General features: G+C 48.6%; 8 protein-coding genes and 1 pseudogene across 8 annotated transcripts; 3 read left to right on the top strand and 6 right to left on the bottom strand.

The window, feature by feature from the left end:
- The first annotated feature begins 8495 nt into the window (after positions 1–8495).
- Positions 8496–11833, top strand: LOC142856978 (odorant-binding protein 2a-like). Its single transcript, XM_075984604.1, has 6 exons — positions 8496–8582; positions 9044–9177; positions 9415–9485; positions 9940–10050; positions 10575–10676; positions 11757–11833. Exons 1-6 carry the CDS (start codon positions 8496–8498, stop codon positions 11831–11833), a joined length of 582 nt encoding a protein of 193 aa, XP_075840719.1.
- A 17112-nt stretch (positions 11834–28945) lies between these two features.
- LOC142856977 (odorant-binding protein 2a-like) lies at positions 28946–31651 on the top strand. The gene is made up of 6 exons (XM_075984603.1): positions 28946–29032; positions 29547–29680; positions 29919–29989; positions 30446–30556; positions 31082–31183; positions 31626–31651. The coding sequence occupies exons 1-6, from the start codon at positions 28946–28948 to the stop codon at positions 31649–31651; spliced, it is 531 nt and encodes a 176-aa protein (XP_075840718.1).
- A 19084-nt stretch (positions 31652–50735) lies between these two features.
- On the top strand, positions 50736–52372 carry LOC142856976 (aurora kinase C pseudogene; annotated as a pseudogene).
- A 14084-nt stretch (positions 52373–66456) lies between these two features.
- On the bottom strand, positions 66457–67859 carry LOC142857352 (protein B-Myc-like). Its single transcript, XM_075985431.1, has one exon. It carries the CDS (start codon positions 67291–67293, stop codon positions 66700–66702), a length of 594 nt encoding a protein of 197 aa, XP_075841546.1. The 5' UTR covers positions 67294–67859; the 3' UTR covers positions 66457–66699.
- A 4789-nt stretch (positions 67860–72648) lies between these two features.
- Positions 72649–76304, bottom strand: LOC142856975 (odorant-binding protein 2a-like). Its single transcript, XM_075984601.1, has 6 exons — positions 76218–76304; positions 75568–75701; positions 75265–75335; positions 74699–74809; positions 74046–74147; positions 72649–72716 (listed from the first exon to the last, which is right to left on the bottom strand). The coding sequence occupies exons 1-6, from the start codon at positions 76302–76304 to the stop codon at positions 72649–72651; spliced, it is 573 nt and encodes a 190-aa protein (XP_075840716.1).
- Positions 76305–86120: 9816 nt separating this feature from the next.
- Positions 86121–89847, bottom strand: LOC142856782 (odorant-binding protein 2a-like). Its single transcript, XM_075984431.1, has 7 exons — positions 89659–89847; positions 89008–89141; positions 88704–88774; positions 88137–88247; positions 87095–87196; positions 86640–86666; positions 86121–86224 (listed from the first exon to the last, which is right to left on the bottom strand). The coding sequence occupies exons 1-6, from the start codon at positions 89743–89745 to the stop codon at positions 86641–86643; spliced, it is 531 nt and encodes a 176-aa protein (XP_075840546.1). The 5' UTR covers positions 89746–89847; the 3' UTR covers positions 86121–86224; position 86640.
- Positions 89848–108966: 19119 nt separating this feature from the next.
- Positions 108967–112119, bottom strand: Lcn10 (lipocalin 10). The gene is made up of 6 exons (XM_075984430.1): positions 112018–112119; positions 111210–111349; positions 110811–110881; positions 110376–110483; positions 109618–109716; positions 108967–109084 (listed from the first exon to the last, which is right to left on the bottom strand). Exons 1-6 carry the CDS (start codon positions 112117–112119, stop codon positions 109056–109058), a joined length of 549 nt encoding a protein of 182 aa, XP_075840545.1. The 3' UTR covers positions 108967–109055.
- A 1492-nt stretch (positions 112120–113611) lies between these two features.
- Positions 113612–117361, bottom strand: Lcn6 (lipocalin 6). The gene is made up of 6 exons (XM_075984600.1): positions 117269–117361; positions 116942–117081; positions 114918–114988; positions 114228–114338; positions 113920–114021; positions 113612–113685 (listed from the first exon to the last, which is right to left on the bottom strand). The coding sequence occupies exons 1-6, from the start codon at positions 117359–117361 to the stop codon at positions 113612–113614; spliced, it is 591 nt and encodes a 196-aa protein (XP_075840715.1).
- A 15254-nt stretch (positions 117362–132615) lies between these two features.
- Positions 132616–135823, bottom strand: Lcn8 (lipocalin 8). The gene is made up of 7 exons (XM_075984429.1): positions 135731–135823; positions 134742–134872; positions 134008–134078; positions 133590–133694; positions 133420–133509; positions 133301–133326; positions 132616–132719 (listed from the first exon to the last, which is right to left on the bottom strand). Exons 1-7 carry the CDS (start codon positions 135821–135823, stop codon positions 132708–132710), a joined length of 528 nt encoding a protein of 175 aa, XP_075840544.1. The 3' UTR covers positions 132616–132707.
- Positions 135824–136705: the final 882 nt, after the last annotated feature.

Here is a 136705-nt window from a genome sequence, read left to right as displayed (position 1 = left end):
GGCAACATGACCAGGCTAGTTTCTTTATAGGAAAGCAAGAAATTGCACAAATTAGGAATTGCAGCCCAACCCAAACTCTAGACAGATGTCATCTGATCATTTCAGTAGATGATGGGAGACTTTCAACAAAGCCAACACTGTTCTAATCAGGGAAGAACTGAAGAACTCTTATTCAATACAGTGCTTGAAGTCTTAGCCATAGCAATAAGTAGGCAAAGAAATGGAGTCTATAAATAAGAGAGGAGCAAGTTCAACTATCCTTATACGCACATTACATTACTTTTTATTAAATTAAATAGAAAACTCTAAGATCTGATTTTAAAAAACTTTCAGTAAAATAGTAGAATATAAAGTCAACATGAAAAATTATTACCTTTTCTGCATTTAATAATGATAGCAATCAAGCTGTGAGACCATGAAAATGTCCAAATCATATCAGCCAAAAAGAGGAAGAAAAAGGAAGAGGCGGAGGAAGGGGAGGAGAAGAAATATTCAATTTCTACAGAAATAATAAAGCATGGAAGAAACTAGATAACACAATAGCAGAAAGAACACTATGTACAAGGATTGAGGGAATCAGTATTGTGAAAATGACCATATTGCCAACAGCAGGCTTCAGCTCCAATACAAATTTCTGTCAAAAGTCCTATGTCACAGAAACAGGAAATGAATCCTAAAACTCATTTGTGAGCACACAAAACCCTGAAAAGCCAGAGTTATCCTGGGCAGAAACAGCAATGCTGGGGGTGTTGTAGCACCTGGTTTTAAACTATACTACAGAGCTGCAGTAACAAAAACAGCATGGTATAGCACAGAAACAGGCACACCAGTCATATGGTAGAATACAGACACAGACTCAAACACACATAGCTGCGGCCCCCCAACTTTAGACAAAAGTTCTCAGAGCACACAGTGGGGAAGAGGCAGACATCTATTCGTCAGCTGTGCTGGGGACACTGATGCCCACACACAGGAGATGAAGCTAGACCTCGGCTATTGCCCTGTGCAAACACAATCTGAATGGGACATAGACCTTAATGCACGACCTGAAACTGCTGGAGGGGAAAACGGAAAACACTTCAAGACACAGGATATAGGCAGAGAAAAGAACTTTCTGGGTAGGACTGAAATTGCACAGGAAATAATCCCAAGCGAAAAGGAAATGTGTGAAATTTAAATATTCTTTCTGCACAGCCAAGAAAATAATCAACAGAGTTAAGAGGTGGCCACTGAAGGGAAAGAATCTTTGCCAGTTATACCACCAACAAGGAAATGACATACAGAATACATAAAATACTCGAAGCATTTATCACTAAACAACTCATCCAACCAATAAATGAGCAGGTGAAATCAACAACGAGTTTCCAAAATGGTAGAATAAATCATCAACAACACATGAAGTAGTGTTTTACCTTGTTTGCCATCAGGGAAACGCAAATAAAAACAACAGTGAGGTTTGTTCCCTCACTCAGTTCAGAATGGCAGCTGTCACGAAGTCAAGTGCCCATCAATTCTGGGATGGTGCAGGGAAAATGAACCTTAATACATTGTTTATGGTGACAGAAACCAGAGAAGCCACTATGAAAACTAGTTTGGAGGCTCCTCAGAAAACTAAAAATAGAACCAGAAAATGATCCAGCTACGGCAAGCACCCCCGAGTTTATACCCAAAAGATTCTCGTCATTATAGCGCAGGGAAACCTGCACATGTGTGTTGATTGCCATGTGCTCACACAGCCGAGAAGCAGAATCAGCCTAGATACCCACAGACGGCTGAGATGAGCAGATACAGAAAACGCCGTGTGTGAACAGTGGAGTTTTGTTCAGTCATAAAGCAAAAGGCAGTTTTTGGGGAAAGAGAGGCAGGAAGAATGAGGCAGGAGGGCTGATGCGGACAGGGCTTTGTTTTGGAGAGAGGGCAATGCTTTAGGGCTAGACAAAGATGAGCTTCCTTAGCTACGTCTCTCCAAATATTTTGTTCAGGTCCACGGGCTGGTTGCTTTCCTGATGGTATAGTCGAGGCTTCCTTACTGACACTAGCGCTGTTCCTGGGATTTGAAATGATTTTTCAATGCTTGTTTTTCTGTTCAACTGACCGTGTCCTACAGAGCTGTTCTCTCTGTGAGAAGTCAACCCAATAATTTTCCTTTACAGGGCTATTCCTGGCTGGCAGAGCTCAGAACTGCCTTGCCACCCAGGTCCTGACAATCCTTTCTTTGTTCTCCTCTCACTGCTTGGAGATTAACAGGAAGTCAAGTCCTCAAATCCTGTCAGAGCTGACATTGTGAGGAACGCCCAGGCTGTTGTCAAGGTCTGCCGTCCTGCCTGTGGTTGGCAATTGATCCAGTGCTGTGGTTTGAAGGACAATCTTATCTCTGGAGACTGCTTTTGTACCTTTATCAGAAAGTAAATTGCCCCTGTGTCTGTGTGTCCCTTTCCAATACACCCACCCACACAGGTGCCAGGAAATATCCATACGACTGGTACCCAACTTCATCTGATGTATCCTCCTCCACCCACACTTCCCTTCCTCTGGTTTTACTGGACGGTGAACACATTTCCCTCCCAGCTTCTAAAGTATCTGTACCCCCTGTTGTCCTTCCCCAATGTTGCTCATGAACATGTAGAAAAAAACCCTTTTCTATGCAGATCTTGTCTCTCTCTGTCAACCTAACCTTCTGTTGTGACCCTCAGTGTTACTGAGAACAAAGTGGGACCAAGTCCTGGGTCAAAAAAAGCACAAAAATACCACTGGGGGCCTGTGCTTCTTGCTGGCTGCTGGGTCAACTCAGGGTCTGAAGACAGATTCCCAAGCTAGGAGCATCCCTGGGCCAGTCAGCTGGAAGAGTTTAGCTGCTCTAAAGCAGAGATCATACGGGAATTGCCACTGCAAAGCTGGCCTTGGGTACCACGGCTCTTACTTGCCTGTGAAAGGGATACAGGCAGTGGGAAGGTTCAGTGGGACTGAAGGCAGGGAGCCCAGGAATTGGGCGGGAAGGAGAGGGCAGAACATGAGGCTCAGGCTCCGGCAGACTGCCTATACAAGACACTCACCATTGGATTTAGGCCACCCTCACCCTCATTGGTTCCACTTGAGAGTCTCAATCACTGCTGCAAGGTTGTTTTGTCCAAATGAGCTCGCAGACACATGTCACTGGATTATGCGTCATATGGAGCTACCAGTCATCACTTGAGCATGTGTCCCTTACTTGAATAATCCCAGACACATCATGTTCTTCCCTTGGTTAAACTCAGGGCTGGAGAGAAGTACCAGGACCAGGATCACCACTGCAGCCAAGGAAGCTCCTTTGAAGTTTACTCTAAAGTATCCACCAGACCAGGAACTTCCTGTTGGGAGAAACTGAGATAATGAAATTTAGACATTGTCTTCTTTCTAAGACATGTTATGCTGTTGGATTCCATCTTGACTGTGATTTAGACATACACCACATATCTCTATGTGTTGGTTTTTATGCTCTTTTCTTTTTTTTCTCTTCTGGGGTAGACAAGGAATTGAACTTAGAGCCCTGTGTACACTAGATGAATACACTACTGCTGAACTATATCTCTGTGGTGGTCTGAATGAAAATGGCCCTTATAGGCTCACAGGGAGTGGCACAACTTGAGAGGGGTTAGGGGGTGTTGCCTTCTTGGAGTAGGTTTGGCTTTGTTGGAGGAAGTGTGTCACTGAGGGTGGGCTTTGGGGTTTCAAATGCTCAAGACAGGCCCAGAACTCAATGGCTTTCTCTCTCCCAGCTGCCTGCACATCTGGATGTAGAACTCTCATCTGGTTTTCAGTCTTACTTTGGCCCAGTGTTTCCTCACTACTATGCTCCCTTCCCTCCCTTTGAAATGGTAATGCATATCCTGTGCCATTGTATGTTGTAAGGATACAATATGCTTTTTCATTTTGATTTTACAGGAGCTTATAGAGACTTTGAACTGTGGGTTTTTAACAGTTTTGAGACTGTGATTGGACTAAATACATTTTGTTTTATGATATGGCTCTAAGCCTATGGGTGCCAGGGATGGGAATGTGGTAGTTTAAATGAAAATGGCCCCCACAGGTTCATAAGGAGAGGCACTACTTAACAAGGATTATGAGGTGCTGCCTTCTTGGAGTAGGTTTGACTTTGTTGGAAGAAGATTGTCACTGGAGGGCAGGCTTTGACTTTAGCCCAACCTCAGAACCCGGTGGCTCTTTCTCTTCCTGCTTCCTGCAGATCTGGAAGTAGAACTCTCAGCTACCTCTTCAGCACCGATTCTGCTTGCATGATAGCGATGCTGCCCACCATGATGACGATGGGCTAAACCCCTAAACCTGCAAACAAGATGCAAGTAAATGTTTTCCTTTATAAAAGTTGCTGTGGTCATGATGTCTCTTCACAGCAATGGAAACCCTAACTCAGAGACATTCTGAAATACTTTTTTTATTTTTTAAATCTTTATTTTAAATATCTATTATTTATTTTTATGGGTATAGATGTTTTGCCTGCATATTGAGTGCTTGCTTGGTCTCTGTGGAAGACAGAAGAGGACATTGGATCCCTTGGAACTAGGGCTACAGAGTGCTGTGAGCCCTACTGTGATTGTTGAAATTAGAGCACAGGAGGAAAAATGGAGAGAGAAAGAGAGAGAGAGAGAGAGAGAGAGAGAGAGAGAGAGAGAGAGAGAGAGAGAGAGAGCAGTCAGTACTCTTAACCACTGACCCATCCCTACAAGCCCTCATTTTCAGAATCTTGATACAGGGTCTTGGTAATTTGCCCTATATGGCCTTGAACTTGTTCAGTAACATAAGCAGGCCACGTACTTACAATCCTCCTGCCTCAGCTTGCAAAATAGCTTACCTATAGACCCACATCTTTTCATTTTCGCTCAGTTCAATGTTTCACTTCCATGCAGGTTTCATCTTTGGACCATGAACTGCTCAGAGTAGAGCTGTGGAATTTTGAAGCCTGTCTAGGAACATATCCCGCCTCCCTCTGGTGCTGAGGTCTGCTATGTGCTCCATGACCTTGGTGGACACTTCCCTCACACTTTAAGTCCCTCACAGCGTGTCCAGGTCATACACCACTGGGACAAGTTGCACATGGTTGTTGCATGCTGTGTGACTTTATAAAAGCACTGCGGGTAGCGCTGCATTGGTGAGGAGAGTTCACAGCTGTGGGGTGAGTGCGAGGCTGAGGCCGTCGGTGACCCTGCTTGTTTTCAGTTATTGGTGGAGTGGGGGGGCATCTCCAACCCTAAATGTGGAGATCTCTCTCCATCTCTCTCTCCATCTCTCTTTCCATTTCTCTCCACGCTTCCAAGTTCTATTACTCTGCCCTGTTGACTGCTTTGTTAACCTTTGGGATGGTAGCTCCTCTCCAAGGAATGGCAAAACTGTCCTTGTACGCTGCCCCTCATTATCCCATTAATTTTGCTTTGTTCTAGGTTTTTCATTAGTTGATGTTACATCTTGTTAGATTAAAGTTGACCTACGGCAGTTCTATACTTTTACATCCAGTTCACCTCTATCATCACTTTTAACGTAGATCCCTGTAGACTACAATAGCCATCATATGGTTTCAGCCCTCTGGACTAGTCCTGCATTGTGTTTGATGGATTTTGATCATTTGCATTTAATGTAACTATTGATCAGTTAGGATTGATTTTAAGGGCAATTATAGCACAGTACTGCAAACTAAATGATTTAAAATCCAGAAATGTGGACATAGGGTGGAACTTGGTGGTAAGGTGCACCAAAGCCTGTGCCAGGCCTGGGGTAGGTCCCAGCACTGCTAACAGAACAAAACCAGAAACCTACATCATATTCTTGATCGGTTCTGGAGGCCAGAAGCCTGCCATCTGGTGATATTTTAAGGTCATATATTCTCATTTTAATGAGAGAGTTAGAATACTGAGCACAGGGACTTGGCTCTCCTGAGGACCCTATGAGATACAAGTGGGACATTCCATGTTATCTCGGGGTGGGGGGAGCCCAGCCCCACTATCCTCTCAGTTTCCATCCATGCTGACAATGTATCAGCCAGGTTTTCATCATCGCCTTAAACACACGAGAGGACAACTTAAAGAAGAAGGAGTCATTTTGGCTCCTGGTGTCAGAGGTTCTGCCCACGATGGTTTGGTCTCATGGCCGAGGGCCTGTGGTGAGTAGAGCATCATGGCAGAGAAGGTTAAGTGGAACAGCTGGCATCTCGTGCCTTCAAGGAAGCAGAAAGAGGACAAGGTGTTCTCCACGACTAATTTCTACCAGCCCTGGCCTCGGTCTGCAGTCTCTTCAAATAGGGCTGTCAGCTGGGACTAAGCCTTCCGCACAAGAACCTGTGGGGGAAGCTTCAGACCCATTCATGACTGTGTGGTTATCACCCTCACACCTGCCCTTCAAGGCTGGGGGTCAGAGAACATAAAAGGGAGGTGCAGTCACCAGACTGGGAAGCTGCTAGTCTCTCTGGTGTTAAGAAATGTCAACCGCAGTGGCAGGGGACAATAAGGGTCAGCCATCAGCACTTTCAGCTATAGCCACCCCAGCACTGACACTTCAGGATTCAAATAGAGTCCATTCCACAGGATGGCAGCTATGTGATCCCACCTTAGTTTAGTCATGCCAGGGAACATAACTGGACAACTTGAGACAAACCAGGTGCCAAGACTCAGGCGAGAGAAATGGATAATGAGAGCCACCTGGCAAGTTCCAATGACCTCCAGCAGAATGACAGCGTCCCTGGCTCTGTCAATCACAGGCATATTGTTCTCCTCTGACTCAGGGAATCAAACACAGGTGCCTGTGTTGTGAGCTGCTCAGAGGAATGAATCAAACACGCTAATGAAGGACAAGTTGGCAGGTTCAGAGACCCCGCACCCTTGATTTGGAAATAATAGCCTGTTTTCTAATCTCTGCTCCTAAAGCCCTCCCCACTCCACCCAGAATGTCAGGATTCCTGCTCAACACCTTCTACAGTGAGGTCAAGACCTGGGCCATGCCAGCTCCTCAGCACAAGCCAGGGCAAGTCAGAGCATGCTCATTAAGATTGTTTGTGGATACTTGAGCCCGTCCACCTTTGATCCAGATGGGCACAGAGATGCCATTGTGGGACCAGCTCCTGTCTCCAGAGCCATGGAGTGTAGACAGCCACACAGGAAATGAAATCCTTCTCCAGACCTGACCGTCTAGGTTTCAGGGCAGGGGACCAAGTTCAGGAACTGCAGAGTAAGGAGTGGAAGGCACAGTTCCTACTGGGAAGGAAGCTGGGCTAATGCCTGGAGGCAGGCAGATATCATGAATTCAGAACACAGTTTGACACATCGGGTCATGGTGCTTTTTACATCATTTACCGAAAAAAAAAAGAGTGTGATCGGGCCATGTGGAGAGCCTGTGGGTGCTCAGAACTAGCAAGGAGGGAAGCTGTGGACTCCAGAGGAACGGAGTTCAATAGGAGCACAGGGCTGGGCTCAAATCAGGCTGTGATGGACGCTGGTTCTTCATCCCACCTCAGGGCACAAGATGGCAAGAAATGAACACACATGGACCTCAGTTGCACCAGGGCAGCCCTGGCTCTGAAACGTCCTCTCAGCAGGTCCTCAGATGACAAGAACAGCAGAAGGCCAGGGCCCCTTGTTGGAAATGAATTCCCCTGAGCTCAAAGAGGTGAACCCCACCCACATGTCCCTTCAGGGGACAAATATTCATGTGTGGTTGGAATTCTTTATGCAGCCAACTTAAAATCATGTGAACTATGAAAATGAAACTTTTCATGGTGGCTGAGGAGATGGCATTGTCTGGGCAGTGAAAAGGACCAGGACATCTGAGATAAAGAAGTGCCCTGCAGAGTCCCGAGCTGGGTCAGGGTCATGGTGTGGCCTAGTGTAGCAGGGGGTCTGACCTGATGATGTTCAAACTGACAAGAGTCAGGAGTCTGTGTCCCCACTTAAAGGGAGGTACCCCTGAAGATATGGGTATCCATGCACGAAAAGGACAATGAAGTGGGCTTCCTCCCGGGCAGCGGCCAGGCCATCTGGGGACTAGCAGCAGTCTCTGGTGGTGTAGCTCAGCCCCATTCTCTGCACAGGAGGTCAGAATCCAGATCTCAGTGGACACAGCTCAGGGCAGCCATGGCAGATGGGGGACAGGGCTGTGAAGGGAAGCCTGGCCCTCCCTCCCTTCCCAATGAGCAACCTCCCTGCCGCTGAGTCACTTGTCTTCCCAGGGTCCTTTGTGGACACAAGTCTTGTGGCACAGACTTTGCAGGGCATTGTGTGTCTTTCTTCGTCTGTGGGTGACATTGAGTTCATTGTCATCAGATCCCAACAACAACAACCTTCTACCTCCATGATGGATGTAGATTTGGCCATGATAGAAGGACGGGAGGGACGTGGTCAGTGCCAAGTGGGCACACATCCCTGGCCACGGGGGATATAAAGAGCACCGTGTGAGCAGCCAGAGCAGACCTTCCCCAGGTGGCCTGCCTTGTGTGAGAGCCCAGCTAGCGACTAAAGATGAAGAGCCTGCTCTTGACCTTCATGCTTTTGGGGCTGGTGGCTGTTCTGAAGGCCCAAGAAGTTCCATCAGATGACCAGGAGGATGTGAGGAGGGGAACGTCAATGGGGAGGGGTGGGGCCTTGTAGGTTGAATTTGACCTTGCACTGAGCATTCAGAACTGGGCTTCCATTATTCTAACAGAAGATGGGCAGCCTCCTGAAGATAGGGGTTTAGAACAGAAAGCAGATTTTGGTGAGGGGTCCTTGTTCACATGATACCCAAAGCTCGAAGGACTCGTGGACAAGGGCATTAATCCAGTGCTGCGTTGTAGGCCTCAAGATTTTAGATACCTGGATGGGAGCACCCACGTTCTACCATCATGGGATTGGGTCGTCTAATGCTCTGGTATCTGTTTTCTGACCAAAGTTCCTGGAATACAGGGTTAGCCCATCTCAGTGGCAGCAGCCTGGGCTATGAGTATCTACTTAGGTGCTAGCCCATATGCTAGAGCCTGGGATAGGAAGAGGGCCACGATTGGGCATGTGCAAAGCTTTGTCTCCTGCAGTATTCTGGGATCTGGTATCCAAAGGCCATGATACACAACGGCAGCCTATCCAGTCACAACATACCCTCGAAGGTTTTCCCTGTGAAGGTAACAGCCCTGGAAGGAGGAGACATGGAGTGTGACGTCATATTCTGGTACGTGTCCCCCAGCAGTGGGCCTCCTTAGTTGTCTGTCTCTCCCTTGCTATCCTGGCTATATGTTGAGTTTGGGAAACTAAAAATCTCCACCTTTGAGGGACACAGTCCCAAGCAGTTTCCAAAAGCAGGAACATGGAATTTAGGAGATCACCTGACCAGAGCTAAGTCACCCAAAGAGCTGAGGGGCTCTGCTCTGCTGGTGGGAGCAGGCTGACTGTGGACTTGTGTTTACAGGAAGAACGGTCAGTGTCATGAGGTTAAAATCCTGATGAAGAAAACTGATGAGCCTGGCAAATTCACCTCCTGTGAGTCCCTGTGTCTAAGGATGTCCTTCAGCGGCAGCCCTTGGATAGATGGGTCCTTGCCTGGTCCAGCTTGTAGAACTGACCATCCTCTCACTTTCCACATACCAGATATAGAGGTCGTTGTGTAGTCAACTCTAGCATCTGACTGGCTCTTGGTCCCCTGCCTGGATCTCAGATCTTGACCCATGAGAAAACCATGCTAAAGAGTGGAAAGCCAGGCAGGGAGATGGATGCTCAGGCCTGGTACAACCTCAGCCCCCTTCTCTGAACATCTTAGTTGACCTTAACAGGTTCCAAGAAATGAGTCCTGTCTAACTGGAGATGATGGAAAGGCCAGGGCTAGACTAGACAAGTCTCCTGGGTGACCACTGAGGTGTTCCAAGGTGTTCCCTCACATGGTCTGCAATGGTGCCTCAGGGATAAGAGACTAAGAGTTATTTCTGTTCACCTACAGTTGACGACAAGAGGTTCATCTATATCACAGAGCTGCCGGTGAAGGACCACTACGTCATATACTGTGAAGGCCGTTTCCCTGGGGAGTTGCTTGGCCTGGGAAAGCTCGTTGGTGAGGTGCCACGGAGGCCCTAAGTCCTGTGTCTGGTCTCTGCTTCCACCAGCCATGCCTGGCAATGGGGGCTGAGAAGCCTCTTGGTGCTGTGCTCAGGGTACTGCCCCGGAAATGGGTGAGAGGGAGCATGGGGCTTGTGTGGCCTTTGGAGACCTGAGCACTCAGGAACAATCTCCACCCCTGGAGCCAGCAAATGCCACTTCCAGGGATCTCAGTCAAGGGTCAGGTCAAAGGGAATGTCTTGACAGAGGCCTTTATGGAAAGTAGGGATCCTACAGGGTCAAGGGACAGCCTCATGCCCCTGAGATTCAGGGCTCTTACAGATCTGTGGAGTGTCCTGTAAATCTGCAGAGGTTCTCCCTAGGGCCAGAGGGTCCCTCATGTCAGGGTGTCCACACCCAGTTCGTTGTTAACTGCCAGGCTCCACTCTCAAACTTTGTGCAGGTTAATGCTCCCATCCCTGTCTCTGGCTCTCTGCAGAGCTGAGCCCCATCCCTTAAGCCTGCCCCACCTCCCCACAGGGAGAAACCCTGAGGAAAACCCAGAGGCCATGGAAGAATTTAAGAAATTTGTACAGCATAAGGGACTCAAAGTGGAAGACATAATTGTACAAGAGTTAAATGGTGAGAACAGGACTGTCCATGCCTCTCCTTGTGTCCCCTGTGTCACTGCTACCTGTGTGTGGCCACAAACCATGTCTGTCTCTGTGCTTCTGCGTCCTCTCTGTGCCGGGTCTTATTGTCCCTTATTTGTTGTTTCATGTCTGTCCCTGTCCCCTGTGTCTCTGTGGTATCTCCATCATTTCCTCAGGGTCACAATGTCACATTCTGAGCCTCTGTCTCCCGGGGTCCCCATGTTCCTCCAAGTCTCCTGTGCTTCTGTCCACTCTCTCCCTGCTCTCTCTGGATCCCTGGTTTCTGCACTGAACCTTCAAGGTCCTGTCACCTCTCCCAGGGTTGCCAGGCTCTGCCTCAGGTCTTGGCTGAGGGAGGGTCTGAGCCTCAGCTGTGATGGGGTCTTCTACAGGGCCCTTCTCACCCCTGGGCTTCTTTTGGTTTCTACAGAGCACTGTGTGCCTGAAAGCAACTAGGGTAAGTCTCCCCCCACCCGTCCCACCTGTAGGAATGTAGAGAAGCCTAGAATGTGGAGCTCAGGAAGCCCTGGTCCTCATCCTATCCATACAGACAGGTGCTGTCACCAGGGAGGTGGCCTTGAGTGTAATTTACAGGACAGCTAGGAAGTCCTTCCTGTTTGTCATGATCTCTCCTAGTCCCTGGTCTCTGCTTTGCCCTGTTCTTCCCATTCTCTCCAGGGAGGCAGAGACCTGGCTGTTCATGGGAATGGTGAGGGATCTCTTCAGAGGACCCCAGCTCCTAGCAGGGACCACACAAAACCACGGGGAAAGTCCCATATGTGCCCTGGGCCATCCCTGTCCATGACTCCCCTGGCTGCTGCTCCTTCAGAATTGGGGGGACTTATATCTCTTCTCTTTGTCACAGCAGCTACCCAGGTATGCATCTGCTGAGCAAGCCGTGCTGTCCAAACCTGACTGGGACATCCCTGTACCACACCTATCCTGGACCAATCTCCCCACTGCTCCTCCCCCACACCTTCACCTCACCTCCCCCTCCTGACACCAAATAAAGCCCTTTAGCTGTCCTATGACTCAGCCTGTCTGTGAGGGGCCTTGGGTGGGCTTGAAGATCCCTGCTGGCAGCAGAGACATGGGAAAAAGTTCAGCGACATTGATGGGCTGGTGCCCAAGGAGCATGGCATCTGACTTTCCTGGAGAGCCATGTGAGGTCCTAGAGCCCCACCTGGTGAGTCACTGGCTGTCAGGCTGGAAAAAAGCAGGGCTGTGAAGGGTCATCAGGGCTTTGGGCAGTGTTACTGTCACCACCAGGCTCCTAGTCCAGGAGGACTTGGTGGGCTGCCATGAAGACCCCTCCTTGAGAAGCCTAGCTCAGTGACAGGGTAGAACTAGGGTGGGTAGCTCCTCCCTCATGTCCCCTCAGGAAACATAGAGGCAGCCACAGCCTCCCCCAGTTCCCCACCCAGGCCTCTCCCACAGTTTTTTTCCAAGTACAAGGGTGTAGGAACTACAGATGACAAAAGACATACCAGGAGGCTAGAATCACACAGAGAATTGTGGCAGACATGTGGGTTCTGCACAGCTCTGAGCTGCTACCCAGGGCAGTCTGAGGGCTTCCCCTATCTGGAGTCCCTGACACAGGCCAAACACAGGTTTTGGCTTCAATGCAGAGAAGAATTTCAGGATGAACCTGTATGAAGCAGACTTGGTGACTGGCTGAAATAGAAAGTTCAAGAAGAGTATACAGGAACTCCAGATTTGGGGACTCGGCCATCTCAAAGGAGAGAGTCACAGTTTAGTATGGGGACCTGAAATCTTTGTTATAAACATGGGTAAAGAAAGAGACACTCAGGGAAAGAATAGAACATTCCCATTTCTCGAGGGAGAGCTGCTCTTTAGTTTAGCTGTCAATACTGTCTTGATAGCTCTCAAATTATGTCTCAAAATAGATAATAAAGATTCCAACCCCAAAATTCCGAGCAAATCAGGGAGTTTGTTATGAGATTGTGTCTCCTAGAGGTATCAGAAGCTTCCCCATAAAGTCTCATCAGCATGGCGGCCTGACCGTGAGTTGAAGGACAACAGCAATAGAGAAGCTAAGGTGGTTGGAGAACAGAAGAGACATCAAGACCTACAGGAACGAGGGGATGCTGGGAACAGGAGAAATAGTCTTCTCCAGGGAAGAGTACAGCAACTGGTTATTTAATACCAGATGGTCAGCCCTGAAAACAAACACTCAATAAATAGTATGTAGACTGAACAGGTTGTGCCTATATACCTATATAATATATTCCTATATTATATATATTATACATATATATGTATAGCCACAGACAGATGAGATGAACAGATAAAGAAAATGCTATGTGTGAACAGTGGAGTTTTGTTCAATAATCAAGCAAAAGGTAGTTTGCAGAAAAAGAGAGACAGGATCGTATATATATATATATATATATATATATATATATATATATATATATATATATATATACACACACACTTAATAAAAAAAGAGGCTGTGAGTTTGAAAAAGAGCAAGCAGGACTATATGGAAAGTGTTTGGAGGGAGGAGGGATATGATATACTTATAGTATAATCTCAAAAAATGATTAAATAACAATAAAAAGTCTAGTCCAAAACAGCAATTTAAATTATCTGTGATCCTCTTAAAGACCAGAAAAGTTAACAGTGAACATAAAAAATATTATTCTTAAATTGATTTTTTTGTTGTGTGATGTCTACATAAAATTTTATGCATATGTATGTTTGTGTACCACATAAACTCTCAAGGCCTGGAGGGGTACTTGTATTTCCAGCACTGGGGAGGGGCTCACTGGTCAGCTAGCTTAACTTCCGAGTGCCAAGTCAGAGAAGAGACCTTGCCTCAAAAATAGCAAGGTAGATCGCAACCTGGGGAAGACCTGAGGTTGACTTCTGGCCTTAAAATAATAGAGATTGACCTGCCTCTGCCTTTGCCTCTGGGACACTGGGATTAAAGCCATGCAACACCATGCCTAGATCATCTTTGTCTAACCCTAAAGCATTGCCCTCTCTCCAAAACAAAGCCCTGTCCGCATCAGCCCTCCTGCCTCATTCTTCCTGCCTCTCTTTCCCCAAAAACTGCCTTTTGCTTTATGACTGAACAAAACTCCACTGTTCACGCACGGCGTTTTCTGTATCTGCTCATCTCAGTCGTTTGTGGGTATCTAGGCTGATTCTGCTTCTCGGCTGTGTGAGCACATGGCAATCAACACACATGTGCAGGTTTCCCTGAGCTATAATGACGAGAATCTTTTGGGTATAAACTCGGGGGTGCTTGCCGTAGCTGGATCATTTTCTGGTTCTATATTTAGTTTTCTGAGGAGTCTCCAAACTAGTTTTCATAGAGGCTTCTCTAGTTTCTGTCCCCATAAACAATGTATTAAGGTTTATTTTCCCTGCAACACCCCAGAATTTTTGGGCACTTGACTTCTTGACGGCTGCCATTCTGAACTGAGTGAGGGAACAAACCTCACTGCTGTTTTTATTTGCGTTTCCCTGATGGCAAACAAGGTAAAACACTACTTCACGTATTGTTGATGATTTATTCTACCATTTTGGGAACTCGTTGTTCAATTCATTGCTCATGTATTGGTTAGAAGAGTTGTTTGGTTATAAATGCTTTAAGTATCCTACGTAGTCTGTAGGTCATTTCCTTGCTGCTTGTGTAGCTGGCAAAGATTCTTCCCCTAAGTGACCATCTCTTAACTCTGTTGATTATTTCCTTGACTGTGCAGAAAGAATATTTAAATTTCACACATTTCCTTTTCGCTTGGGATTATTTCCTGTGCAATTTCAGTCCTATCCAGAAAGTCCTTTTCTCTGTCTGTATCCTGTGTCTTGAAGTGTTTTCCGTTTTCCCCTCCAGCAGTTTCAGGTCGTGCATTAAGGTCTATGTCCCACTCAGATTGTGTTTGCACAGGGCAATAGCTGAAGTCTAGCTTCATCTTCTATGTGTGGGCATCAGTGTCCCCAGCACAGCTGACGAATAGATGTCTGCCCCTTCCCCTCTGTGTGCTCTGAGCACTTTTGTCTAAAGTCGGATGGCCGCAGCTATGTGTGTTTGAGTCTGTGTCCTGTATTTTACCATATGACTGGTGTGCCTGTTTCTGTGCTAGTACCATGCTGTTTTTGTTACTGCAGCTCTGTAGTATAGTTTAAAACCAGGTGCTACAACACCCCCAGCATTGCTGTTTCTGCCCAGGAAGACTCTGGCTTTTCAGGGCTTTGTGTGCTCACAAATGAGTTTTAGGATTAATTTCCTGTTTCTGTGACATATGACTTTTGACAGAAATTTGTATTGGAGCTGAAGCCGGCTGTTGGCAATATGGTCATTTTCACAATATTTATTCCCCTAATCCATGAACATAATGTTCTTTCTGCTATTGTGTTATCTTGTTTCTTCCATGCTTTATTATTTCTGTAGAAATTGAATATTTCTTCTCCTCCCCTTCCTCCGCCTCTTCCTTTTTCTTCCTCTTTTTGGCTGATATGATTTGGACATTTTCATGGTCTCACAGCTTGATTGTTATCATTATTCAATGCAGAAAAGCTAATATTGGCTTTATATTCTACTGTTTTGCTGCAAACTTTTAAATCAGATCTCAGAGTTTTCTATTTAATTTAATAAAAAGTAATGTAACGTGCGTATAAGGACAGCTGAACTTGCTCCTCTCTTATTTATAGACTCCATTTCTTTGCCTACTTATTGCTATGGCTAAGACTTCAAGCACTGTATTGAATAAGAGTACTTCAGTTCTTCCCTGATTAGAACAGTGTTGGCTTTGTTGAAAGTCTCCCATCATCTACTGAAATGATAAGATGACATCTGTCTATAGTTTGGGGTTGGGCTGCAAATCCTAATTTGTGCATTCTCTTGCTTTCCTGTAAAGAAACTTGTCTGGTCATGTTGCCTGACCATTCAATGTTGCTGAGTTCAGATTGCAAGAATTTTATTGAGAGTTTTTGCATCTGTGGTCAACAGAGAATTTAATCTATAGTTTTCTTATTATATTCTTTTAATATCAAATGGTCTTGGTTTACAGAATGAAGGTGGCAGAAGTCCTTCTCTAAGGCATAGTCTGGAGAGCACTGGTGCTGATTTAAGTCTTTGGGAGAATTTAGCAGTGACTCCATCCTCTCCTGGCTCTCTGTGTTGGGAGATTATCACTACTAAACGCTGTTGCCCATTATAGATCTATTAAAGTAGTGAATTTCCTCTTGATTTAGCTTGGGTAGGTCCTGTGGGTGGAGAATCTATACAGATCTTCTCAATTTTTTAGTATTTTGTGGTATATTTCAAAATCAAACCCTTTCATAATTTCCTCAACTATTACCTTGTGGGGTGCTGAAGTTAAGAACACTTGCTGTTCTTGCAGAGGACCTGGGTTCAGATTCCAGTACCCACACACTGGCTTACAATCATCTATAACTCCAGTTCCAGGGGATCTGATGCCTTCTTCTGACCTCAGGGGAACCAGAAACACAGGTGGTGCACAAATACACATGCACACATGTAGGCAAAACCATCATCAACATAAATTTTTACATCTAAATAATTAATTAGCTTGAAATAAGCATATTAACAAAAATGATAACCTTGTAAAATTTAAAAATTTTAAGCATTATAGAAGAATTTGATCATACTAAGGGTGGGAATGGTGTTCAATGTCTTTAGTCCCAACACTCAGAATGCAGAGGTAGGTGGATTTCTAAAGAGTTTCAGGTCAACCTAATTTGCATAGGGAGACCTTGACTCAAACAAATAAACATTAGAAGATAGAAAAACCTCTCTGTGTTTATAAATTAAAAAATAATATTGTGAAAATGACTGTCCCTGCAAAAGCAATGTAACCAATTCAGTCCAGTAACCATAAAATTCCAATTACATTCTTCACAGGAATAGAAACATAGAATTCATATGGAACCACAAAATACCCCAGATAGCCAAGATAATTTAGAGAAAAAGCAATGCTGGCTCTATCATCATGTCTGAATTTAGGTTTATTGTCGTAGCAGTAGGAACAGAATGATGCTGGCCTGGAAACAGACCCAGAAATCAATTAAACAGAAGAGAATAACATGAATCTTTGCAGTTTCAGCCACCTGAGTTTTGACAAAGTTTAAAGTATACATTGGAGAAGTCGGCCTCTTCAACAAATGGAGCTGGTGAATCTGGATATTCACGTATAGAAGACTAACGTTCAATCTCCATATCTCAGCCTGCTCAAAAGTCAACATCAGATAAATATGGACCTTAATCTGAGACCTGAATTTCTAAAGCAGGAATTTCAGGAAAAAGAAGGGAAAGCACACCAGGACATCTGCATCGGCCAATGCACTCTTGGGAGACTCTTATCTCCCAAGTAGTCGGGCCAAAATCTTAGCGAATGGGACTTTGGGTATTAGAATTTTTCTTACAGCAAAGGAAACACAGTGTGTACAGAGAAATTCTTTGCTAACTACACATCTAGGATCGATATCTAGACCAGCGCTCAGCCTTCCTAGTGCTGGGACCCTTAATAGAGTTCCACGTGTTGTGGTGACCGCAACCATACAGTTACACTGTTGCCCCTTCGTAACTGTAATTTCGCTACTGTTATGAGCCATAGTGTAACTAGAATACATGTGAGTCCAAGGGAATCCCAGCCCACAGGTTGAGAACCAGATCTAGGCTATCAAAACCTCAAAATACTAAATAACAAGAAACCAAACAAACCAATCAGCAATGGGACTGATCAAATGACCAGTCAGTTCTCAAAGGATGGGGTATATAAACATATGGCCTATAAACATATGGGAGATGTTCAGCATCACCAGCCATCAGAAAAATGCAAGCAAGCAAACAAACACAGTGACCTTAGCCTCCATCTCACCGGTGCCAGAGTGGCAGTCACCAAGGAGACAGGTAACAGTGAATAGCTGGGGCACATGTGTTCACGGGGAGTCCTTACACTCCGGTGGTGTCAGTGTGCACCAGTGCAGCTTCTAAGTCCTCAAACAGCTAAAACCTAACAACAGAAAATGCTACCAGAGGGCCCTGATAATCTGCTCTGGAGTATTTACCCCCGAAGTCAAGTCAGCACACCACACAGACTCTTAAAGTTTGCTGGAGGGAAAGTCACAACCACTAAAGTTGGCCACCAAGGTTTCCATCAACAGGCTAGTGCATGAGGGAAACATGGTTTACATAAACAGTGGACTCTTTTTGGCTGTAAAGAACAAAATTGTGTCACCTGTAAAAGGAAATCAACGCAACCGGAGATTAGGGCACAAAGTACAAACATCACATTTCGTTCCTGGATCCCAGAGTTAACAGAAACCTGAAACCATCTAGGATACAGATGACGAGAGAGCAGAATTGAGGAGTCTAAGGGACAAACGGATGCAAAACAGCTGAGAACGGGGAGAATTACGCAAAGCAGACTGTGTGCCTATATGGGAACAGTCTTACACAGCTCTGATGAACAAATAGAATTAAATCCAATTCTATTGGCAGACTAAAAGACTGTTAAAACTATACAAAAAAGAAAGAAAAGAAGAGACAGGGAATAGGGTGGTCTGTGGGGGGAACAAAAAAGAAAAGAAAAGGAAAAGATTATCTAATCACATAAACTGAAAAGTAGGATCAAATGCATGAAGGGGCTTAAAAGAATGAGACTCTTTGGGACCCAAAGTGTCGGTGTGTCTTCTTCCTGGGTCCTGTGAATTTGGAGGCGGCCAGGTGCACGGGGTGTATGGCATCAGCTGAGCTTGTGGACTCTTATCTCTCCTCCCATTTAGGCTGTGCTGGCCCCACATGGGACAACTGAACACAGGAGCTGTCGTCATTTGGTACTTTCCCTTGCGTACCAGGGGCCTCTGCTGGCCACACTTGGCTTTGCAGTCTGAGTGCTTTGCAAGCCCTTTTTTCCCCCCTCACCTTCCAGAGCTTCCTCAGTTCCTATCCAGGAGTAGCTAAAGTTCCAGCTGAGGGGAAAGGAGGGTCTCCGAGTGCGCTGGGAGTGAGCCAGCGGCCACGGTGCTGAGATCTGTCTGGGTGGAAGGACCTACATTCAAAGGCCACCACACTGGAGGCTGCAGCTGGGAGGAAGAGTAGGCCGCTAGAGTCAGGGATCTCAGAGTCCACAGAGCCATACTCAAGGCTCTGATAGACCTGCTGGCCACAACTCAGCGCTGTCAAACTCCAGAGTATTTTCAGTTGATCAGGTCAGCCCCAGGCACAGCCAGGGTGGGGACCCTTTTCCCATGCACTTCACTGCCTGGGCCCAGCTTCCTGCCAGTTGGACTTTTTGGTTACTCAATACCAGACACCTACTCTCCATAGCTGCCTCCCAAACTCTCACCCTAGAGCTGTGTGGGAGGTTAAATTCAGGGTCCCTGAATTGTTATGGTTCTCTGCTCCTGGCCTGCAAGAGAGAGCTGGTTTTACATATCAGGTTCCCTCTCAGGGTGGCTCCTGGCCACAGCCCTCAGAGCTGGGGGACTGCTATCCACAGCCCACCCACCTAGCTAGAAAACCAACTGTTCTCCACAAGATCAACATCTGGATTTGAGCTGTGGCCTTGTCCTGTGGCTGCCAGCACCAGGGCTACCTGGCTGTCCTTGGCCTGGGGCTCTGACTCCTCCCTCACAGGGGCCACAGTGCTCGAGTTGTGCTTGGCTTTCTTCCTTTTGCTGAGTTTTCTTTTTGTTTCTACACAATTCCCAGCTGTCCTGGCCCTGCTTTAAGAATGTCTAAAGCAGGTTCTTTCTCTCTTTAGCTTTCTCTCTCTCTCTCTTCCTTATCCTAACTCTTCTCTTCCGCCAGGGCCCATGGAGTCACCTTCTTCCTTCCATCCATCTGGACATCTCTGATTTAGGTGTTGACCACGTTGGACAATCACAGTAATTGCTATTGAACCTGTTATAAGCTTTTTTCATGTTACCCATTAGGAATTAGGTCCGGTCTGTTTTGTTCCTGGTCTTGTGCCCTGTGAACCTCTGGCTAAGGGCAGTCAGCAGGGCGCTCTGCGAGTCCTTCCTCAGAGGTGGACTTGGCTATGAGAACAAAACAACATAAGCCGCGTGGTTATAAACAGACATTGATTTCACAGTTTCAGAGCCCGGAAGCCAAGGTCAAGGAGCCAGCAGATTTTGGTTTGCTGGGAGCCCATTTCCTGGTTCTCGGATGGCTGTGAACCACTGTGTGCTTACACTGTGGAAGGAAAGAACCTGGTCTAAAAATATCAATTCTGTACCTCTGAAAGCCATGCCCAACCCCATCTTCTTGAGGTTGGGTCTCAACACATGGTGAAGGAGACACACACTAACACACACAAACAAACCAGGGATTCCCTCCAGGACTTCTGAGTAGTCACAAACCACACCCAAACACCTGTTTTCACAGAGAGATCCTTTAGGACCTGGGGAAGAAAGGTTAAAGCGGCTGCTTCCCGACTCTGGCAGATAAACAGCAGCAAATGACCTAGCAGGTGTAATTTTTTAATTCATTTTATAAACCAACCATGGTTCGCCCTCCCTCTCCTCCTCCCTCACCTTCCCCCAAAACCACCCCCATCCATTCCTCAGAAAGGATAAGGCCTTCTATGGGGAGTCTACAAAGCCTGGCACAGTAAGTTGAGGCAGGACCAAGTCCCTCCCCCTGCATCTAGGCTGAACAAGGTACCCCAGCAAGTGTAATAAGGGGAGAAAAAGGGAAGGTCTGTGTTAGAATGGGCTTGGATGTGGTGGTATGTTTTGATTGAGCGTGTTAACTAGGTGAACCAAAGGGGGCTTTTGATTGTTGAACTTCATACGTTGATAGCTGGGCCTGGGTTGTCAGCCTCAGGAGGAAGAAGTGACCAAATATGAAAATAGACCTTGGTGGCTAGCTTTAGGAATGTAATCTAAAGGTTTTTAGCAATGCAGAGGAAATGAGGAGAAGGGCAAGGCCTGCCTGAGCCATGCTCCACACTCTCGAATCAGCCAGAGTCCCCTCACATGGAGGGTAGGTGGACACAAACATCTGGACTGTTGTGAGGCCCTCTGAATTTCATCACTGTCTGAGCTTTGACCACCAAGACTTGCCCCTCGGTCTTTCAGTTCTTGGCGTCAGGTGGTGCTCTTCAGCATCTTTGAATTTCTCCAGAGTATGTAGTTTCCTGAAGCTCTCCCAGGCAGAGATATTGCAAGGAAAATGTTTCCCTTGATGGGAAAGACTGAGAGAGGAAGGAGAGGAAGAGAGAGAGGGAGTGAGGAAGTGTGGGAGGGAGAGGGAGGGGGGATGAGGAGAGAGAGGAGTGGGTAACAGGGAAGAGAGAACATATTGTCTATGTTATGCCCAGACTGCAGAGTTCTCCAAAAACCAACAAGGAAACCAACTGAGTCCCATATAAAAAAACCAAAGAGCCTTTATTCTTTTTTTAACCTTTTTTTAATATTTATTTATTTATTATGTATACAATATTCTGTCTGTATGCCTGAAGGCCAGAAGAAGGCGCCAGACCTTCTCTCCAGCCCAGAGCCTTTATTCTTTTTCTTTTTTTTTCTATTTTTTAAATTTATTTATTTATTAAAGATTTCTGCCTCCTCCCCGCCACCGCCTCCCATTTCCCTCCCCCTCCCCCGATCAAGTCCCCCTCCCTCATCAGCTTAAAGAGCAATCAGGGTTCCCTGACCTGTGGGAAGTCCAAGGACCACCCACCTCCATCCAGGTCTAGTAAGGTGAGCATCCAAACTGCCTAGGCTCCCACAAAGCCAGTATGTGCAGTAGGATCAAAAACCCATTGCCATTGTTCTTGAGTTCTCAGTAGTCCTCATTGTCCGCTATGTTCAGAGAGTCCGGTTTTATCCCAGACTTTTCCAGACCCAGGCCAGCTGGTCTTGGTGAGTTCCCAGTAGAACATCCCCATTGTCTCAGTGTGTGGGTGCACCCCTCGCGGTCCTGAGTTCCTTGCTCGTGCTCTCTCTCCTTCTGCTCCTGATTTGGACCTTGAGATTTATGTCCGGTGCTCCAGTGTGGGTCTCTGTTTCTGTTTCCTTTCATCGCCTGAAGAAGGTTAATATTCAGAAGGATGCCTATATGTTTGTCTTTGGATTCACCTTCTTATTTAGCTTCTCTAGGATCACGAATTATAGGCTCAATGTCCTTTATTTATGGCTAGAAACCAAATATGAGTGAGTACATCCCATGTTCCTCTTTTTGGGTCTGGCTTACCTCACTCAGGATAGTGTTTTCTATTTCCATCCATTTGCATGCAAAATTCAAGAAGCCCTTGTTTTTTACTGCTGAGTAGTACTCTAATATGTATATATTCCATACTTTCTTCATCCATTCTTCCATTGAAGGGCATCTAGGTTGTTTCCAGGTTCTGGCTATTACACACAATGCTGCTATGAGCATAGTTGAGCATATACTTTTGTTATATGATATGGCCTCTCTTGGGTATATTTCCAAGAGTGGTATTGCTGGGTCCAGGGGTAGGTTGATCCGGAATTTCCTGAGAAACCGCCACACTGCTTTCCAGAGTGGTTGCACAAGTTTGCATTCCCACCAGCAATGGATGAGTGTACCCCTTTCTCCACAACCTCTCCAGCAAAGCGAGCCTTTATTCTTATTCAAGTTTGAATTCAGACTCTTTGTGTGTCCAATGAGTTAGCACAATCAGAGAGACCCAAGCTCAGCTGGGGCGGGGTTTTATGATAGCAGAGGTTGGGGTGAGGTATTCCTAAGGTTTAGGACCCCTGATGGGCTCACATTTGTCTAGTGGTGTCTTGGTGAAGGGGGTAGGTGTGCTGGGCTAAGGGACATCAGGTGATCCTACCTACAATAGTCGGAACATTAGGAATTCCCTGTGGATGGTCTGTTCCTGGGTGGTGCCTGGGTGGTCTCAGTTTGTGGTCTTTCTTGGAACCAGGTATTGCCTTAGGGTAAACTCCAGAGACTCAGGCCTACTTTCTGGATGGTCTCTATAGACCTGTCTTGGCAGGTGTGTGCCAAGCTACCCTGGGCCCTGAGACAACAGGAGAGGGATGACCTTGGTGTTACTAAAGGCTCTACCTAGAGGCAGGAAAGTGCAATGTTATGAATAATTTTACAGAATGCATCTGACAAATTAGACAGAATGAGCAAAGGACATACACTACTGGAGCTCAGAGTCTCCTGACAGTTGCGGGCTGAAGACCTGTGATTCCTGGCAGGTGTGCTGGCCACTCCCTCACTGTAACACAGGGCTTCTGGGAGCTTCAGCCATCCTCACACCATGTTCACAGCACAGACTGGCCAGGGCGGGCGGTAGAGGAAGCTGCAGAGGAGATGCATGGGAGTAGTCTTACTCTAAGCGACACACGGATCAGTCACGGACAATCAGAGCAGCTCAGAGAGGTAGGGCCAAGTCTCTTGCTATCCAAAATGTGAGACTTCTTGAATGGAGGGGGCCAGAGTTCAAAGAGTGATAGCAAAGGGGGGGGGGAGCTCAGGAGGGCAGAGCCCCTCCCAGGAATCAGGGCTTCTTCCTCAGTAGAGGTTAGTACCTTGAGTTCAAGTGCTGGGATGTCCAAGAACTGTGTGCTGTATAACGGTTTCCTCCGGGACTAGCATATTCCATCCTGGAGGGAAACTGTGAACAGGAAGGCAGACATGTCAAAATAGTTCAACAGCTCCAACAGCTTCAGGAAGGCCCTGAAACTGATCAGATTATCTAGGTCTTTCTCTGTCAGAGTAAGCAATAAAAACTGAGAGTTGTCAGACAAACACAGCTGCCAAGAAGACTTTGAGGCCAGACCAGGTCTTAGAAGAAGCAGTTTTAGGGACCTGGCTCTGGATTTAGTCAAAGATAGAAGAAAGGGGCTGTGGAATCTCCCTCTGTGACTAAGATAAGCCTCTGAGGCCGGCTGTGTAACAGGAGTGTCCCTGTATGTGGAAGCCAGAGAGGAGACTGTATGAAGCTGTGAAGGTAAAGCCTGGATTGCTTTGGAGACCCCAAGATGTCAGAGATGCCAGAGTTGTGGGTCACCAGCCAAGGGCAGAAGCTAACAGGAAGAGGAAGCAACCCAAGAGAAAGAAGTGGGTTGCAGTCAACAAAACTGGAAGGAGTTAGAGATCTGAAGAACGCTTTGACATTGGATATGGAGAGGCAGAGATTAGAGTTTATTCATCTGGTTTGCAGTCTTGCTTTGGCCCAGTGTTTCCTCACTATGCTCCCTTCCCCCCCTTTGAAATGGGAATGCATATCCTGTGTCATTGTATGTTGTAAGGATGTGATCTGCTTTTTCATTTTGATTTTTACAGAGTTTATAGTTAAGAGATTGCCATGAGCATAAGAGACTTTGAACTGTGTGTTTTTAACAGTGTTGAGGCTGTGATTGGACTAAATACATTTTGTTTTATGATATGGCTCTAAGCCTGTGGGGGCCGTGGAGGCGAATGTTGTAGTTTGAGTGAAAATGGCCCCCATAGGTTCATAGGGACAGGCACTATATAACAAGAATTATGAGGTGTTGCCTTCTTGGAGTAGGTTTGACTTTGTTGGAAGAAGCTTGTCACTGGAGGGTGGGCTTTGACTTTAGCCCAGGCGCAGAACCCCGTGTCTCTTTCTCTTCCTGCAGATCTGGATGTAGAACTCTCAGCTACCTCTCCAGTGCAGTATCTGCTTGCATGCCTATCATGATGCCCACCATGTTGGCAACGGGCTAAACCCCTAAACCTGCAAGCAAGCTGCAACTAAATGTTTTCCTTTATAAAAGTTGCTGTGGTCATGATGTCTCTTCACAGCAATGGAAACCCTGAGAGACATTCTGCAATACTTTTTTATTTTTTAAATTTTCATTTTAAATATCTATTTATTTATTTTTATGAGTATAGGTGTTTTGCCTGTGTGTATGCCTGTATATTGAGTGCTTGCTTAGTCTCTGTGGAAGACAGAAGAGGACACTGAATCCCTTGGAACTGGAGCTACAGAGTGCTGTGAGCCATACTGTGATTGTTGAGACTAGAACCCTAAGAAGAAAAATGGAGAGGGGGGGGTTAGTACTCTTAACCACTGACCCATCCCTACAACTCCTCATATTAAGAATCTTGATACACAGTCTTAATAATTTGCCCTATAGGGCCTTGAATTCGTTCAGTAATGTAAGGTCACAGACTTACCATCCTTCTGCCTCAGCTTACCAAACAGCTTAGCTACAGACACATCTTCTCATTTTCACTAAGTTCAATGTTTCACATCCCTGCAGGCTTCCTCTTTGGTCCATGAACTGCTCAGAGTTGAGTTTTAGCATTTTGAAGTCCGTTGAGAAACATACCCCACCTCCCTCTGGCGCTGAGGTCTGCTATGTGCTCCATGACCTTGGTGGACACTTCCCTCACACTGTCAGTTTTTTGCAGTGTGTCCATACACCACTAGGACAAGTTGCACACTGTTGTTGCATGCTGTGTGATGTATAAAAGGACTGTGGGTAGCACTGCATTGGTGAGGGGAGTTCACAGCTGTGGGGTGAGAGTGAGGCTGAGGCCATAGATGTCCCTGCTTGTTTTCAGTTATTGGTGGAGGGGGGGGCATCTCCAACCCTAAATGTGGAGATCTCTCTCTCTCTCTCTCTCTCTCTCTCTCTCTCTCTCTCTCTCTCTCTCTCTCTCTCCCTCTCCATTTCTTTCTCAATTTCTTTCTCTCCATTTCTCTCCCTGCTTCCAAGTTCTATTACTCTGCCCTGTTGACTGCTCTGTTAACCTTTGGGATGGTAGCTCCTTCCCGAGGAATGGCACACCTGTCCTTGTACGCTGCCCCTCATTATCCCATTAATTTTGCTTTGTTCTAGGTTTTACATTAGTTGATGTTACATCTTGTTAGATTAAAGTTGACCTATGGCAGTTCTATACTTTTACATCCAGTTCACCTCTATCATCACTTTTAACGTAGATCCCTTGAAGACAACTGTTGTAATATGAGCGGCGGGGCTGCGTCCCCAGTACCCCGGCCACCTGGCTAGCTTATGCCCTGAAATAACAACACACAAATTGTATTCTTTTAAAAACTTCTTGGCCCATTATATCTAGCCTCTTCTTGGCTAACTCTCGCACCTGGACTAGCCCATTTCTAATAATGTGTAGATACGAGGTGTGCTTACCGGGAAGATTCTAGCCTACGTCCATCCTGGGTCGGAGCTTCATTGTGTGTGCCTCAGAGAGCAGAGCTATCATGTCTACCCAGGAGAGGGGAGCATGGCGTCTCTGAGCTCACTTCCTCTTCCTCCCAGCATTCTGTTCTGTTTACTCCTCCCACCTATGTTTTAACATATCAGGGCCATGCGGTTTCTTTATTGCTTAACCAATGAAATCAACAGATTGATATATGACACTCCCACAGCAGACAACAATAGCCACCATATGGTTTCAGCCCTCTGGACTAGTCCTGCATTGTGTTTGATGGATTTTGATCATTTGCATTTAATGTAACTATTGATCAGTTAGGATTTATTTTAAGGGCAGTTATAGCACAGTACTACAAACTAAATGATTTAAAATACAGAATTGTGGACATAGGATGAAACTGGGTGGTAAGGTGCACCAAAGCCTGTGACAGGCCTGGGGTAGGTCCCTGCGCTGCTAACAGAACAAAACCAGAAACCTACAAATACATTTTTGATCAGTTCTGGAGGCCAGAAGCCTGGCATGTAGTAATATTTTAAGGTCATATATTCTCTTTTTAATGAGAGAGTTAGAATAGTGAGCACAGGGACTTGACTCTCCTGACGACCTATGAGTCACAGGTTGGACATTTCATGTTATCTCGGGGTGGGGGGAGCCCAGCCCCACTATCCTCTCAGTTTCCATCCATGCTGACAATGTATCAGCCAGGTTTTCATCATCGCCTTAAACACACGAGAGGACAACTTAAAGAAGAAGGAGTTATTTTGGCTCCTGGAGTCAGAGGTTCTGCCCACGATGGTTTGGTCTCATGGCCGAGGGCCTGTGGTGAGTAGAGCATCATGGCAGAGAAGGTTAAGTGGAACTGCTGGCATCTCGTGCCGTCAAGGAAGCAGAAGGAGGACAAGGTGTTCTCCACGACTAATTTCTACCAGCCCTGGCCTCGGTCTGCAGTCTCTTCAAATAGGGCTGTCAGCTGGGACTAATCCTTCTGCACAAGAACCTGTGGGGGAAGCTTCAGACCCATCCATGACTGTGTGGTTATCACCCTCACACCTGCCCTTCAAGGCTGGGGGTCAGAGAACATAAAAGGGAGGTGCAGGTACTAGACTGGGAAGCTGCTAGTCTCTCTGGTGTTAAGAAATGTCTACCGCAGTGGCAGGGGACAGTAAGGGTCAGCCATCAGCACTTTCAGCTATAGCCACCCCAGCACTGACACTTCAGGATTCAAATGGAGTCCATTCCACAGGATGGCAGCTATGTGATCCCACCTTAGTTTAGTCATGCCAGGGAACGTAACTGGATACCTTGAGACAGACCAGGTGCCAAGACTCAGACGAGAGAAATGGATAATGAGAGCCACCTGAGAAGTTCCAATGACCTCCAGCAGAATGACAGCGTCCCTGGCTCTGTCAATCACAGGCATATTGTTCTCCTTTGACTCAGGGAATCAAACACAGGTGCCTGTGTTGTGAGCTGCTCAGAGGAATGAATCAAACATGATAATGAAGGACAAGTTGTTAGGTTCAGAGACCCTGCACCCCTGAGTGGGAAATGATAGCCTGTTTTGTAATCTCTGGTCTTAAAGCCCTCCCCACTCACACCCAGAATGTGAGGCCTCCTGACCAACACCTTCTATAGTGAGGTCAAGACCTGGGCCATGCCAGCTCCTCAGCACAAGCCAGGGCAAGTCAGAGCATGCTCGTTAAGATTGTTTGTGGATACTTGAGACCATCCACCTTTGGTCCAGACAGGCACAGCGATACCATTGTGGGACCAGCACCCATCTCCTGAGCCTTGGAGTGTAGACAGCCACACAGGAAATGAAATCCTTCTCCAGACCTGACCTTCTAGGTTTCAGGCAGGGGGCCAAGTTCAGGAACTGCAGAATAGGGAGTGGAAGGCACAGTTCCTACTGGGAAGGAAGCTGGGCCAAGGCCTGGAGCCAGGCAGACATCATGAATTCAGAACACAGGTTGACACTTTGGGTCATGGTGCTTTTTGCATCATTTACACAAAAAGAGTTTGATCGGGCCATGTTGAGAGCCTGTGGGTGCTCAGAGATAACAGGAAAGGAAGCTGTGGACTCCAGAGGAACGAAGTTCAATAGGAGCACAGGGCTGGGTTCAAGTCAGGCTGGACGCTGTTTCTTCATCCCACCTCAGTGCACAAGATGGCAAGAAATGAACACACATGGACCTCAGTTGCACCAGGGCAGCCCTGGCTCTGAAATGTCCTCTCAGCAGGTCCTCAGATGACAAGAACAGCAGAAGGCCAGGGCCCCTTGTTGGAAATGAATCCCCCTGAGCTCATAGAGGTGAACCCCACCGACATGTCCCTTCAGGGGACAAATATTCATGTGTGGTTGGAATTCTTCATGCAGTCAACGTAAATCATGTGAACTATGGAAACAGAGCCCTAACTGGTGGTTGAGGAGATGGCATTGGTCAGGCAGTGAAAAGGACCAGGACATCTGAGAGTAAGAAGTGCCCTGCAGAGCCCACAGCTGGGTCAGGGTCATGGTGTGGCCTAGTGTGGCAGGGGGTCTGCCCTGATGCTGTTCAAAATGACAAGAGTCAGGAGTCTGTGTCCCCACTTACAGGAAGGTCCAGCTGGGGTATCCATGCACGAAAAGGACAATGAAGTGGGCTCCCTCCCGGGCAGCGGCCAGGCCGTCTGGGGACTAGCAACAGTCTCTGGTGGTGTAGCTCAGCCCCATTCTCTGCACAGGAGGTCAGAATCCAGATCTCAGTGGACACAGCTCAGGGCAGCCATGGCAGATGGAGGACAGGGCTGTGAAGGGAAGCCTGGCCCTCCCTCCCTGCCGCTGAGTCACCTGTCTTCCCAGGGTCCTTTGTGGACACAAGTCTTGTGGCACAGACATTGCAGGACATTGTGTGTCTTTCTTTGTCTGTGGGTGACATTGCGTTCATTGTCATCAGATCCCAACAACAACAACCTTCCACCTCCATGATGGATGTAGATTTGGCCATGAGAGAAGGACGGGAGGGACATGGTCAGTGCCAAGTGGGCACACATCCCTGGCCACGGGGGATATAAAGGGCACTGTATAAGCAGCCAGAGCAGACCTTCCCCAGGTGACCTGCCTTGTGTGAGAGCCCAGCTAGTGACTAAAGATGAAGAGCCTGCTCTTGACCTTCATGCTTCTGGGGCTGGTGGCTGTCCTGAAGGCCCAGGAAGTTCCATCAGATGACCAGGAGGATGTGAGGAGGGGAACATCAATGGGGAGGGATGGGATATAGGTATGTCCTTCTGCGTGGTGCTGGTAGATTTGAGCTGAGGGGCAACATGTTTCCTTGAAGGTTGAACTTGACCTTGCACTGAGCAGTCAGAACTGGGCTTCCACTATTCTATCAGAAGATAGGTGGCCTCCTGATATAGGGGTTTAGAACAGAAATCAGGTTTTGGTGAGGGCTCCTTGTTCCATGATACCCAGAGCTAGAAGGCCTTGTAGACAAGGGCATTCAGCCAGTGCTGAGGTGTAGGCCTCAAGAGTTTAGGTACATTGATGGGGAGCACACACTTTCTACCATCATGGGGTTGGGTATCTAAAGCGCTGGTATCTATTTTTTGACCAAGGTCCTGGAATACAGGGTTAGCCCTTCTCAGTGGCTGCAGCCTAGGCCCTGAGTGTCTACTCGGGTGCTAGCCCATATGCTGGAACCTGGATAGGAAGAGGGCCATGATTGGGCATGTGCAAAGCTTTGTCTCCTGCAGTACTCTGGAACCTGGTATCCAAAGGCCATGATACACAACGGCAGCCTATTCAGTCACAAGATACCCTCAAAGGTTTTCCCTGTGAAGATGACAGCCCTGGAAGGAGGAGACCTGGAGGCCGAGATTATATTCTGGTACGTGTCCCCAGCTGTGGGCCTCCTTAGTTGTCTGTCTCTCCCTTGCTATCCATGCTATGTTTTGAGTTTGGGAAACTAAAAGATCCCAGACTTTAAGGGGACATAGTCCCAAGAAGTTTCCAAAAGCCGGAACATGGAATTTAGGAGATCTCCTGACCAGGGCTAATTCACCAAAAGAACTGAGATGCTGCGCTGTGGTGCTGAGAGCAGCCTGACAGTGGACTTGTGTTTACAGGAAGAACGGTCATTGCCATGACATTAAAGTCCTGATGAAGAAAACTGATGAGCCTGGCAAATTCACCTCCTGTGAGTCCCTGTGTCTAAGGATGTCCTTCAGTGGCAGCCCTTGGATAGATGGGTCCTCGCTTGGTCCAGCTTGTAGAACTGACCATCCAGTCACTTTCCACATACCAGATATAGAGGTCGTTGTGTAGTCAACTCTAGCAACTGACTGGCTCTTGGTCCCCTGCCTGGATCTCAGATCTTGACCCATGAGAAAACCATGCTAAAGATCAGAAAGCCAGGCAGGGAGATGGATGCTCAGGCCTGGGTCCAACCTCAGCCCCCTTCTCTGAACATCTTAGTTGGCCTTGACAGCTTCCACAAAATGGCTCGTGTCTATCTATGGATGCGATAGAACGGCCAGGGCTAGAATAGACAGGTCTCCTGGGTGACCACTGAAGTTTCCAAGGTGTTCCCTCACATGGTCTGCAATGGTGCCTCAAGGATAAGATACTAAGAGTTATTTCTGTTCACCTACAGTTGACGACAAGAGGTCCATGTATATCACAGCGCTGCCAGTGAAGGACCACTATATCTTCTACTGTGAAGGCCGCCTCCCTGGAAAGTTGTTTGGTGTGGGAAAGCTCATCGGTGAGGTGCCACGGAGGCCCTAAATTCTGTGTCTGGTCTCTAATTCCACCAGACATGCCTGGCACTGAGGACTGGGAAGCCTCTTGGTGCTGTGCCCAGGGTACTGCCCAGGAAATGTGTGAAAAGGACCATTGGGCTTTTGTGCCCTTTGGAGACCTGAGCACTCAGGAACGGTCTCCACCCCAGAAGCCAGCAAATGCCACTTCCAGGGATCTCAGTCAAAGGTCAGGTCAAAGGGAATGTCTTGACAGAGGTCTTTATGGTAGGTAGCCATCCCCCAGGGTAGGTGACAGCCTCATGGCCCCTTAGATTCATGGCTCCTACAGGTCTGTGGAGTGTCCTGTAAGTCTTCAGAGGTTCTCCCTAGGGCCACAGGGTCCCTCAGTATCTGGGTGTCCACAGCCAGTTCTTTGTTAACCACTAGGGTCCTCTCTCAACCTTTGTGTAGGTTAATGCTCCCATCCCTGTCTCTGGCTCTCTGCAGAGCTGAGCCCCATCCCTTAAGCCTGTCCCACCTCCACACAGGGAGAAACCCTGAGGAAAACCCAGAGGCCATGGAAGAATTTAAGAAATTTGTACTGCGTAAGGGACTCAAAGTGGAAGACATCGTTGTACAAGAGTTAAATGGTGAGAACAGGACTGTCCATGCCTCTCCTTGTGTCCCCTGTGTCACTGCTACCTGTGTGTGGCCACAAACCATGTCTGTCTCTGTGCTTCTGCGTCCTCTCTGTGCCAGGTCTTATTGTCCCTTTCGTGTTGTTTCATGTCTGTCCCTGTCCCCTATGTCTCTGTGGTATCTCCATCATTTCCTCAGGGTCACAATGTCACATTCTGAGCCACCGTCCCTCGGTGTTTCCACGTACCTCCAAGTCTCCTGTGCTTCTGTCTACTTTCTCCCTTGCTCTCTCTGGATCCCTGGTTTCTGCACTGAACCTTCAAGGTCCTGTCACCTCTCCCAGGGTTGCCAGGCTCTGCCTCAGGTCTTGGCTGAGGGAGGGTCTGAGCCTCAGATGTGATGGGGTCCTCTACAGGGCCCTTCTCATCCCTGGGCTTCTTTTGGTTTCTACAGAGCACTGTGTGCCTGAAAGCGACTAGGGTAAGTCTCCCCCCACCCCGCCCCACCTGTAGGAATGTAGAGAAGCCTAGAATGTGGGGCTCAGGAAGCCCTGGTCCTCATCCCATCCACACAGACAGGTGTTGTCACCAGAGAGGTGGCCTTGAGTGTAATTTCCAGGACAGCTAGGAAGTCCTTCCTGTTTGTCATGATCTCTCCTAGTCCCTGGTCTCTGCCTTGCCCTGTTCTTCCCATTCTCTCCAGGGAGGCAGAGACCAGGCTGTTCATGGGAGTGGTGAGGGATCTCTTCAGAGGACCCCAGCTCCTAGCAGGGACTACACAAAACCACGGGGAAAGTCCCATATGTGCTCTGGGCCATCCCTGTCCATGACTCCCCTGACTGCTGCTTCTTCAAAATTGGGGGGACTTATATCTCTTCTCTCTGTCACAGCAGCTACCTAGGTCTGCACCTGCTGAGCAAGCCTTGCTGCCCAAACCTGACTAGGACATCCCTGTACCACACCTATCCTGGACCAATCTCCCCACTGCTCCTCCCCGACACCTTCACCTCACCTCCCCCTCCTGACACCAAATAAAGCCCTTTAGCTGTCCTCTGGCTCAGCCTGTCTGTGAGGGGCCTTGGGTGGGCTTGAAGATCCCTGCTGGCAGCAGAGACATGGGAAAAAGTACAGCAACATTGGTGCCCAAGGAGCATGGCATCTGACTTTCCTGGAGAGCCATGTGAGGTCCTAGAGCCCCACCTGGTGAGCCACTGGCTGTCAGGCTGGACCCTGTCAGGAGTGGCTGAGAAGCCCCTGGGGAAGAGGGCTGTAAGGGTTCATCAGGGCTTTGGGCAGTGTTACTGTCACCGCTGGGCTCCTAGTCCAGGAGAAAGACGCCTGCTTGAGAAGCCTAGCTCAGTGACAGGGTGGAGCTAGGGTGAGTAGCTCCTCCATCATGTCCCCTCAGAAAACACAGAAGCAGCCACATCCTTCCCCAACCCAGTCCCCCACCCCAGGCCTCTCCTTGCTTTTTCCAAGAACAAGTGTGTAGGGTTTAACTGTCCAAAAGTGACATGGCCGCCACAGTGTGGGAGAAGATGCCCCGACCCCAGGTGATCAGTACAGCCTCAAAGTGCAAACCCCATGGAGCTGGCTGTCCAGCATGTCACCTCTGCTGAGGGTTGCTGGAACTCAGGCCAGTGTCCCTCAGCTCAGTGACCCTCCTGTCTAACTCTGCCTGATTGGCTGTTCTCTCTGAATTCCTCTCCTTCTGGACCTAGCTCTTGCTGGGAGCTCTTGGGAGTTCCTAAGGAGGGGCAGCTTTGTAGGTGCAGGTGGGGCCTGAGGCCTCCAGACCACTTTGGAGGGCAGGGCCAAGCCAGGCTAGATCCCACATACCAGGCTTTCTTTTTGATTGAGACAGGGACTATGCATGGATTTAACTGTGGGTCCCAGAATAACCCCAAATTCAAAAATTCTATGCTGTTCTCTTTTGTAATCAGTACTTCAGGAAAACTTCTAATGAATCCAAAATATGCAGAGACTGCAATCTGACACCACACCCCACACCAGTATCACAGCTCCCTGCCCCCTGCCATGGGTCAGTACTGGGACTGAGCTGTGATCCTGGGCACTGGGTGTGAAAGCTCAGGGCAGTGACTGTGCCCTGGAGCAGTGAGCAGAATCCTAGCAGGACACAGAGTGGAGAGGTCTCCTCTCCCGCCAGCTGCCCTGCACTGAGCCTTTGCTGACTTCCTGGGCTTCATTACTCCTGGAAGGGAAGCACCAGGGACTCCATTTGAGCAGGGACCACTTCCTTTCTTTGATCTTGGGACCCATTTTCCTTAAAGGCACACTGACTGACCAACCATCTTGTGGTTTGCTGTGGTTAGTTGGCCCCTCATGACCTGGACGGAGCACTTTTAGGTGGTCTGACCACGTTAGGGGCTATGCAGATAGCAAGATAGAGCCAAAGGCACTTTATAAATGTTATGTTTACACCACTGTGTTTATGCAGGAATGCACAAGTTACGGCCTAGGTGTGGAGGTCATGGGACAGCTTTATGGACACAGAGCTCTTTCCAGTTTTACCTGGGACTGGGATTGAGTCAAGTGGTCAGGGTGGGTGCATCTAGTGTGCTTCTCACTCACAGAGCGACCCTGCTGATATCAATGGCACTTTCTCTTCGCCACAGTTAAACAACTAGTGTCCCCCAAGGATGGGATCTTCAGACTAGTGTGTTAGTTTTCTGTGCTCTGCTAAAATACTCTGGCATCGCGACTTAAGTAGGGAGTTTGGCTCACAGTTTCAGACCACAGTCTGTCAAGAAGCCAAGGTGGCAGCAGCTAGGGGAACTGGTCACATCAAATCCACAGTCAAGCAGCACAGACTGGGCCAGTCAGAAGACTCAGGGTAAACCAGCTTGTGACCAAGCCTGACCTGACCCTGAGTTTAGTCCTCGTGTCTCACATGAGGAAGGCTTGATTCCTGTAAGCTGTCTTCTGATCTCTACAAGGTACCGTGTCATCTGAACACACAGGCACAGGCACATTTGAATTCAGACTCTTTGTGTGCCAAATGCATTGGCCCAATCAGAGAGACCCAAGCTCAGCTGGGGCGGGATTTTATGATAGCAGAGGTTGGGGTGAGGTATTCCTAAGGTTTAGGACCCCTGATTGGCTGACATTTGTCTAGGGGCGTCTTGGTGAAGGGGGTGGGTGTGCTGGGCTAAGGGACATCAGGTGCTCCTATGGACAATAGTTGGAACATTAGGAATTCCCTGTGGATGGTCTGTTCCTGGGTGGTGCCTGGGTGGTCTCAGTTTGTGGTCTTTCTTGGAACCAGGTATTGCCTTAGGGTAAACTCTAGAGACTCAGGCCTACTTTCTGGTTGGTTTCTATAGAGTCTGTCTTGGCAGGTGTGTGCCAAGCTACCCTGGGCCCTTGTTGCAACATTGTTTTAAATAAAATAAAATCGTTCTTCTTGTAAATTTAGAATTTGTTTGGTGCTCTTTCCCTGATGGTCTCGAACTTCACAACACCTGGAAGAGGTTTAGACCAGAGTCCCTTGGAAAGGAGAGGCTCTGCTGAGCTGCCTATAGACTGTGCGGTGGGCCCAGGTTCCCAGCGTTTGTGAGCTGAGGTGGGTCTTGCTCTGCTCCTGTAAGTAACCCCTCACTGGTAATCCTATGAGAAATCCCATAATGCTCTTACTTCACCACGTGGGCATTTAGTGTTATCTGTGCTTTGGTTGGTCAGGAGATTTCTAAAGGTGTGTATCACATCTCCCCAGGAAAAGTTTTGTCAGACATTACATGACACCAGATTTCTGTGTGCCTCCTTCTCCTCCTCCCTGAGAAAACCGTCTATACATGTGCCGGTTCTGCAGTGAGTTAGTTGGATGTGGTTGATGAGGAATAGCGTGTGACATTCAGTGTGTGTGGCCTTGCATTTGCTTTATAGGTGTCCTGAGGCATCGCACAGAGAGGGCCTTGCTGGGCTCCTGTGGCGAGAGAGCTGATAGAGGGCAGGGATGGGCAGCCCAACTCCAGAGGCTCCGGCCTCATGGCTGAAGCCCTTAGAGACTCCTGCGTGAGACTGCCTGACTGGAAATCATGCTGCAGAGACTGGCTTCTCCACTGTGGAGATGGGCGGTCCTGAACCTGACTGCACTGTGGAGACACACAAACCTAGACAGGTCTTCCAGTCACGACAGTTTGGAAAATTTGGAGAGTTTGGAAAGGCTCTAAAACCCCATCACTCCCTCATCTTTGCCTCATTCGGGCTGCTTTGGAGACTGTGAAGCCAGAGCATCCTGTTTCTGTCATTCTGCCTACAGTCCTTGGCCAGGGTTGTTCTGAAGTGAGTATTTTTTGCCTGTCTCTGTGTTTTTGTATCTTGGGGGGTGGGAGGGGGAATGTCAAGATGGCAGATTGGAGGCTGTTTCCAAGTGACGCTGTGAAAAATTCAGGAAGGGCCCAGGAATCACAAGAGAAGCGATTGATAGCTGGAAAGCAGAGTGAACAAGGCTAGGCAGTGACTCCAGCCCCAGGTCCCCTTGTGGGGTCCCCAGATGGGCAAAGCGAAGACCAGCCACCCCGGCACTGGATAAGCCTTCAGGTCATAAAGTCATAGTTGTTAGGGTCCACGAGAAGTCCCCTAAGAGAGCACCATCACTTTCCAAAAGCGTTTATTAATAAAATACACTACCAACAAGTTGGGGTGATACATGGCGATACCCCAAGAAGCTTGCAGGCCCCCTTTTAAACTGAGTTAGGGGGATTCCAGGGAGGAGAGATTAGTCTGGGGGTGACTGGTGCAGAAGGCTGTGGGGACCTGCTGGTTGTTTGTCCCCGAGTTGTGGTTTTCCCAAGAGCTGCATTCTTAGCTCCAGCCACCTCCAGTAAGACAAAACTAAGGCCTGGTCCCTGTCAGGGGCTGTTAGAAACCTGTAATGGGGGGTGGGGATGCTGGAGAGATGGCTCTGTGGTTAAGAGTGCTGACTGCTCTTCCAGAGGACCCAGGTTCAATTCCTACCACCCACATGGCAGTTAACAGCTGTCGGTAACTCCAAGATCTGACACCCTCAGATAGACATACATGCAGGCAAAACACCAATGCAAATAAAATAAAAATAAATAAAAAAAGAAAAAAAAGAAACCTGTAATGGCTCCGGTCCTCTCAGTCATAAAGGCAGGGGTCAGGGTGTGCCGTGCCTCAGCTCCTGGGTAGGGGTATAATGCACGGACTGATCTGAAGAGGGTAAATGATCATGGACATGTGGATAAGTTCAGGTGGCAGAGGCTCAGACTGTGAGGGGCATGGGTGTCAGACATTTATCCTGTCTCCTCTGACACAGAGTATACCCTATCAATTGAGGGTAATTTTGAAGGCCTGTTGATGTGGGGTTCCCCTCTAGATGCTGTGAATATGTTTCATTACCATTGGTTAATAAAGAAGCTGCCCTGTGGCAATGCAGAATATAGTGAGGTGAAATCCAAGCAGAGAGGGAGAAGGAAAGAAGGCAGAGTCAGGCAGATGCCATGCAGATGCCAAATAGAAGCAAGACGTAACAAACCACGAGTCTTGTGGTAAAATAATAGAAATTGGTTCACTTAAGATGTAAGAGTTAGTTAATAAGAAACCTGAGCTAATAGACCGAAGAGTATATAATTAATATTAAGCCTCAGAATGGTTATTCCAGAAGCAGCTGCAGGAGCTAGCGAGCGGGACTCAGTGGGTGGAGAGAAACCAGTTCAGGGACCAGTGAAATCGAGAACATTTGTAGCTACAGCCTGGAGGCCTGAATCTGAGTTGTAGGTGGCTCAGACTCTGGAACCGGCTGTCTTCTCCATGCTTTTCCATGGGTGGAGGTCAAAGATGCTTCTAAAGCAGAGTTCTCAGCATCCTCGGCCTCCTGCTGGGTGTGAAGTGCTGACTGGTCTCCAGCCCAGCTCTCAGTGCCTCTTCCTTCCCCCACTCTACAGTGTATGCAGAAGACAGTGTGGCTTTGTCATCAGCCACCTCCGATGTACAGGCGGGTGTATCTGGAGCGAGTGAGAATTTGTCGGGCCACAGCTACAGTGGCTTCAGGTGCACACAATGAAATCAAGCTCCTAGTGTGATGGTGGCTCTGTAGGATAACTGCCCTGGGATGGGTCCAGGCTCAGCACCAGAATGGACAATGTGAAAGATGAGCGTTCAACACCAACGGACCATCCCTCCTCCCACGAGATTCCAATATTAGGGATCCAAGAAGGCAATCCTATTTTTGTCATTAAAATTGCTTTGTCCTTTCGGATTTTTCTTTTTATTATACTTTCTCTGTGTGTATTTTTTAGAAGGATTCCTGTTTTCCTTTTCATTCTTATTTTGATCTTATTGATTTATGCATTTTACTTTGCGGTATAATCAGACATTTTCAATTTTTTTGGATTTTCCTCTCCTACTTCATAGTACTTTCTCCTTCCTTCTTTTATCTATCTACCTACAACTATCTGTCTGTCTGCCTGTCTGTCTGTCTGTCTGTCTGTCTGTCTATCTATCTGTCATCCATTTGTCTTGTTTATATTGTGTGTGGTTGGTTGTGTGAACTCAGGCATACCGCACATACAATGTGTGGAGCTTTGAGGGCAATTCTGACTGGAGTATGTGTCCTTGCCTCCAACCTGTATGACAGGGTTCTCTGTAGTGCTTCTGATATATCTAACAGGTCAGCCTGTGTGACAGGGTTCTCTGTAGTACTTCTGATATATCTAACAGGTCAGCCTGTGTGACAGGGTTCTCTGTAATACTTCTGATATATCTAACAGGTCAGCCTGTGTGACAGGGTTCTCTGTAGTACTTCTGATATATCTAACAGGTCAGCCTGTGTGACAGGGTTCTCTGTAATACTTCTGATATATCTAACAGGTCAGCCTGTGTGACGGGGTTCTCTGTAGTGCTTCTGATATATCTAACAAGCTAACTGGCCCACAAACTTCTGGGAATCTGTCTCCACCTTCCATCTCCCCACAAGAACACTGGGATTATAGACCTCCGGGCTACTGATCTGGATTTTGGTAATTGCATTCTGGGGATTCAAACTCAGATACTTAGGGTTCTGGGGCAAGCACTCTAACCCTCTTCAGCCTGCCCAGCCCTCCTTCATGCAATCATAAGTTCTATTTTCACCCTAAATAACTTTTAACTTTGTAGTTTACTCTGTGACATTTTTCCCACTCTCTTTTCTGTGGTTGGTGCTAGGAAGTAATTGACTTCAGTTGGTTTTGAGTGTATTTCTAGAAAATTTCATGTTGCTGCTATCACAACAGTTTTTTCTTCTTTGAGGAGAACTAAGAGTTCAACTCTCAAGAGAAGAGTGTTCACTAAAAAGACCCCCCAGACAAAACTTGAAGAGTTATCCAGTACAACTAATAAGTATATTTTTAAGAAAACATACATACAAAAAATATGAAAATAGTTTCTCAATCAGAGTCCGGAGAGATTGAAATGGCTGAAATGACAAAATGAGAATTCAAACCTCTACTTGCAAAAATGATCAATAGCTTTCATCATGGTAGAAATAAACATGTGAATGAGGTAAAGAAGTATAATCCAGAACTCAGGTTAGAAAGCCAACATCATGGGGGAGAAATTCAGAATAGGACTGTGATGAAAAACAGCAATAATTCTGGAGATAAAAAATTAAATTAGACAAAAACGCAGCAGAAATCTCCCCACTGATAGACTAGATTTTCTTTTTCCAGGAAAAATAACTTTGACACTTGAAGGCAAGGTTGAGGAAATACACATCCAGATACAGATAAAGGAAAAATAAATAAGGCTGGCACCAGCTCTGAAGAACTCCGACGTGATCCAGAGGCTGGGAATCCACAGAGTAAAGAGAAGGGACCGAGATACAAATTAATGACATCAAAATCAGTGAAACAAAATCATAGCACAGAATTCTTCCAAGTCTGGGAAATAAGTGGAATAATTCTGGCACAGGAGGTGTCTTGGTTGGGGTTTCAGGTGCTGTCAAGAGACACCAAGACCACAACAACTTTTATAAAATATATATCGTTTACAGTTTCAGAGATTTAGTCCATTATCATCATGGTGGGACATGGCAGCATGAAGGCAGACATAGTGCTGGAGAAGGAGCTGAGAGTTCTACATCTTGATCTGCAGGCAGCAGAAAGAGACTGTGTACCATACTGGTACACACGGCATATGAGACCTCAAAGCCTTTCCCCACTGTGACACACTTCCTCCAACAAGGCCAGGCCTCCTAACAGTGACACTCCCTTTGGGGGCCATTTTCTTTCAAATCACCACAGAAGGTATTTAGAGTCTCCAACTGTTTTTGCTTTGTTTTGCTTTTGTTTTTTCAAGACAGGGTTTCTCTGCAGAGAGTTGGACTGTCCTAGAACTAGTTTTTGTAGATCAGGCTGACCTCAGACTCACAGAGATTCACCTGCCTCTGCCTCCCGAGTGCTGGGATTAAAGGCATGTGCCACCACCCACCGCCCGGCTGGATCTCAAATTGTTATGGAATCATCTTTTTGTACACTGTGAAGATGCATCTTTGCCATTTCCTAACTGGTTTCACAAAAGAGCTGACTGTCCAGTAGCTAGGCAGGAGGTATAGGCGGGATAGCAAGACACAAAGGACGCTGGAAAGAAAAAGGGTGAAGCCTTGGGGGTCACAAGCAAATGCAGAAAGAAACCAAATGAACATGCTCTATTGAGAGAAGGTACCTCCAACATGGCAGAGGGTAGATAAGAAATACGGGTTAATTTAATTGTAAAAGCTAGCTAGTAACAAACCTGAGCTATCAGACAAGCATTTGCAATTATTACTGAGTCTCCATGTCAGTTATTTGGGAACTGCAGGTTGGAAAGAAAAATCTGCCAACACTATTTCAGAAAAGAAACTCAACACAACATGTTATAGCTAAAATTCTAAGTCAACAGAGCAAAGAAACAACATTAAAAACTGCAAGGGAAAAAAATGCCAGTTCACAAAGGGAAACCCATCAGAATAACATCAAACTTATCATCAGTGAAGCCAGTGAAGTATGGAACAATATATTCCAAACCCTTAAATAATTGCTAACATTATCTTCCAAAACAGACGGAGAACTACAGGCCCTCCTGAACTGGAGCTGCTAAGACAATTCCCGAACACTCAGGACACGCTGCAGAAGAGACTTTCAAGGATACCTTGCACAGAGAAAGGAAGATAGGCAGTCTCAATCTCGAGGGCATAAGAATAAACTTCATAAGAAGACGAGGTAAACAAAGAAAAGCCAGGAAAGCATCCTCCCATCATATCCAACACAGTAAATAACAAATCTCCTGTTCTAGGAAAAGAAGAAGGGAAAAAACAAATGATAATTCAACACCCCAAAAAAAGTTGGAAGGTGGTGGCGCACACCCTTAATCCCAGCACTTGGGAGGCAGAGGCAGGTGATCTCGGTGAGTTTGAGGCCAGCCTGGTCTACAGAGTGAGTTCCAGGACAGCCAGGGCTGTTACACAGAGAAACTCTGTCTCAAAGGGAAAAAAAAAGGCAGCAATATCGAGGCTGAGGAGCTGGCTCAGCAGTTATAGACATGTACTGCTCTTTCAGAAGACCCACATTCTTTTTTTTTTAATTTACTTATTTATTAAAGATTTCTGTCTCTTCCCCGCCACCACCTCCCATTTCCCTCCCCCTCCCCCAATTAAGTCCCCCCCCCTCCTCAGCCCGAAAAGCAATCAGGGTTCCCTGTCCTGTGGGAAGTCCAAGGAATCCCCACCTCCATCCAGGTCTAGTAAGTTGAGCATCCAAACTGCCTAGGCTCCCACAAAGCCAGTGCGTGCAGTAGGATCAAAAACCCATTGCCATTGTTCTTGAGTTCTCAGTAGTCCTCATTGTCCGCTATGTTTAGAGAGTCCGGTTTTATCCCAGGCTTTTCCAGACCCAGGCCAGCTGGCCTTGGTGAGTTCCCAGTGGAACATCCCCATTGTCTCAGTGTGTGGGTGCACCCCTTGCGGTCCTGAGTTCCTTGCTCGTGCTCTCTCTCCTTCTGCTCCTGATTTGGACCTTGAGATTTATGTCCGGTGCTCCAATGTGGGTCTCTGTTTCTGTTTCCTTTCATCGCCTGAAGAAGGTTAATATTCAGGAGGATGCCTATATGTTTTTCTTTGGGTTCTCCTTATTTAGTTTCTCTAGGATCACGAATTATAGGCTCAATGTCCTTGGTTTATGGCTAGAAACCAAATATGAGTGAGTACATCCCATGTTCCTCTTTTTGGGTCTGGCTTACCTCACTCAGGATAGTGTTTTCTATTTCCATCCATTTGCATGCAAAATTCAAGAAGCCCTTGTTTTTTACTGCTGAGTAGTACTCTAATATGTATATATTCCATACTTTCTTCATCCATTCTTCCATTGAAGGGCATCTAGGTTGTTTCCAGGTTCTGGCTATCACAAACAATGCTGCTATGAACATCGTAGAGCATATATTTTTGTTGTATGATAAGGCCTCTCTTGGGTATATTCCCAAGAGTGGTATTGCTGGGTCCAGGGGTAAGTTGATCCCGAATTTTCTGAGAAACCGCCACACTGCTTTCCAAAGTGGTTGCACAAGTTTGCATTCCCACCAGCAATGGATGAGTGTACCCCTTTCTCCACAACCTCTCCAACAAAGGCTATCATTGGTGTTTTTTATTTTAGCCATTCTGACAGGTGTAAGATGGTATCTTAAAGTTGTCTTGATTTGCATTTCCCTGATCGCTAAGGAAGTTGAGCATGACCTTAAGTGTCTTTTGGCCATTTGAAGTTCTTCTGTTGAGAATTCTCAGAAGACCCACATTCTATTCCTAGGATCCACATAAGACAGTTGACAGGAACCCACACATGTGTGCAAATGACCACACATAGTCCCACAATAAACGTAATTAAAAATAAAAATATTTTACAAAGAAAGAAAAATAACAAAATTGCAGGAAACAGACAACCCCATTAAATAGGAAGCTTAGATGTAAAGGGACTTCAATGCTTCACCAGCTGGATGAGTGCAAACATACGGTCTGACTATGGCTGTCGCAGGAAACACGTCTCACTGAGAGAGACACACACAGGCTGAAGAAGGAAGGATGAAAACTGGAACACAGGCAAACAGAAGGCAAAACCAAGCAAGGAAGTGTTTCTACTCATTCTGAAAACGGAAGTCTCAAGCCAAAGTTAGTAAGAAAAGATAAGTGCCAGGCGGTGGTAGCGCACGCCTTTAAATCCAGCACTCAGGAGACAGAGGCAGGTAGGCCATCAGGGTCACTCCCCAGCCCAGTAAGAGCCCTGGATCTCAGAGTGTGGTGGTTTGAATGTAATTGACCCCCATAAGTGGCACTATTAGGAGGTGTGACTGTGTGGAGTAGGTGTGGTCTTGTCAGAGGAAGTGTGTCTCATGGGGTGGGCTTTGAGGTCTCATTTATGTCTAAGCCAAGCTCAGTGTCTCAAACCACTTTCTGTGGCTTGCAGATCAAGAGGTAGGACTCCCAGCTCCTTCTCCAGCGCCATGTCTACCTGCACGCCACCATGTCCCATGGACTGAACCTCTGAGCTGTAAGCAGCCCAATTAAAATGTTTTCCTTTATAAGAGTTGCCATGGTCATGGTGTCTCTTCACAGCAATGGAGACCTTAACTAACAAAGACACAAGGCAAGTGGCTGTCCCCTGACCTTGGAGAATACTACATATGCATCAAGGTCCTTACCAGGTTAGTCACCTTCATACAGACTGGCAGTTACTTGGAACCACTGGAAATGGCATTCGCCAGCTCCAGAGGTGAGAATCCCTCCTGAATGCTCAGGCCTCCAAAGGTCACATACTCCAGGTCCCCACCTAGCTGACCCTCCTTCCACTTTGGATCTTACACCCATCTTGGGCCGCACCCTGAGTCCTCCCAATCCCCAGGGCCATGTATGACTGCTGCCCTGCTGATAGGTATTAGAAGCAGAGACCATAGACAGGACATGGGAACTCTCGTTCCTCACAAAAGAGTTCTCCATTGAAATGACACCTTCCCTGGAGCCGGCTTTCACAGTAGAAGATGTAGTGGTCCTTCACAGGAAGCTCCTGGATATAGAAGGTATTCTTGCCCTTGACTACAGGGGAACAGAGAAATAGCTCTTAGCTTTTCATTTCTTGAAAAACCCTTAGGAGATTTTTCTAAGGATTGCTCTGGAACACTTGTGGTCACCCAGGAGACCCATCCAGTCCAGCTCTGGTCCTTCTGTGACCGCCACAATTAGACAGAAGCAATTTCCCAGGACATTGAGGGCTGAGGTTGGCCCCAGGCCTGAGCCCTTTCCAGCCCTGCTTTCCTGTACTTAGCATTGGGTCGAGAGCCAAAGTGGAGGGGGCCAGGGTGCAGAACACATCAGTCAGTACCTGGGGTGGACTAACCCATGACCTCTAATGTCTGGCACAGAATATGAGTGAATGACCATACTGGGAGCTGAACAGGGCAGGAACCCTCCATGCAGGAACTCATCCCTGCAAAGACCACAGGGAACTCACAGAAAATATATTTGCCAGGCTCATCAATTTTGCGCATCACAATTTTCTTTTTTTTAATATTTATTTATTATGTATACAATATTCTATCTGTGTGTATGCCTGCAGGCCAGAAGAGGGCACCAGACCCCATTACAGATGGTTTTGCGCCACCATGTGGTTGCTGGGAATTGAACTCAGGACCTTTGGAAGAGCAGGCAATGCTCTTAACCTCTGAGCCATCTCTCCAGCCCACAATTTTCTTTTTTTGACACTGATTATTCTTCTTCCTGTAAAACAGGAGCCATGCTCAGCACACCAGGTGTATCAGCCTTGACGAGATGACCCCAAAATTTTGCATCAGACCTGTCCAAGATTTAGCGTACTGCCTGGTAACATGCCCTCTCAGTGGTGGGGGCATTCCATCACCCACACCAAAATAAGAATAGAGAAGAACAGAAAGACAATTGCAGAGACTTGGTGGGAACACTCACAAGAATGTTATTATGAGCTCCAGGTCCCCTCCTTCCAGGGATGTCACCCTTATAGGGAACACTTTCTTGGGGCCCTTCCCCTCTTGGTACTTCTTATCAGATACCATGGCCTTTGTGTACCAGGTCTCAGAAAACTGTGGAAGACAGAGCCCTGAGCACACCCTAGCCTGCATCCTATTCTATCCACAATCTGTATCCGAGCCTGCAGCCTGAGGAGACATTCTAGAGCCCGGGCTACAGTTGTAAAGGCTGACACCACACGTCCCCACACATGCCCACTGTAGAGAGAGCCCAAGCAAGGGTTCTCTGGCCCAGTGAAGGCAGAGGCTGTCTGCCTTGTCAGCACAAACTCTGAGGTCTGGAATTCACACTGGATAAGTCCTCTGTCCTGTAGATCCCACCCTATGAAGCCTTCTATAGCCAATGTCTCATGAACATCCATGCCCAAAACCCACTCCCTCGTTCCAGGCCTGTACTCTTGGAGAGGTTCTGTTGGCGGACAAAACAGAGGAGTCCCTGATCTGACCATCTCATGCTGGGGTGCAATGTTGGACTTCAGTATTCAAGGATACCACTGAACAAGTCTACCACTACCAACCAGGGTTGTACCTTCCCCTACCTCCTCCAATTGTTCTCCCCTCCTCACCTCATCCTGGTATTCTGGTGGGGTGACGCGGGCCTTCAGGACAGCCACCAACCCCAGAAGCAAGGTCAAGAGCAGGCTCTTCATCCTCAGTTGCTGGGCTCTGACACAAAGCAGGTCACCTGGGGAAGATCTGCTCTGACTGCTCACACGGTGCCCTTTATATCCCCAGAGGCCAGGGATGTGTTCGCATTTGGCACTGACCACGTCCCTCCCGTCCTTCTCTCATGACCAAATCTACATCCATCATGGAGGTGGAAGGTTGTTGTTGTTGGGATCTGATGACAATGAACTCAATGTCACCCACAGACGAAGAAAGACACACAATGCCCTGCAAAGTCTGTGCAAGACTTGTGCTCACAAAGGACCCTGGGAAGACAAGTGACTCAGGGGCAGGGAGGTTGCTCATTGGGAAGGGAGGGAAGGCCAGATTTCTCTTCACAGTCCTGGCCTCCATCTCCCATGGCTGCCCTGAGCTGTGTCCACTGACATCTGCATTCTGACCTCCTGTGTGGACAATGGGGCTGAGCTACACCACCAGAGACTGTTGCTAGTCCCCAGACGGCCTGGCCGCTGCCCGGGAGGGAGCCAACTTCATTGTCCTTTTTGTGCATGGATACCCCAGCTGGACCTTCCTGTAAGTGGGGACACAGACTCCTGACTCTTGTCAGTTTGAACATCATCAGGGCAGACCCCCTGCCACAGTAGGCCACACCATGACCCTGACCCAGCTGTGGGCTCTGCAGGGCACTTCTTACTCTCCGATGTCCTGGTCCTTTTCACTGCCCGAACAATGCCTTCTCCTCAGCCACCAGGTAGGGCTCCATTTCCATAGTTCACATGATTTTAAGTTGATTCCATGAGGAATTCCAGCCACACATGGATATTTGTCTCCTAAAGGGACAGGTGAAGGGGCTTCACCTCTGTGAGCTCAGGGGGATTCATCTCCAACAAGGGGACTTGACCTGCTGCTGTTCTTGTCATCTGAGGACCTGCTGAGAGGACATTTCAGAGCCAGGGTTGCCCTGGTAGAACTGAGATCCATGTGTGTTCATTTCTTGCCATCTTGTGCCCTGGGGTGGGATGAAGAACCAGAGTCCATCACAGCCTGACCTGAGCCCAGCCCTGTGCTCCTATTGAACTCCGTTCCTCTGGAGTCCACAGCTTCCCTCCTTGTTAGCGCTGAGCACCCACAGGCTCTCCACATGGCCAGAGCTTATTCCTTTTGGTTAACATGCTTACACGGCACCACGTGTGTTCAGAGTTCATTAGAGCTGTTCTCTCTCTCTCTCTCTCTCTCTCTCTCTCTCTCTCTCTCTCTCTCTCTCTCTTTCTCTTCTCTTCTCTTCTCTTCTCTTCTCTGGACCTTATATCAGGACCTTGTATTTTACCCCTGACCCTACAACTTCTAGTTTCAACCACCCTCCCTGAGACACAACTGTCCTGGTCTCTGGGCATAAGTTCTGGCCCCATAAAGGCATCTTTGTGTCTCTGGACCAAGATTAGGCAGCTCTGAGTGTCTATAAACAATATTAAGAAACTTTCTCTGATGGGTTTTGGGATTATGTGAAGGCACCAGCACGAACCAGTCCTTGGCCCCCATCATGGAAGCTGCTGCTGAGCAGGAAGCAGCTACCACCTGGGTGTGGGAGGGAGGGTCCCTGTGCTATTTGGGACCAGAGATCAGGAACCAGGGGCCAGCATTTCCTTATCACTGGTGAGTCCTTGCTGTACCTGGCATGTTTTCTCCTGCTCACATGTAAAAACCATCTATCTAAGAACCTCACCACTTACATGTGTTTCAGTCCTGGAGACAGGAGGAGAATAACACACACCTAATTGGCAGAGCCTGAGGCACCAACAGTGCTCTGAGCGCCAGTAGAAGCCTCTGGATGCCTGCCACTGTCCCCTCCCTTGCGGTGTCCCAGTTCTCCCAGTGTTCACAGGTAGTAGTCCAGTTAAAGTGGCAACAGACACTAAAGGGAACAGTTAGGTGACTTGAACATTTTCCTGGGGAGACAAGCGCAAATATCTCCCCACCAGATGCGTACCAAAACCAAAGAATGACTCCACCAGTTTCCAACTGGAAAACCAAAGGCTTGGGCTTATTGACAGAGCACGTGTGATCCTAAAGCAACTCTGCCATATGTAAGTCTTGTCCAGCATGGATGGTGACTTCTCCATCATTTCTTCAATTAAACCCTTCAGAGTCTGTACTCCAGCACCTCCTGAGACCAGGGGACCACATGTAGCTAGCTCAGAATCCCCATTAGTGTGGTGGGAGGTACAGAGAGAATGGCTGGAATCTCAGAGAGGATCCAGTAACTTCCCCAGCACCTCCTTCCATGACTAAACATTGGCAGTCAACAGGCCGGATGCTGAGCGTCTCCTGCAAGGAGCTGAAGCTGCTCTGATGGAGATCGTGCCTGCTGTGCCCAGGAGGATGGCAGCGTGTGTGGAGGGCAGTGCTCAACTCTAGGTAGGACAGGACATGGTGCCAGCCCATGGCAGACAGGATCTGGGACTTGAGCTTATATTCTACTGAGAGTGAATGCTCTCAGGACACAGCAGTGCAGATGCCAGAACCACCACTGGGAGATGACAAAGCAAGACAGAAAAGCTTCCCATCCCCAATGCTGCAGGGCCTGAAGTATTTCCCTGGGGAACTCCTTTATTTCCTGGTGGCGGTTGCTGTGGGGTTGCCTGCTTCTGGTCACCTCCCTCTGCACCTTTGCCCCTGATCCTCAGTGAGGTCCCAGCTTCACGGTGCTGCCCTGTCTAGGTACTCCTGGAGGGCCAGTGTCTGGACTTTACGTGACATTTCCACGTAAGGAGAACTTGATGGCTCCACCACAGCACCGAGCCAGGAGGAGGCTCTTAGTGGTGAGGCCCATCTGGAAAGCAATGGAATGCCAACAAAACAACAAATCAGCCACACAGTGGGCTGCAACTTGTCCCCACGTCTGTCTAGTAAACCATTTCAGAGACTTTAACTCCATCAGCGAAAGCCCAGCTGTGGACTCAATGTGAAGCCTAAAGTGCCAGTGCCCGTGGTGGGCTGTAGCTGACAGCGGTGACGGCCAACCCTCAGAGTCCCCTGAAGCTGTGACAGACTCTTCCTGACACACTGACACCCGGTCAAGTGCCTGCACCTCCCTTTTGTGTTTCTCTGACCCCCAGCCTTGAAGGGCAGGTGTGAAGTTGATAACCACACAGTCATGAATGGGTCTGAAGCTTCCCCCACAGGTTTTTGTGTGGAAGGCTTAGTCCCAGCTGACAGCCCTATTTGAAGAGACTGCAGACCGAGGCCAGGGCTGGTAGAAATTAGTCGTGGAGAACAACTTGTCCTCCTCTCTGCTTATTTGATGGAACGAGATGCCAGCTGTTCCACTTAACCTTCTCTGCCATGATGCTCTACTCACCACAGGCCCTCGGCCATGAGACCAAACCATCGTGGGCAGAACCTCTGACTCCAGGAGCCAAAATAACTCCTTCTTCTTTAAGTTGTCCTCTCGTGTGTTTAAGGCGATGATGAAAACCTGGCTGATACATTGTCAGCATGGATGGAAACTGAGAGGATAGTGGGGCTGGGCTCCTCCCACCCCGAGACAACATGAACTGTCCCACCTGTGACTCAGAGGGTTCTCAGGAGAGCCAAGTCTCTGTGCTCACAACGCTAAATTTCTCATTAAAATACCCTTTATCAAATGCAATTTTGTTTCTGAGAAAGGTACAAAAGTGGTCTCCAGAGATAAGATTGTTCTTCCAAACCACAACACCGGATCAACTGCCAACCACAGGCAGGTCGGCAGACCTTGACAACAGCCTGGGCGTTCCTTCACAATGTCAGTTCCGACAGGATTGCAAGCCTCGATTTCCTGTTAATATCAAAGCAATGAGAGGAGAACAAAGAAAGGATTGTCAGGATTGGGTGGCAAGGCAGTTCTGAGCTCTGCCAGCCAGGAATAGCCCTGTAAAGGGAAATTAGTGGGTTGACTTCTCACAGAGAGAACAGCTCTGTAGGACACGGTCAGCTGAACAGAAAAACAAGCATTGAAAAAGCATTTCAAATCCCAGGAACAGCACTAGAGTCAGTGAGGAAGCCTCAACCGTAACATTAGGAAAGCAACCAGCCCGTGGACGTGAACAAAGTGTTGGAGAGACGTGGCCAAGGAAGACACGTGGGTGGCAGCCAAGCTCACAAGCCCACGGGAACGTCCCAGCCACCAGGGAAATGAAGATGCCACATGCCTAACACAACAACAGGACATTGTAGACAATACAACTCATGTGCACTGCTGGGGGAACACGGGAGGGGCACATGTATTCTGGCAAAAGCACACACATACTCAGCATATGGTCCAGCAATTTCTTCCAGGTGTACACACAAAAATGCAAACAGGATCATACTAAAGCTTACAGCTAAGTTTTCTTTTTAATGGCCTAAAACTAGAAACGACAGGCAAGCTATGGTGTGTCTACACAGTGAAGTACCAGCCAGCACTGACAGAGACAGTGTGTGGATTGCTCTCAAGGGCATCGCACTGAATGGTCTCACTCAGTCCAGAGAGGCCACAAGCAGTAGGTTTAATCAATGTTCCTGAGACATATACAGAGCGGTTGAGGAAAGATCTTTGGGGTCCAGATGCTATGAGACAGGGATGAGGGGACCATGAAGGGGAAGCAGGAAGGAGATTTGGGAGTGGAATGTGGACTCGTGGTAGGAATGAGGTTATCCCTAGAATGTAAGGTGCTGTGGGAACTCCTTTAGCCTTTAAGATACTATTCCACTCTGGGGGTGGTCTCATGTATAAAAGCAGACAAAAAGCATACACAGGCCTCTTGACTGCTGGATTCAGTTTCAGTTCCCAATACACACAGAAGACTGTGGATCACTACTCTTTCTGTGAGTTTATTCCCAAATAAATAAACATTTGTTATACTCTATTCTAGGCTATAGTAGAACTCTTTTGTACACCAACAGCAAGGTTAGTTTGACATTGAAGACTCAATTCCACACAATTCACCTATCAACAGAACCACTCCATCTGTTGACTAGGGAGGATGATGCTAGACTCTTTGATGTCTGCCCGGTGGATTTTCAGCTCAGCACACAAAACTTTGTGAGGTGCAGCTGTCAAAGCTGACGTGGAGACTTGTGGCTGTAAAGACTGTAACAGAAAAGAAGGCAGACTCAAAACCGACATTCTCAAGTTCCATCTCCTGCTACTGCTATGCCCAAAGTTCAAATCCCCAAATTATCAACATGAACTGATGGAAAAGCAGAGAGTCTTTATTGCGATTTAACTCAGACCTTCCCGTCTGCGGGGGGGGGGGGGGGGGGGGGGGGGCGACAGTAGCAGCGGTGGAGAGACCCTGAGCGGAGTGGGGGAAGCAGTTTTAAAGTGGGGAAGGCTTTGGGACTTCCAAGCCCACAGGCTTGGGATTGGCTAACCCCTATGGGAGAATGGGTTGCCTGCTCCTGATTGGCTCCTTCCACAAGGGGGGAGGAGCTCCAGGTTTTAGGGTTCTGGGAGAGGTCATGCCTCTAGCCTAGAGAAAGCTACTTCCTTAGGCTAAGGTCCCGGAAAGGTCATAGCAGTCTCTAGACTAGAGGTTACTACTTTACTGCTCATGATCCGTTGGTTTTTCCTGCTCAAGGATTGGCTGGTTTTGTGTCTGGGTCAGAGATAGCTCTGACTTCAGGGCCAAACTGGTTTGAGGGGCAATGTGTGTTCCCTTGGCTCTGGTTTGGGGGTCAGAGTGTTTTCTCTGGCTATGGGTTCAGGTATAAAGCTGTTTCTTTCACTGACTCAGGTCCCTGATCCGGAGTGTGTCTCGTTCCCTGACTCTGGACTCAGAGTCAGGGTGCTCAGAGATTGTCTGTGGCTACAGATCTACGGGGGCCTGGGTCTCTCACCACCTTTAAAACGTTCCATGCGGCCTGAACCTACAGACTGAGAATGAAAGACAGGAGTGGCCGAGGACTAGCTGCCCGCAACACAGCGGCGGCGCACGCCTCCCACGAGGCGCACTCCCTGGGGAGATGTACAGGGTAAATTCTTCCTTTCAGAATCTGTGCAGAAATCTGATCAGCTACCGAAGCTCTCAAAGCCCCATCCTTCGGGATGTTAAGAAGGCTAAGCAGTGTCTCTAACCCTAAGAAGACGGGGTGAGGACACCCAGCAAGGTCTGTCTGCTTCCTCGGTCCTCTTGGCCTCTGTCAGCATTCATCCCGTTGGGGTTTGGGACCGAAAGTACTATCCTCCAAAGGGAAGAGCAGGAGTAGGCACCTCAAGGAGCATTCCACAGAGCCACAGTCCCCAACTACACCAACTGAAGGATGAGGGACCCCTGAAGCACAGGCTCCACCTACACCAATTGGAGGCAGAGCCGTGTAGACAACAAGGTAAGAATGCACTCAACAATCATAAAGAGCAATGGGGCACCAGCAGAAACTAGAGGTTCTACAAGACCTGAAGATTCCGGCACAGATGAAGCAGGAGAAAATGGCTTTAAAAAGAACTTTATGAAGATGATTGAGGCCCTTAAAGAGGAATGAAAAAATTCCCTTAAAGAAGTCTAAGATGTTTGTCACCAGTGTCCCTTAGTGGGCTGGTGCATTCTGGGTGGTGGGAGAGACCACAGCCAGAGCGTTACCCACCCACCCCTTTCAGGGGCTGCTGGAACCAAGCAGCCAGTAGGACTTCAGCTTCTCCAGTGTTTGAAGAAGACAGTGACTGCCCTTCAGCACAGCATCACTGACAACCACTGGCCAGATGGGGCCCAGCCCCTCAACCAGGAGGCTTTCACCATTGACGACTTTGAAATAGGGCATTCTCTGGGCAAGGGGAAATTTGGGAATGTGTACCTGGCTCCGCTCAAGGAAAACCATTTCACTGTGGCCCTGAAGGTCCTCTTCAAGTCCCAGAGAGGGGAGGAGGAATTGGAGTGCCGGCTTCGAAGGGAGGCAGAGATCCAGGCTCATCTACAGCACCTGAATATCCTATGTCTCTACAGCTACTTCCGCTATGCTTGCTGGGTATCCTTGATTCTGGAATATGCTCCACGGGACAAGCTCTGCAAGGAGCTTCAGAGAAATCACGCCCTAAAGGGGCAGCGTACAGTCACGATAATGGAGGAGTTAGAAGATGCCCTGACCTACCGTTATGAGAAGAAGGTGATTCACAGGGACATGGAGCCAGAGACTCTCCTGCTGGAGCTCAGGGTTAAGTGAAGATCGCAGAATTTGGTGGGTCTGTGCATACCCCCTCTCTCAAGAGAAAGACAGTGTGTGGACTCTGGACCACTTGTCCCCAGAAATGAGTGAAGAGAGAACATAGGATGAGAAGGTGGCCCTGTGGTGTCTTGGGTGCCCTGCTATGAGCTGCTGGTAAGAAATCCTCCCTTCAGGAGCAGCACTCACGACAAGATATAAAAAGACAACCTCAAGGTGAATTTGAGGGTTCCTCAATCAGTGCCTGTGGGGACCCAGGACCTGATCTCTAAGCTTGTTGGGTACCAGCCCTCAGCACGGCTGAACCTGGGTCGGAACCACTCTCATAGGATGCTGCCTCCCTGTAATCAGATGGCTTCCTGAGCCCTGCCTGCCTTTATTCCTAAGTGTTTACTCAGGAAGCTCTCCAGGCTCTTTTACCTCATCTGTTTTGCTTGTTTTCTCTTTTAAGATGTGAATTTAAAAAGCAAAAAAAAAAAAAAAAAAAAAAAGAAATGGAGGAAAGGAAAAACAAAAAAATTGGAAATAATCAACAAAGTCCTTAGAGAAAACCAAGAAAACACAAACAGAAGAAACAGTCCAAGACTTTAAATGGGAAATAGAGGCAACAAAGAAAACACAAACCAAGGGAAATCTGGACAAACGATCAGGAACTACAGAAGCAAGCATAAACAACAGAATACAAGAATGAAAGAGAGACTCTTAGGCTCTGAAGATACAATAGAGGAAATAGATTTATTGGTCAAAAAAAATGTTAAATCCAACAAATTTTTAACACAACATACCCAGTAAATCTGGGACACTGTTAAAAACTGAACCTAGGGGCCTGGAGAGATGGCTCAACAGCTAAGAGCATTGCCTGTTCTTCCAGAGGTCCTGAGTTCATTTCCCAGCAACAACATGGTGGCTCACAACCATCTGTAATGAGATCTGTTGCCCTCTTCTGGCCTGCAGGCATTTATGCAGGCAGAACCCAATATACATGATAGATAGATAGATCCTAATAATAATGGGAGGAGGAGGACGAGGAGGACGAGGACGAGGAGGAGGACGAGGACGAGGAGGAGGAGGAGGAGGACAGAGAGGAGGAGGAGGGCACAGAAAATATTCAACAAAATCATAGAAGGAAGCAATCCCAACCTTAAAAAAAAAAAAGAGCACACCTATGAAAACACAAGAAGCTTACAGAACACCAAATAGACTGAACCAAAGAAAAAAGTCCCCTCCCCACATTATAATCAAAACACTAAACATACAGAATAAAGAAAGAATATTAAGAGCTGCAAAGGGAAAAGGCCAAGTAACATATAAGGGCAGATCTATCAGAATTACACCCAACTTCTCAGTGGAAACAATGAAAGCCAGAATGTCCTACTCGGGCATCATGCAGACACTAAGACACCACAGATACCAGCCCAGACTACTATATCCAGCAGAGCTTTCAATCAGTATAGACGGAGTGAACAAGATATCCCATAACAAAACCAGATTTAACTGATACCTATCCACAAATCCAGGCCCACAGAAAGTACTAGAAGGAAAACTCCAAACCAAGGAAGTTAGTTACACCCACAAAACCACAGAAAATTGATAATCCCACACCAGCCAATCCCAAAGAAGAGAAAAGCACACAGAGTACCACCACCAACATCAAAACCAAAGAGAACACGAACTAGCAATCACTGGTCATTAATATCACTTAATATCATTAGACTCAACTCACCTATAAAAAGACGCCAGCTAACAGATTGGATATGAAAACAGAATCCATCCTTCTGCTGCATACAAGAAACACACCTCAACCTAAAAGACAGACATTACCTCAGAGTAAAGGGTTGGGAAAAGATTTTCCAATCAAATGAACCTAAGAAACAAGCTGATGTAGCTGTCCTAATTTCTAACAAAATAGACTTTGAACTAAAATTAGTCAAACGAGATAAAGAATGTCATTTCATATTCATCACAGAAAAACATCCATCAAGAGGAAGTCCCAACACTGAATGTCTATGTCTCAAATACAAAGGCACCCTCATTCATAAAAGAAACTTTACTAAAGCTTAAATCACACATCAAGCCCCACATGTTAATAGTGGGTAATGTGGGATTCCCCCTCTGTATGCTATGAATATGTTTTATTACCATTGGTTAATAAAGAATCTGCTTTGGCCTATAGCAGGGCAGAATATAGCCGTGCTGTAAGAGATAGAGAGAGAAAGTAGCAGACTCAGAGAGACGCCATGTAGCTGCTGAAGGAGAAGGACACCAGAAAACCTTCCTGGTAGGCCACAACCTCATGGCAATACATAGATTAATAGAAGTGGGTTAATTTAAGATATAAATTAGCCAGGAATATGCCTAATGGGAGATCACTGACTCCGAACTGACAACTGGGTAATCTGCATAGGTCTGAATGCAGGTGACAGAGGAGGTGTGGCTTGGGTAGTGTGTGGAGCCTCTGACAGTGGGACCAGGATCTATCCCTAATGCATGATTACCCTCTCTGAGGAGCGAATGAGGGGTGGGGTGGGGTGGGGTGTGGTGGGGGAAGATGTGGAGAGCAGGAGGAGGCATGAGGAACTGGAATTGGTATGTAATAAATAAATAAACTCAAATTAAAATAAAACTTTACATGCAAGATGCTAGAGGAAGCTGATAATAAAAGAAGAATTGAATGTTTAGAGTTGAACAATATTGACAACCTCTGGCCAGGGTGACCAAGGCTAAGGAAATAACGGTGACATCATTAATTAAGTATCATTCTGGTACTAGCATGGCCTTACATGTAACAGAATAAGAGAATATTATGCTCAACCTTATGAGATTAATCTGACAACCTACACAAGATGCAGAGTCCTTAGAAGAACCAGTGTTGACGCAGGGAGGAGAGCAGTGTCCCCATGGCCCTGTGTTATGTTAGAGTACAGCAGGGCATCATGACTCCTGCCTATAATGTCAGCACTTGGGAGGCTGAAGCAGGAGCATCACCGTGAGTTCAAGGCCAGCCTGAGCCATATGGTGAGACCCTGACTCCAAAACAAAACACTTATATTGAAAATCTTTGTACTAATTCTCTGACCTGTTAGACTACTACTTCACTGGTGAATTCAATTAAGGAAGCAATTACAATAGCTTTGCATATAGTGGCCAGAATCATCTTACTATAACGCCTGACAAGGTCTGACAAGGACATTAGTGGTATTAAAAAAGCTGCAGGGCAGGGCTGGAGAGATGGCTCAGTGGTTAAGAGCATTGCCTGTTCTTCCGAAAGTCCTGAGTTCAATTCCCGGCAACCACATGATGGCTCACAACCATCTGTAATGAGGTCTTGGTGCCCTCTTCTGGCCTTCAGACATACACACAGAATATTGTATACATAGTAAATAAATATTTTAAAAAAAAGCTGCAGGACAATCCCCTTTATGAGGATAAGCACAAATTCTGAGCAAACCAGCGTCACCCATTAAGGAATGCAGTAGGGGGCTGGAGAAGTGACTAGGGGGTTAAGATCCTTTGCTGCTCTTCTAGAGGACCTGAGTTCAGTTCCTAGCACCCATGTCTCCAGGTTTGCAACTTCTTATAACTGCTCTTCAGGGGACCCGACATCCTCTTCTGGACTTCAACGGCACCCACGCACATGGCATATACTCACACAGATACACACACGTAATTAAATACAAAATAAACTTTCTTCTAAAGAAGACTTTGCTGTCATGTGTGGTTTGTTCCTGTAATGCAAGATTAGTTTAACATTAGAAAATATCAAGCTACCCAGATTACTAACAGCAAACTACATGGAGAAAGAATGGGAACCTGTGTACAAATGGGCTTCTCAGCAATGATTATGTTGACAAACTGTGCCATTTTGGGTTTTGTTTTTTTAATCCCATCATGACTGCTGCCAGGGAAACAGCTCCCAGCTCCAGCAGGCACCCCCTGGGAACTCACAGGCCCCTCTGACCAGGGAAGCAGCTCCCAGCTCCAGCAGGTACCCCCGGGAACCCACAGGCCCCTCTGACCAGGGAAGCAGCTCCCAGCTCCAGCAGGCACCCCCTGGGAACTCACAGGCTCCTCTGGCCAAGGAAGCAGCTCCCAGCTCCAGCAGGCACCCCCTGGGAACTCACAGGCTCCTCTGGCCAAGGAAGCAGCTCCCAGCTCCAGCAGGTACCCCCTGGGAACTCACAGGCCCCTCTGACCAGGGAAGCAGCTCCCAGCTCCAGCAGGCACCCCCTGGGAACTCACAGGCCCCTCTGACCAGGGAAGCAGCTCCCAGCTCCAGCAGGTACCCCCTGGGAACCCACAGGCCCCTCTGACCAGGGAAGCAGCTCCCAGCTCCAGCAGGTACCCCCTGGGAACTCACAGGCCCCTCTGACCAGGGAAGCAGCTCCCAGCTCCAGCAGGTACCCCCTGGGAACCCACAGGCTCCTCTGGCCAAGGAAGCAAGCAGGCTAACTACAGATGCTTACCTCTCCCTCCACTGTAGGCGAACTTTTCTGTCCCACCTGCCAGCTTCAAAATAACCATATGGAGACTTCTTAGTAATTAAGGAAGCTTGGCTGGTAGCTTAGGCTTGTTCATAGCTAGCTCTTATAACTTAAATTGATCTATTTCTATTAATCTATGTGCTGCCCAAGGCTCGTTTACCTCATCTACATAATTCCCATCCTGCTCATCCTGAGTCTCATGGTGTCTCCTAGTGACTCCACCTTTCTTCTTCCCAGTGATCCCTTAGTGTCCCTCTCCTGCCTAACCTCTCCCTGCCTAACTATTGGCCAGTTGGCTCTTTACTAAGCCAATGAGAGCAACACATCCTCACAGTGTACAAAGGGATTATTCCACAACACATCCTCACAGTGTACAAAGGGATTATTCCACAACACATCCTCACAGTGTACAAAGGGATTATTCCACAACACATCCTCACAGTGTACAAAGGGATTATTCCACAACACATCCTCACAGTGTACAAAGGGATTATTCCACAACACATCCTCACAGTGTACAAAGGGATTATTCCACAACACATCCTCACAGTGTACAAAGGGATTATTCCACAACACATCCTCACAGTGTACAAAGGGATTATTCCACAACACATCCTCACAGTGTACAAAGGGATTATTCCACAACACATCCTCACAGTGTACAAAGGGATTATTCCACAACACATCCTCACAGTGTACAAAGGGATTATTCCACAACACATCCTCACAGTGTACAAAGGGATTATTCCACAACACACCATTCCTCCAAATCTAACCCCCAGTAGCAGACCTTCTGCTCTTGCCTCTTCTCGCCCTCTAGCCCCATTCCCAGGTGACTAAGCAGATCCCAGTGGAACACCCTGTTCTCCTCCCCCTCAAGAAGCCCCCCACTTCCCCCAGCCCTTCCCCATTCCAAATTTCAGCTCCCAATATCCAGAAGCACATTTTACATGGAACCCCCCAGTGTCCACATCTGTCGTGACCCCAGATGATTTTCCTACAGGCAACACAAGCCACCACACTCTCCTAAGAACCAGAGAAGAAACAGAAACAAAGGAACAAGCACCCAGCCAAGCCGGGCGGTGGTGGCGCACACCTTTAATCCCAGCACTTGGGAGGCAGAGGCAGGCAGATCTCTGTGAGTTCAAGGCCAGCCTGGTCTACAAGAGCTAGTTCCAGGACAGGCTCCAAAGCCACAGAGAAACCTTGTCTCGAAAAACAAAAACAAAAACAAAAACAAAAACAAAAACAAAAAAAAAGCACCCAGCCAACAAAGACAAACATATATCAGCACGGTGAGAACCAATGTTAAATTTTTAAGTTTTAATTACTATGCCATATATATTCATGAAACAAAAATACCTCTCATCTGCAGGCCGCTTGTTCAAGACAGACAGTTCCTGAAATGCTGAGGCTGTTGTTTATGAGAGATAACAAGCCACAGGTTTGCACTCCCCTAAACAAGTTTGTTTGGCCATCTGCACTCAATGTGCTTGATCTCACGTGGACGGGAGTTTCACGGCAGGAAATATGTCAGGATATAAGCTTGGCCCTAATTGGCCCTTATGGGAAATACTTAAGCCACTGCAAAACTTGAAATAAGAAACACAGAAAATATTTTCAACAAAATCATAGAAAAAAAATTCCCTACCCTAAAGGAGAGGCCTATAAAGGTACAAAAGCTTACAGAACACCAAGTAGACTAGATCAAAAAGAGAAATACCAGCCGGGTGGTGGCGGTGCACGCCTTTAATCCCAGCACTCGGGAGGCAGAGGCAGGCGGATCTCAGTGAGTTCGAGGCCAGCCTGGTCTACAATAGCTAGTTCCAGGACAGGAACCAAAAGCTACGAAGAAACCCTGTCTCGAAAATCCCCCCCCCCAAAAAAAAAGAAAAGAAAGAAAGATAAAAGAAAAATAAATACCCTCAGCACATAATAATCAAAACACTAAACGTACAAAAAAAAGAAAGAATAATAAAAGCTGCAAGGGGAAGAGACCAAGTAACATATAAAAACAAACCTATTCGAATTACACCTGACGGGCTGGAGAGACGGCTCAGTGGTTAAGATCATTTGCTGCTCTTCCAGAGGACCTGGAGTTCAGTTCCCAGTACCCCACACCAGGTGGCTCACAACTGTCTGTAACTGCAGCTCCAGGGGATCCAACACCTTGGCTTCCATGCATGCATATGTGTGTGCGCGCACACACACACACACCATACCATCACCAACAACAAAATAACAGGAATCAACAACCATTGATCACAATATCATTCAACATTAAAATATCAAATTTTCAATAAAAAGACATAGATTAACCAAAAGGATGTGAAAACAGAACCCATCCTTCCAGTTGCTTTCAAAAAACACACTTTAACATCAAGTATACACATCACCCAAGGGTAAAGAGTTTTAAAAAAAAAAAGATATTCCAAACAAATGTACCAAAGAAGCAAGCTGGTATAGCCATTTTAATATCTGACAAAATAAAACAGACTTCAAACCAAAACTAATCAGAAAAGATAAGGAAGGATACTGCATACCCATCAAAGAAAAACTCCACCAAGAGGACATAGTAATTCTCCCCACCCCCAACACAGGGTTTCTCTGGGTACCAACCCTGGCTATGCTGGAACTTTGTGGGACAGGCTGGCCTTGAACTCATTAAAGGCATGGGCCACCACACCCAGCTGAGATGGCAATTCTTAACGTCTCTGCTACAAATGTTGTGGCCCCCAAGCTTGTGAAAGAAACACCCCTACAGCTAAAATCACACACTGACCCTCACACGCTGATAGTAGGAACTTCAATACCCAATTCTAACCAATAGACAGATCATCCAGACAAAAAGCAAACAGAGAAACACTGGAGTTAGCTGAAGCTATAAACCAAATGGACCTGCCAGATGTTTACAGGACACTTCACCCAAATAAAGATAATAAACCTCATTCTCAGCACCTCATGGTGCTTGCTCCAAAACTGGTCACATACTCAGTCACAAAAAAAGTCTCAACAAATAAAAGAAAATAGAAAAAACACCCTGCACCCTAACTGACTACCACAGATTAATGATAGGTATCAACAACAGAAACAACAGAAAGCTTACAAACTCATGGAAAATGGACAACTCTCTACTGAATGAAAACTGGTCAAAACCCTCTACATGAAAAAAATTGGAGCCTGGCAGTGGTGGCGCACGCCTTTAATCCCAGCACTTGGGAGGCAGAGGCGGGCGGGTCTCTATGAGTTCAAAGTCAGCCTGGTCTACAGAGTGAGTTCTAGGACAGGCTCCAAAGCTACAGAGAAACCCTGTGTCAAAAAAAAAAAATTGGAGCGATCTCATACCAACAACTTAACGGCGTGCCTGAAAGTTCTAGAACAGTGGTTAACTTGTGAGCTTCAATCCCAAAGGGTGAACCACCCTTTCACAGGGGTTGCCTAACACCACCAGAAAACACCAATATTTACAGTACAATTCATAACAGTAGTAAATTTACAAATATGAAGTAGCAACAGACATAATTTTATAGCTGGGGTTCACCACAGCATGAAGAACCATATTAAAGGGTTGCAGCATTAGGAAGGTTGAGAACCCCTGCTCTAGAACAAAAAGAAGGGTTCACACTCAAAAGGAACAGACTGTAAAATACAATCAAACGCAGGGCTAAAATCAAAAAGAAACAACAATTAAAAAAACAACAACAAAAATACAAAGAATCAGTGAAGAAAAAAGAATTGTTGCTTTGAAACATAAATAAGATTGACAAATCATTATCCAAACTAACTAAAGTGCAGAGAGTGAATATCCAAATTAACAAACTTAGAAATGAAAAGGGGGACATAATAGCAGACACCAAGAAATCCAGAGGATCATAAGGACATACTTATACTTTTAAAAAAATGTACTCTACTAAATTGGAAAATCTAAAAGAAATGGATAATTTTATTGATATATGCTAATTACCAAAGTTAAATCAAGAACTACATAGTGAGAACCTATATTTAAAAAGAACAAAAACAGGGGGCTGGAGAGATGGCTCAGTGGTTAAGAGCATTGCCTGCTCTTCCAAAGGTCCTGAGTTCAATTCCCGGCAACCACATGGTGGCTCACAACCATCTGGAATGAGGTCTGGTGCTCTCTTCTGGCCTGCAGACATACACACAGACAGAATATTGTATACATAATAAATAAATAAATATTTAAAACAAAACAAAAAAGACAAAAAAAACAGCAAAAGTTTGTTTTAAGCCTTTGATGCTACCATTTGGAAGCAGGTGAATCTTCATGAGTTTGAGAGCAGCCTGGTCTACATAGGGAGTTCCCAGTCAAGGATACATAGTGAAAAATTGTCTCAAAAACAACAAAGACAAAAAAAGACCAATGGTGGAATATAGTAATCAGAAATATCTCAGGACATCTCCAACAGGCTGTAGAGGTAGGTTGGCTCTGTGTGTCAGCAGGAAGCAGAGATGATACTCCCCAGAGACCAGGGCCCCTCTCTCAGGGCCCTAGCGCAGAGGACAACCAATAAAAATGCTAAATTCTCTCCAGGGAGCTGGACGGTGGTAGTGAACACCTTAAATCCCAGCACTCAGGAGGTAGAGGCCGTGAATCTCTAAATTGGAAGCCAGCCTGGTCTACAGAGCGAGTTTCAGGACAGCCAGGGCTACACAGAGAAACCCTGTCTTGAAAAGAAAAAAAAAATATTTCCAGGGAAGGATTATGTGCTGAATAGCTGACTGGTGGCCCATTAAGTCATGTGACCCAGTGACACGTGACTGTGAGCTCATTTAGACAAGGAGACCTTGCAACCAATGAATAGAGATCTCGAAAGAGACTATTGGGCAGGGGCAGGGTGGCCTAAATCCCCTGACAAGGGTCCTTGTCACAGTCAAACAGAGGGACCTTTTAGGTTGAGGATGGGCGGGGTAAAAACAAATGCAGAGCTGGGGCTAGGAAAGGCTGTGGAGTGCAGGGAACTGTCAATCATCCAGGAGCCTACCCAGAGCCTTGTGGCCCTGGCCTGGTCTTCACACTCAGCCTCCATGGGGAGTTCTGTTCTGAGGGGGACGGAAGTGAGGTGCTGAAGGCCAGGTTGGAGGGGGTTTGTTACAGAAACCCAAGATGCTCCTGCCAGTGCTCTGAGGAAGAGAAGGCCAGGAAGGGGAAGGTGTGGAGAGAGTAGACACCTCAGTAATCTGACTGAGCCCCGAGTCAAAAAGCTGGACCTACAGAACACCCAGGGCAAAGTTCCCAACAGAACTTGGTGTGCATAGGGTGGAGAGGGCCTGAAATCCTGCTCTCTCCAGATTCCACCTTCACAGCATCGTTGAGAGCCCCTTCCAGTTCTCCTAATGGGGACGGCAGATCCGATTCACCTGACCTGTCTTCTGTGTCCCTGATTCTCCCTCAGCTTCTTTGGACTCCAAACAGTGGCTGCCACTTTGGAATGGCCTGTAGACTGTTGATCTCTTGAAGTCTTAACAAGCTGTTACATAAAACCCGACATTCCCCTTGCCGGCTGGCTGTGGACACAACTCAGAAAACCTGGTTCTCTTGGCCAAGCTCCCTGCGGACTCTGCGAGGGGCCGTATAAAATGCGTCTGAGTAAGGAGTCGGTACCCTTCCCAGCCCTGGGAGTAGCTGATGGCTAGCTGGGGACGCAGACCCTGGACATGAGGACTTTGTTCTCCACCATCGGCCTCTGCCTTATTTCCCAGGATTCCTTAGCACCAGTCTGGAAGGACCTGGAAGTGAGGCCTGAATCTGAGCCTTCACTGGCACAGGGAGACCAGGGTTCTGGGTTCAGGGGACATCTCATTCTGACCCTTACCCCTCTCTCCACCAAAAAGAGTGGAGAGATTTAGAATTAAAGGACCCCATTACATGTTCCCAGGCCTCCTCAAGCACAGGGGTGGAAGCTGAGAGACTGTACTAAGAAAGCTCTGGTACTGTGGGAGTGAGCAGGTTTCCAACAAGTGACGCTCCTACATGGTAGAAGTGAAGTGGTCAGGACTGAGTGGTGGTTGTGGGGAGCAGATGCCGCAGGGAGGGTGTGCAGGCATTAGGAAGGAAGGGAATCCACCTTTCCCTTCTCCAGATATCGGTTCGTTAAAGCCATTGTAGGAAATGGTGAGTTCCCCATAGAGAAAATCTCCCTGTAACAGTCTTGGTACTGGTCAGTGGTGACATTCAGGCTCAGGAGTCAAAGCCACTGTTTGGAAGGAACTTTGCTATCTTAAGCTCTTCTATAAACAGAATGGGTAAAACACCAGGCTCTCAATGTCATTCGGGAAAATGGAGGTGTGGCCATAGAGTCATAATCATCTCCATCCCACGTTGCTCAGTAACAGATGCATGGGGGATGGGTATGGAGGCAGAGGTGGAGAGGAGGAGGGGTGAATGGTGAGAGGGTGATCAGTGGATGAATCGTAGATAATGAAGGAGCCGTGAGAAGATGAGTGGATGGAGGAAAAGAAGAGTGGGTGTATAGTCACTGGCAGGACGGACGGATGGATGGGTGTCAGTCACCTCTTCTGGGCTTCCCAGGCTCTCTCTCCCTCTCTCCTCGTTACCCCGACTCTCACCACTCACAATTTCACATACAGACAGCTTCTAATCTGCCATTTTGCACTCTGAATAATTTTTTAACTAATGGGATTGTGGCAAGGATGAGACACAGACACTGACAGAGATAGACAACGTCATTCATAACATTGCACTTTCCTGCCTCTAGGTATAGAGCCTGTAGTTACACCAAAATCATTCCTCTCCTGTGGACAACACACTCTGCTCTCTCTTCTCTGTTACCATCCTCTTGCTCTCTCTCCCTCCCTCCTCCCTCTCTCTCCACCTCCCAGGCTTCCCCAGCAAAGGGAAGATCCAGTTTCACAAAGCATGGCTTCAATGATAACCATTAAAGGCACTGGCAATCCCTTGGCAGTTGTTTTGTTTTTTTTTTTTTTTTTTGTTTTTTTTTTTTTTTTTTTGCCTGCTGTGGGTAGTTCTGGGGTCATTATCTAAATAAAGCACTCTCACCTGGATCCCCCTGTGGTGTCTTCTGCTGAGTCATGCTGTGATGGCTAATCTCATCTGTCCACTAGATGAGGTCTAAATCACCTAGGAGACAGGACTCTGGGCATACTCTGGGGTTGTCTTCATTAGCTAAGGAGGCAGGAAGACCCACACACTGTGGTGGTTCTGTTCCCAGGGAAGGATCCTGGACCGTAAGAAAGAGCCTTGGTCTGTCTGTTTCTGGGCTGGGACTGCCGTGTGATGAATTGCCTTTAGGCTCCTGCGTGCAGGATTCCTCCACATGGTGGCCTATACTCTCAGATTGTGAACCAGAAAAACAAAAAATTATTCTGAAGCTGCTTTAGTCTGGGTTTTTTGTTTTGTTTTGTTTGTTTTTGGTTGGTTGGTTGGTTTTGGTTTTTCAAGACAGGGTTTTTCAGTAGTTTTGGAGCCTATCCTGGAACTCTCTCTTTAGACCAGGCTGGCCTTGAACTCACAGAGATCTGCTGCCTCTGCCTCCCGAGTGCTGGGATTAAAGGCATGCAGCACCACCGCCCCGTTTAGTTTGGGCTTTTTTTTTTTTTTAAATTGCAGAAACAAGAAAAGGAACTAAAATACAGGCTAAGCTGACATGAAAGTGGCCCTGTGGTTTCAGAACCTCCTGCCCTGGTGTTGAAGCTTCACCAGTCACTGCTGCCACCACCTGAGGCCTCTGCCAGGTGGTGAAGGCCTCAAGATAGCTGCCAGAGGCATGAGCCAGACAGGGCTGTAGAAAGACAGGGGACACCTCTGTGCAACATCTCCTGATAGGGTTCAAAGGTTCAAAGATGGCTGGATAGCACCACCTGATGCCGAGAACTGAAAGACCGTGGGGCAAGTCTTGGAGGACAAAGCTCAGACAGTGATGAAATTCAGAGGGCCTCACAAAGGTTGTTGGTGTCCACCGACCATCCATGTCTTCAGACCTAACCTCAAGGAGAAGGGGTTGGGAGGGGGGATTTCAGAGGTGCAGACCTCATAGGCAGAATTGATGATTTTAGACCAGGTTCTTTCCTTCCACCGTGTAAGCCCACAGTGGTTCACAGCCATCCGAGAACTAGGAAGTAGACCCTCAGCAAACCCAGATCTGCCGGCTCCTTGACTTTGGCTCCCGGGCTCTGAAACTGTGAAATCAATGTCTGTTTATAACCACGAGGCCTGTGTTGTTTTGTTCTCATAGCCAAGTCCACCTCTGAGGAAGGACTTGCAGAGCGCCCTACTGACTGCTCTTAGCCAGAGGTTCACAGGGCACAAGACCAGGAACAAAACAGACCGGAGCTAATTCCTAATGAGTAACATGGAAAAAGCTTACAACAGGTTCAATAGCAATTACTGTGATTGTCCAACGTGGTCAACACCTAAATCAGAGATGTCCAGATGGATGGAGGGAAGAAGGTGACTTTATGGGCCCTGGCGGAAGAGAAGAGTTAGGATAAGGAAGAGAGAGAGAAAAAGCTAAAGAGAGAAAGAACCTGCTTTAGACATTCTTAAAGCAGGGCCAGGACAGCTGGGAATTGTGTAGAAACAAAAAGAGAAAACTCAGCAAAAGGAAGAGAGCCAAGCACAACTCGAGCACTGTGGCCCCTGTGAGGGAGGAGTCAGAGCCCCAGGCCAAGGACAGCCAGGTAGCCCTGGTGCTGGCAGCCACAGGACAAGGCCACAGCTCAAATCCAGATGTTGATCTTGTGGAGAACAGTTAGTTTTCTAGCTAGGTGGGTGGGCTGAGGAGAGCAGTGCCCCAGCTCTGAGGGCTGTGGCCAGGAGCCATCCTGAGAGGGAACCTGTTATGTAAAACCAGCTCTCTTGCAGGCCAGGAGCAGAGAACCATGGCAACTCAAGGACCCCGAATTTAACTTCCCACACAGCTCCAGGGTGAGAGTTTGGGGGGCAGCTATGGAGAGTAGGTGTCTGGTATTGAGAAACCAAAAAGTCCAACTGGCAGAAAGCTGGGCCCAGGCAGTGAAATGCATGGGAAAAGAGTCCCCACCCTGGCTGTGCATGGGGCTGACCTGGTCAACTGAAAACACTCTGGAGTTTGACAGCGCTGAGCTGGGGCCAGCAGGTCTATCAGTGCCTTGAGTATGGCTCTGTGGACTCTGACCTACTCCGCCTCCCAGGTGCAGCCTCTAGTGTGGTGGGCTTTGAAAGTAGGTCCATGAACCCAGACAGATCTCAGCACCGCGGCTGCTGGCTTACTCCCAGCGCACTCGGAGACCCTCCCTTCCCCTCAGCTGGAACTTTAGCTACTCCTGGGTAGGAGCTGAGGAAGTTCAGGAGGTGAGGGGGAAAGAGGGCCGGCACAGCACTCAGACTGCAAAGCCAAGTGTGGCCAGCAGAGGTCCCTGGTACGCGAATGAAAATACCAAAGTGACGACAGCTCCTGTGTTCATTTGTCCCACGTGGGGCCAGCACAGCCTAAATGGGAGAAAGAAGAGTCCACAAGCTCAGCTGACGCCATACACCCCGTGCACCTGGCCGCCTCCAAATTCACAGGACCCAGAAGGAAACACCGACACTTTGGTGTTTTTTTTCCCCTTGTCTCCTGCGAGTCACCCTTTTCCGTTTTCTGTGCTTCAACAGTACCTTTATTCTATTTTTAAAATTATGGTCCTAGTTTTAAACCCGTTGGTCTATTTTTAAAATTTTGTTTATGCATTGGTTTCATTATTGGACTATCTTTTGTCTTTTCCTTTTTTGTTTATTTTATTTTTTCTTTTTAATCATATTAATTTCCTCTCTTTCTTCTAGCATACTTTCAATAGTAATATTTTCTGTAGCTTCTTGGGTTTTTTTTATTTCATAACGCTATTTCTTTAGCGTGGGCTCAATATATTTCCTAATTATTTTGTTTCTCTTAAAAACAATAGAAAAGAATCGACTTTAAAAAGGAAAATATACTTTTAAACTTCATATTTGAAGATCTCGTACAACTGATAAAGTGTTTTATTGAAGTTATTTACATTTAAGGGTCCAGTAACATTGGAAAATTGATAAACGTTAAGACTTTTTATTAAACAAATACAAATCTGTTAAGGGGAGTGAGGAAGGATGGCAAGCTTTAAAAAAAGAAAAGGGGGAGGGGGTTCTCTTACGCCCAGAATTTGAGGCAGTTAACATGGCTGAAGCTTACAGTCTGAAGACCCAGGGCTGTGCGCTCAGGTGTTGCAGGTGCAGTCTGGAGGCGTCGCAGGCTCAGTGTCCCCGGCCGGGCTCGCGCTGGTGCCTTCTTTGCGCACAGCCTGGTAGGAGTCCAGCTTGGAGACCAGCTTGGCAGAGGCCGAGAAGCCATTCCACATACAGTCCTGCAGAATGATGTTCTTCACGAAGGTCTCGTCGTCCGGGTCGCAGACGAAGTTGTGCTTCACCGCCTCTCCTCCTGGCAGCTCGGGCATCATCTCCAGCAGGTCTTCATGGTAGAAGCTGTCACCGTCGTGTTCCCTGGGGGAGAGAGACCCGGCGACCGCTTCGCTGGAAGGTGAGTAGAGGCCGGCGTGGCCCGGGGACGGGCGCGGTGTGGGCAGCAGCTCGAATTTCTTCCAAATGTCCTCGCTGGGCGCTGGCGGCTGCGGCGGCTGCTCCTGCATGTCCTCCTCCTCATCGTCGCACATGAAGTATGGCTGCACCGAGTCGTAGTCCAGGTCCCGGTTGCCGTTGGCGAGGCTCACGTGGAGGGGCATGGTCGCGGCTATGCGTTTGCGGGCCACACCAAGGCGAGCAGGGCTGCTGCGGAAACCTGGCGCGGTGCGCATCGGTCCCGAACCACTCCCCTTCCCCGGGATCACTTCCTACAATCCCGGCAATCCCTTCACCAGGCCTTGGTCTCCGTCAGGAGCACAGGGAGGAGGCGACTGCTAGCCGCCAGACACCACGCTCAAAGTATCGCGCCACCTTCTGGAGAGAGGCTAGAGGCGCCGCGTCCTGCATGCTCAGGATGTTTTCCTGCCTGCACATGACCTATTTCCAGCGAACTCTCGCTCATTCCCTGCTATTTTGTACTCCTCCACCTCCCTTAGTCCTCGTTGTTCGCCCGGTTTCTCATCTACTTTCATGTCATCTGTAACATGTATGATTTTATGTATTTATAAAATCTGGAACCGACGAATGAGAGAAACAAAGATATTTTGTCTCTCTGAAACTTACTATGATAATCTCCGATTTCATCCACAGCCTGAAAATGACATACATTGCTCTTATTTATGACTAAAAATATTCCATTTCCACATATAAGCCATATCTTTGTTCCTTTTTTGACTGGCATCTTGATTCCATAACCGCTACTGTGAAAACTTCTGCAATAAATGCATGTATAGGGATCTTCGTGAAATACTGGCGTGGTGTCTTTTTTACGGGTTTTCTTAAAGCCATACTATTTTTTATATTTACTTATATTGCTTTATATGTATGAGTGATTTGCCTGCATCTATGTAAGGCAAATTTTACCTTATTTACCTGCATGTCTCATGCCCATGGAGACCCAAAGAGCACGTCAGAGCCCCTGGACCTGGAATTACAGCACTGTGAGCCTCTCTGTGAGTGCTGGGAACCGAATCCAGGAGGTCCGCAAGAGGTCCTAAATGCAGAGCCAATTCCCCGGCAGCACCCCACACTCTGTAATGAAGATACAATGTTTGCATGCTTAAAGGGCACCTGCAATTGTCTAGAGTGTAGATACAAACATATGTGAGTAACACATTAAATCTAGGCATGAACCAAAATTCTAAAATACTTTACAATTAAGTGTTACATAATGTCAGGCAGGCAAGGCAGCTCCTATGTTGGCTAAAACAGGGGGATTACCCTAAATTCAGTCTGACTGGCTTCCAGGATACCCTGGCCTACAAAGTAAGAACCTTTCTGAAACAAACAAGAAAGCCCAGATTGCAGAATTCCTAAAATCAAAAGATCTAGTTTTATTTTTCTCTTTTCTTTCCTTAATCTATACCGAATTTAACAAATGATGTAAAAGAACCCTGGTAAGATACATACGATTTCTGCTTTCTAGACAATATCTCTGACAGCAATTTGAGATGTGGATTAAAGATCTGAATGAGTTACAGATGTTTCACACAGATACAAAAAAAGGCTTGAGGAATAAACACTTTTTGTGTGTCCGTGTGTGTGTGTGTGTGTGTGTGTGTGTGTGTGTGTGTGTTCACACAAGTGAAGGTCAGAAGTCAACCTCAGGGGTTCTTCGTCAAGATGCCATCCACAATATTAGTTTCAGACAAGTTCACTTTCTGATCGATTAGGCTAGGTTGGACATCCTCCTGCCTTCACCTCCCCAGTGCTGGGGTCACATCTCCATGACTTTTGTTTGTTTGTTTGTTTTTGACATGGATTCTGAAGATCAAGCCCCTGTCCTCATACTTTCACAGCAAGCTCTTGACTGACTGGATATTCTCCCAGCCCCTTATAAAGGAAAAACACTCTAAGTGGTAGAGAGATGGCTCAGGGATTAAGAGTACTGGCTGCTCTTCCAGAGACTGCAGACTTGAATCCCTTAGGGTGGTCTAGCTCGTAACAATCTACATCCTCTTGGCCCCCACAAGCACTGCCTGGACATGGTGTACAGATATACATGAAAACAAAACACCAATATACATAAAAATAAATGATTCTTTTTTAAAAAGAATAAAGTATTTTATATGAAATTATATGTAATTAGGTTGGGTATAACCCACATACACCTTATTGGGTTTTCTTGTGCTTTATTTTCTTTTTGTTTTTTTTTTTTTGAGATGGGGTTTCTCTGTAGCTTTGGAACCTGTCCTGGAACTAGCTCTTGTAGACCAGGCTGGCCTCAAACTCACAGAAATCTGCCTGCCTCTGCCTCCCGAGTGCTGAGATTACAGGCATGTGCCACCACCACCCGGCTTCTTGTGCTTTATTTCCAAATAATTGAATTTTCTTAGAAAGTTTATTTTATTTTTTGTGTTTATTTATTTTAATGTTTAAATGATTTTTCATTTAATGTATAGAAAGATGATGTATTTTAAAGAAAAATTCAAAAGGACTAAAAAGCAAATGGTGACACATGACTTTAATCCCAGCGCTTGGGAGGCAAAGGCAGGCAGAACTAGACTTTGAGGCCAGCCCAGTCTACAAAGCAAGTTCCAGGACAGCCAAGGCTACACAGAGAAGCCCTGTCTCAAAAAAAAAAAAAAGAAAGAAAGAAAGAAAGAAAGAAAGAAAGAAAGAAAGAAAAGAAATAGAAAAAAGAAAGGAAAGAAAAAGAAAAATGATACTAATTTAATATTTATGTTTACTGTTAATTCTTATGGGTTTTTATATTAATGAGGACTTATTTAAATTTTGAGAGCCTGTATTCTTGAGTATCTACTTTGAGATAGAATTTGAGAGTCACCAAGAGAGTACTAAAGAGCAGCTCCCCCTTGAGAATGGGGAATGTTCTATTCTTTCCCTGAGTGTCTCTCCTGTCACCTGTGTATGTAACTTAGGAATCAGCGTCATATACTAAACTGTGACTCTCTCCTTTGTGAAGGCTGTGCCCCCAAATCTGGAGTTCCTGTATTCTCTTCCTGAACTATCTCTTTGAACCCTTCTCCAACTCTGCTTCATACAGGTTCATCCTGATTGACTGAGTCAAGGGCTCTAGATAAGGGGCCCCTCAGGCTACCCTGGGTGGCAGCTCAGAGCTGTGCAGTGCCCCCATCTCTGCAGTGACACTCTGGGATTCTAGCCACCTGGTATGTCTTTTGTCATCTGTAGTTTTGGTCCCTCAACGTTTCCCCACTTTCCCCCTCAAAAAAAAAAAAAAAAGACAGAATTTACAACTAACTGAGCTAGTGAAAATACCTCCAAAGAGCACTGACTTTTCAAGAAAATACATTTGCCAATGCATGTTTGCTTTGCTGGTTATGTTGAACATTTTTCCTGTAGTGCTTCAGTGATCCCTATTGACATAGGCAGAGGTAAAGCTTCAAACAGCCTGGCACGCAGTGCTCAGACGCTAAACACCATCCACAGGACAGACAGAATTGACTGAGTAGCACCCTCCAGGTGGGAGCTGTGGTGGTCCATTCCGTTGTTGGCCTGATGGAAATCATCAGGAAGAAGAGCTGAACACGCCTGTGGGGATTGTCTTGGTTAGGTTTGCTGAGGTGGGTTTAACTGTTCACTGTGGGTGGATCCATTCTCTGGGCTGGGATTATCAGATGTATAAAAAGAAAAAATTAAGCTGAACACACCCATCCATCAACCTATTCTGTTTTAATTTTATATCACATTTTATTATTTTTTTTCATTGAATGAGAGCATGCGTGTGCATGTGTGTTCAGATGACACGGTACCTTGTAGACATCAGAAAACAGATTACAGGAATCAAGCCTCTCCTTCCTCATGTAAGACACGAGGACTAAACTCAGGGTCAGGCTTGCTGACAAGCTGGTTTACCCTGAGTCTTCTGGCTGGCCCCGTCTGCGCTGCTTGACTGTGGATTTGATGTGACCAGTTCCCTCTAGCTGCTGCCACCTTGGCTTCTTGACAGACTGTGGTCTGAAACTGTGAGCCAAACTCCCTGCTTAAGTCGTGATGCCAGAATATTTTAGCAGAGCAGAGAAAACTAAGACACTGGTCTGAAGATCCCATCCTTGGGGACACTAGTTGCTTAACTGTGGCGAAGCAAAAGCACCATTGGTACCAGCAGGGTCGCTCTGTGAGTAAAAAGCACACTAGATGCACCCACCCTGACCACTTGACTCAATCCCAGAACCCAGGTACAGCTGGAAAGAACTCTGTGTCCGTAAAGCTGTCCCATGACTGCCACACCTAGGCCATAACTTGTGCATTCCTGCATAAACAGACTGGTGGAAACACACATTTTTAAAGTGCCTTTGGCTCTATCTTGCTATCTGCCCAGCGGCTAACACGCGATCAGACCACCTGAAAAAGCTCCGTCCAGTGGAGGTGGGTGGTCCTTGAACTTCCCACAGGTCACGGAACCCTGATTGCTCTTCAGGCTGATGAGGAAGGGGGACCTGATCGGAGGAGGGGGGCGGAAATGGGAGGCGGTGGCGGAGAGGAGGCAGAAATCTTTAATAAATAAATAAAATTTTTAAAAAAATAAATAAATAATAAAATTAAAAAAAAAAAAAAGCTCCGTCCAGGTCACAAAAGGCCAACAAACCACAGCAAACCACAACATGGTTGGTTGGTCAGTATGACTTTAAGGAAAATGGGTTCCAAGTTCAAAGAAAGGAAGTGGTCCCTGCCCAAATGGAGTCCCTGGTGCTTCCCTTCCAGCAGTAATGAAGCCCAGGAAGTCAAAAGGCTCAGTGCAGGGCAGCTGGCAGGAGAGGAGGCCTCTCCCCTCTGTGTCCTGCTAGGATTCTGCTCACTGCTCCAGGGCACAGTCACAGCCCTGAGCTTTCACACCCAGTGCCCAGGATCACAGCTCAGTCCCAGTACTGACCCATGGCAGGGGGCAGGGAGCTGTGATACTGGTGTGGGGTGTGGTGTCAGATTGGGGTCTGCATATTTGGATTCAATTAGAAGTTTTTCTGAATTACTGATTACGAAAGAGAACAGGCATCAATTTTTTGAATTTGAGGGTATTCTGGGATCCACAGTTAAATCAATGCATAGTCCCTGTCTCAATCAAAAAGAGAGCCTGGTATGTGGGATCCAGCCTGGCCTGGCCCTGCCCTCCAAAGAGCCTAGAGGCCTCAGGCCCCACCTCTACCTGCAGAGCAGCCCCTACTTAAGAACTTCCAAGAGCTCCCAGCAAGAGCTAGGTCCAGAAGGAGAGGAATTCAGAGAGAACAGCCAATCAGGCGAAGTTAGACTGGAGGGTCACTGAGCTGAGGGACACTGGCCTGAGTTCCAGCAACCCTCAGCAGAGGTGACATGCTGGACAGCCAGCACCTTGGGATTTGCACTTAGAGGCCATACTGATCACCTGGGAGTGGGGCATCCCACACTCTATATACCACGTCCGTGTTGGACAGTGAAACCCTAAACCCTTGTCCTTGGAAGAAACAGAGGCAGAGACCTGAGGTAGGGAACTGGGCTGAGGGAGGCTGTGGCTGCTTCTGTGTTTTCTGAGGGTACATGATGGAGGAGCTACCCACCCTAGCTCTACCCTGTCACTGAGCTAGGCTTCTCAAGGAGGGGTCTTCACGGAAGTACACCAAGTCCTCCTGGACGAGGAGCCCTGCGGTGACAGTCACAATGCCCAAAGCCCTGATGAACCCTCATAGCCCTCTTCCCAGGGGCTTCTCAGCCACTCCTGACAGGGTCCAGTCTAACAGCCAGTGGCTCACCAGGTGGGGCTCTAGGACCTCACATGGCTCTCCAGGAAAGTCAGATGCCATGATCCTTGGGCACCAGCCCATCAATGTCGCTGAACTTTTCCCATGTCTCTGCTGCCAGCAGGGCTCTTCAAGCCCACCCAAGGCCCCTCACAGACAGGCTGAGCCAGAGTACTGCTAAAGGGCTTTATTTGGTGTCAGGAGGGGGAGGGGAGGCCAAGCTATGGGGGAGGAGCAGTGGAGAGTTTGGTCCAGGATAGGTGTGGTACAGGGATGTCCCAGTCAGGTTTGGGCAGCAAGGCTTGCTCAGCAGGTGCAGACCTGGGTAGCTGCTGTGACAGAGAGAAGAGAGATAAGTCCCCGCAATTCTGAAGGAGCAGCAGTCAGGGGAGTCATGGACAGGGATGGCCCAGGGCACAGATGGGACTGAGATCTCCCCGTGGTTTTGTGTAGTCCCTGCTAGGAGCTGGGGTCCTCTGAAGAGATCCCTCACCATTCCCATGAACAGCCTGGTCTCTGCCTCCCTGGAGAGAATGGGAAGAACACGGCAAGGCAGGGACCAGGGACTAGGAGAGGTCAAGACAAACAGGAAGGACTTCCTAGGGGTCTGGAAACTACACTCAAGACCACCTCCCTGGTGACAGGACCTGTCTGTATGGATAGGATGAGGACCAGGGCTTCCTGAGCCCTACATTCTAGGCTTTTCCACATTCCTACAGGTGGGGCGGGGTGGGGGAGACTTACCCTAGTCGCTTTCTGGCACACAGTGCTCTGTAGAAACCAAAAGAAGCCCAGGGGTGAGAAGGGCCCTGTAGAGGACCCCATCACATCTGAGGCTCAGACCCTCCCCAAGGCAAAACCTGAGGCAGAGCCTGACAACCCTGGGAGAGGTGACAGGACCTTGAAGGTTCAGTGCAGAAACCAGGGATCCAGAGAGAGCAAGGGAGAAAGTAGACAGAAGCACAGGAGACTTGGAGGTGCATGGGGACACCAAGGGACAGAGGCTCAGATTGTGACATTGTGACATTGAGTTATGCATGACCCTGAGGAAATGCTGGAGATACCACAGAGACACAGGGGACAGGGACAGACATAAAACCACACGAACGGGACAATAAGACCAGGCACAGAGAGGACGTGGAAGCACAGAGACAGACATGGTTGGGGGCCTCATATTATGGTAGCAGTGACATTGGGGACACAGAGAGAGGCATGGACAGTCCTGTTCTCACCTTTTAACTCTGGTACAAGGATGTTTTCCTCTCTGAGTCCCTTAAGCTGTACAAATTTCTTAAATTCTTCCATGGCCTCTGGGTTTTCCTCAGGGTTTCTCCCTGTGGGGAGGTGGGGCAGGCTTAAGGGGTGGGGCTCAGCTCTGAAGAGAGCAAGAGACACAGAGATCGGAGCATTAACCTGCACAAAGGTGGAGAGAGGACCCTGGCAGTTAACAATGAACTTGGTGTGGACACCCAGACACGAGGGACCCTCTGGCCCTAGGGAGAACCTCTGTAGACTTACAGGTCACTCCACAGACCTGCAAGAGCCCTGAATCTCAGGGGCATGAGGCTGTCCCCTGACCCTGGAGTATTGCTACCGACCATAAAGGCTTCTGCCAAGACATTCCTTTGACCTGACATTTGACTGAGAATCCTGGAAGTGGCATTTGCTGGCTCCAGGGGTGGAGACTGTTCCTGAGTGCTCAGGTCTCCAACGGCCACAAAAGCCCGAGGCCCGCCCAGTTTTAGCCACTTTTCTCTTTGGATCTCACACATTTCCTGGGCAGAACCCTGGGCACAGCACCAAGAGGCTTCCCTGTCCCCAGGCCAGGCATGGCTGCTGGAAGCAGAGACCAGATACAGGACTTAGGGCCTCCGTGGAACCTCACCCATGAGCTTTCCCATGCGAAAGAACTTCCCATCGTGATGGCCTTCACAGTAGAAGATATAGTGGTCCTTCACTGGCAGCGCTGTGATATACAAGGACCTCTTGTCGTCAACTGTAGGTGAACAGAAATAACTCTTAGTATCTTATCCTTGAGGCACCATTGCAGACCATGTGAGGGAACACCTTGCAACAGTTCGGTGGTCATCCAGGAGCCTTGTCTAGTCTAGCCCTGGCCTTTCTATCGTCTCCATAGTTAGATAGGAGCCATTTCTTGGAAGCTGTCAAGCCCAGGTAAGATATTCAGAGAAGGGGGCTGAGGTTACACCAGGCCTGAGCATCCATCTCCCTGCCTGGCTTTCCACTCTTTAGCATGGTTTTCTCATGGGTCAAGAGCTGAGATTCAGACAGGGGACCAAGATCCAGTCAGTTGCTAGGGTTGACTACATAACTACCTCTATATCTGGTATGTGGAAATGAGTAGATGGCCTGTCCTATAAGCTGGACCAGGCAAGGACCCATCTATCCAAGAGCTGCTGCTGCAGGATACCCTAAGACACAGGGACTCACAGGAGGTGAATTTGCCAGGCTCATCAGTTTTCTTCATCAGGATTTTTAGGGCATGGCACTGACCGTTCAACCTGTAAACACAAGTCCACAGTCAGGCTGCTCCCACCAGCATGGCAAAGCCATTCAGGTCTTTTGGTGAAAGAGCCCTGGTCAGGTGATCCTCTAAATCCATGTTCCTGCTTTAGGAAACTGCTTAGGACTGTGTCCCCTCAAAGGCAGGGATCACTTAGTTTCCCAAACTCAAAACATGGATAGCAAGGGAGACACACGCAAATATAGAGGTGCAGAGTTGGGGACACGTACCATAATATAAAGTTGACCTCCATGTCTCCACCTTCCAGGGCTGTCATCTTCAAAGGAAAAACCTTCGAGGGTATCCTGTGACTGGGTAGGCTGCCATTGTATATTGTAGCCTTTGAATACCAGGTCCCAGAGTACTGCAGGAGACAAAGCTTTGCACATGCCCAATCATGGCCCTCGACCTATCCCAGGCTCCAGCATATGGGCTAACACCTGAGTAGACACAAAGAGCCCAGGCTGCAGCCACTGAGAAGGACTAACCCTGTATTCCAGGACCTTTGGTCAGAAAACAGATATCAGCGCTTTAGATACCCAACCCCATGATGGTAGAAAGTATGTGCTCCCATCAAGGTATCTAAACTCTTGAGGCCTACACCTCAGCACAGGATGAATGCCCTTGTCTACGAGGCCTTCTAGCTCTAGGTATCATGTGAACAAGGAACCCTCACCAAATCTTCTTTCTGTTCTAAACCCCTAACTTCAGGAGAATACCCATCTTCTATTAGAATAGTGGAAGCCTAGTTCTGACTGCTCAGTGCAAGGTCAAGTTCAACCTTCAAGAAAGCATGTTGCCCCTCAGCTCAAATCTACCAGCACCAAGCAGAAGGCCATGCCTTTACCCCACCCCTCGCCACTGACGTTCCCCTCCTCACATCCTCCTGGTCATCTGATGGAACTTCCTGGGCCTTCAGGATAGCCACCAGCCCCAGAAGTGTGAAGGTCAAGAGCAGGCTCTTCATCTTTAGTCGCTAGCTGGGCTCTCACACAAGGCAGGTCACCTGGGGAAGGTCTGCTCTGGCTGCTCACACGGTGCCCTTTATATCCCCCGTGGCCAGGGATGTGTGCCCACTTGGCACTGACCACGTCCCTCCCGTCCTTCTCTCATGGCCAAATCCACATCCATCATGGAGGTGGAAGGTTGTTGTTGTTGGGATCTGATGACAATGAACTCAATGTCACCCACAGACGAAGAAAGACACACAATGCCCTGCAATGTCTGTGCCACCAAGACTTGTGCTCACAAAGGATTCTGGGAAGACGAGTGAGTTAGGGGCAGGGAGGGAGGGCCAGGCTTCCCTTCACAGCCCTGTCCTCCATCTGCCATGGCTGCCCTGAGCTGTGTCCACTGAGATCTGGATTCTGACCTCCTGTGCAGAGAATGGGGCTGAGCTACACCACCAGAGACTGTTGCTAGTCCCCAGACGGCCTGGCTGTTGCCCGGGAGGGAGCCCACTTCATTGTCCTTTTCGTGCATGGATACCCCAGCTGGACCTTCCTGTAAGTGGCCACATAGACTCCTGTCTCTTGTCAGTTTGAACATCATCAGGACAGACCCCCTGCCACACTAGGCCACACCATGACCCTGACCCAGCTGTGGGCTCTGCAGGGCACTTCTTACTCTCCGATGTCCTGGTCCTTTTCACTGCCCAGACAATGCCTTCTCCTCAGCCACCAGGTAGGGCTCCATTTCCATTGTTCACATAATTTTAAGTTGACTGCATAAAGAATTCCAACCACACATGAATATTTGTCTCCTGAAGGGGCAGGTGAAGGGGCTTCACCTCTGTGAGCTAGAATTCATCTCCAACAAGGGGCCCTGGCCTTCTGCTGTTCTTGTCATCTGAGCACCTGCTGAGAGGACATTTCAGAGACAGGGCTGCCCTGGTGCAACTGATGTCCATGTGTGTTCATTTCTTGCCATCTTGTGCCCTGAGTGGGATGAAGAACCATTGTCCATCACAGCCTGGCCTGAGCCCAGCCCTGTGCTCCTATTGAACTCCGTTCCTCTGGAGTCCACAGCTTCCCTTCTTGTTAGCTCTGAGCACCCACAGGCTCTCAACATGGCCAGATCACACTCTTTTTTTTTTTTCGGTAAATGATGCAAAAAGGACCATGACCTTATGTGCCAACCTGTGTTCTGAATTCATGGTGTCTGCCTGGCTCCAGGCCTTAGCCCAGCTTCCTTCCCAGTAGGAACTGTGCCTTCCACTCCTTACTCTGCAGTTCCTGAACTTGGCCCCCTTCCCTGAAACCTAGAAGGTCAGGTCTGGAGAAGGATTTCATTTCCTGTGTGGCTGTTTACATTCCATGACTCTGGAGACGGGTGTTGGTCCCACAATGGCATCTCTATGCCTGTCTGAACCAAAGCTGGACGGGCTCAAGTATCCACAAACAATCTTAATGAGCATGCTCTGACTTGCCCTGGCTTGTGCTGAGGAGCTGGCATGGCCCAGGTGTTGACCTCACTGTAGAAGGTGTTGAGCAGGAATCCTGACATTCTGGGTGGAGTGGGGAGGGCTTTTAAAACCAGAGATTAGAAAACAGGCTATCATTTCCCAATCAAGGGTGCAGGGTCTCTGAACCTGCCAGCTTGTCCTTCAATAGCGTATTTGATTCATTCCTCTGAGCACCTCACCACACAGGCACCCGCGTCTGATTCGCTGAGTCAGAGGAGAACAATGTGCCCATGATTGACAGAGCCAGGGACGCTGTCATTCTGCTGGAGGTCATTGGAACTTGCCAGGTGGCTCTCATTATCCATTTCTCTCGCCTGAGTCTTGGCACCTGGTTTGTCTCAAGGCGTCCAGTTACGTTCCCTGGCATGACTAAACTAAGGTGGGATCACATAGCTGCCATCCTGTGGAATGGACTCCATTTGAATCCTGAAGTGTCAGTGCTGGGGTGGCTATAGCTGAAAGTGCTGATGGCTGACCCTTACTGTCCCCTGCCACTGCGGTTGACATTTCTTAACACCAGAGAGACTAGCAGCTTCCCAGTCTAGTACCTGCACCTCCCTTTTATGTTCTCTGACCCCCAGCTTTGAAGGGCAGGTGTGAGGGTGATAACCACACAGTCATGGATGGGCCTGAAGCTTCCCCCACAGGTTCTTGTGCGGAAGGCTTAGTCCCAGCTGACAGCCCTATTTGAAGAGACTGCAGACCGAGGCCAGGGCTGGTAGAAATTAGTCATGGAGAACACCTTGTTCTCCTCTCTGCTTCCTTGACTGCACAGTTAAGCTGTTCCACTTAACTGTCTCTACCATGATTCTTTGATTCACCACAGGCCCTCGGCCATGAGACCAAACCATCGTGGGCAGAACCTCTGACGCCAGGAGCCAAAATGACTCCTTCTTCTTTAAGTTGTCCTCTCGTGTGTTTAAGGCGATGATGAAAACCTGGCTGATACATTGTCAGCATGGATGGAAACTGAGAGGATAGTGGGGCTGGGCTCCCCCCACCCCGAGATAACATGAAATGTCCCACCTGTGACTCAGAGGGTCCTCAGGAGAGCCAAGTCTCTGTGCTCACAATTCTAACTTTCTCATTAAAATGAGAATATATTACCTTAAAATATCACCAGATGCCAGGCTTCTGGCCTCCAGAACTGATCAAAAATATATTTGTAGGTTTCTGTTTTTGTTCTGTTAGCAGTGCTGAGACCTACCCCAGGCCTGGCACAGGCTTTGGTGCACCTTACCACCAAGTTCCACCCTATGTCCACATTTCTGGATTTTAAATCATTTAGTTTGCAGTACTGTGCTATAACTGCCCTTAAAATCAATCCTAACTGATCAATAGTTACATTAAATGCAAATGATCAAAATCCATCAAACACAATGCAGGACTAGTCCAGAGGGCTGAAACCATATGATGGCTATTGTAGTCTACAAGGGATCTACGTTAAAAGATGACAGAGGTGAACTGGATGTAAAATTATAGAACTGCCGTAGGTCAACTTTAATCTAACAAGATGTAACATCAACTAATGTAAAACCTAGAACAGAGCAAAATTAATGGGATAATGAGGGGCAGCGTACAAGGACAGTTTTGCCATTCCTCGGGGAGGAGCTACCATCCCAAAGGTTAACAGAGCAGTCAACAGGGCAGAGTAATAGAACTTGGAAGCAGGGAGAGAAATGGAGAGAAAGAAATGGAGAAAGAAATGGAGAGAGAGAGAGAGAGATCTCCAATTTAGGGTTGGAGATAACTCCCCCACACACTCCACCAATAACTGAAAACAAGCAGGGACACCAAAGGCCTCAGCCTCGCTCTCAGCCTGCAGCTGTGAACTCTCCTCGCCAATGCGGCACTACCACGTCCTTTTATACATCACACAGCATGCAACAACAGTGTGCAACTTGTCCTAGTGGTATATGACCTGGACACACAGCAAGGGACTGAAAGTGTGGGGGAAGTGTCCACCAAGGTCATGGACACATACCTGACCTCATCACCAGAGGGAGGTGGTTTTATTCCTCGAGAGACTTCAAAATGCTACAACTCAACTCTGAGCAGTTCATGGACCAAAGAAGAAACCTGCAGGGAATGCAACATTGAACTGAGTGAAAATGAGAAGATGTGGGCCTGTAGCTAAGCTATTTGGTAAACTGAGGCAGTAGGATGGTGAGTTCTTGGCCTGCTTATGTTACTGAACAAGTTCAAGGCCATATAGGGCAAATTAGCAAGACCCTGTATCAAGATTGCGAAAATGAGGTGTTGTAGTAATGGGTCAGTGGTTAAGAGTACTGACTTCTCTCTCTCTCTTCCTCTCCATTTTTTTTCCAGGGTTCTAGTCTCAACAATCCCAGTATGACTCACAGGACTCTGTAGCTCCAGTTCCAAGGGATTCAGTGTCCTCTTCTTTCTTCCACAGAGACTAAGTAAGTACTCAATATACAGGCATACACACAGGCAAAACACCTATACTCATAAAAATAAATAAATAAATAGATAGATAGATAGATAGATAGATAGATAGATATTTAAAATGAAAATTTAAAAAATAAAAAAGTATTGCAGAATGTCTCTCAGTTAGGGTTTCCATTGCTGTGAAGAGACATCATGACCACAGCAACTTTTGTAAAGGAAAACATTTAGTTGCAGCTTGCTTGCAGGTTTAGGGGTTTAGCCCGTTGCCAGCATGGTGGGCATCATGATAGGCATGCAAGCAGATACTGCACTGGAGAGGTAGCTGAGAGTTGTACCTCCAGATCTGCAGGAAGCAGGAAGAGAAAGAGACACGGGGTTCTGCTTCTGGGCTAAAGTCAAAGCCCACCCTCCAGTGACAAGCTTCTTCCAACAAAGTCAAACCTACTCCAAGAAGGCAGCACCTCATAATTCTTGTTAAGTAGTGCCTCTCCCTATGAACCTATGGGGGCCATTTTCATTCAAACTACAACATTCCCCACCCTGACCCCCACAGGCTTAGATCCATAATATAAAACAAAATGCATTGAGTTCAATTTCAATGTCCCCGTAGTCTATCACAGCCTCAACACTGTTAAACACCCACAGTTCAAAGTCTCTGATGCTCATGGCAATCTCTTAACTCTAAGCCCCATAAAATCAGAATGAAAAAGCAGATCACATCTTTACAACATACAATGACACAGGATATGCATTCCCATTTCGAAGCGGGGAAAGTGAGGAAACACTGAGCCAAAGCAATTTGAAAACCAGGCATTGAACACCATACCCACCCTTAGTATTTTCAAATTCTTCTATAGTGCTTAAAATTTTAAATTTCGCAAGGGTTTTCTTTTTGTTCTTAGGCTTAAATCAAGCTTATTAATTTTTTAGATGTAAAAGTTTATGTTGACGAGTGTTTTGCCTACATGTGTGCATGTGTGCGTGTGCACCACCTGTGTTTCTGGTTCCCCTGAGGTCAGAAGAAGGCATCAGATCCCTTGGAACTGGAGTTATAGATGATTGTAAGCCAGTGTGTGGGTGCCGGGAACTGAACCCAGGTCCTCTGCAAGAGCAGCAAGTGTTCTTAACTTCAGCACCACACAAGGTAATATTTGATGAAATTATGAAAGGGTTTGATTTTGAAATATACTGCAAAATACTAAAAAATTGAGAAGATCTGTATAGATTCTCCACCCACAGGACCTACCCAAGCTAAATCCAGAGGAAATTCACTACTTTAATAGATCTATAATGGGCAACAGCGTTTAGTAGTGATAATCTCCCAACACAGAGAGCCCAGGAGAGGATGGAGTCACTGCTAAATTCTCCCAAAGACTTAAATCAGCACCAGTGCTCTCCAGACTATGCCTTAGAGAAGGACTTCTGCCACCTTCATTCTGTAAACCAAGACCATTTGATATTAAAAGAATATAAGAAGAAAACTATAGATTAAATTCTCTGTTGACCACAGATGCAAAAACTCTCAATAAAATTCTTGCAATCTGAACTCAGAAACATTGAATGGTCAGGCAGCATGACCAAGCTGGTTTCTTTCTAGGAAAGAAAGAGAATGCACAAATTAGTAATTGCAGCCCAACCCCAAACTCTAGACAGATGTCATCTGATCATTTCAGTAGATGATGGGAGACTTTCAACAAAGCCAACACTGTTCTAATCAGGGAAGAACTGAAGTACTCTTATTCAATACAGTGCTTGAAGTCTTAGCCATAGCAATAAGTAGGCAAAGAAATGGAGTCTATAAATAAGAGAGGAGCAAGTTCGGCTGTCCTTATACGCACATTACTTTACTATTTTATTAAATTAAACAAAAAACTCTTAGATCTCATTTTAGAAACTTTAAGCAAAATAGGAGAATATAAAATCAACTTGAAATTTTATTGGCTTTTCTGCATTGAATAATGATAACAAGCAAGCTGTGAGACCCTGAAAATGTCCAAATCATATCAGCCAAAAAACAGGAAGAAAAAAAGGAAGAGGAGGAGGAAGGGGAGGAGAAGAAATATTCAATTTCTACAAGAACAATAATGCATGGAAGAAACTTGATAACGCAATAGCAGAAAGAACACTATGTACAAGGATTGGGGGAATCAGTATTGTGAAAATGACTGTATTGCCAACAGCAGGCTTCAGCTCCAAAACAAATTTCTGTCAAAAGTCTAATGTCACTGTAGGAGGAAGGCTGCTTGTTGGTCCCAATTGCCCTGAACTGAAATAATCACACAGAAATTGTATTAATTAAATCACTGCTCGGCAAATTAGCTCTAACTTCGTATTGGCTAACTCTTACATCTTAATTTAATCCATTTCTATTCATCTGTGTATTATCATGAGGTCGTGGCCTACCAGCAAAGTTCCAGCATGTTTTTCTCTGGCTCTTTTTCCCAGCTTTTCGTTTAGCTTTCCCGGCCTAGCTCTGTTCTCCTATAGCTCTGCTATAGGCCCATAGCAGTTCCTTTATTAACCAATGAAAGCAACACATTGATAGTAAGACCTCCTATACCATGTTACAGAAACAGATAATTAATCCTAAAACTCATTTGTGAGCACAAAAAGCCCTGAATAGCCAGAGTTATCCTGGGCAGAAACAGCAATGCTGGGGGTGTTGTAGCACCTGGTTTTAAACTATACTACAGAGCTGCAGTAACAAAAACAGCATGGTATAGCACAGAAACAGGCACACCAGTCATATGGTAGAATACAGGACACAGACTCAAACACACATAGCTGCGGCCACCCGACCTTACACAAAAGTGCTCAGAGCACACAGAGGGGAAGGGGCAGACATCTATTCGTCAGCTGTGCTGGGGACACTGATGCCCACACACAGGAGATGAAGCTAGACTTCAGCTATTGCCCTGTGCAAACACAATCTGAATGGGACATAGACCTTAATGCACGACCTGAAACTGCTGGAGGGGAAAACGGAAAACACTTCAAGACACAGGATACAGGCAGAGAAAAGGACTTTCTGGGTAGGACTGAAATTGCACAGGAAATAATCCCAAGAGAAAAGAAACATGTGAAATTAAAATATTCTTTTTGCACAGCCAAGGAAATAATCAACAGAGTTAAGAGATGGTCACTGAAGGGGAGGAATCTTTCCAGCTATACAAGCAACAAGGGAATGACCTACAGACTACGTAAGATACTTAAAGCATTTATCACCAAACAAATCATCCAACCAATAAATGAGCCATGAATTGAACAACGAGTTCCCAAAATGGTAGAATAAATCATCAACAACACATGAAGTAGTGTTTTACCTTGTTTGCCATCGGGGAAACGCAAATAAAAACAACAGTGAGGTTCGTTCCCTCACTCAGTTCAGAATGGCAGCCGTCAAGAAGTCAAGTGCCCATCAATTCTGGTATGGTGCAGGGAAAATGAACCTAACACATTGTTTATGGGGAAAGAAACTAGAGAAGCCTATGAAAACTAGTTTGGAGGCTCCTCAGAAAACTAAAAATAGAACCAGAAAATGATCCAGCTACAGCAAGCACCCCTGAGTTTATACCCAAAAGATTCTCGTCATTTTAGCACAGGGAAACCTTGCACATGTGTGTTGGTTGCCATGTGCTCACACAGCCGAGATGCAGAATCAGCCTAGATACCCACAGACGGCTGAAATGAGCAGATACAGAAAACGCCGTGCGTGAACAGTGGAGTTTTGTTCAGTCATAAAGCAAAAGGCAGTTTTTGGGGAAAGAGAGGCAAGAAGAATGAGGCAGGAGGGCTGATGTGGACAGGGCTTTGTTCTGGAGAGAGTGCAATGCTTCAGGGCTAGACAAAGATTATCTCGGCGTGGTGTTGCGTGCCTTTAATCCCAGGGTCCCAGAGGCAGAGGCAGAGGCAGAGGCAGAGGCAGAGGCAGAGGCAGAGATAGAGGCAGTTCGATCTCTATAATTTTAAGGCCAGAGCCAACCTCAGGTTTCCTTCCTCAGGATGCCGGTCCACCTTGTTATTTTTGAGACAAGGTCTCTTCTCTGACTTGGCACTCAGTGGTTAAGCTAGCTGGCCAATGAGTCCCTCCCCAGTGCTGGGAATACAAGTACCCCTCTAGGCCTTGAGATTATATAAGGGACACATACATACATATGCATAAAATTTTATGTAGACACACACAACCAAAAATCATATATTATGTGCACTGTTAACTTTTCAGGTCTTTAAGAGGATCACAGATAATTTAAATTGTTGTTTTGGGCTAGATTTATTATTATTATTTCTTTCAGTTTTTGAGATTATACTATAAGTACATCATATCCCTCCTCCCTCCAAACACTTTCCATATAGTAGTGCTTGCTCTTTTTCAAATTCACAGTCTCTCTTTTCATTAAGTGTATATATATGATCCTTCCTCTCTTTTGCCGCAAACTACCTTTTGCTTGATTATTGAACAAAACTCTACTGCTCAAACATGGCATTTTTTTTATCTCTTCATCTCATCTGTCTGTAAGTATACACACATGTAATATGTATAAGATATATAATATAGGAATGTGTATTATATAGGTACATGGGTACAACCTGTTCAGACTACATACTATTTATTGTATGTATGTTTTCAGGGCTGATCATGTGGTATTAAATAACCAGTTGGTGTACTCTTCCCTGGAGAAGACTATTTCTCCTGTTCCCAGCATCCCCTCGTTCCTGTAGGTCTTGAGGTCTCTTCTGTTCCCCAACCACCTTAGCTTCTCTATTGCTGTTGTCCTTCAACTCACGGTCAGGTCGCCATGCTGATGAGACTTTATGGGGAAGCTTCTGATTCCTCTAGGAGACACAATCTCATAACAAACTCCCTGATTTGCTCAGAATTTTGGGGTTGGAATCTTTATTATCTATTTTGAGACATAATTTGAGAGCTATCAAGACAGTATTGACAGCTAAACTAAAGAGCAGCTCTCCCTCGAGAAATGGGAATGTTCTATTCTTTCCCTGTCTTGAGAAATGGGAATGTTCTATTCTTTCCCTGAGTGTCTCTGTCTCTTTACCTGTGTTTATAACAAAGTTTTCAGGTTCATATAATAAACTGTAACTCTCTCCTTTGAGATGGCCGAGTCCCCAAATCTGGAGTTCCTGTATACTCTTCTTGAACTTTCTCTTTGAACCCATCAGCAACTCGGCTTCATACAGGTTCATCCAGAAATTCTTCTCTGCATTGAAGCCAAAACCTGTGTTTGGCCTGTGTCAGGGACTCCAGATAGGGGAAGCCCTCAGACTGCCCTGGGTGGCAGCTCAGAGCTGTGCAGAACCCACATGTCTGCCACGATTCTCTGTGTGATTCTAGCCTCCTGGTATGTCTTTTGTCATCTGTAGTTCCTACACCCTTGTACTTGGAAAAACGGTGGGAGAGGTCTGGGTGGGAAACATGGCTGGGGGAGGCTGTGGCTGCTTCTGTGTTTGCTGAGGGAAATGATGGAGGAGCTACCCACCATAGCCCTACCCTGTCACCGAGCTAGGCTTCTCAAGTAGGGGTCTTCATGGCAGCCAACCAAGTCCTCCTGGACTAGGAGCCCAGCGGTGACAGTCACACTGCCCAAAACCCTGATGACCCTTCACAGCCCTGCTTTTATCCAGGGACTTCTCAGCCACTCCTGACAGGGTCCAGTCTAACAGCCAGTGGCTCACCAGGTGGGGCTCTAGGACCTCACATGGCTCTCCAGGAAAGTCAGATGCCATGCTCTTTGGGCACCAGCCCATCAATGTCGCTGAACTTTTCCCATGTCTCTGCTGCCAGCAGGGCTCTTCAAGCCCACCCAAGGCCCCTCACAGACAGGCTGAGCCAGAGGACTGCTAAAGGGCTTTATTTGGTGTCAGTAGGAGAAGGAGAGGCCAAGCTATGGGGGAGGAGCAGTGGAGAGTTTGGTCCAGGAGAGGTGTGGTACAGGGATGTCCCAGTAAGGTTTGGGCAGCAAGGCTTGCTCCGCAGGTGCAGACCTGGGTAGTTGCTGTGACAGAGAGAAGAGAGATAAGTCCCCCATTCTACAGGAGCAACAGTCAGGGAGTCAGGGACAGAGGCGGCCTAGGGCACATATGGGACAGAGATCTTCTTTCCCAACATTTCTGTGTAGTCCCTGCTAGGAACTGGGGTCCTCTGAAGAGATCCCTCACTACTCCCATGAACAGACAGGGCTCTGCCTTTCGGGAGAGAATGGGAAGGACAGGGCAAGGCAGAGTCCAGGGACTAGGAGAGGTCAAGACAAAAAGGAAGGACTTCCTAGCTGTCCTGGAAACTACACTCAGGGCCACCTCCCTGGTGACAGCACCTGTCTGTGTGGATGGAATGAGCACCAGGGCTTCCTGAGCCCCACATTCTAGGCTCTTCCACATTCCTACGGGTGGGACGGGTGGGGAGAGACTTACCCTAGTCGCTTTCAGGCACACAGTGCTCTGTAGAAACAAAAAGAAGCCCAGGGGTGAGAAGGGCCCTGTAGAGGACCCCATCACATCTGAGGCTCAGACCCTCCCCCAAGCAAAACCTAGGGCAACCCTGGGAGAGGTGACAGGACCTTGAAGGTTCAGTGCAGAAACCAGGGATCCAGAGAGAGCAAGGGAGAAAGTAGACAGAGCACAGGAGACTTGGAGGTACGTGGAAACACCGAGGGACAGAGGCTCAGAATGTGACATTGTGACCCTGAGGAAATGCTGGAGATACCACAGAGACACGGGACAGGGACAGACATAAAACCACATGAACGGGACAATAAGACCAGGCACAGAGAGGACGCAGAAGCACAGAGACAGACATGGTTGGGTGCCCAGACAGATAGCAGTGACATTGGGGACACAAAGAGAGTCATGGACAGCTCTGTTCTCACCTTTTAACTCTGGTACAAGGATGTTTTCCTCTCTGAATCCCATATGCTGTACAAATTTCTTAAATTCTTCCATGGCCTCTGGGTTTTCCTCAGGGTTTCTCCCTGTGGGGAAGTGGGGCAGGCTTAAGGGGTGGGGCTCAGCTCTGCAAAGAGCCAGAGACACAGGGACCGGAGCATTAACCTGCACAAAGGTTGAGTGAGGATCCTGGCGGTTAACAACGAAATGGGTGTGGACAGCCAGACATGAAGGACCCTCTGGCCCCAGGGAGAACCTCTGCAGATTTACAGGACACTCCACAGACCTGTAAGAGCCCTGAATCTCAGGGACATGAGACTGTCCCCTGACCCTGTAGGATCCGTACTCTCCATAAATGCCTCTGTCAAGACATACCCTTTGACCTGACCCTTGACTGAGATTCAGTGGAAGTGGCTTTTGCTGGTTCCAGGGGTGGAGACCGTTCCTGAGTGCTCAGGTCTCCAAAGGCCACAAAAGCCCCATGCCAACCCAGTTTTAGCCACTTTTCTCTTTGGATCTCACACATTTCCTGGGCAGTACCCTGGGCACAGCACCAAGAGCTTCCCAGCCCCCAGTGCCAGGCATGGCTGCTGGAAGCAGAGACTAGACACAGGACTTAGGGCCTCCGTGGAGCCTCATCTGATGGAGGAGGGTCATCTGTCTATCTGTTGCTTTCATTGGTTAATTAATAAAGAAACTGCTTGGCCTGATAGGTCAGAATATAGGTGGGTGGAGTAGACAGAACAGAATTCTGGGAAGAAGGGAAGTGGGGCAGCCGCTGTTGAGCCTGCCGCCATGTCAGACATGCTGAATCTTTTTCTGTTAGCCACCTCTTGTGGTGCTACACACATTAATAGAAATGGGTTAATCAAGATGTGAGAAATTGCCAGTAAGAGGCTAGAGCTAATGGGCCAAGCAGTGTTTAAAATAATACAATTTGTGTGTTGTTATTTCAGGTGTAAAGCTAGCCCTGGGGGAGCTAGGCAGGACACAAAGCAGGCCTGCTCGCCTCTTCGCTACACTCACCCATAAGCTTTCCCATGCTGTATGACTTCCCGTGGTGATGGCCTTCACAGTAGAAGATATAGTGGTCCTTCACTGGCAGCTCAGTGATATAAAGGAACTTCTTGCCATGAACTGCAGATGAACAGAAATAGTTCTTAGTGTCTTATCCTTGAGGCATCATTGCAGACCATGTGAGGGAACACCTTGGAACACTTGAGTCGTCACCCAAGAGACCTGTCTAGTCTAGCCCTGGCCTTTCCATCCTCTCCATAGTTAGACGGGAGTCATTTCTTGGAAGCTGTCAAGCCCAGCTAAGATGTTCAGAGAAGAGGGCTGAGGTTGTACCAGGCCTGAGCATCCATCTCCCTGCCTGGCTTTCTACTCTTTAGCATGGTTTTCTCTTGGCTCAAGATCTGAGATCCAGGCAGGGGACCAAGAGCCAGTCAGATGCTAGAGTTGACTACACAATGACCTCTATATCTGGTATGTGGAAAGTGAGTGGATGGTCAGTTCTACAAACTGGAACAGGCAAGGACCCATCTATCCAAGGGCTGCCACTGAAGGACACCCTAAGACACAGGGACTCACAGGTGGTGAATTTGCCAGGCTCATCAGTTTTCTTCATCAGAACTTTAATGTCATGGCACTGACCATTCTTCCTGTAAACACAAGTCCACTGTCAGGCTGCTCCCACCAGCAGAGCAGAGCCTCTCTGCTCTTTTGGTGATTCACCCCTGGTCAGGTGATCTCCTAAATTCCATGTTCCTGCATTAGGAAACTGCTTGGGTCTGTGTCCCCTCAAAGGTAGAGGTTTTTAGTTTCCCAAACTCAAAACATGGGTAGCAAGGAAGAGACTAGACAACTACAGAGGCACACAGTTGGGGACACGTACCATATTATAATCTCGGCCTCCATGTCTCCTGTTTCCAGGGCTGTTACCTTCACAGGGAAAACCTTCGAGGGTATCTTGTTACAGGGTAGACTGCCGTTGTGTATCAAGGCCTTTGGATACCAGGTCCCAGAGTACTGCAGGAGACAAAGCTTTGCACATGCCCAATCATGGCCCTCGACCTATCCCAGGCTCCAGCATATGGGCTAGCACCTGAGTAGACACTCAGAGCCCAGACTGCAGCCACTGAGAAGGACTAACCCTGTATTCCAGGACCTTTGGTCAGAAAACAGATATCAGTGATTTAGATACCCAACCCCATGATGGTAGAAACTGTGTACTTCCCGTCCATGTATCTACACTCTTGAGGCCTACACCTCAGCACTGGCTGATGCTCTTGTCTACGAGGCCTTCTAGCTCTGGGTATCATGTGAACAAGGAACCCTCACCAAAATCTGATTTCTGTTCTAAACCCCTATCTTCAGGAGTCTGTCCATCTTCTGTTAGAATAGTGGAAGCCCAGTTCTGACTGCTCAGTGCAAGGTCAAATTCAACCTTCAAGAAAGCATGTTGCCCCTCAGCTCAAATCTACCAGCACCAAGAAGAAGGCCATGTCTTTCTCCCACCCCTCCCCATTGACGTTCCCCTCCTCACATCCTCCTGGTCATCTGATGGAACTTCCTGGGCCTTCAGGATAGCCACAAGCCCCAGAAGCATGAAGGTCAAGAGCAGGCTCTTCATCTTTAGTCGCTAGCTGGGCTCTCACACAAGGCAGGTCACCTAGGGAATGTCTGCTCTGGCTGCTCATACGGTGCCCTTTATATCCCCCGTGGCCAGGGATGTGTGCCCACTTGGCACTGACCACGTCCCTCCCATCCTTCTCTCATGGCCAAATTCACATTCATCATGGAGGTGGAAGGTTGTTGTTGTTGGGACCTGATGACAATGAACTCAATGTCACCCACAGACAAAGAAAGACACACAATGCCCTGCAATGTCTGTGCCACCAACCCTTGTGCTCACAAAGGACTCTGGGAAGACGAGTGAGTTAGGGGCAGTGAGGGAGGGCCAGGCTTCCCTTCACAGCCCTGTCCTCCATCTGCCATGGCTGCCCTGAGCTGTGTCCACTGAGATCTGGATTCTGACCTCCTGTGCAGACAATGGGGCTGAGCTACACCACCAGAGACTGTTGCTAGTCCCCAGACGGCCTGGCCGCTGCCCGGGAGGGAGCCCACTTCATTGTCCTTTTCGTGCATGGATACCCCAGCTGGACCTTCCTGTAAGTGGGGACACAGACTCCTGACTCTTGTCAGTTTGAACATCATCAGGGCAGACCCCTGCCACACTAGGCCACACCATGACCCTGACCCAGCTGTGGGCCCTGCAGGGCACTTCTTACTCTCAGATACCCAGGTCTTTTTCCACTGCCCAGTCAATGCTCCTCAACCAGAGGTAGGACTTCATGTCTATAGTTCACATGATTTTAAGTTGGCTGCATGAAGAATTCCAGCCACACATGAATATTTGTCTCCTGAAGGGACAGGTGAGGGGGGTTCACCTCTGAGAGCTCAGGGGGATTCATCTCCATCAAGGGGACTTGGCCTTCTGTCGTTCTTGTCATCTGAGGACCTGCTGAGAGGACATTTCAGAACCTAATCTGCCCTGGTGCAACTGAGGTCCATGTGTGTTCATTTCTTGTCATATTGTGCCCTGAGGTGGGATGAAGAACCAGCGTCCATCACAGCCTGACCTGAGCCCACCCCTGTGCTCCTATTGAACTTCATTCTTCTGGAGTCTACAGCTTCCCTCCTCATTATCTATGGGTTCCCACAGGATCTCCACATTCTTTTTGGGTAAATGATGCAAAAAGGAGTACAACCCCATGTGCCAACCTGTGTTCTGAATTCATGATGTCTGCCTGGCTCCAGGCCTTGGCCCAGCTTCCTTCCCAGTAGGAACTGTGCCTTCCACTCCCTATTCTGCGTTCCTGAACTTGGCCACCTGCCCTGAAACCTAGAAGGTCAGGTCTGGAGAAGGATTTCATTTCCTGTGTGGCTATCTACACTCCATGGCTCTGGAGATGGGTGCTGGTCCCACAATGGTACCTCTGTGCCTGTCTGGACCAAAGGTGGACAGGCTCAAGTATCCACAAACAATCTTAACGAGCATGCTCTGACTTGCCCTGGCTTGTGCTGAGGAGCTGGCAGGGCCTAGGTCTTGACCTCACTATAGAAGGTGTTGATCAGGAGGCCTGACTTTCTGGGTGTGAGCGGGCGGAGCTGGTGCTCTTTAGGACCAGAGATTAGAAAACAGGCTATCATTTCAATATCATGGGGAAAGTGCCAGCCTGTCCTTTATTTATTCATTCCTTGAGCACCTCACCACACAGGCACCCGTGTCTGATTCCCTGAACCTGCAGAGAACAACGTGCCCATGTGATTGACTGAGCCAGGGTCACTGTCAGTCTGCTGCTGACTTAGTCTGTGACTGGAAATGCTGAAGGCCCAACCCCACAGCCCCCCAGAAGCTATGGTACACATAACAGCCTCACAGCTTCCCAATCTATTTTGCCTGCATCTACTTCCATGTTTTCCTAACACACATACTTGAAGAGCAGAGGTGAAATAAATTACCACGCTGTCATGTTTGGACCCGAAGCATCCTTTCCAGTCCCATGTGGTGAAGACTTATTTCTGGCTAGGGGCTCTATTTGTGGGCATTCTGCAGACTAAAGATATAGGCCTGTAGACAGGAGTCACTGAGAATTGTCCTTCTCCTAAATCTTGGCCTGGCTTATTCTTAACAGATTCAGAAAGACAAATTTTGCTTGTTTTCTTTCATTTGCAGAATGCACAAGTAAATATGTACACAAATACACGTGTGTCTGGCGTGGAAGCACAAGGGGGGCCTTGTGCGGGATGGTCTAGTCTGACAGAAGTACAAGGGAAGAGAACAGACGGAAAGACAAACATCACTGCCTTTCTCGTGGAGAATATGTATTTATCTCATTCGGGCACTTGTTCAGGTCGACTTCAGAGCTCTGTCTTCTGTCGATCCCACGGAGCTCTGAACACATCAGGCCAATCAGGGCATTTAGTCCCACCAGCCTCTGTGGGCCCCAAATAGCTTTCTATGAAGATGCAGACCTGCCAGAAAAGACAAGCTTCCTGCTTGCTAGGAAGCACATGAGCCTTTCTCTGTTCGCTCTCCTCTTTCCTGATTATTCCCATCCCTGACCCAGGCAGACACCCTAGGCTGCAGCCACACCTTTTCCCTACCAAGTGTGAGCCAGGCCTTGTGGAAGGGATCCCCCAAAACCACATCCTGCAGCCTCTAGCTACTCTTTAGAGCTGTCTGTACATTTGTATTGTTGATTGTTCATTACGTAAACCATTCCTGTTCTATCTATTGTGCCATTCTTTCTCCTGATTGATCTGATTCATGTAATTATAAATTATCTGAAAGGTCATAAATGTTACGGGGAAAATCAAACGGAACAAGTTATACAGAGAGTGTTGATACAGGGGGTGGGGGAGGGCGTTACTTTAAGTTGAATTGTCTGAGCCAACCTCACCAAGCTGACGTTTGAACTACAGTAAAGGAAACAGTTCAGGAACAACATGGAAGGAACACGGGGTACAGACCTGGGGGAGAGAGCTGGGCTGGTTCCAAAAGCAGACTGGAGGGCAGGGCATCTATAGCAGGTGATACCTGAGAAGACTGACCTGAGACCAGGCACCAAGACAGCAGGACCAGCAAGGGTGGCTACGGCTCACTGTAAGGGCATTGGTTTTCTCTCAGACAGACCTGGAGGGTTTCGACACAGGCAATCTGTGGCACATGCTTAGCATCCTTCCAGGTGTTATATTAAGACTAGACTGGAGGTAGCAAGTGTAGCATCAGGGAAAACAGCTGGAAATGCAACGATCCAGGCAAAATGATGAAGCGATGTTGCCTACCTGGACAGAAGGGAACACAAGGCATGGACGTATACACCCACCACAAAGAAAGAACAACTGGGAAAGAATCTGCAAAATCTTTTGTATACATTGGGCCACAAACAGTGAAGGCTTTGAGTCCTCAGCCTGATTTACAATCCAAGACCAGCCTTTGCCACAGCATCTCTGAGCCTGCGGGGGATTTGAGCACCAAAGAGAATGTACCCAACAGGTCAAGGTGTCTGACTGAGTGGAGGAAGAGACAGTAGTGGAACCTGGGGACAGGAGCAATGATCGCCACGTGTGAGACTCACTCATGCAGGAAGAGCCCCGGAAATATGCCAAGGGTTCTGTGAACAGCCAAGAAAGTGCCAGACAACAGGGAAGAGGGGACAGCTCCTCACGTCGGGGAGGACAACCTCTAGTAGGAAATAATTCTAAGAACTATCAGGAGAACATTGAGCAACATGAGAACAGATTCCTGAAGGGGTCAAGACAATTCGAGAGGGAAAGGACAGCTTCAATATGTCCCTGAGACAGTTGACATCCACCCAGACTTCACACCACCGAATCGATTCACTGGAAATGGTCCTAGCCTGAATGTAGGCGCTAAAACCAAAGCTTACACAGAAAGCACAAACCTCTGACCACGACTCTGACAATACAGAAAACCAAAGGAGTGAGAGGCAGATTGGACTTCATCAGTGTGCAGTGTGCAAAGCTGGTAGTCCTCAAGGGACTCTGTGAAGGAGCTGGAGAGATGACTCAGTAGTTCAGAGCACTCGCTTCTCTTACAGAGAACTCCAGTTAGGCTCCCGGCTCCACCAGATGCCTCACACCCGCCTATAGCTCCTGCTCGGGAAAATCGGACATGCTCTTCTGTCCTCCTAGGGCAACGGCACTTATACGTTCTTATCCACTCACACAGATGCACGCATACATACAAATAAATACTAATAAATACTTTAAAGACTCTGTGAATGAAATTAAATGATAGACTATAGACTGTGAGAAATATTTGCAAATTACACATCTGGTGAGGATCTAATGTCAGTAACATGTAAGACAGTGGTAACTCATGGATAAACCTGATTAGACTTTCTCCAGAGGAGATATAAAATGACCAATGAGAACACATCAGCAATTAGGGGAACATAAATCAGCACTACACACGCATAGCTATTTCCTCCCAGACTAAGACTCTCTCTCATGTACAGGAAGGTTAAGACTCCTGGTGTTAAAGGGGAAGTGAAACAAGGATGCTTTCAGGGAGATGAAGCTTTCCATCCTGCAGGGACGCTCCGTAAGATCAGGAAATAAACAACTTAAAGAGTTCAGGAAATCCCTGAAACTGAGCAGACACATTAGTCTCCTCCTTCCCGGAGCATATAGATCAAATGCTTTAGTCTCTTCCTTACTGGAGCATATGGATCAGACGCATTAGTCTCCTCCTTCCCAGAGCATATGTATGGATTGATGAAAGATGAAAGACACCCGCTGCCAACCTGGGCTGTCTGGACAAAGCTCAGGTCAACTGACCTGCCTAAAAGAACACTTTCCAGTCCATTGCGTTGTCTGCAAGTTATGCAGTGTGCTCTGGGCTTTCCGCTTTTTTTTCTCCCCATGAGACAGTGTTTCTCTGTAGCCTTGGTGCCTGTCTTGGAACTTACTTTGTAGACCAGGCTGGTCTTGAATCCACAGAGATCCACCTGCCTCTGCCTCCCAATTAAAAGCGTTCACCACCACCATTGCCCAGCTGGTTTTCTGCCGCGCACTGTGCCCCCATGTCTGCACTCGGTGGGCTATTACCCAGTTCACGAGTTTTGGGCAAGGGGGCTGGAGGTTAAAATACACAAACACACACAGCGACACGGGTCATCCTTGAATTCCCCAAGAATGCCCCCTTTATTGTGTTCAGGGACAGATTATATAGAGATATCCACGCCCCAGCCAAACCTACCAGAAACCACTTTCCTGCCATCAGGAACTCCTGAAGGTCTCGTGCTCAGAGCAGCTGTAGGCACTCAGATCAGGGGATTACAAGAAATTCGGGATCTGGGATCTAACTGCTCCCAACAGTTTTCAGCTTTTGTGAGCTGTCACACTGGGGTGGACTTTGGTGATGCAGCCATCTCTGAGTCATTTCTGATCCTGTGAGTAACCCCTCACCCTTATTCCTGTAAGTAACCCCAATAAAACTCACTGGTTCACCAAGTTGGACTTTGAGGCTATCCTTGCTTTCCCCGTCTGGGAGGAGAAGACATTTGTTCGTGTCTTCTCAGGAACAGTGCCACACGGCAGCATGAAATGTCACCTCAGTCCACTGTGGTGGTTAAAATCAAAGTCATACCATAACCACTAGCTGCTGGCACCATGCTTCCCACCCTAATAGACAGTATCCCTCCCCAAACTGTCAGTCAGCATAAGCCCTTCCTCCATTAAATGACTTTTTGTCCTGTCTTTTCTCACAGCCACCAGAGAACTAGTACAGATACATCTGTTGTCCAGACGTAGCCACAACAGAGTAGGCTCTGCCTCCATTGGTAGATGACCGACAAGCATGTACAAAGCTTTGGGTTCAGTCCTCAGAACTGCACAAATCCAATGCAATGGTGCACGTTTATAATCCCAGGACTGGGAAGACAGAGGCAGGGAGGTCAGAAGTTCAAAGTCATCCTTGGCTACTTAACAAGTTCAAGGTCAGCCTGAACTACGTAAGATCCAGTCTGGAAAAAAGTGGCAGGGTGTGGTGATTTTGATCCTAACACTCAAGAGGCAGATGCAGGCAGATCTATGAATTCAAGGCCAGCTTGAGCTATGTGGCGAACCTTCAGAGGTTTGAGTCTGATTACTCAGGTTCCTGCTCTCAGAACTAGTGCCAGGCCAGCTCACTGAATTCTGTCTCTGTTTAAATCAACCAGAATTCACTCCTGGTGTTTGGAGTCAACAACCCTGATAGCTCTAGAAGCTTATGAAGAAAACAAAACAAAACAAAAACCCAAGCTGGAGAGATGGCTCAATGATCGCGAGCACCTGCTGCTCTTTCTAGAGGACTCAGTGTTGATTTCCAGCACCCACAATACATCTCAGAACTGTCTGCAACTCCAGTTCCAGGGGTCTCGGTAGGTACCAGGCATATACATGGTTCACAAGCATATATGCAGGCAAAAGCCCCACACAACGTAGAAATAAATAAATAAAAATTCAAAAATCACAAAATAAGTAAATCCTTAAAAATAAAAAAGAAAACAGGTCTCTCACAGGGCTGCTAGCAGCTCATGGGGGCAGAATGTTGTGACTCTGCCAAGGCGAGACTCTGCCTGCAGCACACGGGGAGAATCTGCCTGCAGCACACGGGAGAATCTGCCTGCAGCACACGGGAGAATCTGCCTGCAGCACACGGGAGACTCTGCCTGCAGCACATGGGGAGAATCTGCCTGCAGCACACGGGAGAATCTGCCTGCAGCACACAGGAGAATCTGCCTGCAGCACACGGGGAGAATCTGCCTGCAGCACACGGGAGACTCTGCCTGCAGCACATGGGGAGAATCTGCCTGCAGCACACGGGAGAATCTGCCTGCAGCACACGGGAGAATCTGCCAACAGCACACGGGGAGAATCTGCCTGCAGCACACGGGAGATTCTGCCTGCAGCACATGGGGAGAATCTGCCTGCAGCACACGGGAGAATCTGCCTGCAGCACACAGGAGAATCTGCCTGCAGCACACGGGGAGAATCTGCCTGCAGCACACGGGGAGAATCTGCCTGCAGCACTGGGGAGAATCTGCCTGCAGCACACGGGAGAATCTGCCTGCAGCACACGGGGAGAATTGGTCAGCAGCACACGGGGAGAATCTGCCTGCAGCACACGGGGAGAATCTGCCTGCAGCACATGGGGAGAATCTGCCTGCAGCACAAGGGGAGAATCTGCCTGCAGCACACAGGAGAATCTGCCTGCAGCACACAGGAGAATCTGCCTGCAGCACACAGGAGAATCTGCCTGCAGCACACGGGGAGAATCTGCCTGCAGCACACGGGGAGAATCTGCCTGCAGCACACGGGAGAATCTGCCAACAGCACACGGGGAGAATCTGCCTGCAGCACACGGGAGATTCTGCCTGCAGCACATGGGGAGAATCTGCCTGCAGCACACGGGAGAATCTGCCTGCAGCACACAGGAGAATCTGCCTGCAGCACACGGGGAGAATCTGCCTGCAGCACACGGGGAGAATCTGCCTGCAGCACTGGGGAGAATCTGCCTGCAGCACACGGGAGAATCTGCCTGCAGCACACGGGGAGAATTGGTCAGCAGCACACGGGGAGAATCTGCCTGCAGCACACGGGGAGAATCTGCCTGCAGCACATGGGGAGAATCTGCCTGCAGCACAAGGGGAGAATCTGCCTGCAGCACACAGGAGAATCTGCCTGCAGCACACGGGGAGAATCTGCCTGCAGCACACGGGAGAATCTGCCTGCAGCACATGGGGAGAATCTGCCTGCAGTACTGGGGAGAATCTGCCTGCAGCACACGGGGAGAATCTGCCTGCAGTACTGGGGAGAATCTGCCTGCAGTACTGGGGAGAATCTGCCTGCAGCACACGGGGAGAATCTGCCTGCAGCACACGGGGAGAATCTGCCTGCAGCACATGGGGAGAATTGGTCAGCAGCACGCTATGCCAGCCACCGCAGCAGCGGAATACTCTGAGGGTGGGAGAGTTCATTCAAGAGACAGCCAGGCTAGAAGAGGAGGGATAAGGCCTCCAGACTGATGAGATTAGAGGTGGGCACTGTGGTGTGGGGGGAGGGGCTGGAAGTGAGAGAAGCAGTGGCGAGCCAGCTGTGCACCATAGAAACAAAGGGTCTTGACTGAATGAGGCCCTCAGTAGGTGGGCGACAGTTGTGTAGCTTGGTCTGTTTGAGGGGCCCCTGGCAGTGGGACCAGGATCCATCCCCAATATATGAGCTGACTTTTTGGACCCCATTCCCTATGGTGGGATACCTTATTCAGCCTTGATGCAGTGGTCCTGCCTCAACTCAATCTGCCAGGCTTTGTTGACTCCCCTAGGGCCTTCCCCTTTCGGAGGAGTGGATGGGGGATGGGTTGAGAAGATGGGTGAGGGGGTGAGGGGGTGAGAGGGGAGGGAGGGGGAACTGTGGTTGGTATGTAAAATAGATAAAAAAATTAAAATTAAAAAATGAAAGGAATGGATAAAAAATTAAAATTAAAAATAAAAGGGATGGATAAAAATGAAATTAAAAATAAAAGAAATGGATAAAAATTAAAATTAAAAAAATGGAAGGGAAGGGAAAGAAAAGATCAAATGTGGAAAGTGTCTTTTCAGCAACCTACAATTTGCGATGAGAAATAAGTGTTTGTTTTGTTTTTAAATAAACTGTCAAGAAAGAAAGAAAGGAGGGAGGGAGGGAAAGGAGGGAGGGAGGGAGGAAAGAAGGAGGAAAAGGAAGGAAGGAAGGAAGGGAGGGAGGGAGGGAGGGAGGGAGGGAGGGTCATGATTCGCTGTGTGACTCACGATCAGAAGAGAGTGGCAGCGCCACAGTCTAAACACGGGGGTGTCAAGCACCTGACGTCATCCATCAGACACCCACACAGGCAAAAGAGAGGAACAAGTAATTTCACAGAGGGCTGCCAAGTCCCTAGGAAGTAATCTGGGCCTGGGTGGTCAGAGGCGTTATCTCCAGCAGAACTGTCTAACTGTAGAGACTAATAACACGCTTCTCAGCTGTGTGCTCTCCTGAATTAGTGTTGCTAAAAATCAACGAAAAGCAAGTAAAACTACAGCGTTTATTCGAGACTCCCTCGGTGTCAGGAACAGCTCCTCAGAGTGTGTTCCCTCCGTGCAGTAGGAAAGGATCTAGCCATGAAAGGAAGGAACCTCTGAACCACACTAAAGGGTGAACGTCCTGCAGGGAATAGACACACAGACAAGCTGCAGGACTCCAACTATACAACTGTCAGCTGGCAGGTGATGATGGCACACACTTTTAACCCCAGGGAGGCAGAGGTGGGCAGATCTCTGTGAGTTCAAGGCCAGCCTGGTCTACAGAGTGAGTTCCAGGACAGCCAGGGCTGCTACACAGAGAAGCCCTATCTCAAAAACAAAACAAAAATGTCAGGAGACACATGCCTTTAATCCCAGCCTTCAGGAAGCTGAAGCAGATGGACCTCTGTGAATCTGAGGCCAGTCTGGTTTACAGAGCAAGTCCCAGGACATCTCAGGCTACATAATGAGACCCTATCTCTAAATAGATAGACAGACAGACAGACAGACAGACAGACAGACAGACAGACAGACAAAATTGGTCATCAGGGGCCTGTCCATGGGGACAGAACGCAGACTGTCAGTTTTCAGAGCAGTGATGGAGGGACTGCTCACAGGCGAGGGTCTATTGTGGGGGTTGAATGGCGTGGAACTAGCTGTTGGTGGTGATTGCACACTCCTGACTGAACACAGCTAATGGCATGGAATTGTTAATGTTACGTCTGGAGCGTAGCCCAGTCCCTGGCATCTATCCCAGCCCCCCTGACCTGGGAGTCTGGACTCCAAATCCCAGCATGCCAGGTCCTGACCCCTCCCTGGGGGAGGGTCAGAACCACTCCCACGGGGTATTTAAGTGGGCTCCCGGAGGAGAAGCATGTGGTTCCGGGTTTGCATGCGCTCCCCGCTCTCCTTTCTCCCTGCCACGCACTCGGCCACCCGAGAGCGCCGTACTTAATAAAACGATGGGCATTTTCATTTGGTTTGATCTGACCTAATTGGATTTCTTAGCGCCTGCAAGACTGCACCTTCTTAGGATTTTTTCTTAACAGTTAACTTGGGGCTTTGTGAATTCCCTGCAACCATCTGATGGGATTCTGGTGGAAGCAACAAATCTGCCATTTGTTGAGTGAGGAATGGACGTTTGCAAAGGGAACAAAGCCTCTAGTGTACAGTTGAGCCTAGTAGGAGGACCCAGTGTGAGGAACTGGGCCTGCTCATTCCCCGGGCAGGGGGGAGGAGCAGAATTTGGAGACCTGTGGTTCTGAGCAGAGAGGGAAGGTGCACAGGGCTGGTATGTGGAAAGGGCCGAGGCCAGCAGGGGCTATGTGACATAGGCTTGAAGTCGGAAGGAGTGGAAAGTAGCCTCCTGGGCCAGGACCAGTCCCAGATGGTCCTCTGTGCAGAGGCAGCCACACCGAAGGAAAGGTTGAATTTACCACCTTGTTTTCTCCTTCAGTTTCTCCCAGGCCCTTGCTTACCTGGGTACGAGGACACTTTGTAGGACAGCTTGTGTCCCGTCACAGCAAATATCACAAAGACAGAAACGTGATTGGAAGTTGCCCAACCTGGGTAGCATTTGGATGCTAAGTGATGTCCATGGTCATGGTCTGGCTGAAGCTTTGCCTGCCTCACCCTGGGACACTCATGCTGGGACTTCTCACAACCATTCCACACCTTTGTTCTGGAAAGTTGCTCCCAAGAAGGGAAGGTGCAGGATCTGAAAGCCATGGTCAGGCTTCCCATGGGTTCAGTGTGGGGCCCTGATGGGCCTGGGATATCCCAGGCCCCATGAGCCAATGGGAAAGAAAAGGCTTCACTTAATGATAAATCCACACTAGGAGCCCAGATCTCCTCCCTGGGGTTCCCACTGTCCTCACTCTGAAGATGGGGTGGGTGAGCAGGAGGCTGGAACTCCAGCCTAATAGTCCTATCAAATACTAAGAGGGCTGTGTGAGGCTCTTCTCGCACGTCCTGTGTGCTCTGTTAGGCTTCCCAAACACTGTGTGGACCTGTGAGTCAAGTACACACGGAAGTACTGGGCAGATGTGAACTTGGGACGAAATGGGTGCGGGAAAGCAGAGTCCATTGTGGCTGAAGGTGGCACTGACGATGGCGTTATTGATGGTATCACACATCTGTTCCTCCTCCATCCTCTACCTCAGACCAGGGTCCACGCTGGTAATAACACCCACCCCACTCCCAGCTCCAAGGAGGCTCTGACACAGTGACTTGCCCCTGTCTATGCTGTTGGGGGCTGACTAGAAAAACACACAGGGGATGTCTCAGACAAACATGGAGAAACACACTGAGTATGTCTGAGAACCCTAGAGGAAGACCTATGGGAGAAGCCTGCCCAGTGAGCCCTTGAACAGAGCTGGCCCAATACCTGAATTCCAGTCCAGAGAGCAGAGGCTCAGGCTGTGGGCTAAGCTTGCAAGGCAAGCGGTGCCCGGTATGGAGGCTGTGTGTCAGAGGACAGCTGTACCATAAGGAACAATTAGAGTGATGTGGATGTCAGGGACAGGGAAGTGCAGGATAGTGAGGAGTCGGGAGACATGGAGCTCAGAGTGGCCTCCTGAACCATCATAAGCAGCCCTGAGTAAGGAGCCGTGACAGGCAACAGGACGTGTCTTTAAAGCATAGTGACCAACCTTTCAAACATCAGCAAAAGACACGCTCATCAATGACACTGTGGAAGTCCTCACCCCAAACAACTGTACAGTGCTTCCCGTGAGCACTAGTCTCAGATCTACAGCATTCCGGCTTCAGCTGGCTTGGCCCTTCCACAGGGAAGTGAGTCTCCATTACACAGTTATCTGCATCTGTGGAGAGCCAACCTCATACCCGAGCTGTGCTGGCTTCAGATGGCTTGGCTCCTCTATGAGGAAGTGGGTATCCGACAATTATTCCATTTTCTGCATCACTGCAGAGCCAACTTCATATCTGTGTCATGCTGGCTTAACTTCTTATGAAGAAAAGCCCGGAGCTGGTTCGCAGCTTCCAGCTCTAGTTGCCAGGTGCCTCCAGCTATTGTGTGCCCTGTCACAGAGATGGAAGCCAGAGGCTGTGGCTCCTATGACGACTGGCTTCCTGCCCTGAGCATTTTCCAGACTTACAAGTGTTTAGCATGTGTCAGAGGTCAGAGCTCTATCCTTTCTGCCAAAGAGTGGACCATGTATGCTCCTCTTCAGTGGACAAGCATGGATTCCACCAAGTGATTATTGGGAAATGTGCTACTGTGGATGTAACGGATTAATTAAAAAATGCTGCAGGATCCCAGGCAGCTGCAGCAGCAGAAATGCTGCAGGTCCCTGAGTGATGGCAGTGGGCCATGTGGCAGCAGGCAGCAAACAGCAGGTTCTGAGAGCAGCCAGTCCCAGGCAGGGACGGCGCAGTTGCCCAAGTGGCTGCAGCAGGCCATGAGGAGAGACAGATGGGCACGCCATGAGACCACGCCACAGATCTCCAGAGTAGCTGGTCCCGGGTAGGGAGCCACGCGGTGGGGGGCGGAGAGAGAGAAGGGGGTAAGGGGAGAAGTAGGAAGAAGAGGGGGCCGGAAAAGGAAGAGACTCTGCCTCCCGAGAGCTGGGATTAAAGGTGTGCACCGCCACCACCACTGGCTCTGGGTTGCATTGTTCTTGTTCCCTGGCCTTAATGAGTTCCTCATTCAACTATGTGACTTTCTCAAAGTTTAGATTGTCTTCTTGGCTTTTTCACCCCCAAGGATACTTAACAAAAACACCTTAGCCTAACTTTATTTTCGAAGCTTCATTTCAGCTGTGATGCACTCTGAAACCTGTGAACACATCTCCCGACATTAAGGTTCTAAAAATTTAAGGAAGCTGGGCTACTGGAACTCAAGTGGGGTTTTTTTTTGTTTGGTTTTGTTTATTTGTTTGTTTTGAGTTGTTTGGTTTTGTTTTTCGAGACGGAGTTTCCATCTGTAACAGTCCCGGCTGTCCTGGAACTCACTCTGTAGACCAGGTTGGCCTTGACCTCACTGAGATTCACCTGCCTCTGCCTCCCAAGCACTGGAATTAAAGGCGTGCTCCACCACCGCCTGCTTTCAAGTGTTTTTGTTAATCATTAACCTAAGCCACAGCCTATGCAACTCCTCAATAGAAACTCATGTGTTTTAGCTGGGTGACACTTCCTTGTTTTATTTTTAATCATCAAAACTCTATTTAAACTAACATTATTATCAATTTCACAGTACAGCTTATGAAGAAATCATCTTCATAATAACACACAGGTAAAGCCATCCAGTACAATGGGATGTTCCCATGATATAAACGCACCCATTACAGGCGGTAGGATCCCCCACACCCATCCACACCATTCCAGATGCCGGAGAAAAATGGCAGCAACAAACGTGTGAAGCAAAGCAAAAGGACGTTCTGGGGTCTGTGGTCCCTGGGCCTTTTCTATCCATAACCCACCCATCAGGGATTCTCCTCCTTGTGAGCCGACACCTTGAAGTCACTGCCTTCTGCTGCTCCTCTGGCACGTCTGGCACCATCAAGCTTCCTGCTACAGTTCCCTCCCCGAGGATCATCTGCCAGTCTCTGGCTCTATGCAGCTGTCAGGCTGCCCCTTAGCAAAGAGAGTAACGGTTCCTAACAGATGGTGTCAACGTCACTGGACCATCCGAAACTCGGGTCTCCTTGGTACCTGGGCCCATATAGGGACTGCTAGGACTAGAGGAAGACTGACCGAACCTGTGGCTCTGTTACCGTGGTTCTGGGTCGTTCCCTACGTTAGACACCAAGATGCTCCACTGACCACTATCCCGCCCTAGACCTCCACAGCCCAGCAGAGTGTTGATTGCAATTGGAAAACAGGACCTTCCAGACATCCAATCTTTCTGGAAAGGGCGGGGGCATCGGACAACCCCTCCTCCATTGCAAACTAACACAGCAGACTCTGCCCTGAGCGAGAGACGGGATGATCAGGAGTGTATGTGGACTTGTATGCAGACTTATATGTGCATGGATGAATATGTACGCACGTGAATGAATGTGTGTACTGTATATGCACATATTGTGTATGCATGGTGACTGTGTAAATACATGTGCCTGTGTAAGGGTCCAGGTGTACATATGTACACTCTGCACATAGGCATATATCTAGAGGTTGTATGCAGGTGTGTGATCCACTGTGAGTGTGCCCTGTGCACAAGATGGGGTATGCGCATTACATGTGCCTGTGTTGACATGAGGCTCTGCATTCTCTGCCTATACATCACATGTGCTAATAGAGTTGTTTGTCAGCATGCAACGCACACATGAACATGGGTGTGCACTGCTGTATGTGTGTGCATGTGCAAACTTGTCCATGGCTATCTGCGGCCACTCATTTTTAGAGCTGTCTCTACAGAATAAAGTCACTGAGACCTGCTCCTGCCCTGTGGCTTAGAGATGAGAAGAAATACAGAAACCCCAGCCCTGAGAGTAGCGGTCAGGGCTTTCAGGAAGCTGAGACTAGTCTACTTTGCTTCTCACTCAGAAATGCAGACATTCCAGATCACGGCGGGGGTGGGAATCAGGGGTCATGTTGATCTAGGAAGCAGGAAGAGATCCCGGAGGCTCTGGACCTGTGGGCTGAGCTCAAAGTAATGTCTCTTTCACCACAGAGTCTTTATGCCTCCTCTGTCAGAACACGGTGTCCAGTCCTGTGATTGAGGCTCCCTCTGTCATCCCACGTCTCTCCTCCTCCTGACAGGAAGGGCTGTCATCACCCACACACACTCAGAACAGGAAGTGGGATGATGCCGTCCAAGAGGGTTCTCCCCTCAGAGCCTAAGTCCCCAGAAAAAGTTGAGAGCTCATGGATTTAAGGTGTGCTCGCGGGTGTGGACTTGTCAGCTGGGAATGCCATAGCCTAGGACCCTAGACAGAGGCCTAAACAGCATTTATGTCTCTAAGTTCTGGAGGTGATGGTCCAAGAGGGCTCCCATAGGAGAGAGTTCTAAAGAAAGTCTTTTCCCAGTTGGCAGGGGTCACCTCACTGTGTCCTCATGCAGCTGGGCACTGACTCGTTCCCATCACATGAACTCACCTTCCCAGCCTCATCCAACACAAACCTTCCACAGGGTCCCTCTCCCCATCATCCCACTGCAAGCCAGAGCTCCACATGGACACTGAGGGGACACCTGTGAGACACCTGTGTCCTCCTGTCTGTCATGTTACACACAAGCATAGGTTCACCTACATGTGTCTCCGGAATGCAGTAATTCCTGCTGTCTGTCACTGCAAACGCAATGAGCAGAGACCAGAATGGATTCTTTGCATTGTGCTTTACCCTAGAGCTGGAAATCCGGGAAGCCAGGGGAGACAGCTTTGTCTGGGCTATCTCTCAATGGTTTACTTTATAGGAAACCAGGACATGGGCAATACTCATTCCAAAATCTTGTACTTCTGGCTAGATGCTCAGCCTTGTCTTTGAGCTTTGTGTTGCCGCTGTTTTCCCCTGTCTTTTCCCTCGAGGCCTGGGGACACACATGCACCTGGGGGCACACACACACCTGGGAACACACACGCACCTGGGGGCACACACGCACCTGGGAACACACACGCACCTAGGAACACACACGCACCTGGGGGCACACATGCACCTGGGGGCACACACACACCTGGGAACATACACGCACCTGGGGGCACACACGCACCTGGGGGCACACACACACCTGGGGCACACACACACACACCTGGGGACACACACGCACCTGGGAGCACACACAGACCTGGGGGCACACATGCATCCAGTCCACTGCCCCTAGCATTTCTCCAGAACGCTCCTTTCCTTTACATTGCCTCTAGGTTCTCCGAATAAATACAGCTTGAGGATTCAATTCCGTCTCCACAGCAACCAGCATCCTGGGGCTGGTATTATGATTATATATGACTCATCAGTGATCTTACTGCGGATGGCTCTCTCTCCAGCTCCCCAGCTCTGCCACCGCCTCTGTGAAGTGAGTCAGGGAAAGAGCATCTAAAGCACTCCTGAGGCCACAGTGGCCCTGGGTGGATCTAACCTTACCAGGGTCTTATGAGATCCAGGTCAGGCTGTGGCAAACAGCACGAAGATTTGCAAGACTGGTTCTATGTGACTTGAGACCAACTATGTCCCCATCCAGCTTGTTGCTTCAAGAGAGGCTACCTTCAAGGACAGAGGGATAGATTCTGTGAGTCTACCCTGTGGGTCTTACCTAGGCACCCTAATCTACTGACTGACTCATGCTCTGCCCTCTGGACCTTACATGGCTCCCTCTTCCCAATGTCTCCCCCGCTGCTCCTCCTCTTGTTCCCCCCTTCTCCTCTTCCCCCTTCTCTTCCTCCTCTCCTCTCATCCCCTCCTCTTCCCTCCTCCCCCACTTCCCCCCTCCCCCCTTCTCCTCCTTCTCCCCCATCGCTGGTAGAGCCCAGCAGTAGAAAGCATCTGTCCTGGGTGCTTACAACCCAAGGAAACAAGGAATCTGAGGCCCCTAGAGCAGGGTGGTCTCACCCAGCCTAATGAAACAACAATCTAGAGATTGCTAAGGTCAGATGGCAGGGCATAGCTGTCCTTGGCTCTGCAGTGACCACCATCTGTCATTAAGAACCAAAGATATCAGAGGAAGAGATGGGAACCCCAAGCTCAGGTCCCTATGACCTTCCTGGACCTTAAGGCTTAGAGGGGTGCTCAGGACCCCACCATATTTAACTCCTGACTCCTTCCCAGAAGGCTGTAGGGCCATGCCTAAGTCAGATGCCATCCTCCCACCACACGTTGAGTTTTAGATCCTTCCCAGGAAGTGTGGAGTCGGACCTGAGATCGACTGCCTTCTGAATCCGGGCTCCCCGGATCCTGTTTTCATTCATAAGCCAAAAGTCACATACAAATAAATGCCCTCGACCCAAGAGTCTGGTGAACACAGCACACAGGTAATGAATTGAAAAGCACAGAGGGTAAGCATCTTACAAGAGATAAGCCTCGTCGACACTGAACAGCATGACGGAATCCTGTGCCAATCGACATGGTTGGTCACATCTAAGAGAACATAGATCACCCAAAACTGTTGAAATAAACCCAATCCACCAGCAGAGAAAGCCTTGGGACCATTGGAGACAGAAGGATTCTGTCCCGATGCTCACACCTGGGCGAAAAGGGAGTCAGCGAGAAGTCAGTCGTCTGAAGTGAACCCTAAATGCAGCTCTGCTCTGAAGCACCTCAATGGAAGATCTGAAGGCATCAAGCTGGCTCTGTGGAACTTAACTGCGTGTGAAGGATATTCTCAAAGTCCAGCCCGTTAACACTCAGCAGCCAGCACTAAAAAGGAAACTGGTCATGTGCTCATCAGCATGGGGTCTCAGAACATCACAGCGAAATGAAAGAAGCCCGGCTTCTCTAAGCAGTGGACCCCAGAGGGTCAGGGATGTTCCATTCCAACAAACTGAAGCCAATTGTAATGGCTATGATCTTTGGGTACAGGTAGCAAGACCCAGGGGCACATCTGAGAACCTCCTGGATGGTGGAGCTGGTATGTGCCAATATTAGAAGTCCAGAGGAGGCTCTGAAAATAAGGGTGCTTGCTGCTAAGCCAGATGGCCTGAGTCCACACCCTAGGACCCACATCATGAAAGGATAAACCTGGGCCGTGTGACGGCATTTTGCTCACACGGTGACACGGTAGGTTTAAAGTGAAGATTGAGTGCTCAAAACTGCTCAGCATCGGTGGCACCTGTGGCAGAGTTTCACTCTGGTGCTGGAAGCCTGCTGCTGGTGAGAGGCCAAAGGAGAAGATGCTCGTGCCTGGGACTGGAGGAGAGAGACCCACGTGGAGGAGAAAGGCAAAGCTGACCCAGCCAGCAGGTGAGCCAGCCCAGGAGGCCTCCGAAGGAGGAGCTCCTGCTGCTACCGCTTCTGTAGCAGAACACAGCTGAGTGACCAGAGACCAACGGAGAGTGCTGCAGCCACTGTGGAAGTCAGTGTGGAAGCTCCTAAAAACAGAAGCTAGAGCTACCGCAGGGCCACTCCTGGGACCACTCGGGAAAGCCTCTAAGTCAGCACGCCACAACGACACGGGCACATCTCTGCTTACTGCTGCCCTGTTCCCAGTAGCCAAGGTACAGGCTTAGCCTAGATGCCCATCAAGAGATGAAGACAGAGAAAATACGGCGTGGTACACCCAAAATGGAATTCTATTCAACCCTAAACAAGAGTGAAATGATGATATTTACAGAAAACCAGATGAAACTAGAGATCATTATATTAAGTTGAATAAACAAAATCAGAAAGAGAAGTAGGGCACTTTGACCCTCATCAGTAGAGTCCAGTTCTTGTGTGTGTGTGTGTGTGTGTGTGTGTGTGTGTGTGTGTGTGTGTGTGTGTTTATGACTTGTGTTACCTATTGTAGGTCTGTGTGAGAGTGTACACATATATGTGCAGCTACCCATGTGGCCAGGGGATGACATCAGATCCCCTGAGCTGAGGTTACAGGCAGTGGTGAGCCTGACATGGCTTCTGAGAACTGAATTTGGATGCTCTGGAAGAGTAGCGTGTGCTCTTCGTGAGCTATCTCCAGTCTCAAGGTCTAGATTTTAGTGTATGTGTCATGAAAGTAGAAAGGAGACCAGGAAAACGTAAGAAGAGGAAATGTAGGAAGGTTGAAACATGAAAGCAAAGTGGGGACCAGTTGATAGGGACGGAAAGCAAGAGGGAGGCGGGGGAAGGAGAATGAATGAGAACGAAGTATAATTAAGAATATGCACAGAGTTTGGCATGATGGTGCACATCTTTAACCCCATCCCTAGGGAGGCAAAAAAAAGTACATATGAAAATAAAAACTTTTAAAAGATTTTTATTTGTAATTGTATGTATATGTGGACAGGTAGTGTGTGTGTGTGTGCAGTGCCCACAAAGGCCAGAAGAGGCTGTTGGATCCCATGGAACTGCAGTTACAGGTGTTTGTTAGCCCCTCAATGTGGATGCTGGGGCTAGACTTGAGTCCTCTGCAGTATGCACTGTTAACCACTGAGCCATCTCTCTAGCTCCCAAAATAAAAAAGCCCAGTTTCAAAGAAAGGAACAAAATGGGATAAGCCTATGGTCTGTGCTCAGCCTCCCCAGGGTGAAGTGAGGGTGAGCGTCAGACTCGGCAGGGCAGGTGAACCAAAGGGAGCCATGAGCACAGCCAGTGGGAGTTTGCCGGGACTGGAGGATGCAAGGCAGCAGTCACAGCTCGGGCTCTGTGCAGTCACGCAACACCCTCTGAATGCCACAGCTACCACCTGGAACAGCATTCCAGCATCTGGAAGACTCTCAAGGCAAAGGGGTAGGCAGAGGATGACTGGCTGTCACGGCAGGATTGTGTGTGCACAGGAATCTGTGGGCAAGAACACGGTGCTGAGAGGCCTGGCTGCCACCTCTGTCATGAATTCATATGAGGGTCCTTGCCCTGGTTGCCCTGGACTCTAGAGGGTAGAGCTGTGTGGTCTCCATTCTGAGCGTCAACTGGAGTCTGTATGCTCTGGGAGCCGCCTCGGTCTGCTAGGGACGCTGCACACCCAATGCTGGCAGGAAGCCCACAGGTACGGGGGATGAGGACATCTAGGCATCTTCACAGTTGACTTGGCAGACCACGTGGCCACACACGGGTATGCACACATATGCACATGCACACACACACACACACACACAGGCACACACACACACAAGCACACACATATGCACATGCACACACGCACATGCACACACACATATGCACACACACAGGCACACGCACACATGCATGCACACGCATGCACACACACACAGGCACATGCCACACATACATGCACTCACATTTCCTACGTGGACCAGCTATCTCATGGGGCAGAATGGGGGACAGGAGAATAAGAGCCCGAGGCCGTGTAGTACCGTCTTTCGGAAGGATGGTGGCCTGCTTGGTGAGCCGCAGGATATGGCACGTGTCCAGGAACTCTCGCAGACTCAGGAAGCTGGAGATGTTCTGTCTGTCTGAGTTGGGGACAGAATCACAGCAGCAGGGGTGCCCATAAGACATTTGGAGGGTGGTATCCTAATCTTTCACGCTCTCCTTCACTGTCATTCTGGGCCTGGGACCCATTTCCAAGGCTAGGAGATAGGGTCACCCTGCAGTCTGTCCCTACAAACAGCCCTCCCCACGGGCATGTCCAAGTCGGCTACATTCAAAGCATGCCTCTCCTCTGCTCTGTCCACAGACCCCCTCTGCAGCCCAGGCTTGGTGCCCCTCCTCCTGGCCACCTCACTTCCTCACCATCCCCAATGCCTTCCCTGACACTCCGCCTTGTTCACACTGGATCCAGCCACCTCATTCAAAGCCTCCATTTCCCAGAGCTCAGTACTCAGAGCCCGCATCTCAACCTCCTCTGGGGCAGCATCTGAACAGTAACACATAAGGTTGTCCTATCCTGCAGCCCCTGCATCTAGACCCCTACTGGTGAGGGTCTCCCCTTGACTCTGCAGCTGCCACCTCCAACCCTACACACAGCCCTTCTCAGATGGCCCTTCACCAACCGCCCTCCCTTCCCATTGGCCAGCCTTCCCTCCCCTTCACCCTCCCTCACCTCTGTGTCTCTGGTCCCTGAGCCCTCCACCACCATGGTGCTCATACCCAGACCGCACAGCGTACTCACTGAAGAGCAGCAGGCTCTTGTAGTTGCTACCTGCACGGCCCAAGCGGAGGTAGACCAGGCCATACGTGTAGTCGGTGGACAGCACATGGAAACCCTTTATCCCCTTCACTACAAGAGAAGCACAGCAGCCACTGATGCCTAGGCACCCATGCCCACCCACAGTTCAGAATCTGGTGCCTAGGCACCCACGCCCACCCATAGTACAGAATCTGGTGCCTAGGCACCTACACCCACCCATAGTACAGAATCTGGTGCCTGGGCACCCACGCCCACCCATAGTACAGAATCTGGTGCCCAACACATCAGCTGGTACAGCACAGCCTCTCCTCCCAGGCCAGGTCACTCAGCCAGTTGTGGGACCTCAGCCACCCTGCTCGCCCATCTTGGGTGTCCGGCCACTGGCTCAGTTTCCCATGGCCCGGGCATCTTACTCACAGGTATTCCTGAACACAGGCTTCTTTCTATCCTTCTTCAGGGTCGTCTCCATGGACTGACACCCCTGAGGCCTGGGGGACAGGTGTGAGGAGCTGCAGCCAGAGGCCACCTTCCACCACCTTCCACCACCAACTTCTCCAGCTCTACTCACAACTGCCCCTGGACCTAGGGGTGGGGGTCAGGGGCCAAGACGGCCAGTTTGGGTGGGGTCCACTCCCAGCATCCCTTCCCCCGTGCCATGCATTTCTCTCCAAATCAGCCCTTAGGTCTCAGGAAAGGAAGAGGTAGTAAAACCATCTGTCTGAGGACTCCACTCTGCTTCCTGTCGGCCCCTTCTTCCCAGAGAGAGGCTGTCCCTGGCCAATCTGCAAAGGTGTACCAGGACCACTGTCCCCTCACCGGCTGAAGGCGATGACCACCTTGAGCTGCCCCGTTTTGTGCACCTTCACCACAGACGCCCCCAGCTTCCTCTTGTCTCTAGCCGGCAAGAACCCCCGGGTGTCCGTGGCGATGGCAATAATGTACCAGAAGCCTGAAAACTGCGGGGGCAGCACGGGAGGACGGTGTTGGAGCTGCTACACCATGCTGCCTGTCCAGGCTCCCAGCTAGAGAACAGAGCCAGCAAGAGGCCCTTTCCCAAGACCCAGACCACATCTGTATCTGCAGGTGGACACTACCCTGTCCCAAGCTGAAGAGAAGCTGGCGCTTAGCTGGTCAGGTGTCCAGGAGTCTGAAGCCTGGGCTGTGTCTACCATACCCACCCCAGCGGTTCCTTCCCTCTTGGCCTCCCTGTAACACCAACATTCAGCCACTTTCTCTCCTACTTGTCCCTGGGCCGCTAGCTGCCAACTTTTCCCCGATGCATACTCCTTGATCCTAATACTCTGTGTGTGCTTCTTACATTGTCCACCTCGCCTCTGCACCCACAGCCACCCCACCGGCAATCTTCCGCTTCAGGGCACCTCTAATGCTTGCCCCTCCACCCCACTGTTTTTGCAGCAGAGGTATCTCCAAGAGGTCCCAGGGCTGGAGCAGTGGCGGGAGACGACAGGTAACCAACACAGCTGGGCTCAACAGATGCCGTGCTCTGTCCTCCTGCTGAGGACATTATCCCAGATCACCCCACAGTTGGAGCTCTGGTCCTAAGTGGCCTTTGTACCCTGTAACCCTAGTACCTGATGAAGGTACCAGGGGGCATGAGGCTTACCTTGCCCCAGTTGAGAGTGTGGGCCTCCTTAGGGAAAAACTCCTCTGTCCAGGACACCACAGCAAGAGCTAGGGCTGTGGCTAGGGCCATTTCCAGCTTCATCCTTAGCAGCTCTGAGTTTAAAGCTGTATTTTGCCGTGCCCGCCCTGCTGTGGTGTCAGACCTGCCCTGAAGACTAGGGCCGCTGGGATGGGAAGGCGTGACTTCAAACTCTGCCCCTCCTTCTGAGAACTTTACCTTGGTCATGGTTGGTTACAACAGACTTTGCCTGTCTGGGAGGTCTCTGAAGACAGACACCATCCTGTTCTCAGAGGCCATATGGAGGCTGGTTCTCACATCCCTCACTCCCAAAGGGCTAGAACTACACACATCTGCCTACCATTGCAGTCTGGGCTGCCTCACCTAGCACCGGGTCCCTGGGACTCTCATAACCCTAGCCAAAGAGGGGAGGCGGAAGCCTAGGGTGTCTCTGGGACTAGACTCTTGGGCAAGTGTACAGACAAGAGGGATGAAAACAGTGTCCTCTAGGCATAAATTTTGGAACTCGCTATGGAAGTCTATTTATAGTGCCTGAGGAGCTGCTGATGACCAGGCCAGGAGAGAGAGAAAGAGAGAGAGAGAGAGAGAGAGAGAGAGAGAGAGAGAGAGAGAGAGAACTGATGTGTGCCCAAACTTTGACCCTTCCCCCCATGTTACTTTCTAATAGGTGACTTTGTTCCACCATTTCCTGACCAGATACCCCCTTTGCAATGAGGGCCCATAGGCTCAGGCCTTTGGAAATTCCATACACCACCATGTCCACCCCCAACCAACAGCCAGAGCCTAGGGATAGAGGAGCTGGGGCCCTGGGGGCACCTCCCTGCTGGGAAGCTCACAGATACTGACCTAACTCCCCTGCCAGCCAGTCTGTGAATTCTGTGTCCTCCTGCCAGGCCGCCTGTGGATACTAACCCCCTATAAGTTGTTTGTGGATGCTATCTGTGCTTTCCTACTGTGCAACGCTCAGTGTCTCTTTCTACTAGGTAGTGCATAGGTGTTTGGACCCGGTCCTTGGATTCTGGTGGTCCAGGGCTGTCTTGATAGTGTCCTGACACTCGTCTAGACCAGGCACCTCAGCTTTTGCCATTCTTGGTGGCTACATCCTGTCCCCAGTGAAAAGTCAGCATTCCTGTCTTCAGGCTCAAGAATTCTCACAAGGGATATTAGTGCATCAAATTCTTTTGTCCCTGAGCTGGCTCTGTGGTCCCATGGTCTGTTCTCTGGCAACGTCCTCTTCCACAGCACAGGAACCATCCCACCCCCAGAGAAGACACATTGTGGCAGGTTTACTTGTGAAGTTGCTTTATTTTCAACCCCAGCCTGAGCCTAGGGGAGCAGAGAATCAACACCAGCACCTCTAGCCGCTGAGTAAAGACAGTGCCTGTCCACCTCCACCAGGATGCGAGGATGTGATGCTATCTCCGGGGTGGGGCATCACTGAAAACCAGGGCAAGAGTTGGCAAAGGGCTTACGACAGCCTTCATCCTCACCTTCAGTGACCTTCCCACCAGCAGAGTCGTGGGCTTTGAAGAGGGTCCACTCAAAGCCTCAGGCGCTACCTGCTCCCCAGGGAGTCAAGAGTGGTGCAGAAAAGGTGGCCTACCTGGAGGATCTTGTGTGCACACGTGACTGGAAAAAAAAAAAAACAAGCCAGTTGTGAGAGCAGGGCTGCAGCAGATCCCAGGATCCTACCCACAAGCCTCTTCCAAGAAGGCTGTTCCTACAGACTTGACTATGTATGACAGGCGTAGGTGAAGCACCCACAAACCAGTTGAAGAAGACGAACCATCTCCACCACCCCAGCCACTCCGTGTGTGTCAGACCTGCCTGCGCCCCCCTGTGGCCAGTACTAGTAACACTCACGGTCCTTCCGCAACTGGGCCTGCTGCTGGGCACGGAAACCCAGACCCTGGCTCCATTTGGTGAACAGCTTCATGGCCTCGTAGCTAGCCACCTCTGTCCTACCTGGGCATGAAGGAGCAGCCTCTGAGAGACAGTCAGAGTGTGGAGAGCGTGACTGTATCCCCCGACCCTTTCTTTACCCCAATCCCTAGCAAACTTCAGGGTAGCTGGAGCTTGTCCCTGTATGTTCCCTACTGGGGGCTGTGGACACAGAGTATCTATGTCTGGGGCACCAGCGACCCTGAGCAACCTTGCCTGTCCCCACTTACTGTACAGCTCCACTGTGTTGAAGGCCTCATCCCCAAACTCCAGTTGTGTGAAGACGACGGCGTAGTCCTTGAAGTTAGTGCCCAGCACCCGATAATCCAACACGCCAATAGCTAGAGAGCGAATGCAAGATCCAGGGCGACAGAAGAAATGGGAGCATCATGCAAGTCAAAATGGGGAGCATAGCCAAACCCTATTCAACTTCAGCAGAGGTCTCAAGCTGTCCCCTGGCCCCTGACTGTGACAGCAAGAAGCAGTTCTCAGATGCTGGTGGACAGACAGACAGATGAGCGCTTGCCCCAGCTCAGCCCAGGGTGACTGAGAGCAAGCGGGTCAACCTCTCCCAGTCCTATACTTTGCGGGTAGAACACTACTATCCAGGCACCCCGCCCTCTTAACTCATGAAGAAGCCCAAGGATAGAGACTAGGACCCCCCAAACACATGCATCTGGGCACACAGGGGTGGGGAAATGAGGCCTAAGACCTCTCTTCAGGGGCCTCTCTCTGCTGAGAATTGACCCCAGGGCCCTGACTGTCAGATCCTTTATCGGCCCACAGAACGGTGCCAAGACCTCTGGAGCAGAGTGATCTCCTTCCTGCCAGGCCTGGCCCTGCCAACTGCAGCCTGGGAATACACAGGAGCTGGCCTTCACGGTGATAGGACGAGGAGGTCCTAGGGGCATCACACTCACAGGGATTCTCAAACACCCATCGAGAATTCTGCTTCAGCAGCTCCACCGTGTTCTGACGACACCCATCTGGCCTAGGAAGCAATGGCAGGAAGGCCTCTGAGACACACACATGTCAGCCAGCAGGGAAGGCCAAAAAGGGGGTTCACATTTCATGATGTCGGGGTTACACAGAAAACCTTCCCGGGGGCCTGAGCAGCACTCATCATTTCTTTTTTTTCTAAACATTTCTTATGGTTTATTTAGCTTTTATTTTATTATTTTATTTTATGAAGGTGTCAGATCCCCTGGAACTGGATCTTCAGACAGTTGTGAGCTGCCATGTGGGTGCTGGGAATTGAACCTGGGTCCTCTGGAAGAGCAGTCAGTGCTCTTAACCACTGAGCCATCTCTCCGGTCCCATCATCATTTCTTTCGTTTCCCAAGGGATCCACACTGTTGGGTGCTGAGGGCTCAAGAGACATTGGCTTGTGGTTCAAGCAAGAAGACACTATCCAGACATCCCCTGAGGCCTCACCCTCTGAGGTGAGAAAACACAGGAGAAGCTCAGCAGGATCTGCTAGACAAAACTTGACTGCAGAGCTGGGAACAGGACACCTGCAGTGAGCAATGCCCGGGAGGTTCTGGAGGAAAACAGCATAAGCTGGTCCAGCAGACCAGGAGATGCACCTCACACCCACAGCAAAGTCTGGGTCAATGAGCAGATCACAGGAACAGAAGAGAAAGTTAAAAACAAAGAAAATTTACCCAGAAGTGTACCTCTGACAACGGTCATAAACTAAGTCATAATTCAGCAATGTAGGCTGCACAGCCACCTGAGTGTGCCTCACACTCTCTCACCAGGCCAAGTTCTAGAAGTACCAAAGATTCAAGACTTCCAGGACTGAAAGGGAAAGGAAACTCCCACCCCCACCCTGTGTCCTGGCAACCAGAGCCCTCAGACACAAAGGCTGCTGTGCACTCAATGCAGAACTAAAAAGCACTTCAGAGACACAAAGTCCCCCTCGAACCTGGAGAAACGGCCAGGCAGTTCAGAGCACTCGCTGGTCTCACAGAAGACCCGGCTTTGGTTCCCAATGCTCACACAGTAGCTCACCACCATTCCTAACTCCAATGTCAGGGGATCTGATGCTCCTCTCTGCCCTCTATGGCATCAGGCATGCACATGGTACACAAACATGCATGCGGGCAGAATATTCACACACATAAGTATTTTCAAAAAGCCTCCCAACATCAGAAAACAAACTATAAAATAGCTCTGTAGCTAGTTTGGTTTTTTGTTTTGTTTTGTTTTGTTTTGTTTTTGTCTTTGTGACCGAGTATCAGAAACATGAGTCAGATGTGCAGAAATAGCTACACCTGCCATGCCAAGCCCTGGAGGGTGGAGGTGGGGGGATCATGAGTTCAAAGTCATCCTTGTCTGCAGCCTGTCTCAGTGGCTCAGGTCCTCACTAAGCAGCCAGCCTGGCACACCAAATGAGGCACATTTAAGAGACATTCATCCCACTTCCCCACAACTCCCACCAGGTGCCTCAGGGACTGCTATGTGTTATTTCACTAGACAAGGCAAGCTTGACCCTACAGGCTAGACTAGCCTGAGGCTTTGGTGACCTCCTTCTGAAAAGATGAATGCTTGCAGCTAAGCCGGTGGCCCTGAGGACCAAACGCTCCACAAGACTCAAAGAGAAAAAGAACAAAGGAGTATCAAGTCATGCCGTCAGAGGCCAGGGACAGAGATTCACAGGCTGGCAGAAAGTGGATGAGGCAGGCAGAGTCCACCAGGGGAAGGAAGAAAGGGCAACAGAGGCAGGGAGCGTTCCACTCAGGGGACCTCAGGAACAGAAGAGATTAACCCGGGGAGCACAAAGGAGTGGGGAGCACGGAGAGCCAACCATGCAGTCAGGAGCTGGTCTGCAGAATCCAGTCCTCTCTCTGAAGGAGGGAGACAAATCCCACAGCCCCTCTGGGGAAGGTCTCCTGCTGAGGAAGCTGAAACAGAGTCCCTAGCTCAGGGGTTGCCAACTCACCCCTGCCGGGAAGACAGAACTCTCAGCTTGTTATCCGGAGTGAGAGTCACCAGGACGCCTTCTACATTCTTCATGTCCTTCTCCACCATGAAGTCCTTGGCACGGGAGGCCATCGCCAGGATGTACCAGGGCCCAAGGAACTAGGGGAATCATTGGCTGAGATACCGGGCTCTCCTCCTTCAGAGCAGTTAAAGAACTCCCGCACCCTTCACACAGTCTAACTCCCTCGATCCATGCTTATCCAGATTGACTCTTGGGGATGCAAATGCTGTATAGCCTCAAAGGTAGGGCCTGGCCCGAGGACCTGTTGCCCAAGAAGGCTGTTACCTGCTTAGGATCCAGCCTTCCCAGCCACAGGGCCTGGACCGGGGACATAGAGACCAAAGCAAGAAGAGCAGCCGCCAGAAACACCACCTTCATGCTTCCGGAGGCCACCGTGCAGTAGGCCGGGATGTGCCATCTCCCACCAGGAAACAGTTTATACGACTCTAAGTGCCTCAGTGTGGGTGGCCACTAACTGCCAGGATAGCATTCTGACCTCTCACAAAGCAAAATCACTCAGAGTGGGGAGGGTGGTGTTGAACTGTGCTGGTCTTGGTGTCTAGCAGAGGCAAGAGAAGCCCAGGAACCTGTTCTAATCAACAACACAGTGCCCACTCCCCAGAAAGTTCCAGAGTAAGCCTCCTAAAGCTGTCCACCCTGTCTTCTCCCCTCCTCAGGACCAGTATTCTCCCAAGCTTCTCTTTTCCTGATCCGTGCAGGTCCAAGCTGAGGTCAAGTCCTAGTTCCAGGTTGGCCAAGTAAAAGGAGTCTGTCCAGAAACCATAGTTTCAGACATTTTTTGCCTCAATCATTAAAAATACAAAAAGCCACCCCCAAAGACTTCCTTTTAAGCTCCATTCCCACCCTCACTGGCCACACAGCCTTCTGCTTTGCTGGCCTGTGACCTCCCACTGGCTCTAACGGCCAGCCCTGCAACCAAGCTAGGACAGGTTAGTTGTCCCTCTGTCCCCTCTGTCCCCTATCTGGACATATTCATTTTCCATCCATCTCCAGCTGGGCCACATCTACATGTCTGCACTCTAAGACCAAATCCTGACTGACTTCAGCCAGACCCTGTTAAGTATTTTCTCTTCGAGGAACCTCTCTGCCAATGGAAATAATCCCAATCAAACTGAATCAAACCAAATTAAAAGATGCCCATGTTTAATAGATGAGAAAACTCCCAGGTAGCCCTGGGAAAATACGCAAAGGGGAAGAGAGAGAAAAGGGGAGACCACACAAAACACAGAGACCACGTGTTCATTCTCTGGGGGGCAGTTTAAATTGTCTGTGGGAGTGGGCTCAACTTTCCCTGAGGAGGGGATACCCTTTGGAGGGCTTTCTTGACCCTCCTGGGGAGGCACCACCATTTGGCAGGCTTTCTTGGAGGGGGAGTTTGGACTGAGGCAACTCCCAGGGGAGGGAGCTTATGACAGGAGCTGGGGTGAAGCCCCAAGCCAAACAATCCTTTATATAAACCCTTTTGTATAGAGGGTTGTTAGGGAGCTGAAGGTGATGCTTTAGAACAAAAATACCCTAAACCCCATCAAACACTGTCTGTAGCCTGGTCCCCAAGACTTTCCTCCTGATTCCTGTCTGCAGCCTGGTCCCAAAGGCCTTCCGATTGCTGTCCACAGCCTGGTCCCTCATGATTGCTGTCCGTAGCCTGATCCCCAAGGCTCCTCTGATTGCTGTCTGCAGCTTCAGCTATCCAACACAAAGTCATTGGAGCTAATAACCGGAGCAGAAGTTCTGGGTGGGGTTTATCAGACCCACCATACTCAAGAGGTGGGGAGGTGGTAGGCGGATCCTCCTGCCTGCAGCCAAGACTGTAGCCATCCACCCCTGAGACTGGCTCATCATCACAGATGCCCTGCGCACTTTTGCACAAGGCTGCAGGTCTTCAGGACCCAGAACAGAGAAGAGTGAAGCTCACGCTTCGCCTCCGTTATACCCAGCCCCCGACCATCCCCATCCTCAATCCAAGCCGGCCTTGAGGACCCACGGGTGCAATGTGTCCACAGCTTGAGTCTCTGCAGAAAAGACATCCTAATAAAGCTCGCTGCTGGCCCCTGCTGTGGACGGGTAAAGGTGCACACACCAGACCCTGGGTAAACGTCAGCTAAATGGTCTTCTGTCCAGCTCAGTGACCTAGAGTCAGACCTTGAACCTGGATTAGGATGGCTCCTGGCTGACGACCTCCCAGACACCTGACAGAAAAAAGTAAGATTTCTCTTAGAAGACAATTGCTCCAAAACTCTCATCCTAACCTTCAGATCGATGCTGTCAATCATTTTAAAACATATATTCCAGCCAAAACACATAGGCCTAAGACAACAGAATGAGGAGCAGCAGGGGAAAACAGACAGGAAAAGCGGTGACTTATGCCGGGATCTTCCACAGCAGACTGGAGAGAGCTCTGGGGACAGTACTCACGGGCGAAGCCACCTTCGGAGGGTCTCAGAGGAACAGGAAATGAGAGAAGGCGGTATAGGAAAGGAAAGTCCATGAGAGTCTGGTTAGGTTGGTGCCTGAATTTCTTCACCACCTTGAAAAAGTTTTGCTGCTCCTAAAGACGAAAACTCCAGCCATACCTGCCATGTAAAATACTGCCAGGCAGTGGCAGCAAACTCCTTTAATCCCAGCACTCAAGAGACAGAAGCAAGGGAATCTCTGAGTTTTCAAGGCCATCCTGGTTTAGAGAGTGAGTTCAACTACAGCCAAGGCTACACAGAGAAACCTTGTTTCAAAAATCAAAAAGAAAAGAAAGAACAAAGATTTTACTACAATCTTTTGTATTGATAATACAATGATTATCTGTAAACTTTAAAATTTAACCTACAGCAATCTTTCCCAGGGGCTGGAGAGATAGCTCAACTTGCAGCTCTTCCAGAGGATCAGAGCTCAATTCTCAGTACTCTGTTTTGGCTTCTGAGGGTGCCCACACACACATGACATACACAGGCACACATGCACACACACCCACACACTCACACAAACAAACAGAATAAAATAAATCTTCAAAATAAAAAGAATCCTCTTTCGAGAGTCTAGAGCTTCATGGAGTCCTGTGGGGGCAAGTCCAACCTTGTGCAGAGAAGACCCAAGGCTGAGCTAAAATACTCTACAAAAGAAGCTGAAAGAACAGGCACCAACTTCAGGGAGAACACATGACTTACATATATGTTCCAGAAAGGCAGAGTTTAACTGCTGGTAGTGTAAGACTTTAAGACAATCCTAAAGCCATTTTTGACAATTCTGAATCCTCTCAGCCTCTCATAGTGCTTCCCCTCCTCCCCTGGGAACCAAGGACCTAACAGCCACACTCGCACGTACTCAGTTCCTGAACAATTACTGATATACGTATGTTTTGGTTCGGTCCCCTGGGAAACGGGGTCAAAATGACCTCTTACCTCATCTGATCTGGCAACAGCTCTCCAGTCAATTATTGGTAATAGCCCTTTCGAATAAGCCAATCAGAATAGTCAAAGAAAAACTCCCCTTGCTTCTGTGGCCCCTTTAAAAGTAGACTGTATCAGCTATTTGAGGTCCCTCGGCTTCCCGAATGCTGGGGGACCCTGTCATGACAGAATTAATAAAATCCTCATGCTTTTGCATCGGCTGTGGTGTGTGAGGTGGTCTCTGGGGGCGACTCCTCCTCGGTGTTTGCACGCTAGAGTCCAATGGTAGGATGCAAACAGCAAAGGATCGGTTGAGAGTCCCAGGACTATGAGTGTCCTAAACCACCAAAGAGATCTGAACCAGACACTGCACTATCTCCACTATACCCTCACAGTTCAACAAGATGGTACGAGGAGTGGCCGAGTTAGGAGAAGTTATGAGGCTAGAGACAAAATAGGATTAATGCGCTGGTAAGAACATGAAGGAGAAGGAGCTGTTCCTTCTATCTGTCTGTCTTACTATGTTTGTATCTGACTTTTTGTATCTCTCTCTCTCTCTATCACACACACACACACACACACACACACACACACTTATGCACACACACAGAGTTAACCCTCCCCTGGAACTAATAGGACCTTTATCCCAAATCATGAGAAATACGTTTCTGTTGTTTAAATGCTCAGCCTACAGCATTCTGTGGTGGTATCCAGAGCTGACTCCCAACAGCTACAGTAAAGAAGCTGAGCGCACACATGCACAGAAACACTCACAGATCAGGTGTGACTCTGCTGAACCACCTGCCAACCAGGCCCATGAAATGAATACAAGCTGGCCTATAAAGATATCTTTATCTCTACTTAACTACTATAAAAAGATACCAAAAAACGAATTAAAAAATTTATCACAACACTCTAAACTGAATTGAATGTACTAACATATACACAGTGAAAGGATCAGTATTGGCATAAGACACCCCAAGACCGAGTTCTCAGCACAAAGAGATTTATTTGTCCCAGAGGAACAAAGGGCAGGGAATAAGAGATGAAGGCAGGAGGTAGAAGAGGGGGAAGGGGAGGGAGAAAGGGATGAGACATTTGTCCCAGAGCGACAAGGACAGCCTCTAGTTAGAGAGGAGGCAGAAGTGGCCACAGGCAAATGACAGTTTATAAAGGAAAAGGGAAATCATGTGTTAAGATGAGGTGTTCCATTTTAGTTGGGCATGTTAATTTGGTGAGCCAAAGGAGGCCTCTGATTGCTGGACTCAATACTTTGAGAGCTGGAACTTGGTGGTCAGCCTCAGGAGGAAGGATTGACCAAACTGGGGAATAGACCTTGGTGGCTAGCTTAGGAATGTAACCTAACAGCTTTATAAGACAGAAGAAAGAGGGATGAGCAAGGCCTACCAGAGCCATGATCACCATGCTCTGGCCTGTTAGAGCCCTTTATGCGACTATTATCCCTAGACATCCAGGAAGAGGGAATCTTATTGAGAAAATATCTCCATCCAGATCACCTGAGGATGTCCATAGAACATGTCCTTGATTAATGGTGGATGCAGGAAGGCCCTGCCCGATATGGACACTCCCACCCTGGGCAGATGCTTCTGGGTCCTGTAAGGAAGCAAGCTGAACAAGCCAGGGAGACAAGCCAGTCAGCAGTGTCCTCCAGAATTCCTGCTTCAGTTCTTGCCTCCTGGTTTCTGTCTTGAGTTCCTGCTCTGACTTCCCACAGCAGAGTGGGACCTGAGAGTTAGGAACCAAAATAAACCTGTTCCTCCCAATGCTGCTTTTGGTCATGGTTTTTTATCCCAGCACCAGAAAGCCTAGCTAAGAAAAGTGAAGAAAGTATGGGCTGGAGAAATTGCTCAGTGTTTTAGAATACCTACTGCTCTTACAGAGGACCTGGGTTCAGTTCCCAGCACCCATATCAGGCAGCTTTCTACTGCCTGGAACTCCAGCTCCGGAGATTCTGACACCCTCTGGCCTCTGGATACCTGAACACACCTGGTGCACACAAATTCATGCAGCCACATACACAAACACAAACAAAATAAGCAAATCTCTTTTTTATTGATAAAGAGAAATCTCTCAGGGTCATCAAGTAAAATGAACAAATAAGTCTCAAGAGTGACTGAGACCCCCCAAGAGTGAATGAGACCCCACAAGAGTGACTGAGACCCCCCAAGAGTGACTTTCACAAGCATGAAAGAGGTCAGGCACGCAAGCCAGTGCACTATAGAGATGCAGGAACGGGTTGTTTTTACAAGGGGCAATGACTGGAATCTGACCTGATTTTTGTTTCTTTCCACCGTGTAAAAATCTCCTTTTGTCTTCTCCTGGATTGCCCCTCCTATCTCGGAACACAGGCCCCTGCATCCCTGTCTGCCGCACGCTCCTGACTTTTCCTATTGCTCCAAGCACTGACTCTGCACAGCAGAGTGCGCTATCCCTGTGTATGAGTTTCTTTTGAGTTTCCCTAATTTTTTCTTTTGGTTTTTCAATATAGAGTTTCTCTGTGTAGCTCTGGCTGTCCCAGAAATCGCTCTGTAGACCAGGCTGGCCTTGAACTCAGAGATCTGCCTGCCTCTGCCTCCCAAGTGCTGGGATTAAAAGTGTGTGCCACCACCGTCCAACTGCTTCTTTATTTTATTCTGCTCATGTCCCCTAAACTTTGGGAGTCTCTAAGTTGACATTTTCATCAAGTTTAAAAATAACTTTGTACTTACTTTATAAAATATTTTATCTATATAAAATTTGTAACTTGGTATTATCCAAAACTTGTTTCTTAATATAATGCGGTGATTAACTTTGTCCATGAATTAGATAAGTAAACACCTCGGGCCTCAGGTACATCTTTGGGGTGCATCTCTGAGGTGTTTCCACAGAGGTGTAACCTGGAACGGAGGTCACCGTCCCATGTGCTGAGGCCTCCTGGACTGCACAAAGAGAGGAAGAAAGAAGCTGTTGCTGGCATTTCAGTGTCGCCGCCTGACCACCTGAGAAGATGCAAGGAGTCCCAGCTGCAGAGCCCACTGCCCTGAAATCTGCCACACCTTTCCCAGCATGATGGACAGGAGCCTCACAGATTGGGGGTCAACATCAACCCTTTCTTTCATAAGTTGCTTTTGTAAGGTATTTGGTCATAGTAAGAAAAGCCACTGACACAGACACTCGAGTCTAATGTGTTTCCGCACATTTCCTGCTCTAGTCTATTCCTCTGGGAGCTTTGCCAGTGTACATGCATGGAGAAGACGGAGGTTGTCATTCTGTCTTAATCACTCTTTACCTTTGTGTGTGTGTGTATGTGTGTGTGTGTGTATGTGTGTGTGCATGTGTGTGTGCATGTGTGTATGTGTGTGTGTGCGTGCGTGTGTGTATGTGTGCATGTATATGTGCGTGTATGTGTGTGTGTGTGCGTGCGTGTGTGTGTATGTGTGTGTGTATGTGTGCATGTGTGTGTGCGTGTGTGTGTATGTGTGTGTGTATGTGTGTGTATGTGTGCATGTGTGTGTGCATGTGTGTATGTGTGTGTGTATGTGTGCATGTGTGTGTGCGTGTATGTGTGTGTGTGCGTGCGTGTGTGTGTATGTGTGTGTATGTGTGCATGTGTGTGTGCATGTGTGTATGTGTGTGTGTGTGGTGTGTGTGTGTGTATGTGTGCATGTGTGTGTGCATGTGTGTATGTGTGTGTGTGCGTGCGTGTGTGTATGTGTGTATGTGTGCATGTGTGTGTGCATGTGTGTGTGTGTGGTGTGTGTGTGCGTGTGTGTGTGTGTGTGTGTGTGTGTGTGTGTGTGTGTGTGTGTGTATGTGGGGGGACATAGGCTCTCATTGAACCTGGAACTCAACAGTGTGGCTAAATGGTTGGCCAGCTCTTCTCTAGGAAAACTCTGAAGGACCTCAGTCCCTCTCTCCTCTTTTCCCCAGACTGGGACATTGACGTTCATCTGTCGAATCTGATGTAAGCCCACGCAATGAGTTTCTGCTCTCGGGTTCCCTTCCTGCTCCCTGTTGTGGTCCTGCTGAGCTTCCCTCTTGGGTCTCTCACTAGTTATTCATTCAGTCACGAATCCTTTCCTTTTCCGTGCCACGAATCCCACTGTTCCTTTAACATGCTTATGATGCCTCATTGGTGTTTCTCTTCTGAATCCAGCTTTGGTTCTTCTCAGGAGCAGGTTTTACTAAACCATTCTTTTCCTCTCCCATAGACCTTGTTTTTCTGCTTGTGTATCTACTCACCTTTCTGTGAAGCATCATTAATAATACATTATGAAATCCCAGCTGGGCGGTGATGGTGCATGCCTTTAAGCCCAGCCCTTGAAAGGCAGAGAAGGACAGATCTCTATGAGTTTAAGGCCAACCTGGTCTACAAAGTGAGTTCCCAGGACAAACAAAATTGTTATACAGAGAAACCTTGTCTCAAAAAACTAAGCAAACAAACAAACAAATAAATAAAATTTCAACCACATTCAACATTGGAGAGATGGCTCCATGGTTAAGAGCATTGGGCATTGTTCCAAAGGACCCAGATTCAATTCCAAGAACCCACATGACATCTTATAAGTGTCTACATCCCCAGTTCCAGGAGATCCAACTCCCTTTTCCTATCTTCTTGGGCACTGTATGCACATGGTGCAGAGACATACATGCAGGCAAAACACCCATACACATACAAATACTTTAAATATATATATGTATGCATATATATGCCGTATTATTAACAAATAGATAATATAAAAGTCCTACGTTCTGTAGTCTTTGCAAGGCATACTTTGTTAGAGTCTAGGTTGTGTGCTCCTCAGTTCTGACCCTCGTGTTACTTGTTGGGGGTCTCCGGAGGCAAGTAAGGCTCCAATGAAGCCAGTCACTGTGAGTCTAAAGCAAGGAGGCGAAAGTCCTTCTGAGAACAGGGAAACTGACCATACTCTCGGTCTCTGTCCCCCCACTTCCATGTCCACCGCACGGAAAGAGAGCCCTTGCCTGATAGTGGACTTTCTTGTGCTTGTGTATGTGTATGTGTACATACATGTGTGTGCATTCATGTGGAGGCCAAAGGTCAACATCAGGTGTCATTCACTCCCCACTGTTTTTTTTTTTTTTTGATTTTTTGAGACAGGGTTTCTCTGTAGCTTTTGGTTCCTGTCCTGGAACTAGCTCTTATAGACCAGGCTGGCCTAGAACTCACAGAGATCTGCCTGCCTCTGCCTCCCGAGTGCTGGGATTAAAGGCGTGCGCCACCACTGCTCGAGTCCCCACTGTTTTTGATTCAGGGTCTCTAATTGGACATGGAACCCAATAACTTGGACAAAAAGGTTAGGCAACAAACCTCAAGAATCCTACTGTCTCCACTGCCCCAACACTGAAATCACAGGTATGTACCATGCTTTCTGGCACTTCTTGACATAAGCTACAATTCTAAATGTTTGCATGGTATGTGCTTTACTAACAAAACCATGTCCCTAGTCCTGAAAACAAACTTGCTGACCCATGATGGTGGACTGAAGGTCACATGATCATGGACTGGAGGTCACATGATGGTGGACTGGAGATCAAGCTCCAAAACTGTGCCGTGATGAACTGCGGCTGGAGTCCACAGTCTGGAGCATCTGTCATGAGCAGGAAGTGCGATCTCACGCTAAGCTTCTGGGACTTGGTGCAGGTGTGGACCAGATATGTAAAAAATGACAGCACTCCCCATGCCCTTAGCATGTCAGAAGCTCACCTGAGAACGCCTCCTCAGAGGTTTCTCAGGCAGAATTTGAGATGGACAAGCGGGTGTAGATCACCCCACATTCCTGTCTTTTCTGCTCTCCAGCTGCGGCAGCAATGTAAGAGACAAGGTGAGCAGACAGTGGCTGTAGGCCATGACATGAGAGACACCATGACGGGCACTCGGGCACTAAATTTAACTCGGATGAAGAGTCAGAACTGCATGGGAGGGCCAAGCAGGGGGACAGTAGAGGACAGCCACCTCCAGGTGACACCAGGAAAACAACAGCCAGGGATTTGATCTCCACACAGCAGGGAGTCTTAGAAAAACAGGAGCAGCAAAGGGGGCTGTTCCACTTCCCCTTCCTTTTGAGAGACCTACTGAGGACACAAGGGAAGGCCTTGTCTCTGCTTGTGGCTTGCTTCCAGATTCTAAGAGGACAGGAAACTGCTCCAGAACGAAGATGGGGCTGGGGGCCTGAATCGATCAGTCAGTGGAACCTAAACAGCTCTGTGAGTTGGGTCGTTAAAGAGTATTCACAGAAAGAGTGCAGTGCATTCCACTCACGCTGGTCACTGTGGACAGAAGGCAATCAGTGGTGCACAGGTGTGCCCCACCCCCAGAAAAGATGCTAGGCAGCATGTGGCAGCAGGTTTATTTGGCACAGATGCAAGGAACACCTTGGGTAGGGGCAGGAGAGGTCAGGTGCACAGAGCCATGGCTTTCTCCTCACATCAGTTCCTGCAAGCAAAACAACCTGACTCAGAGCCATGTGTGGCTTCCAGAGACCCTGAGACTCTGGTCAGGGTCACAGGCTAGGGGCCTGGTATCCTAGCTACCTGGCTTCAGCAAATCACTGGTTCTCTGAGCCTTGATCTCTCTATCTGCAAAATGAGTCATACTGTCAATATCTGGGTGCTAGGTTGCGGTAATGAGGTCATGCCGGTGGTAGACCAGCACAGTGCTGGATACAGGGAACCCTAAGACATCAAACAGGGTCTATATCTATCTTGACCGAGCTCCTGATAGCATCTGAAGAGACAGAGTCAATCAGCAATCCTGAGCATTCCTGCTGGGCAGAATATTGAGAACAAGGAGCCTGGCACTCAGCTCTGTCCCAATATCCACACTGACACCTATCCAGGCACCCACTTCCCTCCTAGGACTCAGCCTGACAGCTTGGGCTCACATTCCTGACTGCATCTCTCTCCAAACAACAAAACAGTTACCTCTCTGGACCTATCCAGCAACACTATTGAGAGGTAAAGAAGGGGTACACACACTCACTACCACCACCACCACCACCAGGGCCAGGATCTAGTACCAGAACATAAGGGCTGTGGTGTAGAATAAAGGATGTGGGCTCACCTCCTTCAGGACCTGGGATCACTTCCCTGCAGGACAGGGCAGCATGAGATGGGGGCAGGAGAGCATCAGACCCCACCACAGAGGCCTCCTCCAGCTGCTGAGGCCAGAGGACAAACTAGCCCAGATAGGACAACTAAGCCCTCTTGATCCTTGGGCATGTACCCGAAACACATGAGCAGCCTTGAGAGTTCAGAGGACTCTGAAGAGGAGGGCATGGTCCCCAATGACCCAGATAAAGGAATGCTGAATCAAACCTAGGATTTCAGAGAGGAAACTGCCAAAGTCCTGGCAAAGACAGAAGCCAGCCAGGGACAGAGGCTGCAGGGGCATCCACCCAGGCTCCTGACATCTGGGCATGGCATCTTGATACTGAGCAGCCGTGCACTGAGACCTCAGCCAGGATACACCAAACAACACCTCCAGTGAGACAGGGGACCCCCACATCCAGAACAGTAATAAGTCCACACTGAGAGTAAACCACAATGCCCCAGATAAGCCACCAAACCTGGGACAGCATCTTTGCCTGCTCCTCTGCTGACCCTGAACTTCCCTGGACCGTCTTCTGCAAGGGCCAGCACCTTCTCCAGCACACAGCGTTTGTTACTAAGAAGACAAGAAGGTAGGCCAGCCTGTAATCACAACTCTGGGAGGGGAACTGAGTCAAGAAGATTGCAGTTTGAGGCCAAGTAGAATGATATGCCCCTCAGGGCAGTCTAGGCTAGACAGACAAAGGCGGGAAACTCTGGGTCCCTCAGTGGCAGGGAGTGGGCCTCTTAGGTATATCCCTGGGCATATACATCCGGCATCAGCCTGGGGAAGCCTGGGCTAGACAGACAGACAAAGGGGGAAAAACTGAAGGAGAATAAGGAAAAAAGGAGACTCCTAGCCTCCTGCCTATCACGGTATGCTCTAAGGTGCTACACATGGTGGGCAACCCAGGAGTTCAGAAACCAGGCAGATACAGGTGTCCTAATTTCTGCTGAGTCTATGACCCCAGAGAATAGGATCCCTACAGAGTGGCTACCCAGTGAGAAGCAGACGGTGTAGCAAGAGTACTGGCTGTAAAAAGATGCACCCAGTGACTCCTGAGGAACCACTCACCTGTGCTCACAGGCACACAGAGACAACAGACACACCCTGAGGATCAGGAATGTACACACGTCTAAGGGAAACAAATGTCATGCTTGCCTCTGAAGGACACAGTCTTTGGAACAAGAACGAACAGACCTAAGACAGCCACTCCCCACCACTAAGGGCACAGCCTGAGAAAGATGAACAGACTGCAGTGAGTGACACATTCAGGAGCAGGAAAACGCATATGTGAATGACAGACTTCCTGAAGTAAAGGGACACGTATTTGGGGGAGAAGCTCTTAAGAAACAGGGAGATGCTCATGACTGACAAACACACTTGGAAGTACAGGGACACACGTATTAGAGGCACACTCTAAGGAGCAAAGACACACACGTGTGTGAGGTACATAGTCTCTGAGGAACAGGGTCGCACATGTCTGAAGAACACAATCTTCATGCGAAGAGGCTTGACTGTGCCTGAAAGACTTAATCTCTGAGAATCAGCGACACACTCAGAGCTGAGGGACACATTCTGACATAAACACATTCTGAATGACGTACACACATTTAGGGACACAGAGAGGTGAAAGGGCAAGCATTTGAATGTCTACTCTGAGAAGCATGGTTACATACATGTGAAGACACACTCCCTGGGAATCAAATACATGCATGACTGAGGGAAACAGCCACTGAGGAGCAGAAGAACACACAGAACTGAGTGTCACTCTGGGAAGAACTGACACTTAAAAGGGGCAACTCTGAGAACAGGGACATGCAAGTGTCTTTATGGACGTAATCTGGCTTCACGTGTGCAGCCTGAAGGTATCTACTGGCCAGTGGAGACATGGGGACGTTGGCACTGCTGGTCTGTGCGCCAGGAGGAAGAGATAGCCCGTGTCGGCCTTGCCTCAATTCTCCTCGGGTCCCATGACCTTAAAGCTAGGAAACTGGACCTTAAAGCTGTCTGGTCAATTACTTGCTTTGCTCAGCATCCAGGGTGGCAGACCTGGAGGCCAGACTCCTATCATGACCACAGAGTTGTATGTCACTCCATAAACTATCTTGGTAAACTGTGGGACACCCAGGATGTCAAAGATGTCTGGTCCCATCTGAAATAGTTGACCCACCCCATCCCTCTCTACAGCTGAGGCTGAGGTGCAGACACAGGTAAATATTTCTCCAAGGAAGCAGAGAGCACCGTAGAGGCTAGCCCATACTGTACAGGACAGCCCAACTTTCCCCCAGGGTCACAGGCAAGGCTTTAACTCACTTGTAATAGGCGGTGGTCACCTTCAGAAGGTGCATTTCCAGCACGTCTTTCAAGGATCCCAGCTTCTCGTTGTTCTCTGAGTCTTGGTCATCAATTGTGGAAGCAAAGGCACATACCAAAAGCCGTTATTAAACTGGGGGATAGAGATCAGAGAAAGGAACCACCCAGATGGACCAGCATCCAGGATTTGGGACCCTGACGCCATTTACATCCCTCCCTTCCAAGGGATGCAGCAGTCTGGAAAGTTCTAGGGGTAAATGGTACCCAAAACGATAGAGTATTGAAGGCTGACTCTGGGTAGGGCCGACCCCCATGGAAAAGCACTGAACTTGGCTCACTATAACTGGGATTACCTGCTTTGCGTCGAAGGGGCTCAGTCCTTGAGCCCCTATGTCAGAGGCCAGTCCCATGCACAGCCCCAGCAGGGTGAAGAGCATGCTGCTTTCCATGTGCCTAGCAGGTGGGTATCTGGGCTCAGTTCTCCAACCACAGGAAGCCACAGCCCTTGGCTCAGAGCCTCTGAACTTTATATCCTTCCTAGTGGATGCTTTAGATACGCATAGATGATTTTCATTGGGTTCGGTTGGAAGCACACTGTAAACCAGGCAGGTGACTCACCCCCCTGCTGGATGGCGGGGATGCAGGGGACCGCCTCAGGGGACACAGATCTTGCCTCTGGGTATCCACTCAGGTATGCATCAATCCATTCAGCAATTGTGCTCTTCCATTCCAGCTGTGTGCAGGTGACAGAGCAGGCACCACCAAGGTCCCTAGGCAGACTTTGGTCATAGACACAGAGAAGAGGACAACTAGCTAGGGGCAGAACTCTGCCAACCAGAATGGGTCACCCAGGCAACAGAAGCCTGGGAATGGCGGAGGCAGGACTGAGGACACTGGAACCATGGATGGTGGTGGAATCTGGCAGGTTTACATTCAGGGGGCTGAGCATCCTAAGGAGTGGGCCAGAGACCCATCACCCCTCCAGTCCTGCGACTCTCTTCCTGAGGACTTTGAAGAAGCCACAGCAGTCAGGCAAGGGCCACCAGATGAGCAGCCAACATGCCTAGGCCCTGCTTCCCTGGCATTAGCTTTACCCACCACTTGTTTTTGTAAGCAGAGACCACAACCTCCAGGTTTCAGGTAAAGAACGAAACCCATAGGGCCCGGGGTACCTGTGCAGGCGCCACAGCAAAGAGACAGCCACTGTGGCATCACTCCCTAGGGAAACACCCAGGTTCTGATCCTGCAGGGCACAGGCAAGGATAGAGGAGTATTGGCAATAACAGCCAGTGTACAAATTATAAGAAGTGGGAACGAGGAGACAGGGAGAAGAAGACGGGGAGAACAGTTAAGGAACATAAAGTTGACACAGGGCTCAGAGTCCTGCAGGAAGGGACAGCTACTGCACACAGAGAGGCGATGGCCAGTTGGATCTTCTGGTGACCCAGCTTGTAACCTGATAAACCCTCTTTCTTTCTGACAGAAGCCACAAGCCAGTGTTCCCAACTCTTGACTAGCAGTCACCAGCTATTCTGGATTCCAGAAAAGTCAGGCGGCCACTACACTGTACCCAGAGCTCTTTGCATCTCAGCAAACCCCAGATTAGCAGTCAGTGACCAAGCCAGTCCTTCCTGACCCCTCCAACTCCGAAGAATGTTGGGTCCATTCAGAACTGAGCTATCCTGATGCTAATAATCTCGTCCTACAAACTGAGTTGTACGCGATCCCCGGAGGCCAATGAAACAAGCTGGAGGAAGCTCCAGCACCAGGACTTTTGAGTGGATGGGGTATATGCCCAGCAGCAATTGTAACAATCTGTTCTTAGATAATCTGTGTTTAACCAATGTTCAAGAGAGATGAAAAGGGGCTGGAGAGATGGCTCAGTGGTTAAGAGCATTGCCTGCTCTTCCAAAGGTCCTGAGTTCAATTCCCAGCAACCACATGGTGGCTCACAACCATCTGTAAAGAGGTCTGGCGCCCTCTTCTGGCCTTCAGGCATACACACAGAATATTGTATACATAATAAATAAATAAATATTTTTTAAAAAAAGAGAGATGAAAAGCAATTTTCCTACCTTTCGAATAAATAAAGGAATCCTCCAGGATCCTGCTAAATTGCAGGCTGCCCCACTTATTCTCCACAAGACACACACAGTGACCACTGCAACACCTTTGCCATCTCCAGAATGTGGCAAGGAGCCCAGCACTGGCCTCAGGAAAGGGGTCCCGGTATGGACTCAATTCTGTCCACTGAGGGTGAGCCGCCCATCTGTCCAGTGGGGCCAGACACCTCCCGGGGGTGTGTCAAGGGGCGGTGTAGAGGTACGCAGCCAACAGAGTGGGCGCTGGGAGGGTCAGAGGGTCCTTCATAGCCAGAGACACACATTTCTGCATGTCTTCCCTGGAGGCTCTGCCTCCGGCATGGCCTGGGCCATGTGACAGCCTTTTTGAAAAGCACGACTCTGCTACCCCACTGCCCAGAGGCCCGGAAAGCTCCAGACCTGCTCTCATGGTTCCTCAGAGCATCCTGAGGTACCACCAGCACTCGAGAACAGGATGGACACTGTCCCAGACTGCAGAAGGGACTGTGGGACCCACTAACCGGGAAAGCATGAACAGAGCAGGGCAGGGCAGAGCAGGACCTTTTCACTTGGGCAACTTAGGATTGGCTGCCCTGTGTGAGGTGCATTCTTCACCAAGTATTCACAGAAACTGCAGGCTTGTTTCCTCCACCTGGGACACATGAACCTTCCTGCCACCCCTCTCCCTGACCCCAGGAAAGAGGACGGGCAGCCTTTGGCAGCAGGGTTTATTTGAAGCAGGTGCAGGAGGCCCTTTGGGCAGGAGCAGGAGAGGCCAGGTGTGTGGGGCTGCAGCTGCAGGCCTGGACAGAAGCTATTCAGACCAGTCCCTGTAGGCAGAACGGCAGAGCTTAGGGCCTTCAGGGACCCTGAGGTGCTGGTCAAGTGTCACAAGCTAGGTACCTGGCACCCCTGTTGGCAAAGCACGGGTTCCCTGAGCCTGGGAGTCTCTATCTGCAAAGTGGGTTATAGTGTCAACCTCTGGGGTGTGGGCTGTGACAGTGAGGTTGTGTAGGTAGTGGATTCGGATGGTGTTAGACACAGGAAACCCCAAGATATCCAACAGAGCTGAACGCCATCTCACCAGCTGGCAGGACATGAAGGGACTGAGCTGACCCAGAGCCCTGCACAGCCCTGCTGAACAGAACAATACAAGGGACCTCTCTTGTCCAACCTAATTCTGTCCCACACCCAAAGGCATGACACCCAAGCATGACAGCTTGGGGTCACACGGCAGACCGTTCTTTCCAGACTACAAAACAGATGCATCTGAAGCTGCCCATTAGGGCTGTTGGCTGTCCTGATCAGAGGACAGATGGGGACCCCTCCTCTCCAGAACCAGGACCTAGGAGTGCCAACAGGGGCTCCATGAGTGTTGGGCTGCAATGTAGACCAAGGGTAATGGGCTCACCTCTCTCAGGAGCTCAGCACACCTCCCTGTGGGATGGGACAACAGGTGGTTCAGTCAGGAGGGCAGCTGACCCCATAACAGGGCATGGTCCAGCATCCTCCTCAAGGTGCTATGCTCACCATGTCGGGTCAGCATGTAAAGGCCTTGGTCGGCTGTCATTTCCCGAAACTTCCAGAAGCCTGGCTCATCCTCAGTCTCAAGGCTCCGAGCTGTGGGACACAGCAGAGCTGGGCTGGCAGCCTGAAGGAAGGCAGCCACACGGCTCTGCCCCAACCCAGGCTCAACTTACTGAAGTACTTGAGTACATGGAAGTTTCTACCCTGCCAGAGCAGGGACAACTTGAGGATGGTGTAGTGTTCATAGTCCGTGTCCAGCACATAGATCTTCCTTTGGCCTTCAGGAGTCAGTGGTTGGGTTAGGGAGCCTTGCTCAGACTGAACACTCTGGGGGAAGGTGTGGGGGGAGGGCTGACCTCGGAGACTGGATCTGCAGAACCTAATTTCCTTGTGTTTCTGCCTAGTGCTGGGACCTGCCTCTGACATCCTGGGAAGACAACTTTTGAAGGCCAACCCAGGACACTAGTAGAGATGAGGGGCCTGGGGTCCAGGACCTGAGGATCCCACGGATGGCACAGAGAGCCTCAGGGCCAGGGGGAGATAGGATACAGGGCCAGGCAGTTGCAACGTTACCAACAAGGCAGGACTTACCAGGAAAAGCAAATTCCCCAACAGTGTCTCTTTCTGAACCCACTGATGTTTCTGTCATGCAGCTTCCTGAGCTGGAAAGCACCACATTGTTTGTTAACCTAGCCAAGTGGTGGTGGCACACACCTTTCATCCCACCACTCAGGAAGAAAACAAAGGCAGAGTTTGAAAGGTGAGTTGGAGGCCAGCCTGGTCTACAGAGCAAGTTCCAGGACAGGCTCCAAAGTTACAGAGAGAAACCCTGTCTCAAAAACAAAAAACAAAAACAAAAAAAAAAACAGAACAGAATGGAACAGAACGGAACGGAACGGAACAAACAGAACAGAACAATAAGAACCTACCAGCCCGCATTCTAACTGATGAGCACATTCTTGAATGGGGCATACCTTCAGAAAAAGGGCTGACAAGCTGGGGAGCATCCTGAAGCCCAGAATTCATGGAAAGGGGGCCGTCCATGGGGCAGGGAGCCCCAGCCTCTTCAGTTTCAGGGAGCCAGCCAGCTACTGGCCACACATTTTTATCCACCAACAGGGCTTTATCTTAAGCCCTTGCTTATATTTTGGCAGAAATGCAGTTCTAGGAGCTGGATCTAGTTTTTTCTGTGGTGGGAGTGCCCAATAAGGTGGACTTGGAAAGGTTAGCCTGCACGCTGATGATCTCATCCGGACTGTGTTCAGCTACAGACACATCTCCTCCTTCCCAGCAGGTCACATCCCCAAATGCCCCAGGCCTCTTACCTGTTGTACACAGCCTTCACAGTGATGTTCTTTCCACTGAAGGTGAGGAACAAGCCCTCTACCCTCCTCTGAGTCTTCAGCACCAGGTTCTGCTCAGAAGTCACAGCCACTTCCTTCCAGAACCCTGCAATCTAGAGAACGGCACTAGAGCTAGCCTTAGCTCAAGCCACACTAGGTCTCCAGCACCTGAGCTATAGAGGATATTTCAGGGACCCTCCATCAGGTCTGAGGGGGCCACTTGTCCTCAGCCATGTTTTCCTTCCCAGGGGACCTTTCAGGACACCAGACAAAAATGTCCCTTCTGGAAGATCCTGACCCAAGGCTAGTCTGCCAGGAGACCTTTCCAACAGGTGCGTGGAGAGGAAGCATTCAGGCCTACAGCCAGCACACTGAATCAAGCATGGTTCTACCAATCTCAACTTCTCTGGGGTCATGCTTTCCTATAATAGCAATGTTCCCAGAGCACAGGATATCACCTGAAATTTTTAGAAACTGGTTACTGTTACAAGAGAAAAGAATCTGTGTCCCACAAAGCCTGACCCCTCTGAGTTTACAATGTGAGGCTGCTGGTCTCAGGAAGGATTCCCAGACATAGAGAGTGGAATCCAGGCAGACAAGCTATCCACTCTGGAGAAGTCCTCTTCTGGCTCCACAGTGCACAGGGAGGGGGTCATAAGAACCCCACGAACCAGGGAGCCGGAAAGGACCCTAAATCTGTAAATCAACAAGAACCCAGAGGTGACTGGCCTCTCCTCTCTTGACACAGGAGAGGAGAGGTCCACGGAGCTCAGTGTCTCTCAAGGGTCCTATGCTGCCTGCCGTTGGGACAGGGACCTCAAGAGTGGGTCCTGTCTCTGCCAGCCATGCTGTAGCTAACTAGGAGATAGGTGGAAGGGGAAGAGACTCCCCGTGCCTAGACATTCCCTTTCTCCCTGTCCAACTTCCCATCAAGACCCAGTAGCGCCTCCAAGCTAAGAAGAAAGAGGCACCTTCTCTGGCACTAAGTCCACACTTGCAGACTCTGCCTGCAACAGGTACAGCAGGAAGAGTCCCCAGACGGTCCTCAGCAGCCTGGCTTCCATCTCAGGGCCTGGATTGTGGCTTGTGGTTATGGAGGGTGAGGGCTTATATTTGGAGAGAGGGCAAGCATGAACCACCCAGGGAATGTCATTGGGCAAAGCTGGCTACCAGCTGCTCAGAGACTCAATTTCTGCTCACTCTGCATCAACCCACATCCAGAGAGGGGTTGGACCAAGCTAAGGCGGCAGTCAAGCTGCCTCCATCCTGGTATTTGGACAATGATAGACCACATGCTGAGACTGCACCATCTCAGTTTCCCCATTTGTAACAATATATTTAAAAACATCAGCAAAATTTCATCCAAAATTATTGTTGGTTTTGTTTTGTTTTGTTTTGACTTAGCAAAACTACAGAATTAAAGTTACCTATCTTTCAAATATTTGAGCACCGGGCACAACTGAAAGAGCTCCAAATAGAGATAAACTGTATAGGATTAAAAAAAAACAGCAAAATATTGAACTGAACATGGAGCCTTGGGTCCCCTACCAGAAACTTCACTTCCTGCAACATCCTGCCCTCCAGGAAAATCCTGCACTCTGCCTATGGCTATGACTCTCAAGTGACACAACTTCAGGGTGTGGTGGTATATGTATGCATGTTTGTATATGGTGTGGGGGTGTATGTATGCATGTTTGTATAGGGTGTGGGGGTGTATGTATGCATGTTTGTATATGGTGTGGGGGTGTGTGTATGCATGTTTGTATATGGTGTGGGGGTGTATGTATGCATGTTTGTATAGGGTGTGGGGGTGTATGTATGCATGTTTGTATATGGTGTGGGGGTGTATGTATGCATGTTTGTATATGGTGTGGGGGTGTATGTATGCATGTTTGTATAGGGTGTGGGGGTGTATGTATGCATATTTGTGTATGGTATGTATGTGT

Source organism: Microtus pennsylvanicus, chromosome 9 (assembly GCF_037038515.1).
Source record: "Microtus pennsylvanicus isolate mMicPen1 chromosome 9, mMicPen1.hap1, whole genome shotgun sequence".
NCBI classification, from domain to species: domain Eukaryota; kingdom Metazoa; phylum Chordata; class Mammalia; order Rodentia; family Cricetidae; genus Microtus; species Microtus pennsylvanicus.
Note: the sequence above shows the minus strand (reverse complement) of the source record. Positions and strands in the feature narration are given on the sequence as shown.

Excerpts from the sequence above, each read along its gene's own strand:
- LOC142856978 (XM_075984604.1), top strand. The coding sequence starts at position 8,496 with ATGAAGAGCCTGCTCTTGACCTTCATGCTTTTGGGGCTGGTGGCTGTT. Across the intron at positions 8,583-9,043 it reads CATCAGATGACCAGGAGGAT|TATTCTGGGATCTGGTATCC; the intron begins GTGAGGAGGGGA and ends TGTCTCCTGCAG. Across the intron at positions 10,677-11,756 it reads AATTGTACAAGAGTTAAATG|ATCCCTGCTGGCAGCAGAGA; the intron begins GTGAGAACAGGA and ends GTGGGCTTGAAG.
- LOC142856977 (XM_075984603.1), top strand. The coding sequence starts at position 28,946 with ATGAAGAGCCTGCTCTTGACCTTCATGCTTCTGGGGCTGGTGGCTGTC. Across the intron at positions 29,990-30,445 it reads GCCTGGCAAATTCACCTCCT|TTGACGACAAGAGGTCCATG; the intron begins GTGAGTCCCTGT and ends GTTCACCTACAG. Across the intron at positions 31,184-31,625 it reads CGTTGTACAAGAGTTAAATG|AGCACTGTGTGCCTGAAAGC; the intron begins GTGAGAACAGGA and ends TGGTTTCTACAG.
- LOC142857352 (XM_075985431.1), bottom strand. The coding sequence starts at position 67,293 with ATGCGCACCGCGCCAGGTTTCCGCAGCAGCCCTGCTCGCCTTGGTGTG.
- LOC142856975 (XM_075984601.1), bottom strand. The coding sequence starts at position 76,304 with ATGAAGAGCCTGCTCTTGACCTTCACACTTCTGGGGCTGGTGGCTATC. Across the intron at positions 75,702-76,217 it reads CATCAGATGACCAGGAGGAT|TACTCTGGGACCTGGTATTC; the intron begins GTGAGGAGGGGA and ends TGTCTCCTGCAG. Across the intron at positions 74,810-75,264 it reads GCCTGGCAAATTCACCTCCT|TTGACGACAAGAGGTCCTTG; the intron begins GTGAGTCCCTGT and ends GTTCACCTACAG.
- LOC142856782 (XM_075984431.1), bottom strand. The coding sequence starts at position 89,745 with ATGAAGAGCCTGCTCTTGACCTTCATGCTTCTGGGGCTTGTGGCTATC. Across the intron at positions 88,248-88,703 it reads GCCTGGCAAATTCACCACCT|TTCATGGCAAGAAGTTCCTT; the intron begins GTGAGTCCCTGT and ends GTTCATCTGCAG. Across the intron at positions 86,667-87,094 it reads CCTTGTACCAGAGTTAAAAG|AGCACTGTGTGCCTGAAAGC; the intron begins GTGAGAACAGAG and ends TTGTTTCTACAG.
- Lcn10 (XM_075984430.1), bottom strand. The coding sequence starts at position 112,119 with ATGAAGCTGGAAATGGCCCTAGCCACAGCCCTAGCTCTTGCTGTGGTG. Across the intron at positions 110,882-111,209 it reads GTGGTCATCGCCTTCAGCCG|GCCTCAGGGGTGTCAGTCCA; the intron begins GTGAGGGGACAG and ends CCTGTCCCCCAG. Across the intron at positions 109,085-109,617 it reads CACCATCCTTCCGAAAGACG|ATTCCTGTGCACACACAATC; the intron begins GTACTACACGGC and ends TCTTGCCCACAG.
- Lcn6 (XM_075984600.1), bottom strand. The coding sequence starts at position 117,361 with ATGAAGGTGGTGTTTCTGGCGGCTGCTCTTCTTGCTTTGGTCTCTATG. Across the intron at positions 114,989-116,941 it reads GTTCTGTCTTCCCGGCAGGG|GCCAGATGGGTGTCGTCAGA; the intron begins GTGAGTTGGCAA and ends ATTGCTTCCTAG. Across the intron at positions 114,022-114,227 it reads CAACACAGTGGAGCTGTACA|GTAGGACAGAGGTGGCTAGC; the intron begins GTAAGTGGGGAC and ends CTTCATGCCCAG.
- Lcn8 (XM_075984429.1), bottom strand. The coding sequence starts at position 135,823 with ATGGAAGCCAGGCTGCTGAGGACCGTCTGGGGACTCTTCCTGCTGTAC. Across the intron at positions 134,079-134,741 it reads GTGAAGGCTGTGTACAACAG|CTCAGGAAGCTGCATGACAG; the intron begins GTAAGAGGCCTG and ends GGTGCTTTCCAG. Across the intron at positions 133,695-134,007 it reads TGGGGAATTTGCTTTTCCTG|GCCAAAGGAAGATCTATGTG; the intron begins GTAAGTCCTGCC and ends TGACTCCTGAAG.